At 48.0% G+C, this 144179-nt stretch overlaps 1 protein-coding gene and 3 pseudogenes across 1 annotated transcript; 2 read left to right on the top strand and 2 right to left on the bottom strand.

The window, feature by feature from the left end:
- Positions 1–1085: 1085 nt before the first annotated feature.
- Positions 1086–1181, top strand: LOC115933336 (uncharacterized; annotated as a pseudogene).
- Positions 1182–59940: 58759 nt separating this feature from the next.
- Positions 59941–62199, top strand: LOC115930180 (coiled-coil domain-containing protein 188-like; annotated as a pseudogene).
- Positions 62200–65077: 2878 nt separating this feature from the next.
- LOC129524672 (palmitoyltransferase ZDHHC8-like) lies at positions 65078–68223 on the bottom strand (annotated as a pseudogene).
- Positions 68224–83864: 15641 nt separating this feature from the next.
- Positions 83865–136337, bottom strand: LOC101139703 (uncharacterized). The gene is made up of 17 exons (XM_055350949.2): positions 136294–136337; positions 135568–135744; positions 135184–135388; positions 134553–134709; positions 116667–116725; positions 116174–116198; positions 113141–113227; positions 106537–106598; positions 106039–106072; positions 100432–100787; positions 99938–99959; positions 99621–99662; positions 95117–95469; positions 94623–94644; positions 94306–94347; positions 91592–91633; positions 83865–87042 (listed from the first exon to the last, which is right to left on the bottom strand). Exons 1-17 carry the CDS (start codon positions 136335–136337, stop codon positions 86966–86968), a joined length of 1806 nt encoding a protein of 601 aa, XP_055206924.1. The 3' UTR covers positions 83865–86965.
- Between the last annotated feature and the right edge of the window lie 7842 nt (positions 136338–144179).

Below are 144179 nucleotides of genomic sequence, written 5' to 3'. Positions count from 1 at the left end.
TGAAACTGTGACTCAAAAAAGAAAAAAAAATTTTTTTTGAAAAGAGACTAGGCATGGTGGCTCATGCCTGTAATCCCAGAACTTTGGGATATCAAGGCAGGAGGATTGCTTGAGGCCAGGAGTTCGAGACCAGCCTGGGCAACATGGTGAGACCCTCGTCTCTTAAAAAAAAATTGCCTCCCAAGCCACATGCCTGTAGTCCCTGCTACTTGGGAGGCCTAGGAGAGAGGATTGCTTGAGGCTGGAACATTGAGGCTGCAGTGGGCTATGATCAACCCACTGCACTCCAGCCTGGGTGACAGAGCAAGACTCTGTCTCAAAAAATAAATAAACAAAAATAAAGAAAGACATAGCCTTTCTCTTACAGACATGGTCAGGCATCATAGAAATCTTATTGCAGAAGTTGCTCGCCCTTCACCCCTAAGCCTCACCTCTCTGTTTCAGGGGATCCAAGTTTGGGGAAGGAAAGTCTATGGGGCCATCATTTCTCCCTTGTGGCTCCTGCGCCCACAGCCATGGGCCCCTCACACTGGGGCTGGGTGCCTGAGCAGAGTCCCTGTCCAGCCCCCACCAAGCTCCAGCATCCTGGACACCTCACGCCATCCCTCCTGGACTTTGTGCTGGGGATGAGGTCAATTTGAGAGCCTCCCTGAGGTCTGGTCACTCCTGCACACCCTCCACACTGGGCAGAATGGTGCCCCCCAAAAGGCCCACATCCTAATCCCGGGACTGTGAATGGGCTACTTTTCATGGCAAAAGGGACATTGCCCATGTGACCAAGGGTCCTGCGATGGGAGACTCCCCGGCATCATGCAGGTGAACCCAATGGCATTACAAGGGCCCCTGTGAGAGGGAGGCGGGGGTCAGAGCAGATGTGGTGCAAAAGCAGTGGGCGTGGTGATGCCCCAACCTGGGACTAAGGCCCAGAACGTGGTGGCCTTCAGAAGCCGGGAAAGGCCAGGAGATGCATCTGCCCCCAGCCTCCAGAAGGAGCCAGCCCTGCTGACACTGTGGCTTTAACCCAGTGGGGCCCCATGGGACTTCTGACCCCCAGAACTCTAAAATAATAAATTGGCATTGTTTTGATCCTTCTGTGGCTGATATGTGTGATGAGGGGGTTTTCACACTCTTGCGTGGGACATGCAACATCTTTAGGACAGTGGCACATTACCTGTCTTACATGGGGGAAAAAAGAGGAAAAAATAAATACATTTGCATTGTTTTAAACCTCTAAGTTTGTGGTCACGTGTAACAGCAGAAACAGCAAACAGATGTGCCCTCCGAGGCTCCCCTACATGCCTGCGAAGCTCAGGGACGCTGGGAAGGGTCACCTTGGCCATCTGAGGGCAGGTGGTACATCAAGACCCTCCCTCCCTCATCACCCCCCTTCCTCCCCCATCACCATCCTCAATGGCACAGGGGCAACCCACGGTGAAGCAGCCGGAGAGGTAGACTGTGCTAATTCCCTGCAAGGCAGAGCTGTTCCTCCAGCCTTGGAATGCAGCCAGCCCCTGCACGGCGGCCTCAAGGGGACAGGACCCCCCCCCCCATGCTCTCTCTTTCCCCTCGCCCTGGCCCTGCCCCTCTGCTCCCTGACCCCCAGTCCCACTGCCTTGGGCCTCCCTTGAGCTCCCAGGACAGGTCAGCAAATTGCTATGTGTGCATGTTTTCTAGGGAGAGTCCACAACCATGGTCAGAGTCCCTCGAGTCCAAAAAGAGACAGAGCCACAGCCTCAAGTGGTTCCTTGGGCCCCGGGTTCTGAGCTGGAATTGGATTCCCTGAGCCAGCTCTTAGTCCATGGTGACAGGCATCTGCTGATGTAGCCTCCTCTTATCTTCCCCAGAAACCAGATTAGACGCGGCCAGCAAAAAAAATATTCTCAGCTGGCAAAACGCTTTCACTGGCCACCAAAGACCTCCTGTCCCTCCAGCCCACGGAGGGCATGGTGCTCCCAAATGGGCTCTGGGCCCTGTGCCCCACATTCCTGGAGTGAGCCTAGGCCTTGCGCTGCATCCATCGTCTGGGAGCATTGTGGGGTGTGGGTTTCCCCCCGTGTCCAGACCCTTGAGTCCTCAGGAGCAAGGACTGGCCTCTCTGGTTTCCCTTCACACAGCAGGTGCTGCATCAATGCCCGGGAACCGAGGCGTCCTGTGAGGCGACAGAGGCTGAGCTGGAGAAGGCTCACCTGAGACCTGCACAGATTCAGGTGTTATCACCGCCAAGGCCCAGCAAAGGAAGCGAGGCTGCCGTGGACACAACTCATGGCTCAAACTGGGGCGGCCTGAATGTTCCTTTGTGGGGCCCCAGGGCTGGTGGAGGGGGGTCTGTGCTCTTCCCCCTGATCTTTCGGCAGGTCCTGGCTCACCGGGGCTCAACCCCACCCTCCAACGCACCAGGTGTCACTGGGCACCTGCTCAGTGGAGCCTGTTGCTGTTCAGAGACTGAAAGTGGTGATGATGAGGCCAACACCGATGGCCATGGGACCAACATCAAGGTGAGGAAACCACCAAGGACTGCACCAGAGGGATACCCCTCCCTGCCACACACACACACACACACACACACACACACACACACACACACACACACACACAAGATCCTGTCCCCTGATTGGGGAGGTAAGGGAGAGCAGGCCCTGCAGTGACCTGTTGGCCATCTCTTATCCACCCAACATGGCCAAAGGTAGCCACGTTATCTCCCATTGCATGTCCTTTCCTCCATATCAGGACACAGTAGACATCCAGGTGCCTATAAAATAGACGTTTTTGGAGATAGCAGGCCCTTTGCGGGCTCTCTGGAAAGACTCTGTGAGAACAGTCCTGGTGAATGGAGAAGCCCTTAGCCACATGGTGTCAGGGGCCCCACCGCACCTCTGGCCTTTGGACAAAGTCAGCACCAGCCACTCCCACCCCACCCACCACTTTCGTGCGTTCTGCAGCTGTCACTCCCTGCCCGCCGGGGCGACCCGATGCTGGCCGGAGCCAGGGCAGGGGCAGGCACTCTTCAGCATTTCCACAGGAAACCCCAGACCCTGTCCCCGCAGCCTGGCCCTCAGACAACTGCTCCCACTCTCCCCCTGCCCATGGGAGCTCAGCCTCTGGGGCAAGAGGGGACCCTGTTTGCAACAATGCACCTAGGAAAAACCTTGGGGAAAATTCCAGGCCTGAGTCCTGAGTGTCCCCAGAGTCCACGGCTGGTGGCAGAGGGCCAAGATAGTGACAATGAGGATTTATACCCCAGCAATGAGGGGACAGTGACAAGGCAGCTTCTCTGCAGGTCCACACAGGAAAAGAAACCCACAGCACGGCTCCGTGCAGCAGGGGCTCTGAGTGACACTCGCAAGGCTGTGGCATCAGGCAGGGGACCCCCCACCACGGAGGGCATGGCTCACCAGAAGCCGGGAGAGGGTGGGTCCTGGGATCCCAACCCAAAGCAGGCAGTCAGGAACCGAGTGACCGCGGGTACCCTGGGGGTACAGGTCGGAGGGAGGAGAGTGTCTCCGAGGCCCCCTTGCCAACCCTCAATGCCAAGTCCAGCAAAGGTGGTTTTCTGGCACCAACTAGCAGGCACTGATCCCCCTCATATCCCCAACTCATGACCCAGCCACCTTTCCCAGGGGCTGAGTGGCTCTGAACAGGGGTGGAGCCGTGGGGCAGTCTGGGGCTGACACCCAGGAGGCGGTGGGGGAGGTGCCCTCTCAGGCCCTCGCTGCCCGGGGGAAAGGCCTCTGCATGCAAAGCACGCTGATGCCAGAGCCTTCAGCAGAGGAGGGGGAAATTGTTTATGTCTTGCCCTCCTTCTTACCATGGGCCTCCTGGGGGCTTCTGGCCCTGGGTGAGCAGTACGGACCCGGACCCGAGATGCCTCAGAGGGAAGCTTCTTGGGCAGGAGGACAGCACAGGCCATGGAGTCCCAGGGGGAGGGGGAGGGCTGTCCCACTGGGCCCCAGTGGGTCCTCTGCAGCAGGACAGTCTAGCCTGCCCCTGGCCATGCTGAGCCACATGGCTCTCCTCTCCGAGACCCTGTGGTGACAGGTAAGGGCACAGGGGTGGTGGGGCAGAGGCACTGTTGAAAAACCTGCCCAAGGGCCTGCCCTTGGCATGTCCTGGACCCACCTTCATCTTCCCTGAGGCTGTCTGAGTGCTTTCCTGGGTAGTCTGTCCTCAGTGGGAACGCAGCAAGCCTCCTCCTTGTGCCTGGCACAGCCCTACATGCTGGGGGAGGGGACACTAATGATCATCCCCAGCTCACAGGCACAGGAGGGAGGCCTGGGGCAGGGGTAGCCCAGGGTCATGGCTGAGCCACTGAGAAAAGCTCAGGCCCCCAACCCCCTCAGCTCTTCCTCCCCGGGGTTCCTAACCACGGCCCGACCTCCCTGGTCCAGTGAATGTCCCACTCCACATTGTGTGCTCCCCACTGGGTTCCTCCAAGGTTCTCAGAGTCCAAGCCTGGTGATCACCAACAAAAATCTCTGCAAACAGCAGATTCCTACACAGATGGCCCTGCCTTATTAGGATGGCTCCACCGACGGGCCCCGACTCCACGATGGTAAGAATGTGGCCAGAACTCAGCAGCAACGGCACTTAAGTTCCACACAACCCATGTTCACTTTCAGTACAGTATTCGACAAATTGCACAAGAAAATCAACACCTGATTAGAAAACTAGCTTCGTGAGCTGGGGACAGTGGTTCACGCCTGTAATCCCAGCATTTTAGGAGACCAAAGCAGGAGGATGGCTTGAGCCCAGGAGTTCAAGACCAGCCTTGGCAACATGGCGAGACCCCATTTCTACAAAACAAAACAAACCTTTTTTTATATTAACCAGGGGTGGTGGCACATACCTGTTGTCCCAGCTTCTTGGGTTGCTGAGGTAGGAGGATCATTTAAGCCCAGGAGTTTGAAGCTGCAGTGAGCTATAATCACACCACTGCACTCTAGCCTGGGCAGCAGAGTGAGAGTCTGCCTAAAAAAAAAAAAAAAGCAGGCTTTGTGTGAGCTGATTTTGCCTACCTAGAGGCTAATGGGAGTGTCCTGAGCACATCTGAGGTCAGCTGGGCTGAGCTGGCAGGGCGGTTAGGCATACTAAATGCCTTTTTTTTGTGTGTGTGTGATACAGTCTCACTATGTTGCCCAGGCTGGAGTGCAGTGGTGCCATCTCGGCTCACTGCAACCTCCGCCTCCTGGGTTCAAGTGATTCTCATGCCTCAGCCTCACGAGTAGCTGGGACTACAGTCGCCTGCCATCATGCCCAGCTAATTTTTGTATTTTTAGTAGAGACAGGGTTTCACCATATTGGTCAGGCTGGTCTCAAACTCCTGGCCTCAGGTGATCCACCCTTCTCAGCCTCCCAAAATGCTGGGATTACAGGCATGAGCCACCACGCCTGGCCTGTTGCCACATTTTTGCTTTTGTGAATAAGCTGCTATGAACACCTGTGTGCAAGTATCTCTTTGAGACCCTGCTTCCAATTCTCTTGGGCGTATACCCAGGAGTGGTATACATGAATAAACAAGGGACACGCCAGGCATGCCTGTAATCCCAACATTTTGAGAGGCTGAGGCAGGAGGATCCCTTGAACCTAGGAGTACAAGACCAGCCTGAGCAACATAGGGAGACCCTGTCTCTATGAATACATTTTAAAAATTAGCTCGGCGTGGTGGCACACACCTGTGGTCTCAGCTACTCAGGAGGCTGAGATGGGAGGATGGCTTGAGCCCAGGAGGTCGAGGCTACACAGTGAGCCATGATCTCACCACTGTACTCCAGCCTGGGTGACAGAGTGAGATCCTGTCTCAAAAAATAAATGTAAAAAAAAACACAGGACAGGCCGGGCACGGTGGCTCATGCCTGTAATCCCAGCAATTTGGGAGTCCGTGGCGGGTGGATCACGAGATCAGGAGATCATGACCATCCTGGCTAACATGGTGAAGCCCCATCTCTACTAAAAATACAAAAAAATTAGCCGGGTGTGGTGGCAGGCATCTGTAGTGCCAGCTACTCAGGAGGCTGAGGCAGGAGAATGGCATGAACCCGGGAGGTGGAGCTGGCAGTGAGCCAAGATCGTGCCACTGCATTCTAGCCTGGGCGACTGAGTGAGACTCCATCTCAAAAAAACAAAAACAAAAAACCAGGACACAGGATGGTCACAGAGGGGCATAGACTCACACCCAGAAATTCTAGGTGTGAGCACAGAGGCTCCCAGAGAGGAGGAAGGTGGGTCGTCAAGCATATGGGTATTTTATGGGTTGAAGCGTGGTCCCCCAAAAGGATATGACCCTGTCCTAATTCCCAGAATGTGTGAATACGGCCTTTTTTGGATGGAGGGCCTTTGCAGATGGAATTAAGTGAAGGATGAGGAGATGAGGTCATCCTGGGTTATTCAGGCAGGCCCTACATCCAAGGGCTGGTGTCCTTATAGGAGTCATAGGGACAGACACAGAGAAGGCCTCTTGAGAATGGTGGCTGAGCAGGAGGGATGCAGCCACAAGCCAAGGATGACCAGGCCACCAGAATGCATGACTGCTGCTTGAAGCCACTCAGTTTGTGGTCATTCATTACATCAGCTAAGCCAGGTCTGCACATACCTGCAGAGCAGGAACTCTGGAGGAGAAGCCAGACCCAAAAAGGGACAGTTTCCCCTCTGGCCAGGACCTCACCCCATCAACCCAGCTGCCCACGAGGCTGCTGCGCCAACATCCCAGGCCTACAGCTGCCAGCCTGCCCTGGGCTCAGCCAAAGGAAGAGGGAGCTGTGAACAAGTCAGCCCTGGGCCCCTTCAGGGAGCCAATGACCCCCTCCCTTCCTCCCTCATGCATTCACCCCTTCATTTGTTCATTCAGCCATCCATTCATCACTCCTTCCGTAAACAGGCCTGGCACCTCCCACGCGCCTAGATATGAATGCACTATCAATGTGTCCCTTTCAGGGGCCCACAGCAGGCAGGTAAGCACACCCACAAATTCATAACTCCAGAGGGGACAGGAGGCCCAACAGAAGAATCACAAGAGAAGCCACAAGGGCCTCAGCTCTGCCTGGGGCAACAGGGAGAAGCCCCCTAGACTGGTGTCTGGAGGCCCACCCTGGACTGATGCAGAGGCTTTCCTGATGGGCAAAGAAGGAGGCCTCCCTCTGGCTTGTGAAGGAGATGGTGGAACGGAGAGCTGGAGGTGGGATCCTGGGTTTTGTCCTCCAGGCGATAGACACAGGGAGGGTGAGAACAGGCTCACCTTTATCAAACTTTGGTGGAAAATTGAAACTGTATTCCAGGAGAAGGACCAAGAAAGTCTGATGCTGGCCATGTTCAGGCTGTGCTGCTCTGAGATACCGGGGCAGGCGGGCTTGGCAAGGTGGCCCCCATCCTCTCTCTCCCCATGTCCCCATGATCCTGCTCCTGCTCCTGCTCCATCTCTCCCCACTCCCAGCTCCTCAGTGGCCAAGTCTGGTGTCCTTCAAGAAGTGGCTGAAACCTCTAAAGGAACTTCACCCTGCAGGGCAGGCCCTGCCCAAGGACATCTCCACCACCCAGAGTCCAGGTCTGGCCCTCGCCACCCCACCCCCATCCCAGAGTCTGGAATGATGCAGCCCCCAGCTCCTGGGGCCCCCACATGTAGCCTCTGCTCCCAGCAAACCAGCAAGGGGGGCCTGGGGAGAGGGAGGGGCTAAGAGGGAGGGGAGCGCCTGGCCGTCCCCAGAGAGTACAGCTAACCCACAGCACATAATCCTGTTAAAAAATTAATCCTCATTTAGCCAGGAGGCAAGGCGGCCGCTGAGATAAAGCCCCTGAGAAGTAATAAAAGGCAACAGCAATTGATAAAGTGGTGAGGCCACTCATAGAACCCTGCTGCAGTCAAGGTCAGGCAGGTCCCAGGAATCGGAGAGCAAGCACCGCCAGGTGGGGGTGGGGGGCGTTGCCTTACAAGCCCCAGCCCCTGCAGAGGGAGACCACCTTGGGCAAGAGAGCTGATGCTGATGGTGGAGAGAGGCAGAAAGGAGGGAGGCTGCCTTTCTCAGCTCCTCCCTGCTCGGCCTTACTGGATGGCTGTGGCCCTTTGGGAAGGAATCACCATCCTTGGTCCTTGTCTCTCTCCTAACATCATGGCTGTGAAAGATCACAACCCTCTTGGGGCCCAGCCGGTCCCAGAGTAGACCTGGTGAGGCTGGGCCCGTCTAGCATGGCTCCTGGTGGCCCCTGCTGTCCCCCACACACTTGTCCCAGGGATAGGAGGATGGAGAGCCCACCCCAGCCCCCACACCAGGGACTCACCTGGAATCCTCCCAGATGGCAGGTGTGGTCACCACTGCATCTGGCATCTGCCTGCTGGGGAAGACTCATTGCCATGTCCTCATGGGGACGTTCCACTCCAGCCAAATTGCATAACCAGGCCATTCCTCCTTCAGGGTCCCCAAAAGCCAATAATGGTCCCCAAAAAAGGGCACTGGACTGGATGCAGGAGAGACCCACTGAGACCCAATATTGTCACCACTAGTTATGCTGGAAAATCAGGGGAGGGGGCTCGATGCCTCTGCTACTCCAACAGTGGCGACAACCCACAGGTGTAAGTGCCCAGCTTCCAAGCCCACACCCCTCACCAGGGCATCAAGGGCTCCCTGGAAGCAGCAGTCTGGGGCTGCACGCTGGCCAGAGAAGGAAGGGAGTGATTCCCATTATTGTATCACTTCAACTGCTGCCTGGAGACTAAGGAGAAGCAAGGAGACCGGTCAGAAGGCAGTTGCAATGGTCCTGACCATGCTAACTTCACCCATGTTTTCTTTCATTTATGCACTGAAGAATCATTTATTAAACACTTACTGTGTGCCAGGCATCAGACTAGGAGCTCGGGATACAGTGTTGCTCACAGCCTTGTAGGAGAGACACATAAACAATTGCAATAGAATTCCTTGTATCAGGTTATTAACGAGAACAGGAAGTTAGCGGCAAAGCTGACCTTGTGGAGGACAATGCCTGCCTTATGGCCCTCGGCCACCAGCTGAGACACCAGCAGGCCTGGGCAGGCCAACCCCTGGCCCAGAGGCTGGGTCCCTAGGGCCCGAGCCCCCTACATGGCTCATCTGCATGGGGCAGTCTCTACCTGTGCAAGCGTCAAATCCACCCGGTCCCCAGGCCAAGGAGGCCTCTGGATCTGGCTGGTTGACTTGGCTGGCTTGGCTGGCTGGCTGTCCGGTTGGCTTGGCTGGCTTGGCCGGCCGGGTGGCTTGGCTGGCTTGGCTGGCCGGGTGGCTTGGTCGGCTGGCTGGCTGGCTTGGCTGGCTTGGCTGGCTTGGCTGGCTTGGCTGGCTGGCTGGCTTGGCTGGCTTGGCTGGCTTGGCTGGCTGGCTGACTGGGTGGCTTGGCTGGCTTGGTTGGCTGGGTGGCTTGGCTGGCTTGGCTGGCTGGCTGGCTGGGTGGCTTGGCTGGCTTGGCTGGCTGGCTGGCTTAGCTGGTTGGCTCGCTGGGTGGCTTGGCTGGCTTGGCTGGCTGGCTGGCTTGTGTGGTTTGGCCAACTGGCTGGCTTGGCCAGCTGGCTGGCTTGGCTGGCTTGGCTAGCTGGGTGGCTGGCTGGCTTGGCTGGCTGGGTGGCTTGGCTGGCTTGGCTGGCTGGGTGGCTTGGCTGGCTTGGCTGGCTGGGTGGCTTGGCTGGCTTGTGTGGCTTGGCTGGCTGGCTGGCTTGGTTGGCTGGCTGGCTGGCTGGCTTGGCTGGCTGGCTGGCTTGGCTGGCTGGCTTCACTGGCTGGCTTGCTGGCTGGCTGGCTTCACGGGCTGGCTTGCTGGCTGGCTTGGCTGGCTTGGCTGGCTTTGCTGGCTGGCTGGCTGGGCTGGCTTGGCTTGGCTTGCTGGCTGGCTTGCCTGGCTTGGCTGGCCGGCTGGCTGGGCTGGCTTGGCTGGCTTGGCTAGCTGGCTTCTTTGGCTGGCCCTGCTGGCTTGGCTCGCTTGGCTGGCTGGCTTGGCTGGCTTAGCTGGCTGGCTGGCTTCGCTGGCTTGGCTGGCTTTGCTCGCTGGGTGGTTTGGCTGGCTTGAGTGGCTGGCTGGCTTGGCTGGCTTAGGTGGCTGGCGGGCTAGGCTGACTTGGGTGACTGGCTGGTTTGGCTGGCTTGGGTGACTGGCTTGCTGGCTTGGCTGGCTTGGCTCACTGGCTTCTTTTGCTGGCTTGGCTGGCTTGGCTGGGTTGGCTGTCTGGCTGGCTGGGTGGCTTGGCTGGCTTGCCTGGCTTGGCTGGCTGGCTGGCTGGCTGGCTGGCTGGCTTGTCTGGCTTGGCTGGCTGGCTGGCTGGGTGGCTTGGCTGGCTTGGGTGGCTGGCTGGCTTGGCTGGCTTGGCTGGCTTGGCTGGCTGTCTGGCTGGGTGGCTTGGCTGGCTTGCCTGGCTGGGTGGCTTGGCTGGCTTGGCTTGCTGGTTGGCTTGGCTGGCTTGGCTGGCTTGGCTTGCCTGGCTGTCTTGGCTGGATTGGCTGGCTGTCTGGCTTGGTCGGCTTGGCTGGCTGGCTTGCTTGGCCTGCTTGGTTGGCTGGCTGGCTTGGATGGCTTGGCTTGCTGGCTGGCTTGGCCGGCTTGGTTGGCTGGCTGGCTTGGATGGCTTGGCTTGCTGGCTGGCTTGGCTGGCTTGGCTGGCAGGCTTTCTCGGCTGGCTTGGCTGGCTTGGCTGGAAGGGTGGCTTGGCTGGCTTGGCTGGCTGGGTGGCTGGGCTGGCTTGGCTGGCTGGGTGGCTTGGCTGGCTTGGCTGGCTGGCTGGCTTGGCTGGCTGGCTCACGTGGCTGGCTGCCTGGCTTGGCTGGCTTGGCTGTCTGGCTGGCTTGGGTGGCTTGGCTGGCTTGGCTGGCTGGCTGGCTGGCTGGCCTGGCTGGCTGGGTGGCTGGCTGGCTTGGTTGGCTGGGTGGCTTTGCTGGCTTGGCTGTTTGGGCGGCTTGGCTGCCTTGGGTGGCTGGGTGGCTTGGCTGGCTTGGCTGGCTTGGCTGGCCGGCTGGCTTGGCTGGCTTGGCTGGCTTGGCTGGCTTGGCTGGCCGGCTGGCTTGGCTGGCCGTCTGGCTTGGCTGGCTTGGCTGGCTGCTTGGCTTGGCTGGCTTGGCTGGATGGCTGGCTGGCTTGCTTGGCTGGCCGTCTGGCTTGGCTGGCTTAGGTGGCTGGCTGGCTTGGCTGGCTTGGGTGGGTCGCTGGCTTGGCTGGTTTGGGAGGCCGGCTGGCTTGGCCCAAGGGTGGGGAAGGCTTGGGCTGGCTTGGCAGGCCTTTGCATGGACCATGTTCTCACCCAGAATGGTGCCTGCGTTTCTACAGGCTGGAGTGCAGTAGTGCAATCTTGGCTCACTGCAACCTCCACCTGCCGGGTTCAAGCGATCCTCCTGCCTGGGCCTCCCAAGTAGCTGGGATTACAGGCATGTGCCACCACGCCCAGCTAATTTTTTTCTATATTTAGTAGAGATGGGGTTTCACCATGTTGGCCAGGCTGGTCTTTTTTTTTTTTCTTTTTTTCTTTTTCTGAGATAGAGTCTCGCTCTGTTGCCCAGGCTGGAGTGCAGTGGTGCAATCTTGGTTCACTGCAACGTCCACCTCCCGGGTTCAAGCGATCCTCCTACCTGGGCCTCCCAAGTAGCTGGGATTACAGGCGTGTGCCACCATGCCCAGCTAATTTCTTTGTATATTTAGTACTGACGGGGTTTCAGCATGTTGGCCAGGCTGGTCTTTTTTTTTTTTTTTTTTTTCCTGAGATGGAGTCTCGCTCTGTTGCCCAGGTTGGAGTGTAGTGGCTGGAGTGCAGTGGTGCAATCTTGGTTCACTGCAACCTCCACCTCGAGGGTTCAAGTGATCCTCCTGCCTGGGCCTCCCAAGTAGCTGGGATTACAAGTGTGTGCCACCACACCCAACTAATATTTTTGTATATTTAGTAGACACGGTGTTTCACCATGTTGGCCAGGCTGTTTTTTTTTTTTTTTTTTTTTTTTTTCTGAGATGGAGTCTCGCTCTGTTGCCCAGGCTGGAGTGCAGTAGTGAAATCTTGGTTCGCTGCAACCTCCACCTCCCAGGTTCAAGCTATCCTCCTGCCTGGGCCTCCTGAGTAGCTGGGATTACAGGCGTTTGCCACGACGCCCAGCTGATTGTTTTGTATATTTAGTAGAGACGGAGTTTCACCATGTTGGCCAGGCTGGTCTTTTTTTTTTTTTTTTTTTTTTTGAGATGGAGTCTCGCTCTCTTGCCCAGGCTGGAGTGCTTCTTTTCTCTCTTCTTTCTCTTTCTTTCTTTCTTTTTCTTTTTCTTTTTCTTTTTTTTTTTTTTTGAGATGGAGTCTTGCTCTGTCGCCTAGGCTGTAGTGCAGTGACACAATCTCGGCTCCCTGCAACCTCTGCCTCCTGGGTTCAGGCGATTCTCCTGCCTCAGCCTCCCAACTAGCTGGGATTACAGGCACACACCACCATGCCCAGCTAATTTTTGTATTTTTAGTAGAGATGGGGTTTCACCATGTTGGTCAGGCTGGTCTCAAACTCCTGACCTCGTGCAATCCCTCCTGGGATTACAGGCATGAGCCACCGTGCACAGCTTTTTTTCTTTTTTTTTTTTTAAAGAGGTCTTGCTCTGTTGCCCATCCTGGAGTGCAGTAGCATGATCATGGTTCACTGCAGCCTGAAACTCTGGGGCTCAAGTGATCCTCCTGTCAGCCTCCTGAGTAGCTGGGACTATAGGCATGCACCTCCATGCCTGACTAATTTTTATTTTTTTTTTTTGAGACAGAGTCTTGCTCTGTTACCCAGTTTGGAGTGCAGTAGCACAGTCTTGGCTTACTGCAACCTCCACCTCCGGGGTTCAGGTGATTCTTGTGCCTCAGCCTCCTGGGTAGCTGGAATTACAGACATACACCATTAGGCCTGGCTAATTTTTGTATTTTTAGTAGAAATGGGGTTTTGCCATGTTGGCCAGGCTGGTTTCGAACTCCCAACCTCAGGTGATCTGCCCGCCTCAGCCTCCCAAAGTGCTGGGATTACAGGTGTGAGCACCCACCCTCATGCCTGGCTAATTCAAAAACATTTTTCTTTTTTTTTTTTTTTGAGACTGTGTTTTTGCTCTTGTCACCCAGGCTTGTGCGCAATGGCATGATCTCAGCTCATTACAATCTCCACCTCCGGGTTCAAGCAATTCTCCTGCCTCAGCCTCGTAAGTAGCTGCGATTATAGGCACCCGCCACCATGCCTGATAATTTTTTTTTTTTTTTTGAGACAGAGTCTCGCTGTGTTGCCAGTGGCGTGATTTCGGCTCACTGCAACCTCTGCCTCCCAGGTTCAAACAATTCTCGTGCCTCAGCCTCCCGAGTTGCTGGGACTACAGGCATATGCCACTACACCCAACTAATTTTTGTGTTTTTAGTAGAGATGGTGTTTCACCATGTTGGCCAGGATGGTCTTGATCTCTTGACCTCGTGATCCGCCTGCTTCGGCCTCCCAAACTGCTGGGATTACAGGCGTGAGCCACTGCACCTGGCCTAAAAATTTTTTGTAGAGATGGGGGTCTCCTTATGTTGTCCAGACTGGTCTTGAACTCTCAGGCTCAAGTGATCTTCCTGCCTCAACCTCCCAGTGTGCTGGGATTACAGGTGTGAGCCACTGCCCCCCACCATTTTTCATTTTCTTGGAGTGTGTGTGTGTTTCCATGTGTGTGTGTGTATGTTTTAAGGGATAAAAATAGCCCATCTGGGACTCCTTTTGGGGTGTGAGTACTAATGCATCATTGTTTATATTAAATCTATGTCAAACTGGACATTTTCTCATATTTTATGTTGTTTTTGACATATTTAAGGGAGGGCTTGCTGGCTGGAAAGAGACTTCTACTTTTAGGGCTAGGTAATTTCTAGAGACAGTGAACAACTTGTCAGTGAGCCCACCTTTTATACACAAACCAATGAATTTCAAGTCCATACCCTCAACCTCCTTTTTCCAATTCTCATACACCCTGCCCTAAATCAATCTAGGGCCAGGTACCAGGCAACTAGGAACAGCCCCTATTCCCCAAAGCTCTCTGGAATGATTCAAACTAGGCAGTCCTAAACTGTTTACCACACCCTGCCTTGCCTTCCTGTGGAAAACAAAATAAACCTGTGGCTATGCCTTCTTACTCCTTTCTGCCTCTCGACTGACTGACGCCAGTGCTTCTCCTTGTGGCCCTGCCTGGCATGCTATACCTCTGATTTTTAGGGAACTGTAAGTCACGTAAACTTTTCTTTCAATGGCATTGACCTCTCTGTGTTGTCATTTAGTCACTTTTATAAATTAAAACCTGGGCACAGGCTAGGCACAGTGGCTCACGCCTGTAATCCCAGCGCTTTGGGAGGCTGAGGCAGGCAGATCACCTGAGGTCAGGAGTTTGAAACCAGCCTGGCCAACATGGTGAAACCTCGTCTCTACTAAAAATACAAAAATTAGCTGGGTGTGGTGGCTCACACCTGTAGTCGCAGCTACTCCGGAGGCTGAGGCAGGAGAATCGCTTAAACCTGGGAGGTGGAGGTTGTAGCGAGTGGAGATTGTGGAGACAGAGCAGGACCCTGTCTCAAAAAAAAAAAAAAAAAAACCCAAAAACCAAAAAAATCCTGGGCAGAAATTAACTCAGAGATTCTGAGCCAGAACTACCTAATTAAGCCATTCCCAATACCTGACCCACAGAAAGTCTGAGATAGTAATCCCAGCCTTCCAAAGTGCTGGGATTACAGGCATGAGCCATTGTGCAAAGCCAGAATGCAGCAATTCTAAGATACCCTAGAGCACATTTATTCTGTTATCTCTGTACTTCATAGATGGGAATCTAAGGCCCAAGGGTGGGGAAGGCACAGCCTAGAATAATACACGAGACCAGTGGCAGAGTGGAGATTACAATCCAGAACTTTGAACTTTCCCTTTCTCCAGGCTGTGAGGAAGGCATTGTGGATTCCCTTGGACCGCCCAAACATTTCCTTTCAGGAGGAGGCGATTCTTGACCCAGTGCTGCTACCAGCTCCCCCTGGGTCAGGAAGCTCTGCCTGCCCAGGATTTCCTGTGTGTGGGAAAGAAACAGGATGAGTAGATAAATCCTCCAAGGCTTTTTTTTCCCAAGTGCGTGAGGCCCTCTCCCTGGTAAGTCTGCAGCAGTTCTAGCCAAGATGACCAACCTATCAACATGTATTTTGTGTGTTTCTAGACAGTAATAAAAAGAATGATTGGCAAGGCACAGTGGCTCTCACCTGTGACCTCGGTATTTTGGAAGGCCAAGGTGGGCTGATCGCTTGAGCCCAGGAGTTTGAGACCAGTGTGGACAACACAGTGAGACCCCGTCTCTACAAAAAATACAAAAAATTAGCCAGGTGTGGTGGCACATGCCTGTAGTCCCAGGTACTTGAAAGGCTGAGATGGGAGGATTGCTTTAGCCCGGGAAGTTGAGGCTTCAGTGAGCCGAGATCGCACCACTGCACTCCAGCCTGGACAACAGAGTGAGACCCTGTCTCAAAAAAAAAAAAAAAAAAAAAAAGAATGATTGCGGGTGCATGAAGCACAAGACAGGAGGAAGGGGATAAGAGTCCATGTCACCATCCCTTGTCCCTGCCCTTGTGGAGCTGCCTTTGTTTGGGTCCTCCCAGAAGCAGGTCTTAAGACAAGTATTGAAGTTCAAGTAATCTGTCTGGGAGGTGATCCCAGGGAATCCCCTGCAGGGGAGTGGGGAGGTGAGATGGGAAAAGGAAAGCAGCCAATAAATTCAATAAATGAATTGAAAGCACACTTTGATAGGCAACTGGAGTTCAACCCCACTAGGGAAAGCTCAGAGACAGTCATCCCAACCAAGGAGCAAGGCAGCTGGAGTATCTAGCCACCAACTTCTCATCCTTCACTGGTTGAGGGCTGCTTCTGGAACTCAGCCCTCCCGCTTGCCCGAGGACAGGCCCAAGTGTGCTCCTGAGGTCAGAACAACACAGTGAAGCAGTTACATTCACAGTAAGAAGCCTTTGATGGGTACAGGTATCATCAGGGGCGTATGGGCGGTATCTGCTCCAGAGGCTGACCACTAATGAGTTTTCCACCCACAGGAAAAGGCAGAAAGAGGCCCAGGAGACATGCCTTCCCCTCCCTGGGTGGGGTTATGGAGGGAGTGTGCAGTGCATGGTGGGACTTTTGCCTGTCCGTGCCCCCATCACCCCTTTCTTCTCATTTTGAGGAACCACCTTACCCCACTGTGGTCCACATCCTCCTCTTCAACACTGTACTAGACCACATTTCCCAGCCTCCCTTGCTGTTAGGGGAGCCATGTGACTGATTCCAGCCAATGAAATGTGAGCAGAAGGGACATGTGCCGTTTTCAGGCTTGGTCCATAAATACCAACCACTCGCTTCCTTTCGCTTTTTCTCTCTTTTTAATTTTTTTTGAGACAGGGTCCCACTCTGTTACCCAGGCTGGAGTGCAGTGGCGTGATCATGGCTCACTGCAGCCTTCACCTCCTGGGCTCAAGTGATCATCCCAGGTTCAAGGAATCCTCCAGCCTCAGCCTCTTGAGTAGTTAGGACAACAGGTATACACCACCACACCTGGCTAATATTTTTATTCTTTATTTTTTTTGTAGAGACAAGGTCCCACTATGTTTCTTAGGCTGATCTTGAACTCCTGTGCTCCAGCAATCCTCCTGCCTTGGCCTTCCAAATATTTGGGATTATAAGTGTGAGCCACTGTGTCTGTCTCACTTTTTGGAATGTCTTCAATGGTGCTTTGGAGGAAGTCAACATCATGTGAGTGACTACACAAATCACTATTGTCAGTTGGGAGTTAGCTCTGAGAGGAAAAGTTTAGGGTGTCTTGAGCACTTTGACTTGAGATCCAGGCAGAGGAAGTCATGGGCAAAGGCCCTGAGGCAGGAAGGAGGAGTCTGAAGCAGGCCATGGTGACTGGAGGTTATGAACAAGGCTGAATGGCCTGAGAGGAAGGCACATGATCTTGATGTAAAACTCATAGGTGTGTGTATCAGTCTGTTTTCGTGCTGCTGATAAAGACATACCAAGACTGGGAATAAAAAGAGGTTTAATTGGACTTACAGTTCCACATGGCTGGGGAGGCCTCACAATCATGGCGGAAGCCAAAAGGCACTTCATACATGGTGGCGGCAAGAGGGATGAGGAAGAAGCAAAAGCAGAAACCCCTGATAAACCCATCAGATCTCATGAGACTTATTCACTATCACGAGAATAGCATGGGAAAGACCGGCCCCCATGATTCAATTACCTCCCCCTGGGTCCCTCCCACAACACATGGGAATTCTGGGAGATACAATTCAAGTTGAGATTTGGGCGGGGACTCAGCCAAACCATATCAGTGTGTGAGGAGTCAGATGGATATGGGCTGGACACTGCCCTGGCACCCTTCTTCCTCTTTCTGGGGACAGAGAGCCAGTGTGAGAAACCAGATTATAACCAGGAGGCGCTGAGCCTAGAAATTCAACAGAATTTGGGCGTACATGTGGCTTGCAGAGACATGGAATTCAGTGGTTCCCATGCCTGGAGCCCCTTGCTCTGGTCTATAGTGGCAGAAGGGCTTTTCTGTCTTCCAGACACAGCTCAGTCTCACCTCATTCTCAGGTCATGTGGCCTGAATTTGATGGGTTTTCAAATCATGTGCCCCGACCATCTTGTGTATGGGCTGGGTACCTCTCATCCTACACAAATGACTTTCCAGGTCAGGTGCTGTGGCTCACACCTGTAATCCCAGCACTTTGGGAGGCCGAGACAGGGAGATCACCTAAGTTGGGAGTTCAGGATCAGCCTGGCCAACATGGCGAAACCCTGTCTCTACTAAAAGTACAAAAATTTAGCCAGGCATGGTGGTGCAAACCTGTAATTCCAGTTACTTGGGAGACTGAGGCTATGAGAATCGCTTGAAACGGGAGGCAGAGGGGGTTCAAGTGATCACACAGTGAGCCGAGATCGCGCAACTGTACTCCAGCTTGGGCAACAGAGGGAGACTCTGTCTCAAAACAAACAAACAAACAAACAAAACAAATGACTTTCCAACATCAGTGCAATAGGATCTTCTTGAGGACCAGCCTGGAGCCTTGCTCCATGGTGTTGTTAAACCTCAAGTAACTGACTTAATATTGAACTGCTGGGCCAGAGCTGCAAGCCTGACCTCAGGGACTGCCTTTCTCCTGCCCCACCCCCTCCCCTGGAGCAGTGTCCTGTGGGGAAATGCAGCTGACCCACCTGCATCCGTGGGAAGGCCTGGGCCCCACACTTCACCTTCTCAGCCCTGCCTCTCGGCCACAGGAAATGACCCTCTTAGCAGCCACGAGCTGTGATCCAGAGGACAATGACAGAGGGATGGAAGCCCCCTTTGTCCCAGCTAACTTGTTCCCTTGGGTGGATGCCAGCTGCTGGAAACAAAAAACTGAAGATTCAGTGGAAAACATATTTTTTTACAAAACAAACAACCCTGTGGGCTTTAGCCAACTTCTGAGGCTCTGGGGCAGGGGGAGGCGGGGTTGTTTTCTTTACTTGCTTCTGTGTGTGTGTTTAAAACACAGATAAAGCTCAGAGAATCAAATAGCCTAAAGCTTGGAAGAAGGCCAGTGATCCCACCCTAGCAGCAGACGCCCCCTGTGGTGTCTTTCTTCATGTGGCTTGGCCCCACCTCTCCACACCACTGTTCATCATGTCACTTGGCTCCGGCCACTGCCCCCACCCCACCTCCATTCGCCACCCAGAAGTCAGAAAGCTCTGCTCAAACCCATATCAAGTCACCGTTCCAGGGCTCTGCAGGCTGCCTGTCTCAGTCTTCAAGTCTCCAGCTCAAATGCCACCTCCTCCAAGGGGCTTCCCTGACCATTCCATATGAAACAGCACCTCTCAGTCTCTCTCCCTCCCATAGCACTTGTAACTCTTACTATATCTGTAATGATCTGCTTTGTTTCCACGTGCCAGGCACGTAGTAGCTACTCAATAAATTTTGGTTGACTGGCAATGTTTCTCAGTGGTTGTTGCATTCAGATCAAAACTGGCTTAGAAAATCCATATTCCATTGCATTTCAACAAACATTATTGGCCACAAACAGAGTGCTAGGGATCAGAGGCAAATTAGTCGGGATTTGTTCATTCACTCACTCACTCCTTCATTTATGAGAAGGGTAGACCCCACGGTAAATGGTGATTCAGCCAGGGGGTGCAGAGAACCAGGAAAGCTTTAGGTAGGAGGAGATTGTTCATGGGTTTTCCCCCACGAAAGTGGGGTTCGGAGGTGTGAGCAAGAAAGTGGTTGAAAAACAAGAGAACCTCAGGGTGTGGAATTTAATTTATTCCCACTTAGGACCCCCAGGGAGGGCAGAGACCCAATTATATCTGGGGCTACAGAGAGGGCACTCTCAATGTGCTTGTTGAAGGAACTGAGGGATGAGGGATGGTCAGGTAGTGTATGAAGTTTATGGCTCTGTTTAAGAGGTTGCTGTGACGTACCGAATGCCAGGCTATGAAGTCTGGATTTCCATTTATAGGGAACAGAGTCTAATCAAAATAATGATTTTGGTGCTGGGTGTGGTGACTCATGCCTGTAATCCTAACATTTTGGGAGGCTGAGGCGGGAGGATCGCTTGAGCTCAGGAGTTCAAGATCAGCCTGGACAACATAGTGAGAAGGAGTCGCTAATTAAAAAAAAAAAAAAATTAGCCAGGCATGGGGTGCGTGCCTGTAGTCCTAACTACTGGGGAGACTGAGGCAGGATGACCATTTGAGCCTGGGAGGTTGAGGCTGTAAAGAGGTATGATTGAGCCACTGCACTCCAGCCTGGGTGACAAAGCGAGACCCTGCTTCAAAAAAAAAAAACCCGGCTGCCACACGTGGTGGCTTATGCCTGTAATCTTAGTACTTTGGGAGGTCGAGGCGGGTGGATCACCTGAGGTCAGGAGTTCAAGACCAGCCTGGGTAACACAGTGAAACCCTGTCTCTACTAAAAATACAAAAATTAGCTGGGCATGGTGGTGTGTCCTGTAGTCCCAGCTACTCGGGAGGCTGAGGCAGGAGAATTGCTTGAACCTGGGAGGTGGAGGTTGCGGTGAGCCGAGATTGTGCCCCTCACTCCAGCCTGGGGGACAGAGCAAGACTTCGTCTCAAAAATAATAATAATTATAAAATAATAATGATTTGCAAAGCCTGTTTGAAGTGCCTGAATGTCACTGACTCCTGAACTCCAGTTCTCTAGCTACATCAGAGTATCCAAGCCCCATCCTAGAAGAGTCTGATTCTCTGCAAGTTGGAGTTGGGGCCTGGCCATCTGCCATTTTCACACACTTGCCAGATGTCCTTGCCATTCACTAGGTTTGGTGACCACTGAGGCTCAGAGAGGTGAAGGCACTTGCCCAAAGTCTGTAGGTGGTGGGGGAGGGGGTGGAGGCTGGTGTTTGAACCTGGTTGGCCTGGCCCTCCACATTCACCAGCTTCACTTCGGCCTCCCGCTGGACTGGCTCCTTTCTCCATATTATTTTCCCCTGGATGCAGGAATCTGGGCTGTGGCTGAGCCTGCCCGACCTGTCCTCTCTTCCCATCCCCGCCCCCAGCCTCAAAGATCAGGTACCTCCCAGCCTCCCTCGGTCATGTCCATTTATGGCTCTGTTGTTCCAAAATGTGGCCAAATTTATAAACTCCCCTTTCCTGGAGACACGAAACAATCTGTGCAGAGTGCAGTGCGGGGGCAGAGCTGGGAGCTTCATCTAAGACCTGGACTTCAGCCCAGGCCCAATGAGCTCTGGCATTGAACAGGCCCCAGTCCCTCCCTGGACCTCAGTTGCCTCACCTGCAGAACAAATATACTGGACTAGATCATTCCTTAAGTACTTCCTAAGTCTAGACACAGCCACACGTTTTTACTTCTTAAAAATACCAATTCCCTAAATATGTGGGCCCAATAATTACAAAAGAAGGTGCTGGGGGATGGAGTCTCTACTGCTATCTTTTGCATTTTTTTCTTTTCTTAATTTTATTATTATTATTTTTTTAAGAGACAAGGTTTCACCATGTTGTCCCGGCTGGTCTTGAACTCCTGGACTCAAGTGATCTGTCCAGCTTGGCCTCCAGAGTATTGGGATTACAGGCATGAGCCACAGCACACAGCCTCTTTTTCTTTTTGGGGGCTTGATTTTTTTTTAATTAAAAAAATTACCCAAAGAATTAACTTTCACTGTAAAGTAAAAGTCCCCCTTTCCAGCCACCCATTCCTGCTCCCTTTCCCAAAAGTATGAGGTAGAGCTTTCAAGATAGGTTTCTCTGCATTTATTGATATATGTACTCATGTTCCTATGGAGGTTTTTATTTCTTACATAAAAGGGAATTATGGTATATTTTGTTTGGCATTCTACTTTTTTTCACTTAACGTCTTATTCTTTTTCCCACATCAATCTCTTTTTTTACTTTTTTTTTCTTCTGAGATGGAGTCTTTCTTTGTCACCTAGGCTGGAGTGCAGTGACACGGCCTCAGCTCACTGCAACCTCCACCTCCTGGGTTCAAGCGATTCTCCTGCCTCACTCTCCCGAGTAGCTAAGATAACAAGCATGTGCCACCACGCCCAGCTAATTTTTGTATTTTTTAGTAGAGATGGGCTTTTCACCATGTTGGACAGGCTGGTCTCAAACTCCTGATCTCAAGTGATCTGCCCACCTCAGCCTCTCAAAGTGCGGGGATTATAGGCATGAGCCACCACATAGAGTCTCAATCTCCTTTTTACAAAACTATTTTGCCTGGGCACAGAGGCTCACGCTTGTAATCCCAGCACTTTGGGAGGCCTAGGTGGGTGGATTGCCTGAGCTCAGGAGTTCCAGACAAGCCTGGGCAACATGGTGAAACCCTGGCACTACAAAAAATACAAAAAATTAGCCGGGTGTGGTGGTGCACATGTGTGGTCCCAGTTACTCGGGAGGCTGAGGTGGGAGGTTCAATTGAGCCTGGGAAGTGGAGGTTGCAATGGGCCTAGATACTGCCACTACATTACCACCCAGGTGACAGAGTGAGAACCCATCTCAAAAAACAATAACAACAACAACAAAAAACTGTTTCACTGAGCCATAATTAATATAATACGTAGTTCATTCATTGTGAGTACATAGTTCAGTGATTTTTTAGTAAATATATAAAGTTGTGCAACCGCTACCACCATCGAGTTTCAGGACATTCAGAGCATTTCCAACCCCCTAACAAATGACCATTTTCGAGTCAATTCCCACTCCCACCCCAGCCCCAGGCACCCCAATCTACTTTCTGTCTATATGGATTCGCCTTTTCTGGACTTTTTTTTTTTTTTTGAGATGGAGTTTAGCTCTTGCCACCCAGGCTGGAGAGCAATGGCGTGATTTCAGCTCACTGCAGCTTCCACCTCCAGGGTTTAAGCGATTCTCCTGCCTCAGCCTCCTGAGTAGCTGGGATTACAGTGCCCGCCATCATGCCTGACTAATTTTTGTATTTTTAATAGAGACAGAGCTTCACCATGTTGGCCAGGCTGGCCTTGAATGATACTGCACTGTGTCTGTCTCTGCAGTGTGCCTGTCTCTGCACTGTGCCTGTCTCTGCACTTTGTCTGTCTCTGTACTGTCTGTCTCTGTACTGTGTCTGTCTCTGTACTGTGTCTGTCTCTGCACTGTGCCTGTCTCTGCACTGTCTGTCTCTGCACTGTGTCTGTCTCTGCACTGTGTCTGTCTCTGCACTGTGTCTGTCTCTGCACTGTGTCTGTCTCTCAAGTAGCTGGGATTACAGGAACATGCCACCACACCCGGCTAATTTTTGTATTTTTAGTAGAGATGGGGTTTTGCCATTTTTGGCCAGGCTGGTCTCGAACTCCTGACCTCAGGTGATCTGCCCACGTCAGCCTCCCAAAGTCCTGGGATTACAGGCATGAGCCACTGCACCTGGCCTTGCCTCCTTTTCAAAGAGACAGTGAATGGTGAGAGAGAGAGAAAGGAAACCCACTGTAAAGATATAATGCCCTCTCCTACTAAACTTGAGGGACTGGACAGGAGGGGAAAAAACTACTTCTGGGAAAAAATCCCCAGGGTGAGGGAGTCACAGGATGACTGAGGCCATTCAAGAGAAAGAGGCTGGGACGGGAATTAGAATACATCCTTCCAATCTTCTCTTTTGCAGGCCTGTAAAGTAATGAGCTCTCTATTGTTGGAGGTATGCAAATAAAAGCTGGCCAGCCATTTCCAGGGGATGTAAAGGAGGTCTCAGAGTCTCATGGAAAATTAGGCTCCATGGCTTCTGAGCTAGTAATGTGGCTGAGGGGTTAAGAAAGGGGCTTTGCTGGCAGGGGCCCCTGGCTCAAACCCCAATTGTGCCCTTTTGTAGTGACTCTGGGTAAGTGAATTCAGCACCCTCAGCTTCAGTTCTCTCAGGTGTAAAATAGGGAAGTGACTCCACCACCCATTCTCTGTGGGAGAGGTCAATGACATCATGTGGGTGAGGGCTCAACTGTTGGGGCTATGATAGTGACTCCCTTGGTCCTGTGATAATGAACTGTGCTGTCTGGGGACTCCAGGAACTGCGCATGAGAAGACAGTGATGTGTGTCCAGTCACCTCCATGGAAGGAATGCCCTCAACAACCCTCATGGCTTGCAATTCACACCCAAGTCTCTCCCGATTTCCAGCTATGTGACTATTCTGTACAACAGTAATGGTACTATACTACTAACCTCACTGGGGCTGTTGGGCGGTGAGAACAGGTTCAACTGCATGTGTCAGAAAACCTCCAAATGATAGTGCTGATATGGTTTGGATATCTGTCCCCTTCAAATCTCCTGTTGAAATGTAATCCCTAGGGTGGGCACGGTGGCTCATGCCTGTAATCCCAGGACTTTGGGAGGCCGAGACGGGCGGGTCACTTGAGGTCAGGAGTTCATGACCAGCCTGACCAACATGGTGAAACCCTGTCTGCATTAAAAATACAAAAAATGCGGGGCGCAGTGGCTCATGCCTGTAATCCCAACACTTTGGGAGGCCAAGGCAGGTGGATGACCTGAGGTCAGGAGTTCGAAACCAGCCTGGCCAACATGGAGAAACCTCATCTCTACTAAAAAAAACAAAAACAAAAACACAAAATTAGCCGGGCATGGTGGTGCACACCTGTAATCCCAGCTACTCGGGAGGCTGAGGCAGGAGAATCACTTGAACCTGGGAGGGGGAGGTTGTGGTGAGCCAAGATCATGCCATTGCACCCCAGCCTGGGCAACAAGAGCGAAAATCCATCTAAAAAAAAAGAAAAAAAAATTAGCCAGGTGTGGTGGCACATGCCTGTAATCCTAGCTACTCAGGAGGCTGAGGCAGGAGAATTGCTTGAACACGGGAGGCAGAGGTTGCAGTGAGCCGAGATCAAGCCACTGCACTCCAGCCTGAGCCACAGAGCGAGACTCCATCTCAGAAAAAAAAAAGTGTAATCCCCAGTGTTGGGTGTGGGGCCTGGTGGGAGGTGCTGTTTGGATCATGGGGGTGGATCCACCATGAATGGCATGGCTTAGTCCCAACACCTTGGTGATGAGTTCACGTGAGATCTGCTTGGTTAAAAGTGTGTGGCACTTCCTCCCCCATCTCTCTTGCTCACTCTCTTGCCATGTGGCATGCCTGCTCTCACTGTGTCTTCTGCCATAGTTGTAAGTTCCTGACACCTCACCAGAAGCTAACCAGATGTTGGTGCCATGCTGTACAGCCTGCAGAACTGTGAGCCGATTAAACCTCCTTTCTTTATAAATTACCCAGTCTCAGTTATTCCTTTATAATAATGTAAAAACAAAACAAACCCCAGCCTAATGTAGTGGCTCACCCAAGAGAGATATTCATTTCTCTGTCTCATATAAAAGAAGTCCAGAGCTGAGCAGTGAGCTGTTCAGGTCTGGTATGATAGCTTCATGGAGTTGTTAGGGGGCTAGTTCCTAGCTCTTCCAACCTTAGTCTATGGCCCTAGTCCTCATGATCCAATATGGCAGCAAGGGATCCAGCCATCACATCTATATTCAGAGAGCAGGATGGAAGAAGATAAGACCAAGGGGGCAAATAGTATGAACCAGCCCTTATAAGACACTTTCTCTAATGGTCACCCAACAGTTCCACATACATCTCCTTGACCAGAACTTTATGAAGTGGCTACACTAGTGGCAAGAGAGCAGGGAACAAATATTGGGCAGACAAGGAACAACTTTGTCTGTTCTTTCCAGCCCCTAGCCAACCACTGTTCTGGCTCCTCTCATCATAGATTCATCTTGTCTGTCCTAGAACTTTATACAAATGCCACCACATAGAAAATTCTCTTGTGTCTGGCTTATTTCAACATTATGTTCATGAATTCTTGAAGTTTTTTTTTTTCACCATCCAGAAGGAGACATTCATCAACATTCAGTCTTTAACTTTTATTCCATGGAGTCACTCATTCATATTTCTTGAGCCCCTACTGTGTGCTGGCAGCTGGCCAAACACAGCCACCTATGTCAAAAGACCAAGTGTCCCAGGGTGTCCTCTGACCCAAATCTATTTTGGCTCCACATAAGAATTGTGTCAGCCCTACTTTAAACATCTCTCAGCATCAGGGAGAATCTCTGGTAAACAGAGGCTGAGCAGGCCTGTGGGGAGGAACTCAGGCTCAGGTGAACACAGTTAGGAACCTAGTAGGTCCTTAATAAATAATGGCTAGAAGGTCGGGCATGGTAGATCACACTTGTAATCTCAACCCTCTGGGAGGTGAAGTGGGAAGACTGCTTGAGACCATGAGTTCAAGACCAACCTGAGCAACATAGTGAGACCCACCCCCCTCCCATCTCTACAAAAAATAAAAATTAGCGGGGTATGGTGGTGCACCTGTCGTCCTAGGTACTCAGGAGGCTGAGGTGGGAGGATCATTTGAGCCCAGGAGTTTGAAGCTGCAGTGAGCTGTGATGGCACCACTGTGCTCCAGCCTGGGTGACAGAGTGAGACCCTGTCTCAAAAAAAGAAAAATAAATAAATAAATAAATAATTAGTGGCTATAACTATTTCCTTGGCACAGGTGCATTGTAAGGCGCAGTACTGTTCTATTTTCTAACCCTTCACTACCCTATAAGGTAGGCATCACGACAGTCTACATTTTGCTAATGAGAAAAGGATGCTCAGAGAGGTTGGATAACTTGCCCACGGTTACACAGCTTGTGAGTAGCCGAATTGGGATTCAAATCCAGTTCCACCAAGTATCAAGTCCAGGCTTTCACCCTTCCACTCTGGGGAATCAGCTTCTGCCTCCTGGCCCTTCCTTTAAGCCTAGACTCACTCCATGCAGAGCCCAGGATCCCTATGGACAAAGGCTGCACACTTGGCTTTGTTGTGTTTCTTGTCTTTCTTCCACTTTGGGGGTCCATTCCGGATATTTTCCTGGCTTTGGATCTTGTCTGTTTCAGCTTAAAATGAGACACTTGGGGGAAAGGCATATCTTACCATCAGCACCCTGCACTGCTTAGCCTTGAGTTCTAGATGGTCTCACCACCCTTCGCCCCCCTCCATCCTGTTCCCTCACAACTGTCGAACTTGGGGCTCTCCTGGGCCCTCACTGCAGCTTCCGTCCAGTGATCCCAAAAAGCAGCATTTTTCTAAACATTTTTCTAAGCAATGAGCAGGAGATTTCACATCTGGGCCAGTTGTTACCGATGCCCTGAGTCACCCAGCTCTCCTGCAAGTGAATGAGCCTTTCAGTTTAACTGCTGGCTTGTAAAAGACCCATGCATGCCTCTGTTTTTCCAAATATGTAAAAATCCATTAGAGAGGGGGAGAATGTGGTTCAAAGAAAAAGTTAAGTTTTCTCCATGGGAACAAAAGTTTTCCAGGGAAGAAAATGTGTAAATCCTATGACATAACAGTGGCTTTCAAAAAGAGTTTTTCCAGAGATGAACCCTGTTGCAGAGGGTCCTTAAGTTGAAGGTCGACGTACAAAATGGTCAAAGTGGAGCTTATGGGATGGAAAGAGGAGGGGTAGAGGTTGCCCAGTGATGTAGCTTCCCTCTTGTTCCCTCACTAACCACTTCTCTAGGAAACCTGCCATTGGGTGTGGAACCCAGTTTGAGAACCCCTGAAAAAGCCCTGGCCCAGGAGTTCAAACCCTGGCCCTGAGTCTTAGAGCCATCTTTTGCTGCTGTGTAACTCCAGGAAAATTAGTAGCCTTCTCTGCGCCTCACTTGTCCCATCTGGGAAATGTCATGGTTGGTTTAGACATTTTCTAAACTTCTTTCAAGCCTAAGATTCAATCTTACTGAGGAAAATTCCGTCTGAAGTTGGCAACTGTTTGAAAAGTAGACTTTTTGAAAAAAGAAACAAGAGTTCTCTTGTTTGAGGCAATCTAGTAACAAACCAACTGCTAAGAAAGTGTTTTCCAAATAGAGGTGCTGTGTGTCCCCTTGTGTGAATGGATAGAAAATGACCAACTTCATTGTTAGAAAGTAGGTTAAAGATATTCCCTGCTCTCTCATCTCTGTGATTAATTAGTCAGTAATCCTTCCTTCATGAAAAGTACCAAGTAATGAAAAATCAAACTGAACATTAATAGAGACATTTACTGATCAGTAATGTACAGTTTTGTTTAAAATATCAGGCCTGGTGTGGTGGCTCAATGCGTAGCATTCCAGCACTTTCGGAGGGTGAGGCAGGAGGATCGCTTGAGGCCAGGGGTTTGAGACCAGCCTGGGCAACATAGCGAGACCCCATCTCTCTCTAAAAAAACTAGCTGGGCATGGTACCTGTGGTCCCAGCTACTTGGGAGGCTGAGGTGGAAGGATTGCTTGAGCCCAGGAGTTTGAGGCTACAGTAAGCTATGACTGAGGCACTGTACTCCAGCCTGGGCCACAAAGCAAGATCCCATCTCTTAAAAAAAACACATCAAACATACACATATAGCTAGAATGACAAACTGTCCTGCTTTATGTGACTGAGGGGCTTCCTTGGATGCAGGACTTTCTGTGCTAAAACCGGGAAGGACCCAGGCAAATTGCGATGAATTTGTCACCTTACATATAGCACTTACTATGCACTCAACACTGTTCCAAACATTTTTCACATACTCTAATTTTATTTTTTAATTTTAATTTATTATTATTATTATTTTTGAGACACAGTCTCGCTCTGTCACTAAGGCTGGAGCGCAGTGGCATGATCTCAGCTCACTGCAACCTTCACCTCCTGGGTCTAAGCAATTCTCCTGCCTCAGCTCACTGCAACCTTCACCTCCTGGGTCTAAGCAATTCTCCTGCCTCAGCCTCCCGAGTAGCTGGGATTAGAGGAATGTGCCACCATGCCTGGCTAATTTTGTATTTTTAGTAGAGATGAGGTTTCACCATGTTGACCAGGCTGGTCTCAAACTTCTGGCTTCAGGTGATCTGCCCACCTCGGCCTCCCAAAGTGTTAGGATTACAGGCATGAGACATTGCGCCTGGTCTTATTATTATTATTTTTAGAGACAGGGTCTTGTGTCATCCAGGTTGGGGTGCAGTCACATGATCATAGCTCACTGCAGCCTCCAACTCCTGGGCTCCAGTGAACCTCCTGCCTGAGCCTCCCAAAGCACCAGGATTACAGGTATGAGCCATGGCACCTGACCAACTTTTCAAATCTGCATCACAACCCTATGAAGAGGGTACTATTATTCTCTCCATCTCACAGATCCTCAGGGGAAATAGGCTCAGAGAGGGTTAGTGGACCTCCAAGGCCACACAGCTGGTTGTAGGCAGATCCAGGATGAAAACCCACCCCGTCTTGCTCTGAAGCTGGGCTAGTAACTGCTATACCACATTGTCTTGCTCCTAAATTGTGTCTTTGGTGAATCACAGAGCCATGGCAAGTCTGTGACCAAGGCCAGCTGGACACTCAAGGAGACCTGAACCTGGCTCTCTGTGTGACATTGAGGAACCCCCAACTCCCCGGGAGCTTCCTTTCAGCTCAGTGCAATGAAGGGGCTGGTCTGGAACAACAGTTTGTCCGGTTTGTTTAAGCGGTAGAACTTGTCAGACAATTTTACTGGGACCTCAATATATAAAACAGACCATAGTCCTAAAGTTTACATCTTGAGCGTTGAGCTAAAAATTCTTCCTGGCAAGCGGAATTCTTGAAACTCTGCCCCATCGCCTGAGGCTTCCAGAAGCAGAGTATAAAAACTTGTGGTTTAATTGCTCTCTAAGGACCTTTCCAGCTTTAAAATTAAATCCAACACGTAATTCAAACATTTCATTCATTCATGCAGCAAAAATGTTCGAGCTTGAGCCACGTACAATTTGCTAGGCACCAGTCCAGGTGCTGGGGCATCAGAGACAAGCTAGACCAGGGTTACTTTCACTGTGGCACTGTTGTTATTCAAGGCTGGATAATTCTTTGTGGTGTTCTGTGCATTGTAGGATGTTTCGTGGCATTTCTAGTCTCTACTCACTAGATGCCAGTAGCAGCGCCCGGGTGTGTCAGCCCAAAGTGTCTCCAGACACTGCCAAATGCCCCCTGGGCGTAAAGATCAAACCTGCTTAAGAAACACTGAGCTAGACTCATAAAGCTCTCTCATCTCATCAATCAGCCTATGTTCCCTGAGGAGAAATAGAAAATAAATACATTGAAAAAAAAAAGAAATTATTAGATAATGATACACATGTGATAAAAATAAAATGGGATGATGAGAAAGGGTGTCACTGGGGGGCCCCTTCGCTTTCTTCAGGCAGCAAAGCCTGAGAAGCTGGATGTAGCTTGGCTAGTTTAAGGAACAGAATGAAGGCCACTGTGGTAGGAGCATGGATAATGAGAAGCAGAGTAGGAAGAGGTGAATTGGGCGGTGTGGAAGAGAGGTAGGAAGGGGAGGATCAGACTAACTGAGGTCTTCATGGGCCAGAGATGGGAGGTTGAATTATTTATTTATTTTTATTTATTTATTTTTTGAGACAAGGACTTGCAGTGGCACCATCATAGCTCACTGCAGCCTCAACCTCCGAGGCTCAAGTGATCCTCCTGCTTCAGCCTCCCGAGTAGTTGGCATTACAGATTCACGCCTCCAAATCTGGCTAATTTTTTTATTTTTTTGTAGAGACAGGGTCTTCCTATGTTGCTTAGGCTGATCTCAAACTCCTAGGCTCTAGTGATCCTCCCACCTCAACCTCCCAAAGTGTTGGGATTAGAGGTGTGACCCACCACACTTGGCCTGGAATTTTATTTTTAAACATAAGCATCTATTATGTGCTAAGTCCTGGGCTAGGTGCCAGGGACACAAATGTGAATAACATAGTTCATTTGTGAGCCCAGAGAGGATGAGGCAATTAGTTCTGTCTGAGGTCAGTCAAGGAGTGCTTTGTGGTGGAGGTGATATTGGAGTTCACCTTGAAGGATGAACAAGAACCCATCACATGGAGAAAAGGGAGCAGCAGAAATTGCCTCGCATGACTCTAGGCAAGTGACTCTATGTAAGCCGTTAGATTGTTGACTCTCAGGTCCTATCCCCAGTGGTGCTAGGGTCCAGGAGTCTGTATTTTTTTTTTTTTTTTTGAGATGGAGCCTTGCTCTGTTGCCCAGGCTGGAGTGCAGTGGCATGATCTCGACTCACTGCAACCTCTGCTTCCCAGGTTCAAGTGATTCTCCTGCCTCAGCCTCCTGAGTAGCTGGGATTACAGGCATGTGGTATCATGCCCAGCTAATTTTTGTATTTTTAGTAGAGACAGGATTTTGCCATATTGGTCAGGCTGGTCCCAAACTCCTGCAGGAGTCTGTATTTAACCAACACTGTAATGAGTCTAATGCAGATAGAGGGACCTCACTTTCAGAATAGTGCTCATTGGCTTTTAGGCTACTTGTTTAGTGTTCAGTGATGTACAAATGTCTTGACGTCTTATTGCACCTGAAAAGCATTCACTGAGGGTCTTTTTCTTTTGCATGCCAGAACTTGAGGACAGAAGATAAAGGCAGAAGGGCTGGGTGTGGTAGCTCATACCTGTAATCCCAGCACTTTGGGAGGCCGAGGCGGGTGGATCACCTGAGGCCAAGATGGTGAAATCCCATCCCTACTAAAAATTTAAAAAATTAGCCAGGAGTGGTGGCACGTGCCTGTAATCCCAGCTACTTGGGAGGCTGAGGCACAGAATTGCTTAAACCTGGGAGGCAGAGGTTGCAGTGAGCCGAGATCACGCCACTGCACTCCAGCCTGGGTGACAGAGCAAGACTCTGTCTCAAAAAAAATAAAAAATAAAATAAAAAAATTAGCTGAGTGTGGTGGTGGCACACACCTGTAATCCCAGCTACTCAGGAGGCTAAGGCAGGAGAATCACTTGAACCTGGGAGGTGGAGGTTGCAGTAAGCCAAGATTGTACCACTGCACTCCAGCCTGGGCGACACAACAAAGGCCTCGTCTCAAAAAAAGAAAAAAGAAAAAAAAAAGGTAAAAAAAAAAAAAAAAAGGCCGGGTGCAGTGGCTCACGCCTGTAATCCCAATACTTTGGGAGGCTGAGGTGAGTGGATCACGAGGTCAGGAGATCGAGACCATCCTGGCTAACATGGTGAAACCCCATCTCTACTAAAAATACAAAAAATTATCCAGGCATGGTGGTGGGTGCCTATACGCTCCCAGCTGCTCGAGAGGCTGAGGCAGGAGACTGGCATGAACCTGGGAGGTGGAGCTTGCAGTGAGCCGAGATCACACCACTGCACTCCAGCCTGGGCGATAGAGCGAGACTCCATCTCAAAAAAATATATATATATATATATAAAGGCAGGAAGACCCAGTCTCTGCCTCTCTATGTCCCCAGTTACCCACCTCTCTCATGCGAAGACATGGAGACTCAGAGAGAAAGAGTGACTTCCCCCAGGCTGCACAGCTCTGAAGAGGTCCATACCGATACTGAATTCATGTCTGTGGACTCGTGATCCAGTGCTTTCCGCTCTCTGCACCAACCACACTCAGGATGTTCTTCCCTGAAGAAGATCCCTGTCATCCACGGAGCCAGCACCCTCCAGTCTGACAATCAGCTCTGGCTCACACCAGATGGAGCCCTGTGAAGCTGATCAGGCCAGTCACCAAAAGGCTGGGGAGGAGAATCTACACACTGTGCCACACAAGGCCATGAATACACAAGTTCCTCAAATGCTGGCTGTTTTCCTTCCAACGTGACATATGTGGAGTTGAAGAAAAAAAAATCCCACAAAAATGTCCAGACCATGGGAAATATGTTGGCAACTGCTGAAGGTGTGGACAGGGGCTTTTTTTTTTTTTTTTTGAGATGAAGTCTCACTCTGTCACCCAGGCTGGAGTGCAGTGGCACAATCTTGGCTCACTGCAAGCTCCATCTCCTGGGTTCATGCCATTCTGCTGCCTCAGTCTCCTGAATAGCTGGGACTACAGGCACCTGCCACCATGCGTGGCTAATTTTTTGTATTTTTAGTAGAGATGGGGTTTCACCATGTTAGCCAGGATGGTCTTGATCTCCTGACCTCGTGATCTTGTGATCTGCCCACCTCGGCCTCCCAAAGTGCTCGGATTACAGGCGTGAGCCACCGGGCCCGGCCAATAGATGGGGCTCTTGCAAGAAAAGGCTGGTATGAGTCAGGTGCCAGGGATGAGAGTCGGCCTGATTGCTAACTAGGAGCCTGCCTTCTCTGAAATCCAACCCCCTTGCATTTCCAAATTGGTGTCTTTGCAGTTGGGCCCTGGCAGATCTGGAGCTGTATAAGTGGGTAAGGATGTCATTGTGTAAACTTGTAATCATACAGTGTGTGATTATGTCAATATGTGTAAGCAGGAAGTGTGTGACTATGTAAGGGAATAAGCAAGCATGTAACGGGATAACCAGATAAACAAGAAAGCATGTAATTGTGTTACCATGTGAGACTGATGTAAAAGGGACACATGTAAGGAGGTAAGCATGCAGCAAGTAAGCAGGGAAATGTACAAACAGGTGAATATATAAATATGTAAGTGAGTAAGCATAGAACCAGGTCAGGGGTATGTAATTGTGTAGACAGAAATTCTGGTGTCTTTTTCTTGAGATGAAGTCTTGCTCTGTCACCCAGCCTAGAGTGCAATGGGGCAATCTCGGCTCACTGCAATCTCCGTCTCCCAGGATCAAGCAATTCTCCTGCCTCAGCCTCCCAAGTAGCTGGGATTACAGGCGCCCGCCACCATGCCTGGCTAATTTTTGTATTTTTAGTTGAGACGGGGGATTTTCCATGTTGACCAGGCTGGTCTTGAACTCCTGACCTCAGGTGATCCACCCGCCTCAGCCTCCCAAAGTGCTGGGATTCCAAGCGTGAGCCACCGCACCAGGACAGAAATTCTGTAAATGAGTATACATGTAAGCAGACAATCACATGAGTGGTAAGTGTGCAAGACATGCATGTGTGAGCAGGTGATCACATAAGCGGGTCAGCGTATAAGCAGGTAAGTGTGCAAGCATGTGAGCATTTGGCCTGCTGCTTGAGGTGAGACATGCAGCTTCCACAGGCTGCACTAATGAGTACCTAGGCTGCTTTCAGAATTTTAACCCAGTTATCATCTCGGCTTGCAATATGGTGAAGTGACCATATCCAAAACGCATTCTAGAGTGTTCTCAGCACCACATGGCCTTAGATCATTTGGGAGTTTATTTCTACTCATGCCATTGTCAGACAGGGCATACCAAGCTTCATTGTGCTATAGGGCCGGTTTCCCAAGGTGGTCTTGAATGTTCACACAGTGATTTTCGAGAATAAACATTTTTTCCTATCAATCATTCCATGTGTCTTAGAGGAAAATTTAAAACTGACCCTACAAACTCATAATTTCGTTGTGGCCATCATTTATTAGGATGAGTTAAATTGCTAATATATGTTTGTTTGTTTCGTTTTGAGACAGAGTCTGGCCCTGTCACCCAGTCTGGAGTGCAGCGGTATGATCTTGGCTCACCACAACCTCCACCACAACCTCCGCCTCCCGGGTTCAAGTGATTCTCCTGCCTCAGCCTCCTGAGTAGCTGGGATTACAGGTGTGCATCACCATGCCTGGCTAATTTTTGTATTTTTAGTAGAGATGGGGTTTCACCATGTTGGCCAGGCTGATCTCGAACTCCTAACCTCAGGTGATTGCCCACCTTGGCCTCCCAAAGTGCTGGGATTGCAGGTGTGAACCACCGCACCCAGCTAATATATGTACTTGTAAAAGGGAGTTGAGGCCGGGCAAGGTGGCTCATGCCTGTAATCCCAGCACTTTGGCAGACCAAGGTGGGAGGATCACCTGAGGTCAGGAGTTCAAGACCAGCCTGGCCAACATGATGAAAGCCCGTCTCTACTAAAAATACAAAAATTAGCTGGGCATGGTGGCATGCACCTGTAGTCCCAGGTAGTTGGGAGGCTGAGGCAGGAGAATCACTTGAACCCAGGAGGTGGAGGTTGCAGTGAGCCAAGATGGCACCGCTGCATTCCAGCCTGGGTGACAGAACCAGACTTCGTCTCAAAAAAGAAAAAGTGGGTTGATCCCCACTCCACATCTGGGGCCCCCTGGGCAACCTGATTTGCTGGCAGCAGTGAAGCTTGGGCCATGGCAGCCTCCATTCCACAACCAGGCACTGACATGTGGTCCCATCCAACTGCAGTGGCAACAGCAGGAAATTCCCTTGTTTCCTTGCTCTCCACCCAGTAGCACAGGGAGAGCCAGGCCCAGTGGCTTCTGTCTGTCCCCACCCCACCAGAAGGTCCTCAGCAGGTGACACAGGACAGCACCTCTTCCCCTGCATATGGCACCAATAGGGCTTGAGCGGGAGCTTCAGCATCACCAGAAGAATGAAGCAGATCAGGGTAGCATTGCAAGGCTCAGAAAACTAGGCTGTCATTAGAACTAAAGCCCATAATAGTAGGCCAGAACTTACACCTAAACAGAGTGACTGTCTGCTAAAATACAAGATTTCAACAAGATCAAGAGTTTCCCAGCCTGATGCAGTGGCTCAGATCTGTAAACCCAGCACTTTGGGAGGCCAAGGTGGGAGCATCCCTTGAGGCCAGGAGTTCAAAACCATCCTGGTCAAACCCTGTCTATAAAAAAATAAAAAAAGAGTTTCCTAACATAACCAAGATGTCCAGACTACAGCAACAACAAGAAAAATCCATTATAAAAAGAAAAAGAGAAATTATAATCTGAATGAGAAAAGATAATCAACAGATGCCAATATAAAGATGAATTATGTGTAGGAATTATTGAACAAAGTTTTTAAAGCAGCCATTATAAAAATGCTTCGATAATACAGTTGACTCTTGAACAACATGGAGGTTGGGGTGCTGACTGATTCTGCAATCAAAAATCGACCTATAACTTTTGATTCCCCAAAAACTTAACTATTAATAGCCTATTATTGACCAGAAGCCTTACCAATAATATAAACAGTTGATTAACACATATTTTGTATATGTATTATAATACTGTATTTGCACAATAAAGTAAGCTGGAGAAAGAACATGTTATTAAGAAAATCAGGCCAGGTGTGGTGGCTCACATTTCTAATCCCAGCACTTTGGGAGGCCGAGGCGGGAGGATCACTTGAGGTCAGGAGTTCAAGACCAGCCTGGCCAACAAAGCAAAATCCCATCGCTACTAAAAATACAAAAATTAGCTGGGCGTGGTGGCACGTGCCTGTAATCCCAGCTATTTGGGGGCCTGAGGCAGGAGAATCACTTGAATCCAGGAGGTGGAGGTTGCAGTGAGCTGAGACTGCACCACTGCACTCCAGCCTGGATGACAGAGTGAGACTCTATTTCAAAAAAAACCCACAAAACTTAGCCAGGTGCAGTGGCATGCACCTGTAGTCCCAGGTACTCAGGAGGCTGAGGCACAAGAATCACTTGAACCCAGGGGGCGGAGGTTGCAGTGAGCTGAGCTCATGCCACCGTACACACCAGCCTGGGCGGCAGAGTAAGATTCTGTCTCAAAAGAAAAAAAAAATGTTATTAAGAAAACCATAAGGAGGAGAAAATATATTTACTCTTCATTAAATGGAAGTGGATCAGCATAAAGGTCAAAGGTCTTCATCCTTATTGTCATCATATTTAGTAGGCTGAGGAAGAGGAGGGGGTTGGCCTTGCTATCTCAGAGGTGGCCGAGATAGACGAGGTAGAGGAGGTGGAAGGGGAGAAAAGTAAGGCAGGCACATTTGGTGTAACTTTTATTGAAAAAAAAATCTGTGTTTAAGTGGACCCACAGAGTTCAAAGTCATGTTCAAAGGTCAATAGTAATTATAAATTATCTTGAAACAAATGTAAAAGTATAAAATCTCATGCCAGGCATGGTGGCTCATGCCTGTAATCTCAGCACTTTGGGAGGCTGAGGTGGGTGTATCACCTGAGGTCAGGAGTTCAAGACCAGCCTGGCCAACATGGTGAAAACCCACCTCTACTAAAAAAAGCCAGGCATGGTGGCACATGCCTGTCATCTCAGCCACTTAGGAGGCTGAGGCAGGAGAGTCACTTGAACCTGGGAGGTGGAGGCTGCAGTGAGCCGAGATTGGGCCACTGCACTCCAGCCTGGATGACAGAGCAAGACACTGTCTCAAAAAAAAGAAAAAGAAAACATCAGCAAAGAAATAGATGTGATTTAAAAAAAAAGAGAGCCAGATAGAATTTATACATCAAAAAAATACAATAACCAAAATAAAAACCTTGCTTGATAAACACAGTAGTGGAGCTGAGATGACAGAGAATATCATTAGTGAACCTGAAGACAGATCAATAGAATTTACTCAATCTAAACAACTGAGCATAAAAAAGACTGAAAAAAATTGAATAGCGTTATGGATCTGTCGGATAATAACAAAGGAAATAACGTTTGTATCTTTGGATTGCCCGAATGGAGGACAAAAAGCACAGAACTAAAATAGTATTCAAAGTAATAGTGGTTGAAAACTTCCCAGTTTGGCAAAAGACATAAACAGATACACACAAAAAGCTGAATAAACCTCAAATAGGATAAATTCAAAGAAATCCACATCAAGATACATCATAATTAAACTTTTAAAAACCAAAGACCGGCTGGGTGCGGTGGCTCACGCCTGTAATCCCAGCACTTTGGGAGGCTGAGGCGGGTGGATCACCTGAGGTCAGAATTTCGAGAGCAGCCTGACCAACATGGAGAAACCCCATCTCTACTAAACATACAAAAATTAGCTGGGCATGGTGGTGTGCGCCTGTAGTACCAGCTACTCAGGAGGCTGAGGGAGGAGAATCGCTTGAACCCGGGAGGTGGAGGTTGCAGTGAGCCGAGATCATGCCACTGCACTCCAGCCTGGTGACACAGTGAGACTCTGTCTATAAAAAAACAAAAAACAAACAAATAAACAAAAAAAAAAAACAAAGACAAAGAAATATATTAAAAGCAGCCAGAGAGAAATGATACATTGACTCTAAAGGAACACTAATTTGAATGACAGTAGATTTCTCATCTGAAACCATGGAGACGGGAGACAAATGGTACGGCATTTCCCAAGTGTTGAAAGAAAAGAATGGTCAGCCCCAAATTTTATAGCCAGTGAAATTATCCTTCAGGAATAACGGAAAAAAATAAAATCATTCTCAGATAAATAAGAACCAAGATAATTTTTTAACAGAAGACCTGACATTAAGGAATGGCTAAAGGAAGTTCTCCAATCAGAAAGAAAATATTAAGAGAAGGTTAGGGCCTCTAAAACGGAAAGTACAATGGAGTGGGTAAAAACAGAAGTAAACTATCCTTCAGTTCATGATTTTTTTTTTTTTTTTTTGAGATGGCATCTCACTCTGTCACCAAGCTGGAACGCAGTGGCATGATCTCGGCTCACTGCAACCTCCGACTCCCTTGTTCAAGCAATTCTCCTGCCTCAGCCTCCCGAGTAGCTGGGATTACAGGCATGCACCACCACGCCCAGCTAATTTTTGTATTTTTAGTAGAGATGGAATTTCACCATGTTGGCCAGGATGGTCTCGATCTCCTGACCTCGTGATCCATCCCCCTCGGCCTCCCAAAGTGCTGGGATTACAGGTGTGAGCCACCGCGTCCAGCCAGTTGGTGATTTTTAATTATATTTTATCACCGAAGCAAAAGCTATCATACCCTTCTGATGTGGTGCACAATGTATGTAGAGGAAATACTTAAGGCAATTATACTTTAAAAATGGGAGCATTAAGAGACCTAATTGGGAAGTACGGTTTCTACACTTCACTCAGATTGGAACTTTGATACCACTAGGCTGTGATGAATTATATAAATATATGGTAATGCCTAGAACAATCACTAAGCAAGCTATACAATGCAATACACTCAAAAAACATTATAAATATTAGCTTGATGCAAAAGTAATTGTGGTTTTTGCCATTCCTTTTTGTTTTTTGAGATGGAGTCTTGCTGTGTTTCCCAGGGTGGAGTGCAGTGGTGCAATATTCGTTCGCTGCAACCTCTGCCTCTTGGGTTCAAGTGATTCTTGTGCCTCAGCCTCCCGAATAGCTGGGACTACAGGTGTGTGCCACCATGCCCAGCTGATTTTTTTCTTTTTTGTATTTTTTAGTAGAGACAGGGTTTCATCATTTTGGCCAAGATGGTCTTGAACTCCTGACCTCAAGTGATCCACCTGCCTTGGCCTCCCAAAGTGCTGGGATTACAGGTGTGAGCCAACCCACCTGGCCAGTTTTTGCCATTACTTTTAATGTAACGGCATTACATTAAAACCAAAACCAATGGCAAAAACCAGCATTACTTTTGCACCAATGAAACGGATCAAACTGGAACTCTAAAAAATGTTTAAATAATCCACACAAAGGCAAGTAAAAAGAAACATAATGATAAACAGAGGGATAAAACAAAAAGACACATAATAAACTGGCAGACTTGAGCCTGACCACATCAATAATTACTTTAAATGTAAGTGGTCTAAATATATCAATTAAAAGACAGATATTGAATGAGTGGATAAAAAATTATCCAAATATGGCCTGACGTGGTGGCTCACACCTGTAATCCCAGCACTTTGGGAGGCTGAGGTGGGCAGATGACGAGGTCAGGAGATTGAGACCATCCTGGCTAACATGGTGAAACCCCGTCTCTACTAAAAATACAAAAAATTAGCCAGACGTGGTGGCGGGCGCCTGTAGTCCCAGCTACTTGGGAGGCTGAGGCAAGAGAATGGTGTGAACCTGGGTTGCAGTGAGCCAAGATGGTGCCACTGCACTCCATCCTGGGCAACAGAGCAAGACTCCGTCTCAAAAAAAAAAAAATTATCCAAATATATACTGTGTAAAAGGCAGTTCATTGTATATGTAATGACATAGCTAGATTGAAAGTAAAAGGATGGGCTGGGCACAGTGGCTCACACCTAAAATCCCAGCACTTTGGGAGGCTGAGGTGGGCCAAAAAAAAACTGGATGAAGAACAGTTGGGGAAATGTACACAATCCAAATTCGAACCTTACTATAAAGCTCTATGTGGTACTGGTGAAAAGCTAGACATAGATCAATGGGACAATATCAAGAGTCCAGAAATAAACCCTTACATTTATGGTCAACTGATTTTTGACAAAGTATCAGGCAATTTGATAAGTAAAATAGTTTTTTCAACAAATCCTTCTGAGACAGCTGGGTATCAAAATGCAGAAGGATGAATTTACACTGTTATCTCAAAATATACAGAAAAATGAGCTAAAAATTAATCACAGACCTATACTTAAGTACAGCAACTATAACATCTCTAGAAGAAAACACAGCAGAAAATTTTTGTGATCTTGGGTTAGTCAAAGTTCTTAGACATGACAACAAAAAAATTATCCATAACAGAAAAAAAATGATAAATTGGACACCAACAAAATGAAAAACTTTTGTTCTGAAAAAGATTTATTTATTTATTTATTTATTTTGAGATGGAATCTCACTCCCGTCCTGCAGGCTGGAGTGCAGGGGCGCGATCTTGGTTCACTGCAACCTCCACCTCCTGGGTTCAAGTGATTCTCCTTCCTCAGCCTCCTGAGTAGCTGGGATTACAGGCGCATGCCATCACACCCGGCTAAATTTTTTTTTTTTTGAGACAGAGTTTTGCGCTTGTTGCCCAGGCTGCAATGGTGCAATCTCGGCTCACCGCAACCTCTGTCTCCAAGGTTCAAATGATTCTCCTGCCTCAGCCTCCCAAGGAGCTGGAATTACAGGCATGAGCCACTGTGCCCGGCCAAGACTCATTTATAAAATGATGAAAAGAAAAACCTGGGAGAAAGTATTTTCAAATAATATATTTAATAAAGGACTTGTATCCACAATATACAAGTAAATATTACAACTCATAATTAGAAGACTACCCAATTTTAAAATGGGCTAGACTGGGCATGGTGGTGGGTGCCTCTAATCCTCGCTACTCAGGAAGCTGAAGCAGGAGAATCACTTGAACCTGGGAGGCGCAGGTTGCAGTAAGCCGAGATGGAGCCACTGCACTCCAGCCTGGGCGAAAGAGCGAGACTCTGTCTCAAAAAATAAATAAATAAATAAATAAAGGGCTAGAACCCAACAACGTATACAGCATGACCAAGTGGGTTATGTCACAGAATGCCAAGTTTGCTAAGCATCCAAACATCAATTTTTACAACACATAATATCTATCGCATAAATTATAAAAACTACACAATCATCTCTATAGATGCAGAAAAAGCATTTGACAACCTCTAACATTGACAAAAACACACATGAAGTAGGAATAGAAGGGAGCTCCCTCAAGTGATAAAGGGCATCTATGAAAAGCCTACAGCTAACATACTTAATGCAGAAAAGACTGGATGCTTTCCCATGCAATGATTTGAATGTGTCCTCAAAAAGTTCACGTGTTGGAAACAGAATCCCCAATGTAACAGTATTAAGAGATGGGGCCTTAGCTAGGCATGGTGGTGGATGCCTGTACTCCCATTGTCAGAGGCATTTGGACCAGGGCAACTCCATCTTGAATAAGGGCTGGGTACAATAAGGTTGAGACCTACTGGGCTGCATTCCTAAAAGGTTAGGAATTCTTTTATTTTCTGGAGACCAAGTCTCGCTCTGTTGCCCAGGTTGGAGTGCAATGGCACGATCTCGGCTCACTGCAACCCCCACCTCCCAGGTTCAAGCGATTCTCCTGCCTCAGCCTCCTGAGTAGCTGGGATTATAGGTGCACACCATCACGCCTGGCTAATTTTTTTGTATTTTTAGTAGAGACAGGGTTTCACCATGTTGGTCAGGCTGGTCTCTAACTCCTGGCCTTCTGATTCACCGACCTCAGCCTCCCAAAGTGCTGGGATTACAGGTGTGAGCCACGGCGCCTGGCCAGGAATTCTTAGTCACAGGATGAGATAGGAGGTTGGCACAAGGTACAGGCAACAAAGACCTTGCTGATAAAAGGATTAGGTAAAGAAGACTGCCAAACCCACCAAAATTAAGACGGCAATGAAAGTGACCTCTGGTTGTTCTCACTGCTCATTATATGCTAATTATAATGTATTAGCACGCTAAAAGACATTCCCACCAGTGCCATGACAACTTACAAATGCCATGAAAATGTCCAGAAGTTACCCTATATAGTCTTAAAGGGGGAGAAACCCTCAGTTCCAGGAATTGTCCACCCCTTTCCTGGAAAACTCATGAATAATCCACCCCTTGTTTAGCATATAATCAAGAAATAGGCTGGGTGCGGTGGCTCATGCCTGTAATCCCAGCACTTTGGGAGGCTGAAGTGGACAGAGCACTTTAGGTCAGGAGTTCAAGACCAGCCTGGAGAAGTCGAAACCCTGTCTCTACTAAAAATACAAAGATTAGCTGGGCATGGTGGTGCACACCTGTAATCTCAGCTACTTGGGTGGCTGAGGCAGGAGAATCACTTGAACCGCAGAGGCTGCAGTGAGCTGAGATCCCGTCACTTCACTCCAGCCTGGGCAACAGAGTGAGACTCTGTCTCAAAATAAATAAATAAATAAATAAATAAATAAATAAATAAATAAATAAATAAGTCGAATCAGATTGAGCAGGCTATGCTGCTGTTCTGCCTATGGAGTAGCCATTTTTTTATTCCTTTACTTACTTAATAAACTTGCTTTCATTTTACTTTATGGATTTACCTCAAATTCTTTCTTGTGCAAGATCCAAGAACCCTCTCTTGAGGTCTGGATTTGGACCCCTTTCCGGTAACACCAGCTACTCGGGAGGCTGAGGTAGGAGGATCATTTGGGCCTGGAAGTTTGAGGCTGCAGTGAGCCATCATCACACTGCTGCATTCCAGCCTGGGTGACAGAGTGAGATCCTATCTCAAAAACAAAAACAAAAACAAAACAGGGCAGGGGCAGGCACTGTGGCTCACGCCTGTAATCCTAGCACTTTGGGAGGCTGACATGGGTGGATGGCTTGAGCTCAGGAGTTTGGGACCAGTCTGGGCAACATAGTGAAACAAAATATACAAAAACAATTAGCTGGGTGTGGTGGCATGGGCCTGTGGTCTCGGCTACTCAGGAGGCTGAGGTGGGAGTATTGCTTGACCCTGGGAGGCTGAGGTTGGAGTGAGCCATGATTGCGCCACTGAACTCCAGCCTGGGCAACAGAGCCAGATCCTGTCTCAGAAAAAAGAAAGGTGGGGCCTTTAAGAGGTGATGGGTAATGCAGGTTCTGCCCTCATGAATGTATTAATGAATTAACAGGATATCATTGGAGGGGATTAGCTATCAGAGTGTGTATGTTATAAAAAGCTAGTTTGGCCCTCTCTCATGAGCCCTCTCACTATGCTGCCTCAGGACTCTGCAGAGTCCCCAACAGCAAGAAGGCCCTCACCAGATGCAACCCTTTGACCTTGGACTTCCCAGTTCCAGAACTATAAGAAATAAATTTCTTTTGTTTATAAATTACCCAGTCTCAGCTCTTCAGTTATAGCAACAGAAAATGGACTAAGATAAATCTGTCACTGAGAAGTGGCGTTGTTGCTATAATAAATATCTGAAATTGTGAAAGAAGCTTTGGAACTGGAAAAAGGGTAGAGGCTAGAAGGATTTGAAGGAGCGGACTAGAAAAAACCTGTATTACCATGAAATGAGCATTAAGGGTAATTCTGGTGAGGTCTCAGAAGAGGGCAAAAAGACTAAGGAAAGTCTGAAACTTCCTAGAGATTATTTAAATGGTCATGACTAGAATTCTACTAGAAATATAGACAGTAGGGGCTGGGCACAGTGGCTCACGCTTGTAATTCCAGCACTTTGGGAGGCCGAGGCGGGTGGATCACCTGATGTCAGGAGTTTGAGACCAGCCTGGCCATTATGGTAAAAACCCGTCTCTACTAAGAACACAAAAATTAGCCAGGTGTAGTGGTGGGCGCCTGTAATTCCAGCTACTCAGGAGGCTGAGGCAGGAGAATCGCTTGAACCTGAGAGGCAGAGGTTGCAGTGAGCCGAGATCGCACCACTGCACTCCAGCCTGGGCAACAGAGTAAGACTCTGTCTCAAAAAAAAAAAAAAAAAAAAAAGAAAAAAAGAAATATGCACGGTAGGCCAGGCACAGTGGCTCACACCTGTAATCCCAGCAATTTGGGAGGCTGAGCTGGGTGGATCACTTGAGGTCAGGAGTTTGAGACCAGCGTGGCCAACATGGTGAAACTCCATCTCTATAAAATTACAAAAAAATTAGCTGGCCGTGGTGGCACACGCCTGTAATCCCAGCTACTTGGGAGCCTGAGACAGAAGAATTGCTTGAACACAGAAGGTGGAGGTTACAGTGAGCTGAGATCGTGCCATTGCACTCTAGCCTGGGTGACAGAGTGAGACTTCATCTCAAAAAAAAAAAAAGAAAAAAATATGGACAGTAAAGGCCACTCTGATGAGGTCTCAGACAGAAAGCTAAATAAGGTATTGGAAACTGGAATAAAGACCATCCTTGTTATAAATTGGCAAGGAACTTGGCTGGATTTTGTCCATGCCAGAGGGCTTTATGGAACTCACAACCTAAGAGCAATGAATTAGGTTATCTGGCAGAAGAACTATCTAAGCAGCAAAGCATTCAGTCTACTTAAAAAAAAAAAAAGAGAGAGAGAGAGACAATGTCTCACTGTGTTGCCCAGGCTGGTCTTGAACTCCTGGACTCAAGCAGTTCTCCTGCCTTGGCCTCCCAAAATGCTAGGATTACAGACATGAGCCACTGTGCTCGGCCACGCATGGCTCCTTTTATATTGCTTATGTTAAGCTTTGTGAGGGAAAAAAATTACTTAATGACAGAATTTAAAATCAAAAGGAAAGCAAAGCAGAAAGATTTGGAAAACTCTCAGTGTGAGTGAAAAAGTCATTCAGGAGAGAATACCAAGGGTGTGTCCCAGAGACCTTTTGCTATGGAGATTAGTATGCTAGAAGGCGTCCAGGTGCTAATCATCAGAACAACAGGAGAAAAACCCTGAAGGCATTGCAGAGGTCTTCAAGGCTGCCCCTTGCATCACTGGCCTACAGTAGTAAGAGGATAGAATGGTAGGATGGGCCCGGAGCGCTCTCCATGGGTTTGCAGCCCAGGGATGCCTTGGGACTCTTGCTTCGTGCATTCCAGTACAGGACAATCTAACCCCAACTCAAAGGGCCCCAGGCTCAGCTTGACCAGTTGCTCTGGAATACATAAACCATAAAGCTTGGTGGCATCCTTGTAGTGTTAATTCTGCAGGCACACAGAATGCAAGAGCTATGAAGGCATGGCAGCCTCCACCTAGATTTCATTTTTTATTTTTTTAAGACGAAGTCTCACTCTGTCACCCAGACTGGAGCAGAGTGCAGTGGCGTGATCTCGGCTCACTGCAACCTCTGCCTCCCGGGTTCAAGCAATTCTTTTATCTCAGCCTCCTGAGTAGCTGGGATTACAGGCATAAGCCATGACGCCCAGCTAATTTTTGTATTTTTAGTAGAGAAGGGGTTTCACCAGGTTGTCCAGGCTGGTCTTGAACTCCTGACCTCAGGCAATCCACCCGCCTCGGCCTCTCAAAGTGCTGGGATTACAGACGTGAGCCACTGCACTCGGCCCTCCACCTAGATTCAAAGGATGTATTGGGACAGCGTGAAATCGCAGGCAGAAACCTGCCACAGGGGTGGAGCCACCACAGACAGCCCCAACCAGGGCAATGCTGAGTGGAAATGTGGGCCTGGGGCTGCTACAGAAAGTCCCCACCAGGGCAATGCCTAATGGAACCACGGGAGTAGAAATGCCATCAAGACCCCAGAACTGTAGTGCTACCAGCGTGCATGCTACTCTTGGAATTGCTGAAGTGTGAGCTGAGCCCAGCAAAGCCACAGGGCCATTCTGCCTGAGGCCTTGCAGGCCTATCACCCACATCCGTGTCCCACCAGCAGGAAGTGGGACATGAAGTCAAGGAAGATTATTCTGGAGCTTTAAGATTTAGTATTGTTTTCTCTATTGGGTTTTGGATTACTCGTGGCCAGTTATTCTTTTCCTCTTAATTCTCTCTTTTGGAATGGGAATGTCTGTCTTAATCCTGTCCAACCACTGCATTTTGGAAGAAGGTAATTTGCTTTCTCAGGCTCACAGCTGGAAGAAATTTGCCCCAAGGTGAATCGTGCCCTGGGTTTCATTTATATCTGATTTAGATGAGACTTGGAACTTTGGACTTTTGAGTTGATGCTGAAATAAGTGAAGACTTTAGGGCTGGCCAGGTGAGATGGCTCATGCCTACAGTAATCTCAGCACTTTGAGAGGCTGAGGTGGGAGGACTGCTCGAGTCCAGGAGTTCAAGACCAGTTATGACAACATAGCAAGACCTCTTCTTTGCAAAAAATACAAACATTAGTTGGGTATGGTGGCACATGCCAGTAGTCCCATCTACTTGGGGAGCTGTGGTGGGAGGGTCACTTGAACCTGGGAGGTTGAGGCAGCAGCAAGCAGAGATTGTGCCACTGCACTCCAGCCTCAGCTATTGGGATAGAAGGAATGTATTTTACATGTAAGAAGGACATGGATCTTGGGAGTTAGGACAAAATGCTACGGTTTTAATGTGTCCCTCAAAAGTTCATGTGCTGGAAAGTAATCCCCACTGTAACACTATTAGGCAGTTGGGCATTTAAAAGGTGATTGAGTAATGAGGGCTCTGCCCTCCTGAAGGGATTAATCTCAGTTGGCTTTTTTGTAGAAAGTGACAAGCTGATTCTAAATTTCACATGTAATTGCAAATGACTCAGAATAACAAAACAATCTTGAAAAAGAACAAAGTTGGAAGACTCACACTTCCTGATTTCTAAACATTACTGTGAGAAATGGGAAAGTTCTTCAAAGATTGTAAAAAGTCACAATTTCTTACTATAAGATTGCTATCCACTGTTAGTATATGTGTGTATATATATACTTATATATTATATGTATGTGTGTATATATACACATATATATACGTATATATATACGTGTATATATACGTATATATATGTGTATATATACGTATATATACACGTATATATATGTGTATATATATATATTCCAAATCAGCTGTCCTAGCTTGCTCCAGCATGCCTGGACAGAACTACACAAGCCCCAGCCCATAGTGCATGCCATTCCTTATTTGGAGATGCTTCCTTAACTATCCCTGCCTAACTTGCTTTTCTTTCTTTGTTCTATTCCCCTTACCTAATTAAGAAATTTTTATTTATTTATTTATTTATTTATTTATTTATTTATTTATTTATTTATTTTTGAGACGGAGTCTTGCTCTGTCGCCCAGGCTGGAGTTCGGTGGCCCAATCTTGGCTCACTGCAAGCTCCGCCTGCCGGGTTCACACCATTCTCCTGCCTCAGCCTCCCCAGCAGCTGGGAATACAGGCACACGATGCCATGCCTGACTAATTTTTTGTATTTTCAGTAGAGATGGGGTTTCACCATGTTAGCCAGGATGGTCTCGATCTCCTGACCTCAGGTGATCCGCCTGCCTCGGCCTCCCAAAGTGCTGGGATTACAGGCATGAGCCACCGTGTCTGCGCTAATTAAGAACGTTTTAAACTAATAACCAATTGGGTAAAGTGTAAAATGTGAGGTCCTATTCCAGCCGATGGAAACTGGACACAGCAGTAGGGTAGACACGTCAGGTTATAAGTAACTCTTTCTCCTTTGTTCGGTGTGCTCCCGTGGCTGGACAGCTATTGAGTAGCACCCTTTCTGCAGAAACGAAAGCTCGCCTTGCTGAGAGATCATTTGTTCCCACATTAATTCTTTTTTTTTGCAACACCAAAAATTTCATTCCCAACATTACAAAGCTATAATAAGACAGTGAAGTCCTAGCATAAAGAAAAACATACAGATCAATGGAATATAACTGAAAGTCCAGGGGGGAAAAGACCCATCTGTCTATATCAATTGGTTATTTCACTTAGCTCGCTGCAACCTCCGCCTCCCGGAGTTTCCTGGAGAAACAACTTCTCTGCTTCCCCAGGGCTGCCTGGTCCCTCCCTGCCTGGGGGTGGTCCCCAGAGGCAGGAAAAGCAGAGCGTGGACTGAGCCTGACAGGCCAGTCAGTATCTTGAATTCACAGAGAACATTTAATATTAGTTAAAAGTAAATAAGTTCATTTTACTGGGAGGGGAAGAAGGGCCCAATATTTACCGCGAGCATGTGGAGTGATTACTCCAGGAGGTTCCCTCAGGATGCCACTCCTGTCAGGTTCACCCGTGGCAGGTGGGAGGGAACGGCATGGGCCCACCCTGCCCTCAGGCCCCTGGAGGGTCATCTCCCTCCTACCCCCCAGGGCAGGGGCTGCAGGGTTGGCAATGCCCCCTTCCCTCCCTCAGCCCCTAACTCTTGGCAGGGCCCTGGCCCACGGACCCCTGGATTCTTGCATGTGGGCACACCTCAGCCCCTGGCAGGACACCCCTAGGCCCTCACTGGCTCTGTTGCTCACCTGCTGTGTGACCTCAGGAACCCTGTCCCTCTTTGAGCCCCTGTACTCACCTAGGAAATGGGTGATGAAGGCACATGCGCCCGGCGGGGGATGGAGGTTGGTGCTGGTGGTCAGTGTCCCCATGACAATGACCTATTGACTGTGCAGAAGGTGAGCCTCATCTTCCGAACTCAAGGAGTCCTTCATGAGCACAGCCCTCAGCCACCGAGATCCCCAAACTCCCATAGTTCCCGAATCTCCACCGCCCAGTGCTGAGACAAGAGCCCTGGGGCTCGAGGCCCCTCAGGCAGGGCGCGGTGAGGGCCCATCGGAGGAAGGGCTTCCTCCTGCCCATCCTGGCTGGGTGCTGGGCTGGGCTGCAGGAGCCTGAGTTGGGGTAAAAGGAATTTCAGGGGAGACAGAGTCAGATCTAAGGTCAACTGCCCAGCTCAGCCCAGGACTCCAGCCTCTTGCAACAAGATGGGCCAGGCCCCTCGCTGGAGTCTGCTCAGCAAGGGGCCTGTGGGTCCCTGGGCAAGCACTAGCTGGGTCCTACCCTCAGCCTGGGGCCTCCTTCCAGCCTCCTCCCTGGTGCAGCCCAGCTAGAGCTCGTTCATTTCCTGGGGGCTCCCGCCTCCCCCTTCCCTGGCCCTGTACTGGGTGAGGGCGCATCTCTTAGAAGCAGCCCCTCAGGGTCTGCTGAGATTAGGGGGCCTGGAGGTGACCACAGGGACACCCTGCCCCTGTGCCCCAGACAGGTGTCCCCCCCACTATCGGTGATGAATGCCGAGGAGCTGCTGTTATAATTAGTGTGGAATGTACCGCCTCTCCCAGGGAGAAAAATCCCATCTTGGAAATACACCTCAGATGCAAGTTCAATTTCACCCACTGGGCCATAAAACCATTTTTTCAATCACCTGGTGCTGTTGGGGGCTGGCACCATTAATCCTGGAGATGTTATTTAGAGCCAAGACATCACTTGGGGAAAAAAATCAGGTCCGCACTCCATGAGGAACCCCTCTCTATGCCCTGCAGAGGCCTCAGGAGAGGGACGAGACTGCTCAGGCACCAGGCAGGGAGGGGCAGGGACGCAGCTACCCTCACAGCCACCCTCATGGCCCAGGAGCCATGCCTCACTTCATCAGCCCCTGCCAGACCCTTCCTACCAGAGATGGCCCCATCGGCAGATGGGAAGACTGAGGCCAGAGAGGAATGGAGGAGTTGGAGGGCTGGAACAGCTGGTGGGCTGGACAGCTCAGCTCCACTTGCCCTGCCTGCCCCCAGCAGACACTGCCCTCCTCTTCATCCCCAAAGCCCCCACCCGGCCCAGATCCTTTCCTGAGATCAGTATCATCCAACAGCCTTTTATAAAAAATTGTTTCCTTGATTACCGAGGGTAACAATGAAAACACATAATTGAATCTCCAAGAAATTACCATTTTTATAACTTGCGCCCAGTTCCTGAGATAAATTAAACGTCTCCCCTGTATGGTGAGTCGCTCACTGCGCATCAGAGAGGGGCTGATACTGCCCTTATCATCGATGAGGGACTTACTAAGAAGAATGCCTCACACTGCCTCCCGGGAGGCTCCTGGCACCTCCAGCTCACGGCCCTGAGTGGGCAGAGTTGGCCAGATGGAGGCGCCAGGTGGGTGGTCAGGTGGGCCCCCTCCTGGTCACTCCTGGCCCTGTTGCTGGCTAGCTGGGTGGTGGTGTGGGTGGTTGGTGGGAGGGCCAGTCAGAATCTTAGCCCAGACTCCCAAGAAAATCAGGCCTGTGTGCAGCCGGGCAGCGACAGCTTTCTGAGCAGTGCAACCCTGGAGCCAGAGTGGGGAAAAGGCAGGGAAGCCAGGCAGGAGGAAGGAAGCAGAGATGGCAGAGAGGGAGGATTTACCCACCTGCCCCCCACCTGCTGGCCAAAGCTGACCCCACCCGATTGTGCCAGTGTCCAGAGGACCCAAGACATCACAAGGTCAAGCAGCAGAGCGGCTCTGGGGGAGGCGAGGCCCCACTGAGGCAAGCCACCGCCTGGCACAGGGTCCAGGAGCAGGTGGGGGCAGCAGGGTGGCCACATCCACCCAAGGAGCTGCTGGGTTGGTCAGCAGAGGGGCGGGGAGGTGGGGCCAGCTACCGGGATGGGCTGTCCATCTGTGAGCGGCTGGTAGTGGGTTTCCTGCTGGCAGTTGCTAGTGGCTGGGTTCTCATGGCTCTCTGGCTGGCTGGAGGCCGTTTGGGTTGTGGGGAAGCAGAAGCCTCCAGCCTGTGGACTGAGTTTCCTGAAAATGTCTGCAGGCTGCACTCAGCAGAGCCAACTTCAAGCAAAGGACCCGAGTGACACTATTCACATGCAAACCACCACCCCACCCAGCGTGGCTGGTTGCCTGAGGGCCCAGAGCCACCCCCTGGGGAACATTGCTTGGTCAGAACCCTGGCAGAGGTGGCTGCACAGCGAGGAGGGGTGCTGTCAGGGGACAGAGGACCTGCTCCCTGGGAACGGGAGAACTGAGGCCCAAAGAGTGGCCTCCCACTTGATCTAGGCAAACTCAGGGTCAAGGGCAACAGGCTGAGGTCACCAGGAGCCTCAAAGGCTGGCTCTGAAGGTGAGACCTTCTTCTGAGGAAGCAGGTGGCCTCAAGCAGAACCCTCTGGCAGCTGGCCCAGAGGACTGGAGTGGGGTGGGCCGGGAGGAACACCATTCGGGATGGGGTGGGTGCCTACACCCACAACTGTGCTCCTGCCTTCTCTCCCTCCCTGGCCTGGTTCCCAACTTCCCAGGGTCCCCTCCTGCCCCCACGAGGCCCTGCCACCCAAGGGCCTGCCTGGATGCTCCAGTGGGGCTTGAAACCCCCAGTCAGGCAGCAGACCATGACATCTCAGCTGTGTGTCCTGGACAGAAGCAAAGGCGGCCCCAGAACCTCTCATCGCAACTCCAACCAATATGGGAATCCAGGGCTGCAGGGGGCAGCCTGCCTGGGGACAGGGCTGGGCTCAGACCCCAAAGCCCAGGGTCTGCAGCCATCCCAGTCCCATTCCACAGAGCCTGAGGCACCAACCTCAACCTACTCCCAGCCCCACTCCCACCCCACGCCCCAGATCCCCCATCCCACCAGGATACACCCAGCCCACAGCCTGGCTCCAAGGAACAGGCTTGTCGGGCCTGAGGGCCTCCAAAAGGGCTCTGTCTCCAGGCCAGGGGGAGGGCAAAGGCCCCAGCCCAGGTCAGAAAGGGGCAGAGTGGATGCAGGGCCCCAGAAGGCCAGCACTGAGATTGTTCCCCTGCCCTGTCCCCAATAAACCTCTGGTGTGTCTCCTTGAGGCCCCCATGAGAAGAATGAGGCAAGCAGGGTGGAAATGGTGTGGTCACTCCAGAGCAGTGGCCGTATCGAGCCTCCCAGCCAGCCCTCCTCCCCAGACCAAGGCCCAGGTGGCATCTCCCAGGGCAGAGCCAGGACCAGCCTCCCACCCTCCCCTGCTTTGGGGGCTGAGGCAGCAGTTGGAGGTGGGGGCTCCACCTCCCCAGCCTCCATCATTCCCTCTCAGGTGACTCTTCATGTGGTTTGGTTTGCCTCTTGGAGTCCCTGCAGGGGGCCCCTGCTGACCCTAAGCTGGCCTCCTGCACGCTGGGAACCCGGCCATCCCTCTGGTTCCTGGTTCTTCCTCCAGATGAGCGTTCTCTTAGCTGAGAGCAGCGCCTACACCTGGGCCACCCTCAGTCCACGGCCTCACTGACCCAGGCCACAGCGGCTGCCACACCCTGGTCAGGGGCAGTCATGACCTTGGACAGGAGCTGGGACCCCTCCCCCAGCCCCAGCTGCCCACTGACAAGTGAGATAACCTGGGGCCAGGCCTGGGCTGCCCGAAGGCTACTATGCTTGGGAAGGCCCCAAGACAGGAGCCCTGCCCCTTGGGAGGGGTGGCAAACCACCCCGGGACAGTGCCGGGGTGTCTGGGATGATTCGTCTCCAAGTGAAATGTGGGATAGACACCCTAGACTCAGCAAGGGAACTTCTGGCTACCCGGTCAGCCCCTGCCCTAGGTCCCCATGAGAACTTCGGATCCAAGTGGGGAAGGGGCTCCCCCAGCACTGTCCCTGACCTCCCAGAGCTTCCCCTGCTGGATGCTCCAGCTGCAGCTCCCGAACCACTTGGCCTGCTCTGGGCACTGAGTCTGCAGGGGCGTAGTGCCTTCTGGTGGTGAAACTGGGAACTGCAGTACAGCTCCAGCCCGTACCTGCCGCACACAAGTCCCAGAGACCGAGAGGCGGCCATGGAGGGATTCCAGGGGGCCTGCCGCTCCTCACCTGCTCCCCACCCACCCCACGTCTCTCTCTCAACCCAGGAGCCTGATACTGGGACACAGAGACAGGCCCTGGGAGCTCACAGCCCAGCACTGTGTTTCCTGCTCCAATAGGCAGCCTAGTCCCCAGCAGGTGCTGGGCAGGCACAGGACAGCGAAGGGGACCGGTAAGGAGTCCTCGCTCTTGGTCCCAGCAAGGACCTGGGAGATGACCTTGTCACCAACCATCAGGCACTCGCCACACTGTCTCCCCAGACTCCACTGTCCGACTAGAAGGGACAGGTGGGCAGGGAGTGCCAAGAAGGCGGACTGGCCAAGCCGGTGGGCTCCTCACAGGGAGGAGCCTGGGCCTGGGCAGGGGTGGGCACGTTCAGCTCAGCCCCAGCAACCCTGGAGCCAGGGGCCTGGCAGCCCCAGCATGGCCACCTCTTGGGGCCTTGGAGCCCTGGACACCCCGGCTGACAGTCATTTACTGGGGCCACATTGTCCATGAGAGGTGACATTCTTATATCTAATTCCTAAATAAAAAATGTGAGAAGCCATGTCCAGAGCCTCACCCAGGAGGGAGACAAATGGCCTGCCATCTCCCGCACCCTGGGAGCGGCTTAGCCATGCTGGGGACAGGGCAGACAAAGGGTGAGCCCTTACCTCTCTGAGCCTCACCTCTGACATGGGAAGGCCCCAGGGACAGGGAGGTCATGGGCTCAGCATCCCCAGCACTCTGCCCTTCCCCCACACCCTGTTCCCAGGACCCAGCCCTCATCAGTTCTCTGTCCCCTCGGGGGTGCCCCACAGGGTGGGAAGGCAGGGGAGGCTGCCCAGCACTCGGGGCATGTGTCCACTTGCCACCCTGGCCCTGGACAGGGTGGGGCACTCTGCAGGCCACCGCATACCTCACACAGCCCCCCGCAGACCCGTCCTCTTGGCTGTGAGTCTAGGGGAACCTGGGAGGCCCAAGACCACCCTTGGAGCCCCATGGGCCCTGACCGAAGGCCACCATGCACCTCTTCCCCTCCTGAGGCAAAGGAGCACTCACACCTCAGGCCACAGCTCAGGCCCTGGGAGGACATGAAGGGTAGTGCCCATGCCAGGGCCCAGGGCCATTTCTGCCAGGTTTTCTGGGACCCCCCCAACCCTCCCCATAGGGCAGTTCTGAGGGCTGGAGAGGGAGCAGACCCTGACAGGCAACCTGCGTGGGTGTGGGCCAAGAGCCCAGGTTAGGAGGGGGCACAGAGATAGGGTCCTCTGAGGGCTGTGGCTAGCCCAGTGACCCCGAGTTCCATCCACTCAGGGCCTGTTTCCTGGCTTTTGAGATATGCTTCGGAACAGCCAAGCACAGGCAAGGTGGCTCACACCTGTAATCCTAACATTTTGAGAGGCTGAGGCGGGCAGATCACTTGAGCCAGGAGTTTAAGACCAGCCTGGGCAACATAGCGAGACCCAGTCTCCACAAAAATAAAATAACAAAGAATTAGCTGGGCATGGTGGCGCATACCTGTGGTCCCCAATACACAGGAGGCTGAGGTGGGAGGATCCCTCAAGCCCAGTTGGAGGTTTCAATGAGCTGTGATCAAACCACTGCACTCCAGCCTGGGCAACAGAGTGAGATCTTGTTTTAAAAAATAAAAATAGAAAATAAATAAAATGAGCTTAGGGCATGGAACATCAAGGTGGCAATGCAGACAGCAGAACAGCCCCATCTGGCTCCTGCCCTGCACTGCAGCCCGGCTCCAGCAGGAAGGACTCGGGTCTCCATGCTGGGTGCCCCAGCCTCTCCTCCTCTTTGCCCTCCCAACCCATTCCTGGGCAGCAGAGGAGGGGCAAGGGCACAGGGCAGACCCTCTGAACCAGGCTCCTTGAGGCCATCTGGACGCTGTGGCAACATGGGCAGGAAGCGGCTTCCATTGCAAATGATGTCCAGGGAGGTGCTGCCTGGCAACGGGGCCACGGCCCTCCCAGCACGCTGCTTTGACCACACTTTCCGCCCTCGAGCCTGGGAGTTCCGGCTTCCAGCCAGTGCCCCCACCGCAGCCGCGCCCTGTCCTGCACGACATCCTGGAGCCTGGACCTGGGGCGAACCCCCATGCCCACCCCAATCCAGGACACCGCTTGGCAGGGTGCTTGGCCTTTGTTAGCGTATATGACCCCGTGAGTGGGGGACCCCAGGGCTGGGGATCCAGGGCCCCGTCTCTCCAAGAGTCCCCCACCTTCTCGGGCTCAGGGTGATTGGCAAGGATCACAGGGAGGGGTGAGAGAGGCTGGGGGAGGAGGGGCTTCAGGGCTGACTGAGACAGCAGCAGCTTTCCCTGGCACAGGCGGGGAGAGGGGCGGGGGCATCAGGGAGCTTGGGGTTTCCAGGCCAAGGAGGGTAGTGCCCAGGGTCAAGGGTGACGGGAGGCCATTGGGCCATTCAGGGGGTCCTGGGCGCCCCCTCGGGGCCACTGGGGAAGCTCATCTGGGCCTGGGCACCTACGGTGGGACCTAAGGACCCCGCCCTGCTGTTCGCCCAGGAAGCCAGTGTTGTCTTCCTTATTACAGGAGCCACCTGTCTCTGTGAAGACCTCCTCCTCCTCAGCATCCTGGCCCCTGTGGGGCACCTAGCAGGCTGGGGACACACAAAGCAGGTGCAGCCCCCACCCCACTCACTCAGGGACACAGAGAGCAGGAGGCAGCCCCCGCCCCACTCACTCAGGGACAGAGAGAAGGGTGCAGCCCCCCGCCCCACTCACTCAGGGATGCAGAGAGCAGGGTGCAGCCCCTGCCCCACTCACTCAGGGACACAGAGAGCAAGGTGCATCCTCCCACCCCACTCACTCTGGGACACAGAGAGCAGGGGGCTCCCCTGCTGCTCAAGGCCTCCTCCACCCCACCCCAGGGCCACCTCACCTCAGGCTTCCTCCAAGAGGCCTTGATTAGCCCCCATCCCAAGTTGCCCCATGGGGTCTCTGTGCTCAGCACATCCTAAGACCCATGACATTCCAGCAAGGAATGAACAGGGCAGAGGCCAGGGGAGGTTCCTGAAGGCTGCCGCCGCCCTCTGGCAGCTAAACAGCCTCCAGTAGCCAGGGCCAGGTATCCAGCCACCTCTGCTGGGGAGGCCCCACGTGGCACTGAGAACAGGAGCGAGGTCATCTGCAGACAAGATCTTTCGAGACACTTCTTGAAGTGGACAGCAGAGGCTGACATAGCAGGACACCCTGGTAGGAAGAAGGCAAGTGGCTAGCAAGCAGTGGCCTCATCACTGGTATGAGGAGACGTCTGCTGCAAACAAGCATGGCAGGACAGCAGTGGGAACTGGTACTGTCCCCACTCCAGACTGCAGCTCTGCAGCCCGAGACGAGTGGGAGCCAGTACTGCCCCCACTCCAGATCGCAGCCCTGCAGCCCAAGACGAGTGGGAGCCGGCACTGTCCCCACTCCAGACCGCAGCCCTGCAGCCTGAGATGAGTGGGAGCCGGGACTGTCCCCACTCCAGACTGCAGCCCTGCAGCCTGAGATGCCACCTGGAGGCAGGAGGCCTCCCTTCCAAGACCTGGGTGTCCGGCTTTCTCAAGTTAACAAGGAGAGAGGAGTGCCGGGCAGCTCTGCCTGCCTCCCCTATAAACAGGAATCAAAAAGAAAGAAAAGGCTGGGCGCGGCGGCTCATGCCTGTAATCCCAGCCCTTTGGGAGGCAGAGGCAGGCAGATCATGAGGTCAGGAGATCGAGACCATCCTGGCTAATGCGATGAAACCCCATCTCTACTAAAAATACAAAAAAAATTAGCCGGGCGTGGTGGTGGGCACTGGTAGTCCTGGCTACTCAGGAGGCTGAGGCAGGAGAATGGTGTGAACCTGGGAGGCGGAGCTTGCAGTGAGCCGAGATCACGCCATTGCACTCCAGCCTGGGCGACAGAGCGACACCCCGTCTCAAAAAAAAAGAAAAGAAAAAAAAGAAAGAAAAGCCAGACATTTGAGCACTGAGTCTCATGGGAAGTTCCAAGACTAAGTAAACAAAAGAGAACCATGAGAGAAAATGCAGAAAGCAAAAGACTTGCCTTCCTCCAAACCCACTTCATCCCTAAGAGCAGAACAGAATTCTCTGGAACAAGAAGAGGGGAGCTTGGGGAATGTTAGAGATGTCTTGGAAATGAAAAACAGGACTGCTAAAATCCAAAACCTATTTTTTATTTATTTTAAAACAGAGTCTGGCTCTGTTGCCAGGCTGGAGTACAGTGGTGTGATTTTGGCTCACTGCAACCTCCGCCACCTGGGTTCAAGCCAGTCTCCTGCCTCAGCCTCCTGAGTAGCTGGGATTACAGGTGCACACCACCACATTCAGCTAATTTTTATATTTTTAGTAGAGACGGGGTTTCACCATGTTGGCCAGGCTGGTCTGGAACTCCTGACCTCAAGTGATCTGCCTGCCTCAGCCTCCCAAAGTGCTGGGACTACAGGTGTAAGCCACTACATCTAGCCCCAAAACCAATTTTTTAAAAAGCAGAGAGAGAGAGTGAGTGTGTGTGTTTGGATTCAAGGAAAGTCTTATCTATAAGCAAAGGTAGAAAGAAGACTCACAGGATCTATTCAAAAGGCCCAACATCTGACTGATAGGAGTTCCAGAATGAGCAGGAAACGAGAAGAAATGTTATCAAAGAAATGCCAGGTCTCAAGGCAGAACGTGCTTACCAAGTGCCCAGCGCGGTGAGGAAACACCCGCAGTTGGTGTGACCCCCAGTGGTGCAGGGATCAGAAGGGACCCTGCAGGCTTCAGGGGAGAAGGCCAGCGGCCTGGCTAGCTCTCACCACCAAGAACCACGACTGGCCTTTCAGTCCTGTGGGAAAATGCCCTCTTCCCCGATTCTCTCCTCAGCCCAATGTCCAGCAGGTGTGAGGTCAGGGTAAGATGCTTCTAGTCCTGTGAGGCCTCTCTTGTTTTTTTTTTTTTTTTTTTTTTTGAGATGGGGTCTCGCTCTGTCACCCAGGCTGGAGTGCAGTGGCACAATCTCGGCTCACGGCAACCTCTGCCTCCCAGGTTCATGCCATTCTCCTGCCTCAGCCTCTCGAGTAGCTGAGACTACAGGTGCCCACCACCACGCCTGGCTAATTTTTTGTATTTTTAGTAGAGACAAGGTATCGGGGGAACCCATCCCCAATATTTAAACGTAGGTTCTTTTCTATTTTCCCTAAGTGTCAGCTGGTCTGAGAAACAGAGAGTACAAAGAGAGAAATTTTACAGCTGGGCTTCTGGGGGTGTCATCACATATTGTTGGACCGTGATGGCAACCTGAGCTGCAAAACCATCAAGTTTTTATTAGGGATTTCAAAAGGGGAGGGGTGTATGAATAGGGAGTGGGTCAAAAGATCATATGCTTCCAAGAGCAATAAAAGATCACAAGGGCAGAGAGGCAGAGCCAGATCACAAGGCGAGGGCAAAATTAGAATTACTGATGAGGTTCCATGTCCCACTGGGCACGAATTGTCACTGATAAACATCTTAACAGGAAACAGGGTTCAAGAGCAGACAACCGGTCTGACTAGAATTCACCAGGCTCGAATTTCCTAATCCTGGAAAGTCTGAGGGTAGTCCAGGAGACCAGGGCGTATTTCATCCCTTATCTTCAACCGCATCAGACAGACACTCCCAGAGCGGCCATCAATAGACCTACCCCTGGGAATGCATTCCTTTCCCCGGGTTATTCCTTGCTGGGAAAAGAATTCAACAATATTTCTCCTATTTGCTTTCTGCAATAAGAAAAATATGACTCTGTTCTGCCCGGCCCTGCAGGCAGTCAGACCTTATGGTTATCTCCCTTGTTCCCTGAAAACTGCTGTTACCCTGTTCCTTTTCAGGGTGCCCAGATTTCATATTGTTCAAACATATGTTTTACAAACAATTTGTACAGATAACGCAATCATCACAGGGTCCTGAGGCGACATACATCCTAAGCTTATGAAGATGACAGGATTAAGAGATTAAAGACAGGAGATTGTAAGAGTATTGACTGGGGAAGTGATAAATGTCCATGAAATCTTCACAATTTATGTTCAGAGACTGCAGTAAAGACAGGCATAAGAAATTATAAAAGTATTAATTTTGAGAACTAATAAATGTCCATGAAATCTTGATAATTTATGTTCTTCTGCCTCGGCTTCAGCCAGTCCCTCCGTCTGGGGTCCCTGACTTCCCGCAACAATGGGGTTTCACTGTGTTAGCCAGGATGGTCTCGATCTCCTGACCTCATGATCTGCCTGTCTCGGCCTCCCAAAGTGCTGGGATTACAGGCATGAGCCACCGTGCCTGGCAAGGTCTCTCAATGTCTCCTCCCACGTCACAGCCCACTCCAAAACTCAGCAGCAAAACAACCATGACAGCCCGGGGCTTGGTGGTACATGGCCGGAAACTTTCCTGCCACATGGGCCAGTTCTCTGGGGTTCTCGCTCAGCTTGTCCACCCATCTTCAGGCAGCTGGGGACCGGCCAGGACAACAGAAGCCTCTCCTGCCCCATGGCCTCTCATCCTGCAGCCCAGCCCAGGCCTCTTGCAGGGAAGACAGTCCACAGAGCCAAGCAAGAGAGGTCCAGACCCAGCACACAAGTGTTGTGCCAACCTCTGCCCACAGCAGCTTAGGAGCCCATTGGCCAAGTGCTTCCCAGGCCAGCCCATAGCCCAGGGGTGGAGACTGGGACCTGCCTCTTGATGTAGGAGGCAAAGTCACCTTGCAGCGGGGCCAGGACACTGGGAGAGGAGGGAACAGCTCTGTTCCTACCACACAAGGACTTCTCCGAGCCAGCTTTCTGAGGATTAACTGAGGGCTGAGGGGTTCAAGAAGGAGGACATGGGCACAGGGACTCATGGGCAGTGAGAGGCAGTGGGGCCGATGGCATGAGGAGCACCAGGGAGCAGGAGGGAATGGGCTCGGGGCGTGAATCCGGCCCCACTGTCGGATGAGTGCTCTTCGGCTGCCCAAATCCGGTCCCACGGGTAACAGCGTGGCCTTCAGCAAGTGACTAAAGGGCTTCTTGCCTCAGCTTCCCCACCTGTAAACAGAGGATAACAATGGCATGTACTGGATCTGGCATAAAATAAATGTTCAATACATAGCTAGAAAAGAATGTTTTAAAACCTCAGAGATACATTAGGTGAAAATAAAAGCTGGGCTACAGAATGACCTCTTCCGTGGGGATGAGGGGCAGGGGATGGCAGCCCACCTCCAGGAGGAGCTTAAAGAGGCGGCTCCTGGCTGCAGGGACAGGAGACAGAAGTGGGAAAGGCTTGGGTGCCATTTTTATTGTTTGGTATTTTTTGAATCCACACTGTGTGTGTATTATCTGTTTTACATCTTAAGAAAAATAACCAGGCTGGGTGCAGTGGCTCATGTCCATAATCCCAACACTTTCAGAGGCTGAGGCAAGAGATCGCTTGAGGCCAGGAGTTTGAGACCAGCTGGGCAACACAGGGAGACCCCCCCATCTCTGCAAAAAATTTAAAAATTAGCGGGGCATGGTTGCACACACCTGTAGTCCTAGCTACTTGGGAGGCTCAGATGGGAGGATTGCCTGAGCACAGGGATTGGAGGCTGCAATGAGACACCATTGTGCCACTGCACTCCAGCCTGGGTGACAGAGCAAGGCCCTTTCCCATAAAAAGAAAGAAAGAAAAAAACTCACATGGTGGGTCAGCACATCAGAGGCAGTGAGGTCATCAGGCGGGGCAGCTTCAGGACCAGGTGGAAGGGGCCCACTGTGACCTCCCTGGCTGCACCCAGGCCTTAGTGACTGGGAGCCAGTGGGTCACCCAGAGCCCTCAATAAAGGGCAGCAGGTCGGGTCAGGCCAGAGCCTGGACCTGGGGTCAAGAGGGGTTGCAGGGAGGGATGGAGGGGCTGAAAACCCTGGGCCCCTGCAGCCACCCCCACCCTCAGTGTCCCCCAACCGCAGCCTCCAGCAGTCATGGAGGCCTGGACCAGCACTGACAGGGATTTGTAGGGTGGCCCTGCCTGGGCCCCATCTCCTCTGCTCACTCAGTGCAGTCCCAGAGACCTTACCCAGTCCCAGGGGTGTGGGGAGGGGGGAGGGGACCCAGGGTGGAGGGCGAGGCTGCCAGGATCTTTTCTGTCCAGTGAGGAGCAGAGAGCGAGAAACCCTGAGGGGCTGAGACCAGGAGACCTGGAGTCAGGGCTCGGGTGGGGCTGGCCCCTGCACCCAGGGTCGAACCAGGGGGCTCCCAGGCATGGGGGATTCACTGGTTTGGGGCTCAGACCCTGCCCATGCCCACCCCTGTCACCGGAGGGAGGGGCCCTGGCCTTGCCCAAGGCAGCCCTGTCCCAGCTTCAGTGTGGGCCTCTGGGCTCTGCAGAAGAGTCCTTCCTGGAGCAGGAGAACCACAGCCTGGTGAGCACCCACCTATCACCTGGCACCCCTGCCCCTGCCCACACCCCTGCCCCTGCCCCTGCCCCAGCCCCAGCCCCAGGAGTGGCCATGACAGGCAGTCCCCTCTCTCTGCCCCCCACCCCAGAAAAGGCAGAACCAGGACCTTCGGGAGCAGCTGGGGGCCCTCCTGGGGCCAGGGCAGCAGTTCCTGCCCCTGTGTCCCGAACACTCAAGCTGCACTGCTCTGGCCTGGGTAAGTACAGGGCCCAGAGATCCCATGCAGCCAACGCCCCACTAGCCCACAGCCTTGGGGATGATCTGGGGGCTCTCCCACAGCCCCCCGACCTGGCTGGCACGCAGCCCTTGGGGAACAGGGCACCTCTGCAGCTGCTGTGGCGGCAGCTGTCCCAGGGGCAAAAGGCTTTCATGCAGCAGTCCCAGGTGGGCCTGGGGGAGGGGCTGTGGGGGGAGGAAGCTTCATGCAACACTCCAGGTGGGCCTGAGGGGTTCACTAGGGAGGGAGGTCTTCATGCAGCAGGCCAGTGGGCCCAGCGGGGAGGTACCAGCCACCCTGCTGATGCTGCCCAAGCCCACCCTGGGCCCCACCCTCAGAACGAGCTGCAGCAGATCCGCCTGTGCTTTGAGAGGAAGAAGATGGTCATCAGAGAGGTGTCCGCCTGGCTGAGGGGGAGGGGTGCTGCCGGCCCCCCCAGTGGGTTCTGTTCCTCAGGCATGACCCCACCTTCTTCCAGGCATGGGACAACGTGCCTGAGATGCCCATGGCCCTGAACAACCAGGCCATTGGGTTCCTGGTAGGTCCCCACAGGGCAGCACCCAGAAGGATGGGGCCCGGTGGGCGAGAGGCCGGGGAGGGCAGGGCCAGGGGCCTAATGTGCTTACCTCCTCTGGCCCCCAGAACCTCAAGAAGGACATCTGGGGCATGCTGGACCAGATGGAGAACATCCAGCTGGGGATTCTCAGGTAACACAGGGTCAGGGGCTGGGCTGACTGAGCAGGGTCTCGGAAGGGGTCCTGGTCAGGACAAGGCAGATACATCCTTGACCCCCCCCCCACCTCCATAGCACTGAGCCAGGGGTGGGTGCCAGGCTGGGGGTGGAGGGCATGGGGTCCTGACAGTGAGGCCTCTGCAGGGAACGGGCCCAGTGCCACACTCAGGCCAGGAAGGAGCCGCAGGTGGCGAGCATGGCAGTGAGCCCCCCATGCCCCACTCTGGGTCCGGAGACCAGCCCCCCTCCCAGCACCCTCCTTGGGCGAGGGGGAAAAATGAGCTCCAGCAGAACAGGTCCAGGGTGGGGAGCATCTGCAAAGTGGCTGCAGGAGCCTGTCCAGGAGGAAGGGGCCAGGGCTGCGGTGGGGGGAGCCCTGTCTGAGGAGGGTTTCCCAAACCAGGGATCCCTGCCCGCAGCCTGGACCCTCGGGCTGGGCTCCCCTCCCCAACAGAAAGGGAGGCCAAAGCTGGAAAGCTCCAAGGGCCTGGCAGGCCAGCTCTGGTAGGTGACTGTGTGGCAGAGCCCAGACCCCAGGCCCCCTGCGTGTCCCTGGCCCTGACTGTCGCTGCCCATAGGCTGCTGATCCTGAGGCTGCTGCTGGGCACCCTGCTGGTTGCCTATGTGTACATGGTGAACCCCAGGCCCTTTGAGGGACTGGTGCTGCCCCTGCTGAGCCATGCCACCGTCTGGAAGCTCCGGGCCCTGCTGGACCCCCTCCTGTGCCTTGAGGTGGATGGCTTCCTGTTCTTCTAGGCCGGAGGCCCAGTGGCCCCAGCGAGGAGGTGGCCAGGCGACCAGCGCTACCCCAGATGCCCGGTGGCTGCACCAGCCCCCTGCACACGGCACCACTGTGCACCATCCCTGCCAGAAGCTGCAGAGAAGGGTGGAGGCAGGGTCTGTCCTGAGGGTTGGGCCTGTGGCTGGACATAGAATCATGACATATGTAGCCGGTGAGCACGTCTCTGTGGAAATTGGGGAAGGGACACCGGGACGATACGGCAGCGAGGGTCCCTCAGGGTGGAGACCCCAGCTTAGGGCCGGCTTCCCACCCCACATCCCACCTGCCCTCCAGAAGGCAGCCCCTCTGCACAGGGCTCTGAACCCCCAAGGCATCTTAGGAGGGTCTCCACTGAAAAGCAATAGCAGTAAGGACTGGGGGGTCCTCAGGTCTTGCCCCCTGGGCCAGGTCCTCCCGGGGACCTCAGAGGTCAGGTTTTCAGCGCTGAACCTGCTGATCCACTGACCTCATGCCCCTCATGCAACCCCCCTCCCTTCCTGGCACCACCCACCCTGCCCAGGTCCTGTCACCTCCCCAACCCAGGGCCCTGTCCAGTCCAGGGGGCCACACTGGTAGACAGAACGGTGGAGATCAACACCAAAAATTGTATCTGGGGAATTAATTAGCAGGGGTACCCTTAAGAACAATAGAGAATGGTTTTGTGGCGTTCTCATCCCCAAATGGGAGAAATAGAGCCGCAGCCCAAGGTAAACCAGGGACAGGGACCCTGTGCTGGAGAAGGGCTGGCCGGGATGCCACACTGCCATAGGCTGTACCACTGCTAGAGGACACAGGACTTGGGCCTCGGGCCCTCTGAGCTCCCAGCAGCATCATCTCTGGGTGCAGGCAGCCCCAGTGGGGCTCAGGCAGAGCTGGCCATGACCACAGGACCTTGGTGGCAGCCAGGGGCCAATGGCTCACCAGGCTGGTGGCTCCAGGAAGTTAAGTCATCTGTTCATGTGTCAGGGGAAGGGAAGGAGGAGTGCAGAGACCTTCGGGGGCAACCTGAGACCCCCCCACCCAGCCGAATCCATGGAGGCCTGGGCTCCTAGAGGAGGAAGTGGCTTAGTCTAAAGAGGTTGGTTGGGCAGGGAGGCTGGGAAAAGGTCATGCTGGTCCCCACAGCAATGGGGCTGCCCCCTGTGGGGTGCTGGGCCCCCTGCAGCAGGTGGGAGACTCCCTGAGGTCACATGGACACAGGGTCTCGGGCACTGGCAGGCTGGGAGTCTGTCAAGCTGTGGCTGGTGGAGCAGAGAGCCCAGCCCACCCCCAGCCCTGCCCCAGGATCCATGACAGTCTGACCTCCTGGGTCCCCAGCTGGGCTGTCCCGGACCCCAGAGCCACCTACTTGTCATCCTGCTAGGGCCCGGGGCCCGGAGAGGCTGGGGAAAAGACTGGAGGCAGCCAAGGGCAGGCAGCACATGGCCCCGCATGGGGGTGCCCCGGCGACCAGGCTCCAGGGGGCCCGCAGTGGTGGGTGGTCCTCCGGGTGGCCAAGGTAGCACAGGTGCAGCCCAGAAGGCACCCAAGGCTGGCCACACCACCCCCATCCACGGGTGCAGGTGCCAATCCACCCCCTGTGGGCTGTGGCATCCATGAGAGAGCAGCAGAAAGTTGGTCAGCACGGCGCCAGCTTCGGGGCCCTAGAGCTCACACTCCTCCCGCATTGAGATAGCTCCAGCCCAGGATGTCTCAGACCCGAACAGCTGTGCACCCCTCACACTCCCTCAGCGCTGCCCCTGGCATTTGGCAGGCAGGAGAGTTCCAGCAGGTTCAGCAGGCCCTACAGGGCCCTGAGCCAGCAGGTGGCCCCTATGCACCCCCATTTCATCTCCCCAAGCTCTCGGGTTCCTGGGATTATGCTGTGGGCAGCGGCAGACCCAAGTCTTTTCCCCAAACACCCTGTCACTGCCAGAACTGATGCAGACCCAAGGCGAGAAACCCTCACACTTCCCAGCCACAGACCATCAGCCACCCCCTCCTCCCAAGCCTCTGACTCAGCCCAAGTCCGCAGAAACAACCCTGGCCTTGCCCAAGGAAAGAATCAAAATAACTTTTTCTTTTTTAATAAAATTATAGATATACAGATGTAGATATAAAAACATAAGACAGAAACAACACAAGTGGACGCTGTTGTGAACTTAATCTCAGGTCCCTGACACCAAGGGAAGCACTGACCCCTCCCCAGTGTGCTTTCCCATGGCTTGAGCACCACAGCCAGGCCGGGGCTGGGGACGTGGCATGCCTTGGGGCGGGGTTCTCCAGTTTGACAGGGAGGGCCTGAGGGCTGGGAAGTGGGCTCTGGATGTCACACGCCCCGTGGCAGCATCACCCCAGTGCCTGCTCCCACCTGCTCCATTGCCTCCCATAAGAGCATAAACAAAGGTTCAGGCTTTGATGAAAGGGACGGCGATGGCCGGAGCACTGACACATGGCTGGCCATCTGTCCACCTATCCACCACCACCCAGAGCAGGCCAGAGCAGAAGCATCGGCCTTGCCAAGCTACAAGCTTCCAGTGGGGTCCGTGAAAGGCAACGGGTTAGGAGTAGCCTGGCTGGGGACACTTGGTCCAGGAACCCACAGGCTCTGTCAGAAGGATGGTGGGGGCCCTGGGTGCCTCTGTCAATCTCTGGGACCCATCCGTAAGGGGACCGTTGGGGGCTGGCCTGGCGATGACCTGGGGTGCATGGGTGATGGCAGTGGGCCGAGCCTGGCTGAGAGAAGGTGCCCCAAAGAGGCTGACTGGGCCCCCTCACTGCCCCAGCCATGGGACAGGCCCAGACACAGACCAGCCCAGTGGCCCTTGGCCCAGTGAGCCGACTTCCCCATGGGCAGATGAGTGGACGGGCAGGCAGAGTGCTTGGGGCAAGCTGTGGCGGTGTGGCACTCTCTCCCACCGATGGGCCCACACCAGGCTGGGGTGGCCTTGGGTCCCTGGGGCAGAGAAGTTGGTGGGGAGGGGGGGTGCGCTGCGGGGTCCTGGTCCCCGTGGCACCATGGCGGATGGGTGGCGGTCAGTCCTCACACCGAGATCTCGTACATGGTCCCACCCATGCCAGACACCTTCTTAACCAGCGTGTGCCATGTAGATGTGGCACAGGGCCCTGGGGGGCCTGTGGCAGGTCCCAGCCGGGCCAGGCCCAGGGACTGCCCATTAAGCTTACCTGGGGAAGTCTTCAGCTGAGGGTGGTCCCTACATCAGAACAAGCACATACACACATGCATACGGTGAACACACGAACACGGGGACAGAGGACGGAGGAGGCAGCAGGACAGAGATGACGCAGACTTGGACTGGTGTAGCCATGTCATGGGGACCCGGGCAGTCCCTGCCCTCTAGGCTCGGAGGGTTCACCCAGAAAGTAGGAGGGAGATGCAGAGCCTGCCTGGGGAGTGGCTGTGCCATCTCAGGAGAGACAGGTATCATCAGAACTGCCACCACACTCCGGAGTCCCTGGGTCCCTAGGCAGCACTGGCCAGAGAGCATGGGGCAGCCAGGTGGGCACTGAATGGAGCCCCTGCCCTGCTCTGTACTGGGAGCCCGGCCGGCCACTCTGCCTGGCCTCATTCCTGCTCTCTCTCAGGAAAATGAGGGGCTGCCCTCCTGCCCACCAGCGCTGACCAACAGCAGCTCTATCCTTGCTGCTTAAACTTTCTGGAGGCGAGAGCCCTTTGTCCCCGGGCTGCGATCCCTGCCTGACTGCAATGCTGCCCACTTCTAGGTCTCGGGCTCCCCACTCATCACTCCCAATGGCAGTCTCCTCCCCAACTCCACAAAAGCTGAACAGACTCCTACCCTGTGGGGTAGGGGAGGCCTCCTCAGGGCTGGACTGCTGTGCTCTCAGCCCCTTTGTGGCCAAGTGGCCTGGGCTGGCCTGGGTGGGGCTGGGCTCTCCCCCTGGGGCCGCATCTGACAACAGGAAACAGCTGAGCCTGTGCTTGAGGTTTCCAGGCCCAGATGGGGTGACAGACGACAGATGCCATGAGGACACCATGCGTCCACGGCATGTGTCCTGGCCCCAACAGGTATGCAGTTCTCCTACCTGGGCCTGGGCCTGCAAGCCAGCTGACCCTGCTTTCTCAGTTACCAACCTGCTGGGTGCCTGGAGCCAGCCTGCTTTCTCCAGTCCTCAGTTTCCCCACCTACGAGCAGGGAAGCCCCTGCTTCCTAGAACTATGTCCCACAGGGAGGGCCAGGGCCTGGCCGCCCAGGGTGGCACATTCTGCTGCTAGGTAATGTCCTCAGCCCCAGCCTCCTAGAGATGCAGCAAAGCAGGCCCAGGGAAAGCACTGGGTAGACAGGGCCACTGTGACCCAGAAAGCCAGAGCCACAGCCTGAAGGAGGCCCAGGCTGCCACGTGATACTGGCCCCAAAGAGAAAGCCCCATGGCCTCCCACATGCTGGGTCCGTGCCAGCATTGGAAGAACAAGTCATTGGGATCAGGACACAAATTCTCATACCCTGTCCCCAGAGCGTGCCCAGGACATCCTCAGAGCTGAGCCACACAGGCTAGCCAAGGCCTTCAAGTCAGGGTGAGGCGCATCCTCCCTGTCCCATCCCCAGAGAAAAGCTCAGGCCCCTGGGATGACCTATGAGTGCCCAGCCAAGAGGGCCCCTGGAGACGGCTGGACAGCTGCCCTGTGCCAGGAAGCCCACCCGCACCTCCCGGCACCCACCTCTGCATGGTCAGCAAGGGCGGTGGCTCTGAGAGGTCAGTGTGAGCAAAGGCAACAGCTTTGGGGCCCATGTAGGATGGTGAGTGGGGAGTGCCGGGTGGGGAGGGCAGGCCCTGGCGTGCGGGTGACCTGTGTGAGCCACTGCTGGGCCGGGGCCCCGGGGTGTTGCTGCTGGCCTGATCAGCCTGCAGGGAGGAGGACGACGTCCGCGGTGCACGGCTCACAGAGCTGGACAGTGAGGACAATGACGTCTGCAGGGCAGGGTTGCGGGCGCCGCCGAGGCTGGGCCAGGCCACAAGGTCATCTCTAGAGCTGTAGCACAGCATAGGACCTCGGAGGCCCTCGGACAACACACTGGCCTGCTGCAGGCTGTAGGAGCTGGGAGCGTCATAGACGCCTGAGTCGCGGAACAGTGAGTCGGCCTGGGAGTGCAGCAGGCGCTCACGCTCCTCCCTGTCCTTGCGCTCCTGGATGGATGCCATGATGGTCTTGGACAGGTTGTCGTAGAGCACAGGTGAGGGCTCCCAGGGCCGGGGGCCCAGCACGGGACTGAAGCTGTGGGGCAGGGGCCGTGGTGAGTCGCCCGTTGCCCTAGGGTGCAGGTAGGGCGAGTGGTATCTGGCCACGCCAACTGCTGGATGGGAGAGGCAGGCGTGGCCACCAGGCGAGCCAGGGTTGAGCACACTATTGTAGGTCAGGCTGCCATTGTGGTTGGGCAGTTCGTGGCATGGGGGGGCAGTGCAGTGCATGGGGGGGCAAAGATGCTAGGGTGGGGCATGGGGGGCCCACCCTCGGAGCACAGGGGCTGCAGGGCCACGTGGTGCCCCCCCTGCCGGCTTGAGGCCTTGAGGCTCAGGGAGGGCAAAGCAATGAGAAGGCATCAGAGGCGCTGAGCAGTGGGGATGGCAGGTAGGCTGCGTGCAGGCCCCCGGGCCCATAGTCAGGGAGGTCCAGGCTCGGCTCGACACAAAGTCCAGGCTATGGATGCTGTCGTCCCCCAGGATCAGGGAATCGGGGCCTGGAACTTGTAGGGAGAAGGCATTCTCACCACTGCCCACCTGCTACCCTGCCTGCAGCTGCCAGTCAGCACCCACGGGGGCCACACTGGTACCGTGGCCTCAGGAACTGGGCCTCAAGGAGCCATAAGAGCCACATAGTGACCCATGGCCCTGTCCCTGAGCATCCATGGCTGAGGGGCAGGGGCTCTGCATCGGGAGGGAGGCCACAGCTGGCTACTGCAGACACCCAGGGCTCAACCTTTTGAGCTACGCAGTCCCAGGGGCCTACCACTCAGGGCAGCCACAGGGAGGAGGGGCCTCATCTAGCCTCTTTGATGGGCACGTGGGCATGGGCTTGGGCTTGGGCTAGGGACAAGAGCCTCAGGAACCACAAAGCCAGAAGGGGATCAGGGCCAATGTGGGCTCAATGCACTTGGCCAACCAGACCCAATCCCCCACTGGACCCAGGAGTCCCAGGAAGATGACATACCTGGAGCCCTCATCTCCAAGCAGGGCTACCGCCTCCTGAGAGGCATGGCCTCTGCATGCCTGCAGACTCAGACCCTTGACAAGGAGCCTAGACTCACTGCTCCACCATGTGACTCTCTCCAGGAAGGACATCAATCCTGAGGGGAGAGGTCCCCAGGGATGGGGCTGGTCTAGGTGCACGGGCCCAGCCACAGGCCTGCCCAGAAGGCCGGGTGGCCCAGAAAGAGGGATGGCGCCCTGGGCGCCAGGTTTTAAAACCTGGAGCACAAGAAAAACTCACTATAGGACTCGAACAATCTGGGGCTGTATTGCTGACCTGAGAATTACATCTGGCAATCAAATAAGGAATGAACAGCATCCCCTAGAAGCCCTAGCGATGTGCTCACGGCAGAAGGCAACCACAATGAACTGGCCTGTGTGCAGCCAGGTAACCAGAAGGCGGAGCTTTACCGCAGGTGGCAGCGACTGTAAGAAGATGTCTTTCTCAGCTTAAAACCTAGTTCATCCTCATCCCTGGGGTACAACGACTGTCTACGGAGCAAAGTGTCAGATGGGACCAAATACACATTGGTGGCCTGATATTCAAATGTTATCCTCTCCATGCACATCCCACTAAAAAGAAGCTTAGAGAAAAAAAAAAAAAAAAAGCTGTCCACCTGTCTACAGTTGACCTTCATTCGTCTGCATCAACCCATTTCACATAAATCACAATTAGCATCCGCACTAAACACCATTAAAAGAACACAAATGTGGTTTGAACTCTTGGATATACTTTCTCTGCATTCAGAGTCAGGAAAACCAGCCAAGATACGGAGCTGGTCCCCGCCCCTTAACGGGATGTGGCACAGAGGCCTTGCCTGAGGGGCCTGCCAGACCCCTTCGTCCCGGCTACCTACTGAGCAAGCGGGGTGGCGGCTCACCAGTGCCTTATGCCAGACGGAGGCTCCCGGCAGCGGCCAGCTTTCTGCTAGGCCAGGCAAGCCCGGCTCCGTGTAGGGCTCCTCAAGGTGGTTTCTAAGCTGGGAATTTCCAATGTGCCCGGGAGACCTCCAAGAGCGCGGACCGCTCGGAAGGCAGCTAGGTAAGGGGACCAGAGGCGAAGGCGGCTGCCATCGCCAGGCCGCGCCCACCGCCCTCACAAATGTAAAGGCGCGCCAGGGTTCTCTCGGCCACCTACCTGCCAGGGTCGCAGGAGCCCACCCTTGGCGCACGCCACTGCCAGGCCGGGAGAGCAGGACCGGGTGGCCCCGGGGGCCGGGCCGCGAAGGCAGGATCCGGCGGAGCCTAGGCCGCGAGCCTGCGGACCCGGCTAAAGACAGAGACCTCCCCCGCCCCAAAAAGCACCCCCGCCCAACGCCGGGCTAAGGGTAAGGGCTAAGCCTCCTTCCTCCGCCTCCCGCCTGAAGCGGGCGGCCTCTCCGCGCCCGCCGCCCCAGAACTCCCGACCCGCCGGCGCACCTGGCCACGCATCCTCCGGCGGGAGGTGACCACACGGGCACGCGGGGCGGGGGCTTCCTCGCGGCCCCCACGCCGGGCGCAGGGCTACAAGCGCCGCTGGAAGGAGGCGACCGCGCCGCGGTGGTTCCGGGTCTCGGCGCTGCCCGGGCGGGAGACTCGGCGCACGTCCGCTCGCGGGGCCACCCGCTCCAGAGTCGCCCGCAGGGGCCAGCCCGGGGCCCGAGACCCCCAGCTCTGGCGCGAGCAGGATGGGGCTCCCCGGGGGCAGTTGGCGCGAGTCGGAGTCCCGAAGCTCCATCCTTACCTCTGCTTCATGCTGCGGTGTCCCTCAGCGCCGGCGTCACTTTGACCGGCCAGTACCGCCTGTCCCGCAGCCCCCGCGTCGGTCGAGGTAAGTAGCAGCCAGAGCAGCGGTGCAGCCGGGGGAGGGGCGGACATAAGGAAGGGCGGGGGTTGAGGCCCTCGAGCCGGACCACAGGATCCCAGCCTCGGGGGCGAGAGATCTCAGTGCACCTCGGGAACTGGCACGGCGCCTCCCGTCCTCAGGGACCCCATTGGTACCTGCACGCTCAGCCTTGCCAGAATCTCATGGGATATGTGCAAAAGGCAAAGAAATAAATTGTCGCCACACCCTTCGTCCTCTCCGTCTCCCCGCACGGTCCATATGGTACATTCCCCAAAGCCCAACGGGAGACAGGAAAGAGGTGATTGGATGGAAATCTTGGAAGGGGCGAGAAGCCACACGAAGTGGCCAATGGAGAAACCCGGTGGGCATATCAAAGCACGCCAGCAGAGAGAAGGGAGGATGGATTTAAAGGGAACTTGTTGGCCGGGCGCGGTAGCTCACCCCTGTAATCCCAACACTTTGGGGAGCGGAGGCAGGCGGTGTTGAATACTTGAGGTCAAGAGTTCAAGAGCAGCCTGGCCAACATGGTGAAATCCCATCTCTATTAAAAATACAAAAACTTAGCCAGATGTGGTGGTGCATGCTTGTAATCCCAGCTACTCAGGAGGCTGAGGCAGGAGAATCGCTTGAACCCGGGAGGCAGAGGTTGCAGTGAGCTGAGATCACACCATTGCACTTCAGCCTGTATAACAGAGTGAGACTCCATCTCAAAAAAAAGAAAGACAAAGAAAATATAGAGTGAATTGAACCAAATATATCTGTATGACCTTGAGCAGGTAAGTCCAACCCTCAGCCTCAGTTTCGTCATCTGGTCCAATGAGGATACTGGACTGCACTTGGTGTCTAACAGCCTTCACACACTTGGTGTGTGATCCTATCATCCCTTGCACGGGAATAGCAATACCTGCAAATATTCTTCAATTTGGGGCATGATCTACCATCTTAAAGAACTTTAGTTGAAAGTAGATAGACTTTCTGACACCTACTTTCAGCGACAGTATCAACCCCACCTTTGGTAAAGGTGAATCCAGTCTTCTTTCTGGGTCCCTCATCTCTTAGGGAAGAATATTCTTCTTATGTGTGGAGCCCCCCACCTCCAAGTAGTTAATAATTTCTATTTCTCCATGAGGCACCCCTTTCTCTTCCTTCTCCCTTCCTCCTCATAATCAGACAAAGCTTCAATTAATAATTCATTCACCCCATGAGCTGTCCACAATTCCTGCCTTCAGCAACAAACCCCACTGTTCACCCCTACCTATAACTGCTAAATTGCTCGTCCCTAACTCAGTCTGTGACACACCATTCAACCACACATGACCAGTTGTGCTTTCATCCACACTACAAGCCAAATTTCAGACTTTCTAACCATTCCTTGGGACCTGCTCTGTTTTCGAGTTTTACACCAGCCTGCTAGGCTTACATTTTGGCTACCAAGCTTCAGCTCCACCTTCTTTATTTCAGAAATTTTCAACCTCCCAACAGGTGATCACCCCACCCCCACACAACCAGCTTCCAAATCATGTAGGGTGCCTGGGATGCCTGTTCTAAAAGCTCCAGGCAACTTATCATCCAACTACAATCCAAAGAGCTCTAGAAAGTGCATCCCTCCATGAAGCCTTCCAGATTGATTGCCAGAAGCTGCTAGCTTACTGAGCTCCCATTTCTACTCTGTGCCCTGCCACAACCCAACTGTCCATGCTCTCTGCCCCAATGTACAATTTTTTTTTTATACGGAGTTTCGCTCTTATTGCCCAAGCTGAAGTGAAATGGCATGATCTTGGCTCACTGCAACCTCCGCCTCCCAGGTTCAAGTGATCCTCCTGCCCCAGCCTCTGCCTCCCGAGTAGCTGGGATTACAGGCATGCACCACCCCACATGGCTAATTTTGTGTTTTTAGTAGAGACAGGGTTTCTCCATGTTGATCAGGCTGGTCTCAAACTCCAACCTCATGTGATCTGCCCACCTCGGCCTCCCAAAGTGCTGGTATTATAGGCGTGAGCCACTGTGCCCGGCCAATATACATTTCTTATTGACATATTTCCCTGTCTCCCTGATGGCCACAGCAGCAGCAGACACAGCTTACATTTATTAAGTGCTCACTATGTGCTAGGTACTGTTGGGAAGTGCTTTGCCCGCATTATTTAACTTCACCCTCATATCAATTCTGTGATATTCCTTATTATTCCCCTTAGTACCGTTTTGCCTTCCTGAGGAAAACACAAGAGCTTAGTGAAACTGATCTGCCCGAGTGCACACAGAGGTCTGACATCTAGTGCCCCCACCATAACTCCACAACGCAATACTGTCTTGAGTTTCTTAAGAATCTACTGCATGCCAGATGAAAGATAATCTCATACATTTACTTATTTATTTTTATTTCTATTTTATTTTATTTTATTTTGAGGCAGAGTCACACTCTGTCACCCAGGCTGGAATACAGTGGCACAATCTCAGCTCACTGCAACCTCTGTCTCCTGAGTTCAAGCGATTCTCGTGCCTCAGCCTCCCAAGTAGCTGAGATTACAGGCTCGTGCCACCATGCCTGGCTATTTTTTGTATTTTTGGTAGAGATGGGGTTTCACTATGTTGGCCAGGCTGGTCTCGAACTCCTGACCTCAGGTGATCTGCCTGCCTTGGCCTCCTAAAGTGCTGGGATTACAGGCGTGAGCCACTGTGCCAGGCCTCATACATTTATATTATGTTTACGTTTATTTCTGTACCTATAATATCATTTCAGTCTCAAAACAGTCATGTGAGGAGAGTTAGTAGAAGTCTATTCACAGATGAGGAAGGAAACTACAGCTCAGAGAGCATGATTGTTTGGCTAAGGTAGCAAGGCTGGTAAGTAACTGAGCCTGGCTTTCCACACTGCATTCTTTCCACTGCAATTTCTGCCCCCTGCCTGAACACAACCTTTTTACATGTAACAACCAGAGAAGGAGGAAACAAATACAAAATAGCAAAACCTAAGCCATGGGGTTTAGGGAGTGTGGTACAAGGAGTGCTTACAGGGGGCCAGAAAACAAGTCAAAGAAGACTTCTATGAAGGGTGAGAATCACTATGGACTTCTTTATACTGGTTTGTTGTTTATATTCTGCCCATGAGACTGCGTCTTGGACACATCTGGCAAATTCAATAGCAAAAGGCCACAAAACTGCCCCATACCGCTGGAAGGCTGGTGGCTAGAATTAGCCACATGTCAATGAAGAAGGGACTTCTATGTGCAATGCTGCTGCCGACCAGTTTGGGAAAGTTCTCAACTTGCTGTTTAGCAAACTATCCTGCTCCACTGGCAGTTTTAACACTCCCCTGCAAATACAGGCTGGGCGCATTATTTCTTCTTTTTCAACTGTTGACATCCTCACAGGGTTGGAGAGCCTAGCAAAATTGTGTGGGAGCAGGAAACTTTTAATATTGATTAAGCAGCCTGAGCAAGCTAATTGTGAGGCCAATACTTCTGAGTTGTTCTTTGCCAGGTCCAGCCATAGTCAATCAAGTTAATTCTCACTCCCATAGCTCTCTCTTTTCTCATCCCCAGAGAGCTCTAAAATGTCTCTGTTTATCTGAGTGCTTTATTTATGCATTCAAAAATTTATTGGGCACCCACTACAAACAAAGAACTGGCAGGTTGTGTGGGGTTATCCTGATGGATCGCACATGAAGTGTGTACTTAGCGCATGGGGTGATTAAATATCAGACCTCCTCCCGTAAGGAAGGAATCTGCCTGAGCACCTCAGAGAATGCAAGTGGATCCCATCTACAGCGAAATGTAGGTGATCATGTTGGAAAGTCCGCCCCGCTAGTAGGAGAAGGAGCAGTAGGTTGAGAAATGGTCCTGGGTTGGAGAGATGGGCAGTGCCCTGGGGAGGTGGAGAGTGCCCAGAAATAACTGGACACATAGCAAACAATAGGGAGAATCATCTAATTCAGTCCACAGTGGAGCTGGTAAAAGATTTGTGGAGTATGCTGTCTTATTTTCAATTTAAAAAATACTTTCTGGGCCGGGCACAGTGGCTTATGCCTGTAATTCCAGCACTTTGAGAGGCCGAGGCGGGCGGATCACCTGAAGTTAGGAGTTTGAGACCAGCCTGATCAACATGGAGAAACCCCATCTCTGCTAAAAATACAAAATTAGCTGGGCGTGATGGCGCATGCCTGTAATCCCAGCTACGCAGGAGGCTGACACAGGAAAATCACTCGAACCCGGGAGACGGAGGTTTCAGTGAGCCGAGATAGCGCCATTTCACTCCAGCCTGGGTAACAAGAGCGAAACTCCATCTCAAAAAAAGAAAAAAATTTGTCTGATTTCTTTTTTTTTTTTTTTTTTTTTTTGAGATGGAGACTCACTCAGCCGCCCAGGCTGGAGTGCAGTGGCGTGATCTCGGCTCACCACAACCACCATCTCCTGGGTTCAAGCGATTCTCCCATCTCAGCCTCCTGAGTAGCTGGGATTACAGGCACCCGCCATCATGCCCGGCTAATTTTTGTATTTTGGTAGAGACAGGGTTTCACCATGTTGGCCAGGCTGGTCTTAAACTCTTGACCTCAGGTGATCCGCCTGCCTCAGCCTCTCAAAGTGCTAGGATTACAGGCGTGAGCCACCATGCCTGGCCAATTTTCTGATTTCAAAAGTAACTCATCTTCATTGTAAAAGAATTTTTTAAATAGAGAAAAGTACAAAAAATAAAAATACCCATTATCTTCACCAGCATATCATTGTGACCATTTTGATGTATGTGTTTTCTTGTATTTTTCTGTGTACATGTGTCATATAGCTTCTTTTTCTGTATTATCTTTTTAACAAAATTTGATCAAACTGCTTTGCAATCTACTTTTCTACTTAATAGGCTAGGAATTTTCCTAGGCCATTATATATTACTTAAAAAATGATTTTTTTTTCTTTTTTAGAGTCAGGGTCTTGCTCTGTTGCCCAGGCTGGAGTGCAAGTGGCACAATCATAGTTCACTGCAGCCTTGCACTCCAGGGCTCAAGTGATCCTCCCACTTCAGCCTCCTAAAGTGCTAGGATTCCAGGCCTCAGCCACTATGCTCAGTTTTGTTTTTGTTTTTGTTTTTGACTTAAACCAGTTTTGATCAGCTATCTGCCACTAGCTAGCAAAGTAAAAAATGCATGGTTGGGGCCGGGTACGGTGGCTCGCATCTGTAATCCCAGCACTTTGAAAGGCCAAGGTGGGCAGATCACCTGAGGTCAGGAGACCAAGACCACCCTGGGCAACAGGGCGAAACCCTGTCTCTACTAAAAATACAAAAATTAGCCAGGTATGGTGGCAGGTGCCTATAATCCTAGCTTCTTGGGAGGCTAAGGCAGAAGAATCACTTGGACCTAATTTATTGATTTTTTTGAACTTGGAATATGGGGTCATGACAAGATCATGCCACTGCACTCAATCCTGGAAGACAGAGCAAGACTCTGTCTCAAAAATAAAAAAAATAAAAAGAGGTTCCTTTTTATTTCCTGAAAAGCTTGAACTTCCTGACAATGAAAGCCCTAAGGAGCTAGTGGACAGAAGACAGCTGGCAGTCATCGGTGGGGCAAAGGCGGAGATACCACTGCTGACTCTACTGGGCCTCAGGCCTCGGTCCTCATGGGGACCCTCTTTCAAACTTTTGGAGGACTAAGGGAGGGCCAGGCAGAGCTGGGACCAAGGCAATGGCGGTCAGCGGGGGGCCTGAAGTTCTATCATCTAATTGGGCTTCTTCACGGGTGCATCGCCCATAAGTGCAGTATTGAGTCCCTGAGCTCCCAGGGCTGCCAGATAGGGCTGGGGTGGCCACAGCCTCCCAGCCAGTCTCCTCCTGCAGGAGCACCTTGTCAGTTTACCTCAGATATTTGCTGCTCAAATACCATCTTCTGTGTGTATCACAACATGACACGCCTATGAAGAATGCTGAGCTAGGATTTCTAGATGTACTGTTACACGGTGATTTACTGGTCTGGAATTGCTGTCTCGCAGGAGGTCAGGTGAAAACACCACCAGCAAAACCAAGCATTTATGGAGCCACTCCCTTGTGCCAGGTCCTGGGCTGGGATGTCTGACTGCATCAGCTCCGCGGTGGACAACTGTGGCTTTAGCCTGCCCAGCATTCAGACCCCCTTGCCTGGTAACAGTGTCTACATCTTAGCTTCTGTTGTGGAAACTACCTTTTCCCCACAGCATGCAGGCCTGGTGGGCATGGGGATGGAGGCACCTTGCTCTCCATCCATGAGGAAGGCAGCACATGGCCCAGCCTCGTCCAGTCTGACCTGTCTTCCTGGAAGTTGAGTGTCAAGCAGAGAGCCGCAGAACTGAAAACAACCGGAGCTGCTTCATGCAGTCAAGAATCCCCTGAAGAAGGAAGGCAGTTAACTCCCTATTCTTGAGATCTCTTCAGCTGGCCTGGCTCTCATCCCTTTCCAAGACTTGGCTGTTTGCTTTGCATTCAGTTATTTGAGCTAATTCATATCCTTCTAATAAATGTCTTCCATCCTTCTCCAAAGTTAGCCCTAGAGTATATTGCTGTTGTTTACAATCAAAAAGCCCTAGAGGTGTACTCTCCAATTCTTTTAATAACCTCGTTTTCTGTCATTGCCCCTGTTTTAGTACCAGTAGCTGAGCTTCAGAGAAGTTAAAACATGTGCCCAAGGTCACACAGCTAATGAGTGTCACAGTCAGAATCTGAACCGAAGTCTGTCTGATGTGGGGTCATGACAAGAGCATGGGTTTTCTTGGGAGAACAAAATGACTTCAAATCCCCACTTCCCGCATAAAAATGCACAATGGGTATAGCAATGCCGAAGCCACAGAGCTATTGAGGATGGATGGAGGTGACGCATAGGAAAGCACATGGCCTAGGGTGTGTAATCCCAACACTTTGGGAGGCTGAGGCCGGCAGATCACCTGAGGTCGGGAGTTCAAAACCAACCTGGCCAACATGGAGAAATCCCGTCTTTACTAAAAATACAAAATTAGCCAGGTGTGGCGGTGCATGCCTGTAATCCCAGCTACTTGGGAGGCTGAGGCAGGAGAATCGCTTTAACCCGGGAGGCAGAGGTTGCAGTGAGCCGAGATCACGCCATTGCAGTCCAGCCTGGGCAAAAAAAAAAAAAGAAAAAGAAAAGAAAAGAATAAGAAAAAATATTTGAACACTTCTTTTTAAATTTTTTTGAACTTGGAATAGGAACACTATTGCCAACAAAAGTAATTAGAGAATATAGATGTTAAATCTATTCTCTAAATGAATTATTGCTTATTTTAAAATTACATATTAATTAATTACAGGAAATTTGGAAATTAAGAGATGTATCAAGAAAAAAGGTAAAAATGAATTCTAATCCGTCTGACAGTTACCCATTAATGCCATTTTTGGTATATTTCCTCTCAGTTTTTTCCCCCTCCACCACCAGTATGTGTGACTAGTTTATGTTTTATAAAGCTGGGTTCATACAATCTGATTTCTTGGCTGGTGTGGTGGCTCATGCCTGTAATTCCAGCACTTTGGGAGGCTGACACAGGAGTATTGCTTGAGCCCAGGAGTTCCAGACCAGCCTGGGCAACATAGTGAGACCCCATCTCTACAAAAAGTAAAAAATTAGGTGGGTATGGTTGCACTTGCCTGTAGTCCCAGCTACTTGGGAGGCTGAGACCAGAGGATCACTTGAGTGGGAAGTGGAGGCTGCAGTGAGCCTAGATTGTGCCACTGCACTCCAGCCTGGGTGACAGAGCAAGACCCTGTCTCAAAAACCCAAAAAAGATTTCTCTATAATTTCTTTTTTTATTCAATAAAATATTGTAGTTTTCTCCATCTTGATTAAACAGTCTAAAATGATTTTAATGTCACTGTAGTATTCCATTTTATAAATTTGTCAAAATTTATTTAACCCGTATTGTTACATTTCCATTTTTTAAAATACTGCAGCAGCTGTTGACTTGAAAGGATACTTTTTTCAGGTAGTTGACAACCAAAATATCCCCTTGGTGGGTTCTGGCATACCCCATGCCTCAGTATCACGCAATAAACCTTTGTAACTAACCTGCTCGGTACCCCCCCTCCCTGATTCTAAAATAAAAGTTGAAAAAAATCACCTAGTGTTTTAAAATAAATTATATATTATTTTTGGGCCAAGCATGGTGGCTCACACCTGTAATCCCAGTTCTTTTGGAGGTTAAGGTGGGAGGATCACACAGGAGGATCCACTGAGACCAGGAGTTTGAGACCAGCCTGTGCAACATGGTGAGACCCCCATCTCTACAGTAATTAAAAAAAAAAAATTTGCTGGGCATGGTGGCATGCACTTGCAGTCCCAGCTACTTAGGAGGCTGAGGTGAGAGGATTGCTGGAGCCCAAGAGTTTCAAGTTACAGTAAGCTATGATGATGCCACTGCACTCCAGCCTGGGTGAGTGAGACTCTGTCTCAAAAAATATATACTATTTTAAATTTATAAATCACAATTGAATTACATTTATGTAGTACAATCTGATGTGTGATATATGTATACTGTTAAAAGAAAAGCCTTAGGCTAAATTTGACAGAGTTTAGTTAAACAGAAAAAAGATTCGTGAACCAGGTAGCTGTGAGAACCAAAAGTGGTTCAGAGATCTCTGCTTCACAAGTGGGCAGGGAATATTTATAGCCAGAAAATGTAAGTTTCATGCAGAAATAGCCTGTTGTTTACAGCTCTGCAGTTGCCTTATTTGAACGTTTTTGGCAGCTTGCATCCTGTGAAGGGCCGAGAACTCTGCTGCTGTGATTGGCTGAGACTGGGCTACTTATTCCAAGGGCATATTCTCAGGTTAGGTTGCAGTTTGGCTTTTTTACCTATGTGAACCCCAAATAGCTGAGACAGGTCTCAGTTAATTTAGAAAGTTTATTCGCCAAGGTCGAGGACACACGCCCATAACACAGCCTCAGGAGGTCCTGACATGTGCCCAAGGTGGTCAGAGCACAGTTTGATTTTATACATTTTAAGGAGACATGAGACATCAATCAACATATGTAAGATGAACGTTGGTTCGGTCCGGAAAGGCAGGACAGCTCGAAGCAAAGGTGGGACAACTCGAGGTGGGGAGGGGGCTTCCAAGTCTTAGATAGATAAGAGACAAATGGTTGCATTCTTTTGAGTTTCTGATGAGCCTCTCCAAAGGAGGCAATCAGATATGCATTTATCTCAGTGAGCAGAGGGGAGACTTTCAATAGAACGGGAGGCAGGTTTGCCCAAAGCAGTTCCCAGCTTGACTTTTCCCTTTAGCTTCTTGGGGTCCCAAGATTTATTGTCCTTTCATGTCTATTAAGTTAGGTTACAGTGTGCTATATGTGGAGGCAGCTTTATTTTATTTTAATTAATTAATTTATTTATTGTTGATGTTGATTTCTCTTGTTTTAAAATCAACTTTATAGGCTGAGCATGTTGGCTCATACCTGTAATCCCTGTACTTTGGGAGGCCAAGGCAGGGGATCACTTGAGGTCAGAAGTTCAAGACCAGCATGGCCAACATGGCAAAACCCCATCTCTACTAAAATATACAAAGATTAGCCAGGCGTGGTGGTGCACACCTGAAATTCCAGCTACTGGAAGCTACTCGGGAAGCTGAGGCAGGAGATCACTTGAACCCAGGAGGCAGAGGTTGCAGTGAGCTGAGATCGCACCACTGCACTCCAGCCTGGGTGATAGAGTGAGACTCCATCTCAAAAATAAATAAATAAATAAATAAAATCAACTTTATGGAGAAAAATTTACATTCAAGAAAATATGCCCATTTTAAGTGTCCAGCTGGATGAATTTTCAGAAATGTGTGCACCCTCATGACCACTTCTACAATCATGATACAGAACATCTCCATTAACTTAAATCCCTGTAGCCCTTTGCTGGCAGTTCCCCCACCCACCCCCAGGAAATCCCTGATCTGCCCTCTGTCACTGTAGACTAGTTTTGCCTTTCCTAGAATTTCATACAGAGGGAGTCATGCAGTATGTACTCTTTTGTAGCTAATGTTTTTGAGATTCGTTGGTGTTGCTGCATTGTTTTCTATTGCGGAATAGTATTCCCTTGTACAAATGTACTATAATTTGCTCATCTACTCTTCTGTGGCTGGATTTTCCAGTTTGGCGCTAATATGAATTGTGGAGGCAGTTTTAGACCAAATTTAACTTAACAATACAATATGGAGTGATTAAGTCAAGCTAATGAACATACCTGTTACCTCACTTACTTGGCATTCTTTTATGGTGATACACCAAATTTCCTCTTATTTTGAAATATTCACTATTATTGACAGTAGTCTCCTGCTGTGCAATAGATCTCAAAACTTTTTTCTCCTGCTTGGCTGAAACTTTGTATCTTTTGAAGAGGAAGTCTCCATTCCCTTGTTCTTCCACCTTGCCAGCTCTGGTAACCATCATTCTTCTACCTTCTACTTCTATGAATTCAACTTTTTTTTTCTTTCTTTTTTTTTTTTTTTTTTTTGAGATGTTGTCTCACTCTGTCGCCCAGGCTGGAGTGCAGTGGCACAATCTCAACTCACTGCAACCTCCGTCTCCTGGGTTCAAGTGATTATCCTGCCTCAAGTAGCTAGGATTACAGGCGCCCGCCACCATGCCCAGCTAATATTTGTATTTTTAGTAGAGACAGGGTTTCACCATGTTCACCAGGCTGGTCTCAATCTCCTGACCTCAAGTGATCCATATGCCTCAGCTTCCCAAAATGCTGGGATTATCAGCATGAGCCAGGGCGCCTGGCCCAAATTCAACTTTAAAAAGATTCCACTTGCATGTGAGATTATGTGGTATTTGTCTTTCTGTGGTATTTGTATTTCACTTAGCAGTGTGTCCTCTAGATTTATTCGTGTCATTCCCAATGACAGAGTTTTGTTCTTTTTTCTTTTTTTTTCACTCTTGTTGCCCAGGCGGGAGTGTAATGGCGTGATCTCAGCTCACCACAACCTCTGTCTCCCTAGTTCAAGTGATTCTCCTGCTTCAGCCTCCCAGGTAGCTGGGATTACAGGCATGCGCCACCACGCCCAGCTAATTTTGTATATATATATATATATATATATATATATTTTTTTAATAAATATGGGGTTTCACCATGTTGGTCAGGCTGGTCTCGAACTGCCAACCTCAGGTGATCTGCCCACCTCCACCTCCCAAAGTGCTGGGATTACAGGCATGAGCCACAGCTCCCGGCTGAGTTTTGTTCTTTTTAAGGCTGAATAATACTTCGTTGTATACGTGCACCGCCTTTTCTGTATGCATTCATCTTAGGCTGATTCACTTAGGCAGATTCCATATCTTGGCTACTGTAAATGGGGCCGCAGTGAACATGGGAGTGCAGATATCCCTGAACATACTGATTTCAATTCCCTTGGATATATTCCCAGAAGTGGGATTGCTGGCTCACACGATAGTTCTATGTTTAGTGTTTTGAGGAACCTCCATGCCATTTTCCATCGCAGCTGTACTATACACCGGCAGTGTACTAGGGTTCCCCTTTCTCCACATCCTGGCCAACACTTACCTTCCATCTTGTTCATAAAACCCATTCTAATGAGAGGGAGGTGGCGTGTCACCGTGGTTTTAATTTGCATTTTCCTAAAGATTTAGGTCGCCACCAGTCAGCTCCGGGCCCCAGAGCTTCTTCAGTACTTGCTGCCTATAGTAAGCATCTTAAACTTTAATGTGCATATGGATCACCTGGGAATCTTGTCAAATGCAGCTTCCAGGTCAGGTCTGCAGTGGGGCCTGATATTTTGCCTTTTGAACAAACTCCCAGATAATACTGATGTTACTGGTCCCAGGACCTGCCTTTGAGATAGCATTTTTTCATGAACCTGTTAGCTGTTTGTTTATATGTCTACTTTTGAAAAATGTGTTTGGTTTCTTTGTTCATTCTTTTTTTTTTTTTTTTTTTGAGATGGAGTCTCACTCTGTCGCCCAGGCTGGAGTGCAGGGGCATGATCTTGGCTCACTGCAAGCTCCGCCTCCCGGGTTCATGCCATTCTCCTGCCTCAGCCTCCCGAGTAGCTGGGACCACAGGCACCCGTCACCACGCCCAGCTAATTTTTTGTATTTTTACTAGAGACGGGGTTTCACCATGTTAGCCAGGATATTCTTGATCTCCGGACCTCGTGATCCGCCCACCTGGGCTTCTCAAAGTGCTGGGATTACAGGCGTGAGCCACCGCGCCCGGGCTCATTCTTATATTGGCTTACTTGTTCTTTTGCTGTTGAATTGATTGAGTACCTCATATATTTTGGATATTAGCCCCTTTTCTAACGTATGGTTTGCAGATATTTTTGCTCACGATGTGGGTTGTTTCTTTACCTTGTTACTTGTTCTTTTTGCTGTGCAAAAGCTTTTTAGTTTGATGCCATCCTGTTTCTATTTTTGCTTTTGTTGCCTGTGCTTTTGGGGACATACCCAAAAATCATTGCCTAGGTCAGTGTCATGGAGCTTTTCCTCTGTGCTTTCTTATAGTAATTTTACAATTTCCAGCCTAATGTTTAAGTCTTTGATCCATTTTGGGTTGATTTTGGGGCATGGTGTAAGACAAGGGTCTAATTTTATTTTCTGCATATGAATAGCCACTTTTCTCAGCACCGTTTATTGAATACACTGTTCTTTCCCCTTGGCATGTTCTTTGTGCCTTTGTCAAAAGTCAATAGACAGTAGGCTGGGCACGGTGGCTCACGCCTGTAATCCCGCACTTTGGGAAGCCAAGGCAGGTGGATCACCTGAGGTCAGGAGTTCAAGACCAGCCTGGCCAACATGGTGAAACCCCATCTCTCCTAAAAATAAAAAAAAAAAAAATAGCTGGGTGTGGTGGTGGGCATCTGTAATCTCAGCTACTCGGGAGGCTGAGGCAGGAGAATTGCATGAACCCGGGAGGCAGAGGTTGTAGTGAGCCGAGATGACTCCACTGCACTCTGTCCAGCCTGGGCAACATTCCACCTGTGTTCTGGATATATATTCTTGAGGGTATTCCCATCTGTGGATAGTTGCCAGTTAGATCTCTGTGGTGGGGAAGTGAAGCTAGAGTATTCTTTTCCTTTTTTTTTTGAGACAGCATCTCACTCTGTCATCCATGCTGCAGTGCAGTGGCATTAACATGGCTTCATTGATCTCTTGAGCTCAAGTGATCCTCCCACCTGTCTCCTGAGGAGCTAGGGCTACAGGCACGTGTCACCACACCTGGCTAATTTTTAATTTTTTTGTAGAGATGGGTTCTTGCTGTGTTGCCTACCTTGGTCTCGAACTCCTGGACTCAAGCAGTCCTCCTGCCTTGGCCTCCCAAAGTGCTGGGATTACTTTGGGTGTGAGCCACTGCGCCTGGCCTGTTTCTTTTGTTTAGTATTTTTGTTTGCTTTGTTTCATGAGCTATTTTGACTACAATTTTAATATTTTTAGCAATTTTTCGGATATGAAGAAATTTACTTCTTACTCATCAAATATATTTTAGTATTTTGTGTGTTTTTTAGATTTCCTTTTTTAGGAGTGTTTCCAACCATAAACTGCCAAATAGAAACACACACACACACACACACACACACACACACACAGGTTATGAATAAGCAACTCATTGAAATAGAAAAAATTGATTAATTAAAGCACCTATGGGATTTTTCAGCAGCCAAATTAGCATTTTTATTAAAAAAATCTTTTAGTGTTATTTAGTCTACATAGGAAGAGGCTTACTTATGTAGTTGATAAGAGTGTGAATTGATCAACTTTTTGGAAAATAATCTGCCAGTATAATTAAAATTATAATTAAAATGTACCGTAGGTCAGTTACACCACTTTGAGAATCCTATACTACAGAAAATAAGAAATATAAAACAAAAACATCAACGGGATCCATGTATATTGATGATTATTGAAAAGTCATTAGTGGTGGGAATTTTTAAAAACAACCTTAATATCCAGCTAATAGGGAATAAAGAAATCAGAACTTATCTATAATGCGCATTACTACACTGAAATTCAAATGATACATTTGATCTACATTAGTTGGAATTAGTGATGTCCATGTACTGTAATGGGAGAAAGTAAACTACTAAATAATGTAAGATTTGAGCATGTTCTTTAAACAAAACAAATCAATAAAGCCCCAAAAGGACATACTATTGAAAGCAAGTCACAAAATCCAGAAATGGCAGGGAAAATGTTCAACAATTTGACTATGTAAAAATGAAAGTTTCTTCAAAACAAAGATAATATAAATAAAATAAAAGTTATGACACAGACCTTAAGAAACAAACTTGCTAATTATATAGAATAAATGTGCAGAATATATAAAGAATATCATTACATGAATTAGAAAACTAGTAAAACATATCATTATGAAATTTTCAGCGAGAAATACAAATGGCCAGTAAACATACGTAAAAATGCACAATCTCTCTAATAAGTGGAGAAATCCAAATTAAAAGTAGAAATATTTCTCAATCATAAAATTGGCCAAGATTAGCTTTGGTAATTTCCTCTGTAATTAAGGGTGTGTGGAAATAGGAACTCTCATATACTGATGGTGGGAGTATAGTATCATTAAATTTTTTTGAAACACAGATTTTTAATTTTTTATCAAAATATGGCCCAGCGCAGTGGCTCATGCCTATAATCCCAACACTTTGGGAGGCGGAGGCAGGCAGATCATGAGGTCAGGAGATCGAGACCATCTTTGCTAACACGGTAAAACCCCGTGTTATTTGTAAAAATACAAAAACAAAATTAGCCAGGTGTTGGGGGGCACCTGTAGTTCCAGCTACTCGGGAGGCTGAGGCGGGAGAATGGCGTGAACCTGGGAGACCGAGCTTGCAGTGAGCCAAGATCGCGACACTGCACTCCAGCCTGGGCGACACAGCGCAACTCCGTCTCAAAAAAAAAAAAAAAAATTAAAGATTCATACTTTGCCTCAGTATTTTATTTTTAGAAATCAGTCATAAAAGAAAAAACTCACTTAACTAAGGTACCAAAAAGATGAATATACAGGTATAGGTAACAGTAACAAATAACTGAATCCAACATAAAAATTCCACAGTGAAAAAGTGACCAAATTATGGTCAAATACCCTGTTGAATAATGATGCAACTATAAATAAGAATGAGAGAGACTTATATGCACTCATAAGCAATGATCACCACATTCTATTTTACATGGAAAAGCCAGTCAGGGAACAACACACAAAGCAGTATTACGTCATGTAAAAACATGAGCATGTCTATCTGCGTGTAAGTGGATGTGGATGACTGAGTGGGCAGGGCGCTGGCAGTGATACATTTCATTCCATAGACCTAAGCAGTATTTGAATTTTTATAACAATAGCCTATGTGTTTCTTATGTGATTTGCTAGAAACAATTTAATTTCTCGAGTTGTAAAAAGGTGTATTTTAAACCTGTGTAAAGGTACCTGGAGATCATCGTCATTCAAAATAACAACATAAAACAGCAATATAAAAACACAGATATTATTATAGTACGTTAAATACTATAATATTCAAGATGATATTAAAATTACATATATCTACATCTATATGCATGTAAGGATGTCAATAAATGATATTAGTGTCTAAAATTAAATTGTAGTTTTTGCAGACCTCTGTGAATATATTAGAAACCACTGAATTGTACACTGTATGGGGGTGAAATTTATGGTATTTAAATTATATCTCAAAGTTCTGCTAAAAAATGAATGGCTTGATATTCTAGTGCTAAGGGATGGTTTTATTTAAAATATAAACTAATAGTTTCCAGTAGATTCCATTAAAAATATTACAGCAGGGATTTCCAGATCACACACATTTCCACCTTTTTAGAATTTTTGACTATTTTCCAAAGTCTTGAATTCAATGAGGTGCAGGTGGAAGAAAGCGTTTACAAAGTCAGTGGGTTACAGGAGAGCTGGTGTGGGCTGAGGCAGAGTGGGGAGAGAGGCTCCTTTCAAATGGAAGCCTCTGGAACCCACAGAAAGCAAGTGTAAGGTGGGGCAATCTTCTGGAAAGCTACCAGAGAAAGGTTTTAGGCCCAACTCTCCAATTCACAAACACAGACAGGGGCATCTCAATGTTTTCTTAAATCCACTCTTTCTATATAGACACAAGGAAATAATTAAAAGGGGATAATTCTGGTTTCGTTATTTCATTAAATTATCAACAAACAACTTTTGAAACAAAAACTATAAATAACAAAAACGATAAAAGTGAAAGTCAGTAAAATTATTATCTGTTTAATAATCTGTATCTGTGGCTCAGATACAGATCGGGCAAACCAGCCAAGGGTGAAGCCCCTGCTGTGGATGAAGTCTCCAGCTGTAGATGAAGCCCCCAGCCTATGGATGAAGTCTCCAGTCGTGGATGAAGCCCCCAGTCATGGATGAAGCCCCCAGCCCATGGATGAAGCCCCCAGTCATGGATGAAGCCCCCAGCCCATGGATGAAGCCCCCAGCCCATGGATGAGGCCCCCAGTCATGGATGAAGGCCCCAGCCCATGGATGAAGCCCCCAGCCCATGGATGAAGCCCTCAGTCGCAGATGAAGTCTCCAGTCATGGATGAAGTCCCCAGTAGTGGATGAAGTCCTCAGCCCATGGATGAAGTCCCCAGCTCATGGATGAAAACCCCGGCCATAGATGCAGCCTCCAGCCGTGAATGTCCCCTGTGTTCTCCAGGAGGTTTCTTGGGTGTGTCCCGCAGCTGCTCCATCAATGTGGCAGCCCCGTCTTGCTCATCTGGGGGCATTTTTCAAACCTGAGAAGAAATCATAAGCCCTGTGGAGACAGTCAATATATTTCTCAGGGTTATCTGAAACAAAAAAAGATCAATTATTACAAAACATGGGAGACACTGGCTGCTTGTCATCAATGCCACACATATTACTGTAGAAAGTCAACAGCAGCCTTGAAAGGGGTAGAACAACCCCTGAGAACACAATGAAATTATAATGTTTTGTTACATAAAAATAGAAAACCTCAGCGTGACATGAAGTTCAATTTTAAAAAGTACAAAAGATACATGGTAAACAGGAAAAAAACACGGCCAGGCATATCACAAAGGTTTTAATATACTTAAAATATAACAAGTCTCTAAATATAGGGAAGAAGAATACCAACAATCACATGTAAGCATGTTAGAGACATGAACAAATAATATAAAGAAAAAAACAGAAATGGCTTTTAATCTCATTGAAAAAATTTAAAAAAATCACTTTAATACCACTTTAGAGACAAAATTTTAGAAGTTCCACATGTAACTATGTTAGTGTGGCTGTACACACATTGTTGCTAAGAAAGCCCCATTAGGCACCTGTGGAGAGGGATTTGGCAACATTTAGCAAAGTTGCAAAGCAGTAACACTTTGACCTACAATCCGACATCTTAAAATCTATCCTAAAGGAGACTGGCAAAAATTGAAAAGACTCGTGCACAAGAACATTGGTTGCAACAGTAGAAAATGTAGAGCATACTTCTAAACTTTAATGTCAATAAAAATCATAATGCAATTAGATAATTCTTATGAATAAATAATAAAATGTGTGCAAACTGAAAATTGTGAGATGCAGCAAAGAGCATTATATGAGAGCAATCTATAAGCTTAGTTGTTTACACTGGAAACTCAGAAAGGCTGAAAGTTAATTAAGCATACAACTCAAGTTAGAAAAAGTAACATCAGAATAAACGCAGATAATGTAATGGAAGGATAACAGATGAGAAATTGATGAAATAGAAAACAAGAACAATACTAGGGAGAAGTAACAAAGCCAGCAGTTGTTTTCCAGAAAAGTCTAATACAAAAGTCATTAGTGAGATTTATCAAGAAAAAAGGGAAATAATCAAAATTCATATCAGAAATTCATAGGAAGACATAACCACAGAAGTAGCAGAGATTACAAAACAATCAGTGGATATTATGAATAAACATATGTATTCAAATCTACGTATGTATTTATTATGTATGTAAACATATGAATATGGATATCATGCCAATACATTTTAAAATGTGTACAAAATAGACAAAATCCTAGAAAGTATAATTTTCTAAAATGAACTCATGAAGAAATAAAAATCCTGAATAGTTCAGTAGCTTCTATGTAAATTTAATCAGTAGTTAAGAAGTATCGGTCTTTGTCTCTTTCTTTCCCTTTCTCTCTTTTTCTCTCTCACACACAGAGCCGTAATACTATTATTGGCTAAATCCAAAATTACAATGGAGTTGTCATTCTAATCCGATTAAAACATTTCCATAAAATTAATGAAGGGGGCTACTTTCAATTAATCTGATGAGAATATTATCTCAATACCATACAAAAAATTAAGTACAAAAATAAAAATTGCCTGCCAATCTTATTGAAGAGCACTGGCATAAACTCCCCAGAGGAGAAGGCAATGACCACGCCTCCAATAGGAAGAATCAATACAAACAAAACAGTGTGTACCCCAAAAAAGCATATCCTGACTTGCTCAACCTTATAGCCAATATTTAAAAAAATCCGGAACACACAGGGCCATGGGAGTGGCTGTTGGAGAAATTTTCATGAAGGAAGATTACAACTAAGTTTTAAAATACTAGTTTTGTTTGTTTTGTCTTGGAGAGGAGGTAGAAGTGGGAGTAAAAATAGGGAGTTTGGTGTAAGATGAGAAAAGCAAAGGAAACCTGCATGGATGGGCTGGAGGGTGTGATGGGAGAACAGTGAGAAGTACGCTTGGGGAAGCAATTGGAAATAGCAGCTAAGCTTAATCACAATCTATCAAAAGGGATTTGTTGAAGAATTAATGTGTGACTAGGAACAGGGAGGTTATGGGCTTGTCGGCTCGACAGTGGGCACTCAGTTCCACTAATGAATGATGCCTGTGTGGACAGACAGAATGATGAACAGGCAGATGAATGCGTGGGCTTTATGTGAAACAGGTCCTCTTGGTTGTTGACAAGATACTGTTTTAAAGTTCCATTTTGCCATACTTCGAATAGCTTTTCATTAGCTAAATTTAGCTACATGTAAAATCACTAAGGCAGACTTCCAGAGTTCCCACATGAAAATAAAATGTAAACCAGCTGTGACCTACTTCAACACCATCATCGGAAGTCAGAAGTTGAGCTCCTTTTTGATGTTTAAAGCCTGCATAATATTTGCTGTATTATTATTCAGTGTATTACTATTTCCTTTGTGATGGAAATTTGGTTTGTAACAATTTTCTATTCTATTAAAACACTGCTACATAGAAAATCACCATGGACATATTTCTCCTAATTGTGGAAATATTTTACATAAAATACCCTAGACATGGATGAAATTACCAGGTTATTAGAATTTTAAAATAGGTACTCCCAAATTGTCCTCTTACAAATTATATGAATTCATAAGCTTCCAACTGTTATGGAGTTGCCCACTTTGAGAAATCTGTGCTAAAAGGACCCAATCAATGCTGATGACAATGATCAGGATAATAGGTACACTGGGAAGACAACAAAATGATTTAGATCTTAGACAAGTCATTCTAGGTGTCTCCACTGTTTCAGTTCTTGCATTCATTCTTGGGCTTTTTCCTTTTACCAAATAAAATAGCTCCTTGACATCACATGAGTCCATGCTATGCTTAATGAGTATGGTTAGTAAAAATGCCTATGACTAGTTATCTTCATCTATGCAAGTAAATATTAATTCGTAAAACACTTCAAATGTAAGCAGTTCATAATTAGTGAATGAAAAGTACATAATATATCAATTAGAAAAAGTCACTATTAAAAAGACATTATTTGTGTGATAAAAAAGATTGCCATTTTTGTATTTTTCTACAAGGTTAAAGAAAACTAAGTCAACTTATACAAGTGAGTTTTAAAAGCCTTTACACCAGGCGTGGTGATTCATGCCCATAATCCCAGCACTTTGGTAGGCCAAGGTGAGCAGATCACCTGAGGTCAGGAGTTCGAGACCAGCCTGACCAACATGGTGAACCGTCATTTCTACCAAAAATACAAAAAATTAGCTGGGTATGGTGGCATGAGCCTATAATCACAGCTACTTAGGAGGCAGAGGGCAGGAGACTCGCTTGAACCTGGGAGGTGGAGGTTGCAGTGAGCCGAGATAGTACTGTTGCACTCCAGCCTGGGCAACAAGAGTGAAACTCCGTCTCAAACATAAAAATATTAATTAATTAAATAAAAGCCTTTAACCCAGAATGCTGAGTAAATTGGCCAAAAATGCTAACCTATGTATTTCAATACTATAGGATTCACGTTAATAGAGATAACCAGATGAAATGCTTCTGGTATGTCACCTTCCCAACCCACTCGAGCCAGTGTTTTTTTCTGTGAATAACAAAAACAGCAGAATTTACTTGCCTATCCATAAGAGGTTACCACTTCTGTGTATTGCCCCAAAACAGGTGGTGGCTGGGTGAGAAGGGGGACAGCCCTAAGGCAGGAGATGGGGGCTCCAGTATCATGGGTGAGCTTCCTAAACCTCTGCAACTTTCGGCCCCTAAATGGGATGAGCCACGTTTAGCACAATGCCCAGAACAAAGTAAGGATTTGACACATCACACTTCTCTCCACATTGTTCTGTCATCAGCCACCGCGTCCTGCACCTCCCAGCCCACTGGGCTCTGGCTGTTTCCATCACATGAAGAATGATCCAGAGCCTGGCCTCCAGCCACCCTCCTGGCCTTGCTGCTTCTCACTCTGCCACTGACTCTTAACAGAACAGCCTGGCTGTCCTCAGACATACCACACCCTTCATTGTGGGAATCATGCAGCCCTCCCTGCTCCTTCCCCAGGGAGCCACGGGGCTTTCCTCCTCAGGAAGACTCTGCAAGCACCTGGATGAAGGACCCCCCTGTCTCTCATCCTCCCTTAATTTTTGTCTCAGCTCTCCTTCCTTCCACTCAGTGCAGCACACACTGATTGATCCTCCATCTTCCCCAAAAGACAGGAACAGCACAAGCAGTAGAGAGTAGATTCCAATGATAGAAAAAATAGTCAGTGATTTCTCATTTCCATTGATCATCAATGAAGAAAATGTATCCTGAAGGTCATGTACCTCCTATGGGACTGCTGCATCCTCAGCCTCCTGAATTTCAGCCCAGCACCTTCCTTCCCAGCATCGCAACAGGTCAGGCCTTACCAGCATCCCTGTCTTACTGCCTTTGTGCAGAGCCAGCACCAGGACAAGGGGAGGCCTTGGGATTGTCCCTCCCCAAAAATTTGAGAAATAATCCTTTACGTCACGAACAAAGCACAGCCTTATGCATTGGTGGTCAGTCCCTCCCAACACCTCTGTCACTGTAAAGCTGGCAGCACCCCCCCAAGGTTGGCCTTTCCAGACACTGGATCTCTAAGTGACAGTGTGTGTCCTTACCTTGAGGCCTGGGTGCCCAGTCTATCCTGTCCAGTGAGGGAGCTGCGGAGAAGGGGGGATTCCAGGTTAAGGGGAGACTAGCAAGGCTCCTGCTTTTATGCTGCCCTATTGGGAAGGCTGTTAAAGAAACACAAGGTGCGAAGCAGTGAAGACAGAACATGTTTTCATTACTTAAACCAATACATTCCACAGATGGAATAATAAGAAATGCTACAACCAAGCTAACTGAATCCAACAGCATATCAAAAACATAATCCACCATGATCAAGTGGGTTTCATACCAGGGATACAGGGATGGTTTAACATATGCAAGTCAATAAATGTGATACATCAAATAAATAAAATTAAAAACAAAAACTCATATGATAATCTGAATAGATTCAGAAAAAACATTTGAGAAAATACAGCATTTCTTTATGATTAAAATCCTTCAGCAAAATCGGCATAGAAGGGACATACCTTAAGGTAATAAAAGCCATCTGTGACAAACCCACAGCCAACATTATCCTGAACGGGGGAAAGTTCAAAGCATTCCCCCTGAGGACTGGAACAAGACAAAGATGCCCACATTCACCACTTCTACTCAACACAGTGCTATTCACTACAGCATTGGCTGTAAAAGCAAGACTGGAAACAGAACAAATGGATACCCATAATGAGTGCTTAAGTAATTTTGGGAATAGTCATAGGGTGCAGTACTTTATAGCTCTGAAACAATACAGTGGATTTACATTTGAAAATGTGGAATGACAACTAAGGTGCATTGCCCAGTGATATATGCCGGGGGCAGAGGACTTTGTGTAAACATGATCATGCATCAGCATGCATTCCAGGCACATGTTTCTATTTGCACATAGATTGTACAAATGATATGCAAGCAAAAATGTTGACTTGGTGTTTGGAAGTTCAGAGTGGAAGGGAAATTTCCTTGCTAACCTTTTATGATATTTAGAGTTATTTCTAACCGTGAATATGTAATACATTTAGAAATCTTAGCTAACAAGAAAAGCCTCTGGTCCTGGCCTCCTGCTGGCACATATCATGTGGACATGGCCCTGTCATGCTAATGTGTGCAAACTGAGAAAAATCCAAGAATGGGAGTCTGCTTTTTTCATCATACAAATAATTGTTAATAGAAATAGTATGATAATTATTGATCATTGATATACCATGCATATTCTATTAGATAATAATAAATTTCTGACATTTGAACTATACTTACACATGGAAATTGAAATATATGGATGAAATATTGTGGCTTATAGAGGCAAACAATTGTTTTATTGTCATTTTACAAACTGATCATCATTCCTCAACGCATGGGTCCATGTGATATTAAGTAGCTTGTTATGTTTGGGAAGGGCAGTGATGACCACAAGCATGACTTCAACTACTAAAGTACAATGGAGATTTCAACAATGTTTTGTTTAATATTTAAATATTTCATTGTGCTCCAAGGCTTTTTCTCACCCTAACAGCTCTCATCCACATCATGTGGGTCCCATTAATACAGATACCTCCAAATGCACCACTCTTCCATTATATCCAGTCAATTGCTGGTTACCTTGGGCCTACAATGGGGGGCAGGGGCTGCTGGCCACCTCCTCATCTACAGTAAGAGTCAATGAGCAGTTAAGTGGATACTGAAAACCATTTATCCTGCTGGAGTGAGAAATAAATGGTTTCTTTTTTTTTTTTTTTTAGATGGAGTCTCGCTCTGATGCCCAGGCTGGAGTGCAGTGGCACGATCTCGGCTCACTGCAAGCTCCGCCTCCTGGGTTCATGCCATTCTCCTGCCTCAGCCTCTCGAGTAGCTCAGACTACAGGCGCCTGCCACCACGCCTGGCTAATTTTTTTTTTTGTATTTTCAGTGGAGACGGGGTTTCACTGTGTTAGCCAGGATGGTCTCAATCTCCTGACCTTGTGATCTGCCCGTCTCAGCCTCCCAAAGTGCTGGGATTACAGGTCTCCGCACCTGGCCATAAATGGTTTCTTTCAATAGGGTAATAAAATGCATCTTTTCCAAATTATTTATATGACTCAAGGCCCATCTCAATTTCAGATGTGATTAGCCTCACTTCCTGATTCTCACCAAGGTGTGTAATGTCATCCACGGCCCAGTGCAGAGGAAAACAGGTGTTGCCGTCAAACTGCCAGGGTCCCATCCTGCCTCCTCATTCACTCCGGGAGCTCCCTTTAAGCTAGGAGTCAACAGCGAGGATGGAAACATGAGTGCTTCTGAAAGTCCTAAAAGTTCAGAGGCAGACTGTCAATTTCTCCTCCACCCCTGGGCACACACCGGGAGAACTCTGTCTCCAGGTTGAAGGAAGTGCCTGTGAGAGAGTTGTGTCCCTCAGATTCTGTTCACCACAGGTGACACTCGATGTGACCCCAAACCTCTTCTGCACAATCCCAAGGAGTGCTGACTAATCCAACCCAAAGGCTGTTAAAGGCTGTTTGGCAGAGGCAGAAAAGAAAAGGCCAGGTGTTCTGGGAAAGACCACCTTCACATAACACAGCACCCTCATAGCCCAGAGAGACAGTTCTTACTATTATGCCAATAAACCTGGAAAAGACCAAATCCAATATGACACATATTTCCTTTTTTGTTTTGATTTCATGCCTCCTCCCTCAACGTCCCAAGGAGCATGGATACCCCAAAGGCCCCTGGGAACTCTCTCCCATTGGATCTTACATGGAAAGTAGTTACCTACCTGCAAAATCCTCATCATCAGATATGCTCTCCACAATCAAATCTGTAGAAACACAAACATCATGATAAGTCATTAGAGAGAAGCCCATCCACTCCTCCCACCCCAGCTGAAGCCCGGGTGCTTCACACAGGATCCCCTGATGTTTCCTCTGCTTCACAGACATCCCTATAGCCTCTCTGGACATTGTTTTATTCTTGCAAAATCATTTGTCTCACCAGACCCCAAATCCTCCTTCCCAAAAGGAGCCCAGAATCAGGTTTCTGTACCCTAGAGACAATGTTTTTCCCTCAGGAAGTGAGTTATTTCAGGGTACGTACCGTTCTCCAGTGTCAATGGCTCCTGCAGTTACAGAAAAGAAAACATTAGAAGGGTGAAATGTTGCCATGCACGTCACACAGATCTGATATTCTCTCAACAACTTGAGAAAATTAGAAGGGGTATAGTGATTGAGTCAAAGATCGAAGTCCCCCAAAACTAGCACGGAGGACACCTGTGGAAAAGACAACACCTTTTCCCACAGAATGTATCTTTAAAGTGCATTTAGATTGGCAGTTTCATAACTCTTAATCCACAGGGGAAAACTGCTGTGGAGGGAAACACCTCTACATTGCAGTGGATCGTGGATGCTGCCATCTACCACGCCCCAGTGTGCCCGGCATGGGTTGATGAGAGGTTGCCAATCAATAGCACCACACCAAGGGAATTGCAGATGGCATAAATAACCCACATTGGCAGATGTTCATGTCTACATCTGACTGGAAAGAAGCCAGGAAAGCAACATTTCTGTTCAAGACAAAGGAAAGTGTCTTACCTTGGTAGCATCTTCTTTTTTACAGATGTATCGTACAGCATCCTCATTAGTGATGTCGTATACAGTGCCCTCATAAGAGATGTCTTCTATAGTGTCCTCATTAGAGATGTCATGTACAACAGCCTCATTACAGATGTCTACAGCGTCATTAGAGATGTCACGTACAGCAGCCTCAGAGATGTTTACAGCATCCTTAGAGATGTCACATACAGCAGCCTCATTAGAGATGTCATGTACAGGAGCCTCATTAGAGATATCTACAGTGTCCTCATCAGAGATGTCTACAGCGTCATTACAGATGTCATATACAGTGTCTTCTTCAGAGATGTCTTGTACAGCACTCCCACAAGGAGCTAGGAGAACACAGAGTAAAGGTCAGTGCCCTGGTGGTGAATCACCCAGGGAGCTTGCTTGGTGTGGTGCATGGAGGTGGCTGATCACAGCATGGGCCGAGCTGATGCTAGGCCATCCTCCCGGGTGGACCTGCACTAGTGAAGCTAAGAGACATGACTCAGAACACTTTCTGCAGTGGGAATCAGTTTCCAGGTTCAGATATGCATTATCCAGTGAAGTGGGGAAATATAAAAAAATAGAAATTGACAAATTCATGAAAAGCCTTCCATGAGTGCAAGTGTGATTTTGTTTACCACTTTACATTCAGTATGCATTCACACCTACAAAATATTTTGACAAGAAATCAGAAATTTTAATTTTTGTCAGTTATGTTAAATCTAACTTAGCTGTCAACATAAAGATTCTATCTCATTTACTCTGTGGTCTCCAGAAAATCTAGCACATAATGGGTAGACCGAAATATTTATTAAATGAAAACACAGAGCAGGGGTGGGGGGGTTGTAGGCAGAGCAGGTTGCACCTGATTACCTGGATAATAATAAACTGCACAAAACTTCAGTCAGATTAATACTGAAACTGCCTTTTGCTTGGGCTCTTTTCTCTTGCAGAAGAAGGATGACCAAGAAGATGAACAAGGAAGAAATGAGAAACAGAGGCCTTTGCTTAGCAGCTAAAGGCCACCTTCTGTAACATGCAATAGTCTACAAGTGGCCTTGAATTCTACCATGATTCAGTGACAGAGTTCCCTCATGTCTTCTACCCAGGTCGAAGTCCAGCAAAATTGCGACTGTCCTCTTTACACTTGCAAGACCATGCTGCTTCTGCATTTGCCTGTTGTATGAGATTTACGTTTGTTTTAAAGCAACATTTTGTTTCAGTTGGGCTAGTGGCCATACACGGCACTAGCCAGTCCATAGTGAGATGGCTCCTCATGGAGAAGGCTTGGCTTGAGGCTGAGGGTCTTTAACCCACATGCACAAGACAGTTGCCATGAGGGGATGGAAGCCAGGCTAATAACCAAGTGCCGCACAGAGTTCCTATCTGTCCCTCACCATTTTCAGCTGGCAGGATTTGAGCATTTTAGGGCTTGGGAAGATAATATTACTAAATCTACTAAAATACAGCACCTATCCTTATAGGCTTTGGCCAGTTGCTGAGCAAATTAACTTCACAACTGAAGTGGGCCACACTGGCCTGCGTGGTCTCCCACTCCTCTTAGAATTTGTGAGTGTGGGGCCTACTGGAGGACAGAAGTTGGGAGGAGGGGGAGGATCAGGAAAAATAACTGATACTAGGCTTAATATGTGGGTGATGAAATAATATGTACAACAAACTTTCATGACACACATTTACATATGTAACAAACCTGCACATCCTGCACATGTACCCCTGAACTTAAAATAAAAGTTAAAAAAAACACATCACATAAATAAAATTAAAAACAAAAATCACACGATAGTCTGAACAGATACAGAAAAAGCATTTCAGAAAATCCAGCATTTCTTCATTATTAAAACCCTTCAGCAAAATCGGCATAGAAGGGACATACCTTAAGGTAATAAAAGCCATCTGTGACAAACCCACAGACAACATTATCCTGAATGGGGGAAAGTTGAAAGCATTCCCCCTGAGTACTGGAACAAGACAAAGATGCCCACTACGTTCACCATTTCTTTCTTTTTTATTTTTTTTTGGGACAGAGTCTTGCTCTGTCGCCCAGGCTGGAGTGCAGTGGCATGATCTCGGCTCACTGCAAGCTCCATATCCCAGGTTCACGCCATTCTCCTGCCTCAGCCTCCCAAGTAGCTGGGACTACAGGCGCCCGCCACCACGCCTGGCTAATTCTTCATATTTTCAGTAGAGACGGGGTTTCACCGTGTTAGCCAGGATGGTCTTAATCTCCTGACCTTGTGATCCGCCTGACTCGGCCTCCCAAAGTGCTGGGATTACAGGTGTGAGCCACCACGCCCGGCCCCACGTTCACCACTTCTACTCAACATAGTGCTATTCACTACCACATTAGTTGTAAAAGCAAGACTGGAAACATAACAAATGGATACCCATAATGGGTGCTTAAGTAATTTTGGGAATAGTCATAGGGTGCAGTACTTTATAGCTCTGAAACAATACAATGCATTTACATTTGAAATGTGGAATGATAACTAAGGTGAATTGCCCAGTTATATATGGGGCAATATATATATATATGCAGGGGGCAGAGAACTTTGTGTAAACATGATCATGCATCAGCATGCATTCCAGGCACATGTTTCTACTTGCACATAGATTGTAGAAATGATATGCAAGCAAAAATGTTGACTTGGTGTTTGGAAGTTCAGAGTGGAAGGGAAACTTCCTTGCTAACCCTTTATGATATTTATTATTTCTAACCGTGAATATGTAATACATTTAGAAATCTTAGCTAACAAGAAAAGCCTCTGGTCCTGGCCTCCTGCTGGCACATATTATGTCGACATGGTCCTGTCATGCTAATGTGTGCAAACTGAGAAAAATCCAAGAATGGGAGTCTGCTTTTTTCATCATACAAATAATTGTTAATAGAAATAGTATGATAATTATTGATCATTGATATACCATGCATATTCTACTAGATAATAATAAATTTCTGACATTTGAACTATACTTACACATGGAAATTGAAATATATGGATGAAATATTGTGGCTTATAGAGGCAAACAATTGTTTTATTGTCATTTTACAAACTGATCATCATTCCTCAAGGCACGGGTCCATGTGATATTAAGTAGCTTGTTATGTTTGGGAAGGGCAGTGATGACCACAAGCATGACTTCAACTACTAAAGTACAATGGAGATTTCAACAATGTTTTGTTTAATGTTTAAATATTTCATTGGGTTCCCAGGTTTTTTCTCACCCTAATAGCTCTCACCCACATCATGTGGGTCCCATTAATACAGATACCTCCAAATGCACCACTCTTCCATTATATCCGGTCAATTGTTGATTACCCTGGGCCTATGATGGGGGGAGGGCAGGGGCTGCTGGCCACCTCCTCATCTACAGTAAGAGTCAATGAGCAGTTAAGTGGATACTGAAAACCATTTATCCTGCTGGAGTGAGAAATAAATGGTTTCTTTTTTATTTTTATTTTTTTAGGTGGAGTCTCGCTCTGTTGCCCAGGCTGGAGTGCAGTGGCACGATCTCGGCTCACTGCAAGCTCCGCCTCCTGGGTTCATGCCATTCTCCTGCCTCAGCCTCTCGAGTAGCTCAGACTACAGGCGCCTGCCACCACGCCTGGCTAATTTATTTTTTTTTGTATTTTTAGTGGAGATGGCATTTCACTGTGTTAGCCAGGATGGTCTCAATCTCCTGACCTTGTGATCTGCCCGTCTCAGCCTCCCAAAGTGCTGGGATTACAGGTCTCCGCACCTGGCCATAAATGGTTTCTTTCAATAGGGTAATAAAATGCATCTTTTCCAAATTATTTATATGACTCAAGGCCCATCTCAATTTCAGATGTGATTAGCCTCACTTCCTGATTCTCACCAAGGTGTGTAATGTCATCCACGGCCCAGTGCAGAGGAAAACAGGTGTTGCCGTCAAACTGCCAGGGTCCCATCCTGCCTCCTCATTCACTCCGGGAGCTCCCTTTAAGCTAGGAGTCAACAGCGAGGATGGAAACATGAGTGCTTCTGAAAGTCCTAAAAGTTCAGAGACAGACTGTCAATTTCTCCTCCACCCCTGGGCACACACCGGGAGAACTCTGTCTCCAGGTTGAAGGAAGTGCCTGTGAGAGAGTTGTGTCCCTCAGATTCTGTTCACCACAGGTGACACTCGATGTGACCCCAAACCTCTTCTGCACAATCCCAAGGAGTGCTGACTAATCCAACCCAAAGGCTGTTAAAGGCTGTTTGGCAGAGGCAGAAAAGAAAAGGCCAGGTGTTCTGGGAAAGACCACCTTCACATAACACAGCACCCTCATAGCCCAGAGAGACAGTTCTTACTATTATGCCAATAAACCTGGAAAAGACCAAATCCAATATGACACATATTTCCTTTTTTGTTTTGATTTCATGCCTCCTCCCTCAACGTCCCAAGGAGCATGGATACCCCAAAGGCCCCTGGGAACTCTCTCCCATTGGATCTTACATGGAAAGTAGTTACCTACCTGCAAAATCCTCATCATCAGATATGCTCTCCACAATCAAATCTGTAGAAACACAAACATCAAGATAAGTCATTAGAGAGAGGCCCATCCACTCCTCCCACCCCAGCTGAAGCCCGGGTGCTTCACACAGGATCCCCTGATGTTTCCTCTGCTTCACAGACATCCCTATAGCCTCTCTGGACATTGTTTTATTCTTGCAAAATCATTTGTCTCACCAGACCCCAAATCCTCCTTCCCAAAAGGAGCCCAGAATCAGGTTTCTGTACCCTAGAGACAAAGTTTTTCCCTCAGGAAGTGAGTTATTTCAGGGTACGTACCGTTCTCCAGTGTCAATGGCTCCTGCAATTATAGAAAAGAAAACATTAGGAGGGTGAAATGTTGCCATGCACGTCACACAGATCTGATATTCTCTCAACAACTTGAGAAAATTAGAAGGGGTATAGTGATTGAGTCAAAGATCGAAGTCCCCCAAAACTAGCACGGAGGACACCTGTGGAAAAGACAACACCTTTTCCCACAGAATGTATCTTTAAAGTGCATTTAGATTGGCAGTTGCATAACTCTTAATCCACAGGGGAAAACTGCTGTGGAGGGAAACACCTCTACATTGCAGTGGATCGTGGATGCTGCCATCTACCACGCCCCAGTGTGCCCGGCATGGGTTGATGAGAGGTTGCCAATCAATAGCACCACACCAAGGGAATTGCAGATGGCATAAATAACCCACACTGGCAGATGTTCATGTCTACATCTGATTGGAAAGAAGCCAGGAAAGCAACATTTCTGTTCAAGACAAAGGAAAGTGTTTTACCTTGGTAGCATCTTCTTTTTTACAGATGTATCGTACAGCATCCTCATTAGTGATGTCGTATACAGTGTCCTCATAAGAGATGTCTTCTATAGTGTCCTCATTAGAGATGTCATGTACAACAGCCTCATTACAGATGTCTACAGCGTCATTAGAGATGTCACGTACAGCAGCCTCAGAGATGTTTACAGCATCCTTAGAGATGTCACATACAGCAGCCTCATTAGAGATGTCATGTACAGGAGCCTCATTAGAGATATCTACAGTGTCCTCATCAGAGATGTCTACAGCATCCTCATTACAGATGTCGTATACAGTGTCTTCTTCAGAGATGTCTTGTACAGCACCCCAACAAAGAGCTAGGAGAACACAGAGTAAAGGTCAGTGCCCTGGTGGTGAATCACCCAGGGAGCTTGCTTGGTGTGGGTGCATGGAGGTGGCTGATCACAGCATGGGCCGAGCTGATGCTAGGCCATCCTCCCACGTGGACCTGCACTAGTGAAGCCAAGAGACATGACTCAGAACACTTTCTGCAGTGGGAATCAGTTTCCAGGTTCAGATATGCATTATCCAGTGAAGTGGGGAAATATAAAAAAATAGAAATTGACAAATTCATGAAAAGCCTTCCATGAGTGCAAGTGTGATTTTTTTTGTTAACCACTTTACATTCAGTATGCATTCATACATACAAAATATTTTTACAAGACATCAGAAATTTTAATTTTTGTCAGTTATGTTAAATCTAACTTAGCTGTCAACATAGAGATTCTATCTCATTTACTTTGCGGTCTCCAGAAAATCTAGCACATAGTGAGTAGACCAAAATATTTATTAAATGAAAACACAGAACAGGGGTGGGGGGCTGGTAGGCAGAGCAGGTTGCACCTGATTACCTGGATGATAATAAACTGTACAAAACCTTGATCAGATTAATATTGTTCTTGTTTATTTTTTTATTTTTTATTGATCATTCTTGGGTGTTTCTCGGAGAGGGGGATTTGGCAGGGTTACACGACAATAGTGGAGGGAAGGTCAGCAGATAAACAAGTGAACAAAGTTCTCTGGTTTTACTAGGCAGAGGACCCTGCGGCCTTCAGCAGTGTTTGTGTCCCTGGGTACTTGAGATTAGGGAGTGGTGATGTCTCTTAACGAGCATGCTGCCTTCAAGCATCTGTTTAACAAAGCACATCTTGCACCGCCCTTAATCCATTCAACCCTGAGTGGATACAGCACATGTTTCAGATAGCACAGGGTTGGGGGTAGGGTCACAGATCAACAGGATCCCAAGGCAGAAGAATTTTTTCTTAGTACAGAGAAAAGTCTCCCATGTCTACCTCCCTCCACACAGACGCGGCAACCATCCGACCTCTCAATCCTTTCCCCACCTTTCCCCGCCTTCCACTCCACAAAACCGCCATTGTCATCATGGCCCGCTCTCAATGAGCTGCTCGGCACACCTCCCAGACGGGGCGGTGGCCGGGCAGAGGGGCTCCCCACCTCCCAGACGGGGCGGTGGCCGGGCAGAGGCGCCCCCCACCTCCCGGACGGGGCGGCTGGCCGGGCAGGGGGCTGACCACCCCCACCTCCCTCCTGGACGGGGCGGCTGGCCGGGCAGAGGGGCTCCTCACTTCCCAGTAGGGGCGGCCGGGCAGAGGCGCCCCTCACCTCCCGGATGGGGCAGCTGGCCAGGCGAGGGGCTGACCCCCCCACCTCCCTCCCGGACGGGGCGGCTGGCCGGCGGGGGGCTGACACCCCCACCTCCCTCCCCGACGGGGCGGCTGGCCGGGCGGGGGGCTGACCCCCCCCACCTCCCTCCCGGACGGGGCGGCTGGACGGGCGGGGGGCTGACCACCCACCTCCCTCCCGGACAGGGCGGCTGGCTGGGCTGTGGGCTGACCCCCCCACCTCCCTCCCGGACGGGGCGGCTGGCCGGGCTGAGGGGCTCCTCACTTCCCAGTAGGGGCGGCCAGGCAGAGGCGCCCCTCACCTCCCGGACGGGGCGGCTGGCCGGGCGGGGGGCTGACCCCCCCACCTCCCTCCCGGACGGGGTGGCTGGCCGGGCGGGGGGGCTCCTCACTTCCCAGTAGGGGCGGCCGGGCAGAGGCGCCCCTCACCTCCCGGACGGGGCGACTGGCCAGGTGGGGGGCTAACCCCCCCACCTCCCTTCCGGACGGGGCGGCTGGCCGGGCGGAGGGCTGACCTCCCCACCTCCCTCCCGGACGGGGCGGCTGGGCGGGCAGAGGGGCTCCTCACTTCCCAGTAGGGGCGGCCGGGCAGAGGCGCCCCTCACCTCCCGGACCGGGCGGCCGGCCAGGCGGGGGGCCAACCCCCCACCTCCCTCCCGGATGGGGCGGCTGGCCGGGCGGGGGGCTAACCCCCCCACCTCCCTCCCGGACGGGGCGGCTGGCCGGGCGGGGGGCTGACCCCCCCACCTCCCTCCCGGACGGGGCGGCTGGCCGGGCAGGGGGCTGACCCCCCCACCTCCCTCCCGGACGGAGTGGCTGGCCAGGCAGAGGGGCTCCTCACTTCCCAGTAGGGGCGGCCGGGCAGAGGCGCCCCTCACCTCCCGGACGGGGCGGCTGGCCAGGCGGGGGGCCGACCCCCCCACCTCCCTCCCGGACGGGGCGGCTGGCCGGGCGGGGGGGCTCCTCACTTCCCAGTAGAGGCGGCTGGGCAGAGGCGCCCCTCACCTCCCGGACGGGGCGACTGGCCAGGTGGGGGGCTAACCCCCCCACCTCCCTTCCGGACGGGGCGGCTGGCCGGGCGGGGGGCTGACCTCCCCACCTCCCTCATGGACGGGGCGGCTGGGCGGGCAGAGGGGCTCCTCACTTCCCAGTAGGGGCGGCCGGGCAGAGGCGCCCCTCACCTCCCGGACCGGGCGGCCGGCCAGGCGGGGGGCCAACCCCCCACCTCCCTCCCGGACGGGGCGGCTGGCCGGGCTGGGGGCTGACCCCCCCACCTCCCTCCCGGATGGAGCGGCTGGCCGGGCAGAGGGGCTCCTCACTTCCCAGTAGGGGTGGCCGGGCAGAGGCGCCCCTCACCTCCCAGACAGGGCGGCTGGCCGGGCGGGGGGCTGACCCTCCCACCTCCCTCCCGGACGAGGTGGCTGCCGGGCGGAGACGCTCCTCACTTCCCAGATGGGGTGGCTGCTGGTCGGAGGGGCTCCTCACTTCTCAGACGGGGCGGTTGCCGGGCAGAGGGTCTCCTCACTTCTCAGACGGGGCGGCCGGGCAGAGACGCTCCTCACATCCCGGACGGGGCGGCAGGGCAGAGGTGCTCCCCACATCTCAGACGATGGGCGGCCGGGCAGAGACGCTCCTCACTTCCCAGATGTGATGGCGGCCGGGAAGAGGCCCTCCTCGCTTCCTAGATGGGATGGCGGCTGGGCAGAGACGCTCCTCACTTTCCAGACTGGGCAGCCAGGCAGAGGGGCTCCTCACATCCCAGACGATGGGCGGCCAGGCGGAGACGCTCCTCACTTCCCAGACGGGGCGGCGACCGGGCAGAGGCTGCAATCTCGGCACTTTGGGAGGCCAAGGCAGGTGGCTGGGAGGTGGAGGTTGTAGCAAGCCGAGATCACGCCACTGCACTCCAGCAAGGGCACCATTGAGCACTGAGTGAACGAGACTCCGTCTGCAATCCCGGCACCTCGGGAGGCCGAGGCTGGCCGATCACTCGCGGTTAGGAGCTGGAGACCAGCCCGGCCAACACAGCGAAACCCCGTCTCCACCAAAAAAATATGAAAACCAGTCAGGCGTGGCGGCGCGGCAGGCTGAGGCAGGAGAATCAGGCAGGGAGGTTGCAGTGAGCTGAGATGGCAGCAGCAGCTTCGGCTCGGCATCACAGGGAGACCGTGGAAAGAGCGGGAGAGGGAGACCGTGGGGAGAGGGAGAGGGAGAGGGAGAGGGAGAGGGAGAGGGAGAGGGAGAGGGAGAGGGAGAGGGAGAGGGAGAGGGAGAGGGAATCAGATTAATATTGAAACTGCCTTTTGCTCGGGCTCTTTTCCCTTGCAGAAGAAGGATGACCAAGAAGATGAACAGGGAAGAAATGAGAAACAGAGGCCTTTGCTTACTAGCTAAAGGTCACCTTGTGTAATACGCAATAGTCTACAAGTGGCCTTCAACTCTGCCGTGATTCAGTGAGAGTTCGCTCATGTCTTCTACCCAGGTTGAAGTCCAGCAAAATTGTAACTGTCCTCTTTGCAACTTGCAAGACCACACTGCTTCTGCATTTGCCTGTTGTATGAGATTTACACTTGTTTTAAAGCAACATTTTGTTTCAGTTGGGCTGGTGGCCATACACTGCACTAGCCAGTCAATAGTGAGATGGCTCCTCATGGAGGATGCTTAGCTTGAGGCTCAGGGTCTTTAACCCACATGCACAAGACAGTTGCCATGAGGGGATGGAAGCCAGGCTAATAACCAAGTGCCGCAAAGAGTTCCTATCTGTCCCTCCTCACCATTTTCAGCTGGCAGGATTTGAGCATTTTAGGGCTTGGGAAGGTAATATTACTAAATCTACTAAAATACATCACCCATCCTTATAGGCTTTGTCCAGTTGCTGAGCAAATTAACTTCACAACTGAAGTAGGCCACATTGGCCTTCGTGGTCCCCCACTCCTCTTAGAATTTGTGAGCGTAGGGCCTACTGGAGGGTGGAAGGTGGGAGGAGGGGGAGGATCGGGGAAAATAGCTGATATTAGGCTTAATATATGGGTGATGAAATCTGTACAACAAACTCTTCATGACACACATTTACATATGTAGCAAATCTGCACATCCTGCACATGTACCCCTGAACTTAAAATAAAAGTTAAAAAAAAAAGGATCTGTGAGCTGACCCAAACACCTCGGGATCTTTGTGCTTTTCACACACTGATGACCATGCCGGTCCGTGGGGAGATGAGCCTATAACTGCCCTGGGTTGTGTGACCATGGAGGCCCCTTTATGATGATGGGCAGTGTCTGGGGCCTTTTGAGCTCAGTGCTTTAGGGCTTATACATGAATGCTGGACTCCCTGTGTGGTGGTGAACACCCCCATGACTAAGTGCATGCCAGCGTCAGCACTGGCCCACACTCCTGGGTTTGTGTTTTCACTTTTTCATTCAGGAACTCTGGAGCTGGGGCCACTCCCTTGGCCCTTCAGGTTCTCCACCTGAGCAGTGGCGATAAGAAGCCAGACCCAGGAATGGCTCTGTTGAGGGTGGAGGAGTCACTGTACAGACAGAGTAGAGTGAGGGTGGATTTTATTGTTAGAAGTGGACACTGGCGATTGGGCTGTATAAATGGGAAATCTCTCCTGAGAAAACACACAGCCTCACCTGTACAGAAACACACACATTCACACCACACGATGCAGCCTCACACAAGACACCACCAATCCTCAAGCACCCAACTCAGCACCACCCAAAAGGGAGCACAGCTGCTTCCTCAAAAATTGGCCTTAACTTTTCCCTGGGGAATTCAGGTTTTTAAAAAAACACTTCCCCTATGCTTATTCCTATCACGATCCCAGGATCAGGGTGGCTCTTCACATTGAAACCTGCAAAGATGCCACACTTTTCTTGGCATCCAGATTGTTTTCTTGGCAAGTAATTCCAGAATACTTACCAGAGCCAAACCTCAGAGGGGCCACCTGCACCACCTGCAATACAGAAACAAGAATTTATGAGGGGTACGTCTTGTTGTGGATTGTTTGCACAAGGCTCTGTTTCTCTCAATGAATATTGAAAACTTGATCAGAAAGTGTAGTCAACTTCAAGGCTCCCCAAACAAGGGTAGGATACACACTGTAAAAGACATCAACTTCTGGATGGTGGATCTCTCAGGTCCACATAGGTTGGCCAGTGCAAAATACTGAATCCAAGGAGAAGACATTGCTTCCAAGGACAAGGACCCAAGGATACAGTCTACAACCTGCAGCCATCACAGCTAAATGCCGTTTTAGATTACATATCAGTTGCTAAGAGTCACTTATTCCACCCCCTCAGAAAACTGCATTTAATACCTGTCATGGACATTGTCATTTTTTCACATGTAAAGTCAGTTGAAAAAGAAAGATGCCAAGAAAGGAACATTTCTATTTCAGGGAAAGCAAGGCAACCTTACCCTCGCGTCGACCGGCCTCTCTCCATCTCCTCTGTCCTTGTGAGCTGGAGGCTCCTCAGAGGCTAGGAGGACACAGAGCAACGGTTAGTCATAGATGCTTTTATTCATGAGCTATTCAGGGAGCTCTGCTTAATGTGGACAACAGGACAGTGTGTGTGGATGTGTTTCATTAAAAGCACAGCTTGAGCTGCTGCTAGAAAATCTTCCCTCATGGAAAGACAGGCAAGAACGAGGAGCCGAGGAGCAAGAAATGGAGTCCCTGGCATTTTGCTGATGGCAACTTAAGGCAACGGCAATGAGTCAGTCTACAAATGGCACTGAAGCACACGCTATAATTTGATGACAGTCCCACCGCTCACACTGTGAGGTTTGAAACCCAGCTAAATGATTTTCTAAACCCTATAAAACAATATTAGCTTGTAGGATTGATGTCCCAAGACCATTTTTACCTCTGTGGATCCACAGTGGCTGTCACTGCAGTTATTATGTGTTTTAGCATTTTGCACTTGAACAAAAGCAAAGTTTAACAGACAAATTGGATTCAATTCTAGGCAAAACAGTTTATTGTATTTATTCACTAATCCTTTGTTATGACTGCTGATGAGAGAATTAGAAATACCAAAATTATATCCTTTAAAATTAATTAAAGCATAATTATAATCACACAATATTTTTTCATCCAGACCTCCTTTTCTTTGTCATGCATGCATATTAATTGAGGATGGAGAATATCTATGCTTGTTCAGGCCAGCCAACATAGGACAGTTTACTTCAAGAGAGGAGACATGGGTTGAATGCTGGTATGGTTTAACTCTGCAGCACAAACAGTTGCAACAAGTGTGGTGAACTAATCACCAAACAGCCCTTTGCTGCTTTATCATTGTGCCTTATGTGTAGCTTGCAGGATTTGATTACACCTATGTTTTGTGGTGATAATACTTTCAACTATTCCTAAAATACTGCTTCAGTATTATCTGTTTGGGGTCAACTGCTGAGGATTTCATACAAATTAATGAAGTTTGTGAATCTAAAGTTCTACACAAAGGGGGAAATATTTGCAAATCATTTATTATGTAAGAAAATAAAATTTAGAATATATGTTAAACCTCTCAAAAATCTACAACAACAAACTAAATAAAAATCAGATGACTCTTTAAAAATGGGCAAAAGACTCGAACATACATTTCCCTAAAGAAGATACAGCCACAGATAGTAGCACAGGAAAAACTGCTCAGGATCATTAGTCATTATGGAAACACAAATGAAAAACACAAGCAGACACCAATATACACCTACTAGGATTATTTAAAGGAAAATAAGTGTGAACAAGGATGTAAAGGAATTGTAACCCCGATACATTGCTGGTAGAAATGGATAAAGTTGCAGCCACTGTGAAAACCAGTCTGCAGTGGCTCAGAAGGTTCAATACAGAACTCCTGTTAGACCCAGGAATTCTACTCTTAAAGAATAGAGAACGGAAATCAAACAGATGTTTGTATACTAATGTTTGTAGCATCACTTTTCACAGGAGCCAAAAGGTGGAAATAATCCAACCATCAATGAACAAATGATTGTAGTAAAAGCAAGGTGGTCTGCATGCAGTGTTACATCATCCATCTGTAAAAAAGGAGCACAATTTTGATAGATGATACATGGGTGGACATTGAAAACATTATGCTTAGTGAAATACGACAAGACACAAAAGGAATATATTGTCCAATTGTACTTATACGAAGTGCCTAGAATAATCAAATTCATACAAGAGAATATAGGATAGGAATCACCATGGGCTGGAAATAGGGGGAAGGTGCTATGTTGCCTACTGTGGACAAGGTTTTGTAAGAAATCATCAAAATTGTGGGTGTAGATAGTGGTGTTGGGTATGCAACCCTGTGAATATTTTGAATGCCACTGAGTGCACACTTTGGTTAAAAGGTTCAAATGATTATTTTATTATACATATTTTCCCACAATAGAAAACACCCACAGCCAAGCCCAGATGCCAGTCTTGCTAGCAGCCTTCCTTTACCTTCAAGATTAGGCCATCATGCTATACCTCCAACATGTCCACACACACCAAGGCACCTCGCTCACGCAAGGTGTGTGTCCTCCAACAAAGTTTCACACTCTAAACCCAGATAACTTTTGAAACCCAAGTTCTGTTGATCCCCTACTTCAGGTGCTCCATAGATGCTCCTTTGTCTACAAAACACTGCCTCAGACAATTAAATAGTCCAAAGTGACCAGCAGAATTTTTATGTTAATTCTGACATTGTATGGTTAGTACAAGTGTTTTCCCCTTCAGATTTATGTCTTTGTTACTGATAAATATAACTGATAATGCTTTTGTCAGCTATGTTGCCAAGCATATTTATATAAAAATATACTCAGATTTTTTTCAGAATTTGACAAAGATGATAGCAACAATGATAATCTCATTTGTTTTATACTAATCTTTACGTGTTACTTTCATCATTTCTTACATGTTGGGGACTACCATACATTGTACAGTAAAATTAGTGCTATGCATCATGGTAGGAATATAAATTGGCAAAGCTAATTTAGAAAACAGTTCTCTTGTTTCTCAAAAAAATTAGGCCGGACGCAGTGGCTCATGCCTATAATCCCAGCACTTTGGGAGGCAGAGGTGGGTGGATCACCTGAGGCTAGGAGTTTGAGACTAGCCTGACCAACACAGCAAAACCCTGTCTCTACTGAAAACACAAAAATTATCCAGGTGTGGTGGCGTGTGCCGGTTGTCCCAGCTACTCGGGAGGTTGAGGCACGAGAACTGCTTAAACCTGGGAGGCGGTGGTTCCAGTGAGCCGAGATTGTGCCACTGCACTCCAGCCTGGGTCTCAAAAAAAAATAATAATAATGACCAAAATGTCATGTGTATGATGCTCAAAGCTACGTTACTCATCATAGAAAAAAACAAAAATAATTAAATGTCCATTAACTGATAAATGAATAAACACTAGCTGTATGAGTAAACACAGCAGACTATGAAGGAAAACACATGACCAGCACGTGCTAACACGTCAATTAACTTCAAACATAGTATGCTAAATGAAAGAAGTCAGGTTCCAAATACATATATATATGTCCATTTCTATTAAACAAGCGGGAAATTTATGGAGATGGACTATCATAGCAGTATTGCTTAGGGCTGGAGATGGGAGTGGGGATTCACTGCCAGTGCGCAAGAGAGAACTTGGGTGAGGGAAACATATTTAAATTAGATCATGGTGTTGGGTGCACACAGTATCAATTTAATAAAGCATCAAATTGTAGACCTTTTCAGTGGGCAAACTTTATGGTGGGTTCACACCCAATATAGGTGTTAAAAATAAATTAATGTTACGGAAATTCTTGTCAGGTTTTTAACAAGCCAAGAGTTATGCTGTTACAACAGCATTAATTCAAATGGTTGTCACAGGTCACTTAAAGTTTATAAGATAATTGTCCTGTAAATATATAGCGAATGTTATCCATGAACTTCCTGAATCTATTGCAATAATCACATTTTCTCTCCATTAACCTTTTGAGTTAGCTAATTTTATTTATTGCATTTTCAATGTTAATCCACCATTTCATATTTTGAGATTAATGAACATTAGTCAGAATTTACAGTATTTTAAAATATCACAGAATTTAATTTACCTTATCTGGTTTTGGTTTCAAGACTATACTAGCCATTTCATTTAATTGTACATGTAGGGTATTCTAATTTATGGAAAACTATTACATCTTCCTTGATTTTTTTTCTTTTTTTAGAAATTACTTCTAGGGATCTATATGGTAGAGTCCATGGAGAATTGTTTTAATTCTTCATTCATGTCTTCAGTGGGTATAGGATTGGTCATATTGGTCATAGATTTCTGCTCTGATTTCAGTAAGAAACCTGTGGAAGAACCTGAAGGGTGGGATCTTTGAGGGAGCCTAAGACAGAGCAAGACAAGCTAAGAAGGAGGGCAGTGCCACAGAACTGTTATTGATGCCCCCTCACCTAGATTGCAGAAGAGACATCAAGCTGTAGACACTGAGGTGCAGGAAAACAATGGAGCACCATCAGAGAAAGCAGTGCCCAGGAACAAGGAGACACTGATGGTGGCAAGGGGCAAAGACAGCTGCCACGAGGCTGTTCACATGAGGGTCTCAGGCTGCATAGACACCCACACCAGCTGAGGGGTCCTGGTTTTCATAAAGTGTGTGGCTCAGCCAGGCCACCAACAAGCAGTTCACAAACAGTAGTAATACGACACTTTCCAAAGACCTTACTTGAGTAACACGGTTATCCTCACAAATTTCCAATCAGGATGGTCGCACAGTTCCTCCTGCTTTAGGACTCAGAGCCTGCCCGTGGTCACAGTGGGTAGGTGCAGACTCTGAAGATGCACTTTGGTCAGAGACCCCGCTGAACTCTGTCTAATGAGGACCTCCGTCCTGTCTGCTGACCACTGGTCAGAGGTGCAGGCTGCACTGGGGAGTAAGAATGCCACCTTCTCAATGTTGGGAAAACTCCCTGCTAGAACTGAGAATGGCCCTTTCTAAACAGAAGGCAAGCTCAGACTAAAGAAGGAGGCCGACCACATCAGGTTGGCAGATTGCCAAAGATTCACTCAGGGAGAGCCCAAATCCTGGGCCATCTTGGGTGGTGGCAAGACGAGGTAGATGACTGCTTTTGCAACACATACCTGACAACAACAAATCAACAACTGTAAAAGAGCCACAAAATCCCCAAATATTTGCAAATTAGCAATGCACTTTTAAATAACTCATGGGTTAAAGAAGAAGTCTCAATAGAAAATTAAAAATACTTTTACCTACATTAAAAGAAAATGTGACTTGGCAAGATTTCTGGATGTAGCAAAAGCAGTCCTTAGAGAGAAATCTACAGCATTGGATGCAATATACTAAAAATCACAAGATCTAAAATCAGTAATATCATGTTTCAATTAGGGAACTGTAGAAAATAGAGGAATGCAATGGAAAGCAAGTAAAAGTAATAAACAACATCACAGAAATCAATAAAATTAAAACACTGAAATCATCAGAAAATCAATAAAACCAAAAGCTGGTTCTTTGATATGCTCATTACAATGAATGAATTGATATGCAGGCTAACCAAGAAAAAGAAGATAACACAAATGACCAATTTCAGAAATAAAAGAAGAGCCATCTCTACTGAACTGTTAGGCATTAAAAAGAATATTATGAACAGTTCTATGACCGCAGTTTGATAACCTCAGTGAAATGTATCAATTCCTTGAAAGGCAATCTTCCCAAGGTCACGCTAGAATCCTAATTTGAATAAACTTATGTCTATTAAATAAGTTGAATTCACATTCAGAGCATTCCGAAAAAGAAAGCACCAGGCCCAGATGGTTTCTCTCATGAAATCTACTGAATTCTTCAACAGGTGAATAAAAAGACAAAAATTCATTTAATGCAATATTATTTGGTGATTTAATGTGCCATTTTTTGCCATTAAGGCATAAAAAAGACATGAAAGCAGCTAAAGTGTACATCAATTTAGTGCAATAAATTCATCTGAAAAAACTACATAATATATGATTCCAACTATATGACATTCTGGAAAAGGCAAAGCTGAAGCGATAGTAAAAATATTAATAGTTGCCAAGGTTTCTGGAGAAAGAGGACAGAGATTAATGAGAAGAGAGGATTTTTAGGGAAGTGAACATTTTCTTTATGAGACCGTAAGGGTGAACTAATGTTTTAAATATTTCAAAATTCATATATATGTATAACAGAAAGAATGAACATTATGCAAATATAGACTTCAGATAATAATGTATCAATATTTTCTCATTATTCTAGCAAATGTACCACAGTAATGTAAGATGTTACTAATAGGTGAAATTAGGAAGTGAGGGTGAGGAGACAGAATAATATGGGAAATTCGTGTATTATATACTCAATTTTTATTTATTTATTTATTTATTTTGAGATGGAGTTTCACTCTTGTTACCCAGGCTGGAGTGCAATGGCATGATCTTGGCTCACTGCAACCTCTGCCTCCCGGGTTCAAGCGATTGTCCTGCCTCAGCCTCCTGAGTAGCTGGGATTACAGGCGCCTGCCACCACACCCAGCTAATTTTTTTGTATTTTTAGTAGAGATGGGGTTTCACCATGTTGGCCAGGCTGGTCTCCAACTCCTGACCTCAGATGATCCACCTGCCTTGGCCTCCTAAAGTGCTGGGATTATAAGCGTGAGCCACCACGCCTGGCCATATGCTCAGTTTTTATGTCAATTTAAAACTCTCTAAAGAAATATATTAATTGAAAAATAATAATATAGCACTACTCTTTCAGGGAGATCTATGCTTATGTTTAACAACCAGGTAAGTTCTAGACATTAGCTTGAAACATTGTCTATCATTAAACATGAACCCAAATTGACTTTTAAGTAGATATTTACTTTTGTGGTTGTAACAATATTTACTGACCAGGCAAATTAGAATCCTGACATATTAAAAAATATGGCTTAGTCTCTTCATAGTTTCCTCTTACATATGGGACACTGAATACTCCCCGCAATTGCAATTCTTGAACCAACTTAATTAATGAACTTCCACAGTACCTTCTTGTGGGTACATCTTCTTCTTTACCGGGGAGCCATGAGGTCTCTGACACTGGTTGGTGTGCACAGCATATCTTCTTGTATTCTCTATCAGAGAAGATGCTGGTTAATGCATTTACAATAGATGGGGCTGTTGACATCTTGCTGACAGAAGACCAGAGGGAAAATAGTGGTAATCTGTTCTAAGTTTAAACTTATGATCCTTTTCTTTACAGGCTTCCAAGCAGAGCCCACTGAATCAAAGTTGGGTTTCAGGAAGATCACAGAGTTCAGTGAGCACTCAACACCTCTATCAGACAGACTGTGTGGGCAGTGCCTTCCTGGAAAGGAGAACACAGCAGGATGACTGTGAGTGCAGGGCTGGTGCAGAGTGGGGGCCCGGATTCAAATTCCACTAAGCCATGTGGACCTAGCAAGCTCATGTCCTCCCTCTGCCCTCAGTTCTCTGCACTGTCATAATGTAATTTTAGCAATACTTTTTAGGCCATATTTAGGCCTTACTTCTAGTATCACAGTACAGGGCTAAAAAATCACTAAATACAGGAAAACTTTAGAGAGGACTGGTACTTCAGTAATGTTCTCTAAGTGTTTACTACATGCCAGGAGGAATAAGCTGGACACTTAGCAGTGGCAGAATATGGAGGGGGAACTTGGATGGCTCCGGGGCAGTGGAGCATGCTTTCCTGTTCAGCTTTTCCGTGGGCATGATGCCTTATGGTTCATGGAGAACATCAGCCCTGCAGGGGGTGCAGAGGAGGGGCTGTGGCTGAGATTTTACACTTGAGGGTGCTGACATTCAGAGATGATAAGTGATGAGCAGAACCTCAACCCCGCTGAGCGAAGGACCTGAGATGGGAAATGTATTTGGTTCCCTAGAGAGAGAGATTCCTGAAAGACTGCCACCTCTTCATCACGCCCAGTGCCAGAGACCCAAGAGACCCTTCACTGTCTTTCTCCAGTCCTCCTAGCCCAAGGTGTGTGGGTGGACAAAGGTGATGCTCTGGAGGAAATGCCTGAGATAAGGACAGGTCCTTAATGATAAAAAAGTCTCCTTCCTCTTTCAGATCCTTGACCTCCCCAGTATGACAGCTTAAAGGCTGTCATCTCTGTGGCCTGCCTCCCCTTTCCCTTCACCCTGCCAGCTGCCTCTCAGTGACTGTCTCCTCCAGTGACTACACAGAGGGACCAGGGACTGCTTGCCTCCCGAGGCTGCTCAGACCTTCTGACACTGCAAAATGATTGTCAAAAGATGGGTCTGCAAAGAGTAACTTTGCTTCCACTGATCAAACGTGAATATGCAAGCTACTGTGAATTAACTGGAAAAGTGGCCTTGTGGGCTGGTGCTTTGGTGATTTAATGAATTAAGTCTGCAACCCCCACTGCCTCCTTGACTATTGATCAGAGCTGCCTGCAATAAGGTCTGGCTAAGAATGGGCAGTGGCTGCACCAGCTCTGGGTAAAATTTGACCTAAAATGACCAGTCTCATTCACTAACCTCAACATAGTCTTATGGGTTCAATGGACCTGTCCAATCCTTTGCTCTGTTCTCTCCATCACCTTCCTGTGTAATTTTCCTCCACCACGCACATCATAGAAACATGGCACAGGGGAGCTAATCACCTCTTTTATCCCCCACTTCAGGCTCACACATAAGTTTATAGTAAAAGCCTTTTCAAATGACTGCTTTAACTGCTGCTACAGCATGTGTCATCAGTTGAATGGAATCTGTCATGTGACTTTAAGCAACCCTTTGTTGAGAGACAATATTCAATACTAGGGACAGTATTCTAGTGTACTACATCATTGATTTTATGTTATGAAGATCATCATTTATTGAAAATGTATAAATAACGAAGCCCAGCCTTACTCTTCAATGCTGTGTGTGTAAATCCACTGAGTGTGCTGACCCCCATGCTTGTACCTACCTGCTAACACAGAAAGGGTCCACTCAGAAGGGAGGCACAGCTCCAGCACTGAGGCTGTCCACACCAGCTTCACAAGAGAGTTGCCACAAGGATGACGGATACCCGGATAACAACCAAATGGTAATTTGAGTACTTAATGGTCATGATCCCTAAAGTGTGTAGCTCAGAGGGCTTGTGGTGATAACTCCATCAAGACTCTAAAGCATCTCCCCAATTCTTATTGGACTTGATCCATGTCTTGAGGAGACCCAGCTATGACACACAGGCACCACATTGTCCTACTTAGTGCCTCCCTTAGTGTTTCAGAACCTGTGATCTGATCAGAAACATGGGCTTTCTATGTTGGTTTCACACTAAGGACTATGTGACACCTGCAGGAAGATGTCTACATAGCTACCTGGATTATAAGATCATGAGGCTCTCTTATGTGAGGGATGGCATTTGGGATCTCTGCAGGCATGGGTAATTCCAGGCATAGAGGGTGCTGGAACTCCCTTGCATGGTGAATAGTGATCTCTTCACTGGCTGATAAATAGAGGTTGTAGTTCAGGCCTTCAATATTAGCATCGTATGAGTAAACATTTTGACTCTTCACTATGCAGCAAGTGAACCAGGGCACATTTATTTATGTGGCTTAGTTTCTCCGTCTGGCATGTGGGCTCAATAAACAAGCTCACAACATATGGGCATGATGATGATGAGGTGTGAACTAATGTAAGTAAAGTATGTGGTCTGATTTGTTAAATTAAGAAAAATGGCACTGAGAGTTGTGCTGGGTAAACACAACATTTTTTTCCTAGGGGAAACACACATAGACACACATTCACAAGCAAATCATGCAGACTTGCACACAGACCACCTCACCCCACCCCCGCCCTAATACACACATACCCACACACAATCTAATGTGAACACGTTCCCAGAAACTATACATAGATAAAAAGAGTATGTCACCTGGAAAACCAGTTTCTTTTACTATACCCCACATCCTCATTCCCACCAGATGTCTTGGATCATGGAGGCTCTCCAGACAAAAGCCAGCAGTTAAGCTCCAGATTTCCTGTAGAACCCTTTTCTAACAACCAGTGAGTGATTCCAGAATACGTACCATTGAATGTGCTCCCTGAAGTCACCTGTAATTAGAGAAGGAAAACACTCTGAGAATCAGGCTATGCTATGGATGGCTCACACAGGTCTTTTGTTCACTTGGAAACTCTGGGTAACCAAGATTGGAAATAAGGTTCAAGTCAAAAGCCCCAACTCTAGAGTAGAGTTCCCTTAGGAAAGCACAGGAGCTTTTCTTGAAGAATGTTTCTGTCTAGGTAATTTTTGAGTAGCAATTGCAGAATTCTTATCTAAAGTGGAAAGCTTGTTCCTGAAGAAAACATCCCTTAACACACAGTGTACTATCTGACGCTGCCAATTTTGCACGTCCTCTGGAATCAGGTGTCAGTTGGTAAAATACACCTCCTCCATCCCCAAGGAAATATTATCTAACATCTATAATGTAGTGGATAATTTTCCCATAGCTGATATCAACTGAAAAATAAAGGATCCAAGAAAACAACATTTACATCTTAGGCAAAGACAGGCTACTTTACCTTGGTAGTAGAGTAGGGCTCCCTTTTCACACGCTTTTTGGAAGGCTTCTTCGAGTCACCTAGGGGATGTGGAGGGACACAGCATGGCTGTCAGTTCATTGGCAGTGCTACTCATGAATGACTCAGGGACTGGAACTTAGGGGTGTGCCTGGTTAACAAGCATGGAATGAGCTTCTCCTGGACCATCTTCTTCACGGACCAAGGAAGGCAAAGAAACAGCAGCAAGGAAATGAGAGTAGAGCCCTTGGCTTTCCAGGTAATGGCAAATGAAAGCAAAGTGAAATAATCAAACTCCAAATGAACAAATGCTAAAATACATGCTAGGATTCAACCACAGCATCCTGTCACTTCTTCAGACCCTTTAAAAGCCCAGCAGGACTGCCACTACCTTCTTGACATCTACCAAGTCCCTTTCAACCTCCACAGACCCACATACACTGCTACTGCATTTATCATGGAGGGTATAGGGTTCTGCCTTGTTTATGTGTGAATTTTTTAAAAACTAGATTTAATACCATGTACCAGCATTAATTGTATTTATTTCTTTTCTTGGTTATGAAAATAATCAGTCAGGCATAGTGGCTCACACCTGTAATCCCAGCAGTTTGGAAGGTGGAGGGGGGCGGATCATTTGAGGCCAGGAGTTCGAGACCAGCCTGACCAACATGGTAAAACCCCATCTCAACTAAAAAAAAAAAAAAACCCCAGCTACTCAGGAGGCTGAGGCAGGAGAATCCCTTGAACCTGGAGGCAGAGATTGCAGTGAGCTGAGATTGCACCACTGCACTCCAGCCTGGGTGACAGAGACTTCATCTAAAAAAAATACAAAATAAAAAATCAGGCCAGGTGTGGTGGCTCACGCCTGTAATCCCAGCACTTTGGGAGGCCGAGGCGGGTGGATCATGAGGTCAGAAGATTTAGACCATCCTGGCTAACAGAGTGAAACCCCGTCTCTACTAAAAACACAAAAACTTTGCCAGGCGTGGTGGCACGTGCCTGTAGTCCCAGCTACTCGGGAGGCTGAGGCAGGAGAATCGCTTGAACACAGGAGGCAGAGGTTGCAGTGAGCTGAGATCATGCCACTGCACTCCAGCCTGGGCAACAGCGCAAGACTCTGTCTCAAAAAAAAAAAAAAAAAAACCTCCCCTAAAAATAATCATTAAAGATTAGAAAATACTGAAATACTTATATTTTAAAATAACCACTATAACCATACATTTTCTGTTCAGTCTTCCTTTGCCCTGTGTTTGCAGTCATCATGTGAGGGGCTGCCTATGTTCAGCCCAGGCAACCCACAGCGAGAGAGGGCAGAGCAGGGAGATGGCCCCTGGTGAGCACTGAGGCTCTTCAAACCAGCTGCCAAGGGAGTTGCAAGCAGGGTGACACATGAGGCTCATTATTTAGTGGTATTTTGTGTTCTTACTTGTCTTGTCCCCAGGTTGTGTAGCTCACAGACTTTTTTTTTTTTTTAACATTTCTATAGGGGTCATTTGAAGTTTATAACACCATCAAACATCAGTACAGGGTCTTCCCATTATTTACCGGCTTTGGGATATGTGCTGAGGAGTGGCCACGCACTGAAGGAATGTGACCGGTTGTCCCAAGTGTTGTCCTCCAACTCAAAATCCGCGAACAGTTCAAAAGCATTTGGGCTTTTATGTGCCTTTCACATAAAGACTATGACACAGCTAAGCTATTCATGTACTGAGCTGTGTGACCACAGACACCACCCTATAATGTGGCCAGTGTGTAGGAACTCTACAGGCTCAGATCATTCCAGACATACAGGCAGATGTTGGAAGTCCCTTGCACAGTGACTCATGATCCCAAGGCTGAGTGCTGAGGGCAGGTCAGTAGTTCAGAGCCTCAGCATTGGGGCTGTATGCTTGGGTTCCCATCTTGGCTCTTTTGCTGAGGGGCTCATAAGCTTGGGCACACTCATCTCTGTCTTTTTCTGCCCAGCGAAAGGTGATAGTAAATCAATCATGCCATTTGTCTGTGGTGATGGCCGAATGATTTGATGTAGGTAAAGTGTACAGTATAAGTGCTCATGAGGCTTATCAGGGAAATGTCTTGCTTTAGATTTCACAGCTTAATAAGGCTCAGAGGCTATTCACACCCAGGATTCTGAACTCCCAAGCCATTGTTCTATGACATACACCTGCTTGGCCTAAAACCGACCACTTTATCATAATACAGACCCAGTTTTGAAAGAAGCAGATAAAGTTGTCAAAAGTACTGTGTCTACCTCAGCGCACACTCAGTGCACTCCACACAAAGGGCATCACCATCTGCCACAATGGCCCAGTGGCCTGGCTGGCACAGACAGTGGCAGAGCAAAGGGCAAGAGATCCCTAATCCCATCACCATGGTCGATAGGGCATCATAGACATTCCAGGGTGAAGGCACAATCCACATTGTGAGGTCCAACTGCTGCCATGTAGACAGGTGTGTTTTTACATGTACAGGAAGATCATTGAAGATAAGTGTTTTATATCCATGGTTAACAGATGAGATGACCATGAAATGAACACCAGTGTACTGGGTGGAGCAGCTTATCTATTCAGTCTTCTGCACTAAAACCTGTGAAACAATATCATCTTGCCTTATTTACTAACAAATACAAGTGCCTCTAAACTTAGACAGTTTCCAAGTCATGGAACTGATGAGCACTTAGCTCCTGCAGAGAGCTCTGGGTGATGGGTCGGGAGAACAAAGTCACACAATACATCAAAACAGCATTAACAAGTAAACAGGATTTCAAAGCTCTCTACAGGCAAATTTACACAATTATCCTTTTAATTTTTATCTTCATATATATATGTACATAATCTACTTGCTTCTGAGTATAAATAAAACTGTATGTTCTTAGTTAATAGTCTCTACCAATTCATTCTATTTATCTTTCTGAGTTGAAATACTGCATCTCATTGGATAACAAAAAAAATTGGACTAAGATTACACTGGAAAGGTGAGTAGGTTGGGTGATTGACTGTGATTGACAATTCCATGATTTTGGATAACTCCCAAAGCATAAAAATAAATGTGTGTTTTATTTCACACGTAGACAATATACATTCTTATTACGTTAAAAAATTAATATGTGAATGGAAATGAATTACTACAAATTTATTAAAGTAAATATACGTTTCACAAAAAAAGAAGAGAGGAAGGGAAAAACATGTTAAAAACAAAGACAGGTACATTTTATTGTGGGAAAAGCCTCCAACCCATCCATACTACTGTGGCTTTGTTCCAAAGTTTTGGAAAGTAATGATTTCATAGGTTCTTAATTAGGTTAAAAACTGCATTAAGATAGACTTTGCCATATTCTCCCCTAGGGAATAATTAATCTGTGGGGTGGGGGATGGAACGTTGAAGGATGCAGGATGTAAAAGGAAATTATGTATATATTATACATATATTATATAATATATATAATATAATATATAATATAGATTATATAATGTATATAATATATATTATATATATTACATAATCTATATTATATATACAATTATATAATATATCATATATATTATATAATTATATATATAATTATATTTTATATATTTTATATATATATATATAATATTTGGACATCTGAGAATAAACTGAATCCCAATTCACACTGGGACTACACCAGCTGCCACCATGCCTGGCTAATTTTTTGTATTTTTAGTAGAGACAGGGTTTCAATGTATTGGCCAGGATGGTCTTGATCTCCTCAACTTGTGATCCTCTTGCCATGGCCTCCCAAAGAGCTGGGATTACAGGCCTGAGCCAAGATACATATTTTTTAAATGAAGAAAAATTTCAAAGTTACTCTGCTTGGTACAATAATCAAATATATAAGTTGAGGAATAAAACATAACCATGAAACATATTTATAACTGCAGATGGAAAATACAGACGATAATTTTTTAAATAATATATTTTGAAAGAATTAACTAGTAATTTGAAAAGATCACATTTGACAGGCCAGTATGAACATACCTTGAATGCAGCAACACAGGTTCCCCATAAGAAAAATCAAAATCAGGGTAAATGAAACCACAAAGGTTCAATCTGCTCTGACCTTTGAAAAACTCAGCACAGACAGTGGCACTTAGGACCAAGGGCAGGAGATCCCTAATCCCATCACCATGGCGATAGGGCATAAACATTCCAGGGTGAAGGCACAATCCACATTGTGAGGTCCAACTGCAACCATGCAGACAGGTGTGCTTTTACATGTACAGGAAGGTCATTGAAGGCTCAGTGTTTTGTTTCAAAAACTGAATCCAAAGCCCACACACTATTATGCTGTGCTTCTTAAAATAAGTTATGAGATGGGAAATAGGGCACCCCCAAATATAGCCAATAGTGAGAGTTTCAAATTGAAGAGAGGCACAACTGATACGCTGAGAATAAACAGAGATTCCATTCTGTTTTTTCTTTTTCAACTTTTATGTTAGATTCAGGGTCTACATGTGCAGGTTTATTACCTGGGTGTACTGTGTGGTGCTGAGGTTTGGGGTGTGAATGATCCCAACACTCAGGTACTGAACATGGTACTCAGCAATTTTTCAACCTTTTCCTTCCTCCCTCCCCCTCCTAGCAGTCCCTAGTGTCTATTGTCACCATCTTCATGTCCATGGGTACTCAGAATTTAGCTCCTACTTATAGGAACATGAGGCGTTTGTTTTCTGTTACTACATTAGTTCACTTCCTGGATTCCAGCTGTAGCCATTTTCCCTCAAAGAACATAATTTCATTCTTTTTTGTGGCTGCATAGTATTCCATGGTCTATATGTACCACATTTTTATCCAGTCCACTGTTGATGGGCACCTAGGTTGATCCCATGTCTTTGCTAATGTGAATAGTGTTGCAATAAACATAGAAGTGCATATGTCTTTTTGGTGGAATGATTTGTTTTCTTTTGGATACATATTCGGTAATGAGACTGCTGGGTTGAATGTTAGTTCTGTTTTATGTTCTTTGAGAAATCTCCAAATTGCTTTCCACAGTGGCTGAACTAACTTACATTCCCACCAAAGGTGTATAAGCATTCCCTTTTCTCCTTATCCTCGCCAGTATCTGCTGTTTTTTCTTTTTTTGACTTTTTAAAAATAGCCATTCTGATTGGTGTGAGATAATATCTCATTGTGGTTTTGATTTGCATTTCCCTCGTGATTAGTGATGATGAGCATTTTTTTCATGTTTGTTGGCTGCATGTATGTCTCCTTCTGAGAAGTGTCTATGTCTTTTGCCCCTTTTTAAATGGGGTTGTGTTTTGCTTGTTGAATTATGTTCCTTATAGATTCTAAATATTAGACCTTTGTTGGATGCATAGTTTGTGAATAATTTCCCCCATTCTGTAGGTTGTTTACTCTGCTGATGGTTTCCTTTGCTGTGGGCAGCTCTTTAGTTTAATTAGGTCCCATTTGTCAACTTTTGCTTTTGTTGCAATTTCTTTTGAAGACTTAGTGATGAATTATTTCCCATAGCCCATATCCAGAATGGTACTTTTGAAGTTTTTCTTCTAGGATTATTGTAGTTTGAGGTCTTAAAATTAAATCTTTAATCCAACCTGAGTTAATTTTTGTATATGGTGAAAAGGTGACCAGTTTTTTGTTTTCTTGTTTTTGTTTTTTTGTTTGTTTTTTGAGAGGTAGTCTTCCTCTGTCACCAGGCTGTAGTGGAGTGGTGCCGTCTCAGTTCACAGCAACCTCCACCTGCCGGGTTCAAGCGATTCTCCTACCTCAGCTTCCTGAGTCGCTGGGATTACAGGCACGTGCCACCACACCCAGGTAATTTTTGTATTTTTAGTAGAGACAGGGTTTCACCAGATTGGTCAGGCTGGTCTCGATCTTCTGACCTTGTGATCCTCCCACATTGGCCTCCCAAAGTGCTAGGATCACAGTCATGAGCCACTGTGCCTGGCCAATAAGGTGCATTATTAACATCAATAAAGCTCAGGAACCAGCTTTCACCATATTTTTGTTTAACTTACAGTTTTTCTCAGAGTCTTTGGAATAGATTCCTCCCTCCATGAGCCAGAGAACTTACAATGTTCACTGCAGTGTCTTTAAATGTAGCAGTAGCAGCTGTGGGTTGAGAACACAAGTCTTCCACTTTTCCTTTTAGAGCCAGCCATTCACGGTGCTCTGTGTTCTTATTCAGCATTGGGTAGGGGCATCTGGGTGCTGGGCATAGCACCAGTGCCCCATGGAGGAGGGAGGCAGGAAGCCCCTTTCTTCCTTCTCTAAAACCTTTTTTCTTTATGTAGATCCAAGTTTTTAGCCTGTATCATTTTCTTCTCTCTGGATAACTTCTTTTAACATTTTGACAGATCTACTGACAGAAAATTTGTTTGTCTGAGAAAGTCTTTATTTTTCTTCACTTTGGAAAGATAATTTTGCAGGATACAGAATTTTAGGTTGGTGGAATTTTCTTGCTTGCTTGCATGGGTTCTGAAGAAAAGTTTGATGCAATTTTTATTCTTATTCTAACATGTGTTAGGCCCTGCTAAAGCCCAAGGTGGTTAGACTCTTGTGAAATAGTTTCCCTGGGGCAGGCTTTTGCTAAGGAGAACGGAACACCCAGGGCATATTTCAAAGTAGTTACTTTTCCCCTTCCCTGTGGGAAGCAAGAGGGAATTTTTCTCTGATGTGCATAAGAGCGTCTGGCAGAGCCCTTGGAGGTTCATGAAAGTGTAGGGCCCCCTAAGACTGGGCTCCCTTAATTCTTAATTCTCAAGTTTATGTGCATGGAGCCTCCAGCGATTTGTTGTTTACATGTAAGTCTTCCCACCGTGGTTCTGGCTCCAGTGGCCAGCCTCCGATCCTGTTAGGCTGGGACTCACTGCCTCTCCAATTTGGGGGATAATGGTTTGCCCTGTTAACCTCAAGTCTCTGATGGATCTAAGAAAAGTTGTAATTTTCAGTTTGTTCAAGGTGTTTTTTGTTGTTGTTGTGAGGACAGGAGTGACAGCTTCCAAGCTGGAAAACAGAAGTCACATTTGGGTTTTGTTTCAAGATATTTTTCCAATGACAGAGAATGATGCCACACACATTTCCATAGATGTCTTTTGATGCAGATGTGCATGCGTTTCTGTTATCCTAAGAGTGAAATACCTGAGTCCTAAATGTGTTCCTTTCTAGAACCTTTATTCAATGCCAAACACAGTATCCCCTCCAGCAGTGATGAGAGTTCTTGTTTCTCCAGATTCTCTCCAACACTTGGTGTTCTATCTTTTACATTTTAGCCATTTTGGAGGATATGTTATCCTGTTGTGATGTTAATTTGCATTTACATGAATATTAAGAAAGCTGAACACATTCAAGTTTTGCTTTTATAAATTACACGTTTAAGTGTTTTACCCATTGTTCTTTCTCTTAGTGATTTTTAAGAGCTCTTTACATATTGTTGATGTGAGCCCTCTGTCAGTTCTATGTGTTCATAGATCTGTTTCCACTCTGCAACTTGTCTTGTCACTTAGTGGTGTCTCTTAATAAACAGAAATTCTTAATTTGAATATAGTCTAATTTATCAATTTATTCCCTTAAAACTATGGCTCTTTGTGATCTGTTTAAGAAATCTGTCCCCATTCATGGTCATAAAAATCGGCTGGGCACGGTAGCTCACACCTGTAATCCCAGCACTTTGGGAGGTCAAGGTGGGCAGATCACCTGAGATCAGGAGTTCGAGACCAGCTGGCCAACATGGTGAAACCCTGTCTCTACTAAAAATACAAACATTAGCCAGGTGTGGTGGCAGGTGCCTGTAATCCCAGCTACTCGGGAGGCTGAGGCAGGAGAATCACTTGAGCCCAGGAGGTCAAGGCCGCAATGAGCAGTCATTGTACCACTGCATTCCAGCCTGGGTGACAGAGCAGGATGCTCTTTCAAAAATAAACATAAAAGTAAATCTAATGAGCTCTAGGATTTCTAATTTGGAGATAGAAGCAATAAACAAAATGAGAAACCAAAATACATTCGTTTTGATTAAAGCAGAGGTCAGCCATAACTCTGAACCTAAAAAGGAGGTCACCTGAAGCAGCTGTGAGTGAGCAGGGTAAGATAGGAAGCAGAGAACCGATGCTCATTGCCAGATCTTAGGAAAAAAATAATAAATTAGGATGACATACTTTTGCAAAATTAAAGAAATCCCCTGAGGTGCTCATACAAAATTTCATTTGTGATAGGACTAATAAAGAAATTCAGCTAGTAGTGGGATCTGTCATGGACTGAGTTTGATTCCAAGAACAGAAGAGACAGGACCAGTGAGAAATAGCACAGACATATTTGCAAAAGCAGCCCTCCCACATTAGGAAGAAGGGATACTTTTGCACAGTGAACAGCACTACAACTGCTCATCTCTTTCATGTACTATCACACATGGAATGACTGAAATAATCCTGCGTTCCACACATAGTCCTCCCTGCCCCTACTGAATAGAGAAACCCAATTTCACCTTGGCTATCTCTAGATCAATTACCTGTTAATAGGTCTGCTGTTTTCTTTACCGTTAGTTTCAAGAAGAACTAAATATCCCCAAATGGTATTTCAGCTTCCACTTAATGAAACCTGTCATCTAAAGCCAGACCCTGGCCTCAGCGCAAGCTCCAGCACAGACCCCAGCACCCGCTCTGCCTGGTCCTGCTCTTCCAGGGCCCTTCCCTGGTGGCCGTTTGGTCAGGCTGCACCCAGTCATTTTGGCCTCCACTGTGGACAGCTACGAGAGACGCAACAAGGGTGCTGCCCGAGTTATCGGGACCCTGTTGGGAACTGTCAACAAACACTCAGTGGAGGTCACCAATTGCTTTTCAGTGTCACACAATGAGTCAGATGAACTGGCTGTTGACATGGAATTTGCTAAGAACATGTATGAACTGCATAAAAAGTTTCTCCAAATGAGCTCATCTTGGGGTGGTACGCTGCAGGCCATGACATCACAGAGCACTCTGTGCTGATCCATGAGTACTACAGCCGAGAGGCCCCCAACCCCATCCACCTCACTGTGGACACAAGTCTCCAGAATGGCCATATGAGCATCACACACTGTAGGACAACATCCCAACCTCACTATGTGTTGTTTACCAGCTGGGAGCATTAACTGAGTTACATGATTCCATTCCATCATGTCAGATTCTTCTAGGTGATGGGGATTATGTTGTAAATCCAATGAATTGCACAAACATGAGCCTAACACCATATTTTTTTCTTTTGCAGTGAAATGAATTCCTTAGTCAAAAACAATGTTGTATGGGATATCATGATGGTGAATAACAAATTATTTAAGTTCACTCATGGTAGTACCAGCAGAACAATTGCAAATGTAAAGGGTGAGTTCATACCCAGAATAAGTGTCTATTTCGGTGAGAACAAAATCCCTGAGGGATGGGTTTCAATGTCGTCAATCTGCAAGTTGACTGGGTAGCCCCTGAGGGAAGGCTGTCATATTAGTCTTAGTTGTTCTACATTGGTCCAGATACAATTTGATTATGTAAAGTCATGAATACCTTCTAACCTTAATATTATGTGCATTTGTCCATGAGCCCATTGAACAAGTATCAGCTGACTAACATCTATTATATAACATGTCATTGTATGCATATGATTACTCCTCTTCAGTGGATTCCCTCTAATAAGAATTTACTTGGGCTACAAGTATTTTCATACTTTGTGTCTATTTTAAGAAGTCATCTTCGGCTGGGCGTGGTGGCTCACACCTGTAATCCCAGCACTTTGGAAGGCCAAGGTGGGTGGATCATGAGGTCAGGAGATCAAGAACATCGTGGCTAATATGGTGAAATCCAGTCTCGACTAAAAATATAAAAAATTAGCTGGGCCTGGTGGTGGGCACCTGTAGTCCCAGCTACTCAGGAGGCTGAGGCAGGAGAATGGCATGAACCCAGAAGGTAGAGCTTGCGAGCTTGCAGTGAGCTAAGATCGCGCCACTGCACTCCAGCCTGGGCGACAGAGTGAGACTCTGTCTTGAAAAAAAAAAATCCAAATATTCAAAAGTAAAGAAAAAAATATGTCAATCCCCCATGTGTCCACTGCACACCATCACAAATTTTAAACCATGCATGAGCTCACATTTTGAATAGAAGGATCTTGGGGACAGGGGACACTAAAAGCCCCAAATATGGTCCTGTGTGGCATAATGGTTTTTTGGTAAATGCTATACTGCATACAATGGTGGTCGCTTAAGATAACAGAGCTGAAAAATTCTTACCATCTAGTAACACTGTGGCCATGATGACATCATAGCACAACGCATTACTCATGTGTTTGCAGTGAGGCTGGTATAAGCAAACCCACTACATTTGTCAGTGGCATTAAAGGTTAGCACATCTAATTATGTACCATATGTCATACTTGGTAATGATAATAAATGACCACGTGACTAGTTTATGTACAGTTGCTCCTTGAACAGCATGGATTTGAAATGCACAAGTTCACTTATATGCAAATTTCCTTCTGCTTCTCCCATCCCTGAGACAACAGGATCAACTTCTCCTCTTCTCTTCCTCAGGCTGCTCAACATGAATATGCAGACGAAGACCTTTATGATGATCCGCTTTCACTTAATGAACAGTAAACATATTTTCTCCTCCTTATGATTTTCTTAATAGAATTTTCTTTTCTCTTTCTTTATTATAATACAGTATACAATTAACAAAGTATGCATTAATTGTTTATTTGATCAGCAAAGCTTGCAGTTAATAGGCTATTAGTAGTTAAGTTTGGGGATAGCCCAGAGTTATATATGGATTTTCAACTGCACAGGAGCTGGTCCCCTAACCCTTGCACTGTTCAAGGATCAACAGTATTTACAATACTATACATTTTATTCATATTTTAGAGTGTAGTACTTCTACTCATTAGAAATAATTAACTATAAAACAGCGTCGGGAAGGTCTTTCAGGAGTTCTTCCAGAAGAAAGCCTTGCTATCATAGAAGATGACAGCTGCATGTATGTTATTGCCCTTGAAGACCCTGAAGACCTTTCACTGGGACAAGATTTGGAGATGGAAGACAGTGATATTGATTATCCAGACCCTTACAGGGCTAAGCTAGTGTGTGTGTTTGTATCTTAGTTTTTAAGAAAAAAGTTTAAAACATAAAAAATAAAAATAAGCTTATCGAATAGGGATATAAAGTATTTCTGTACAGCTGTTCAATGTGTTTTTGTTTTAACATGTGTTATTATAAGAATCAAAAAATTAAAAAAATTAAAAGTTTATAAAGTTACGATAAGCTAAGATGAACTTGTTAAAGAAAGAAAAATTTTAAATACATTTAGTGTAGCCTAAGTGTACAGTGCATATAAAGTCTATAGTTATGTACAGTAATATCCCAGGCCTTCGCATTCACTCACCAAGTACTCGCTGACTCATCAGAGCAACTGCCAGTCCTGCAACCTCTGTTCATGCTAAGTGTCCTATACTGGTGTACCACTCTCTCTAACTTTTGTAATATACATATATTTTTTTCTTTCTTTCTTTTTTTTGAGAAGGAGTTTTATTTTGTTGCCCAGGCTGGAGTGCAATGGCACGATCTTGGCTCACTGCAACCTCTGCCTCTGGGGTTCAAGTAACTCTCCTGCCTCAGCCTAACGAGTAGCTGGGATTACAGGCCCACGCCAGCATGCCCAGCTAATTTTGTATTTTTAGTACAGATGGAGTTTCTCCATGTTGGTCAGGCTGGTCTCGAACTTCTGACCTCAGGTGATCCGCCCGCCTCGGTCTCCCAATGTACTATGTTTTTACTGTATCTTTCCCATGTTTAGATATTACTATTGTGATATAACTGCCTACAGCAGTGGTCCCCAAAGTTTTGACACCAGGGACTGGTTTTGTGAAAGATAATTTTTCCATGGAGTGGGGATGGCTTTGGGCTGAAATTGTTCCACCTCAGATCATCAGATCATCAGGCATCAGATTCTATTTTTTCTTTTTCTTTTTTTTAGACTGAGTCTCCCACTGTCGCCAGGCTGGAGTGCAGTGGCACAATCTCGGCTCACTGCAACCTCTGCCTCCCGGGTTCAAGTGATTCTCCTGCCTCAGCCTCCCGAGTAGCTGGGACTACAGGCGTGTGCCACCACGCGTGGCTAATTTTTTGTATTTTTAGTAGAGACGGGTCTCACTGTGTTAGCCAGGATGGTCTCCATCTCCTGACCTCATGATCGGCCCGTCTTGGCCTCCCAAAGTACTGGGATTACAGACGTGAGCCACCGCGCCGGGCCGACTCCATTGCACTCTTACAGACCATGTTGACAAAATTATAACTGCAACAGTCAACTACAATAGCAATTTTACCTCTCATATACCACTTGAAAAAACACATCATTCCCAATAACCACATTTGATGATTTAAGTAATCACAATACCACCGTACACTACAGATGATCAGGTTTCTGTCTCCTCCTGACAAGAAGGTCAGGAATTCATTCCGACTAAAACAGGTCAGCAAACCAGTTCCAAATTCTCATCTGTAAAGATCTATTTCTAGAGGTGTCCACCTGGAGCCTGGTGAACATTGGACATCAAACACCAGGTTGACACTGTTTCTTGATCTTCAACAAAAACCACACAAACAAGCTTTGGAGAAAGAACTCCCCCCTCTCAATAGATGGTGCTGGGATAAAATGGCTAGCCAGTTGCAGAAGAAAAACAGTGGGCCCCTGTGTCTCACCATGTACAGAAATTAACTCAAGATGAATGAAAGCTGTAAATGCAAGAACTCAAACTATTAAAAGCCTGCAAGGGAACCTAGGAAATACACTTCCCGACAGAGGATTTGGCACAGCATGGATATGCCTAAGTCCCCAAAAGCAAGTGCAACTAAAACAATTATTGACAAGTGGGACCTAATATACAAAAGAGCTGCTGAACAACAGAAGAAATTACCAACAGAGTAAACAGAAAGCCTACACAATGGGAGAAAATGTCCCCACGTATGCATCTCATGAAGTCTGATATCCAGGATCTACCTCAAAAATGTTAAGCAAATAAATCAGCAAAACAAAAACTCAGTGAAGAAAGGGCAAAGGGCATGAAAACACACATCTCAAAGGAAGGTTTATAGCAACCAACGGACAGGACATTTCTCTACCTCAGTAATCATCAGAGAAATGCAAAGCAAAAGGCCCATGAGATAGTATTTCACACTGGTCAGAATGACAATTATGACACAGTCCACAAGAATGAATGCCAGCGAGGCAGAGGAGGAGAGGATGCTGGTCTGCTGTTGGTAGAAATGCAAACTAGTTCAGACACCATGGAAAACGATGTGGGGATTTCTCAAATAACTTTCTCGACATCACCAATCCTCACAAAAATGTCCACAAAAACCACACTAAGAGTCCATCTCATTCCACTCAGAATGAATACTACCAAAAACAAACAAAACACAAATTTTTAAAGGTGACAGCCAGTGTAGACTTACAGAAGAGAAACCTCTTAAATGCTATTGGTGGGGATGTAAATTAGTATACACACTATGAAAAACAGCTAGAGGTTCCTGAAAAAATTCACAGTACAACTACCATGTCAGCTAGAAGCCCCATCACTGGTTCCACAATTAAAGCACTTGAAATCCCTAGGTTGAAGACAGTTACCCGCCTTCCCATGGGTACTAAAGCACTCCTAACTGTGGCCAAGGTACAAAACCAACCTACCTGTCCGTACACAGCTGCAGGGATGAAGAAACTGCCATACAGATACACCACGGAATATGTTTCAGCCATAAAGCTTTGGGAAATCCTGCCATCTGCAGCCACATGAAGAAACCTGGAGAACATCAGGTCCAACAAATGAGCCTGGTAGAGAAAGTCCCATGCCACGTGATCTCAGACATGTAGACTGAAAAAAGCTTTATCTCCTAGAAGTAGAAAGTTCAATAGGGATTACCAGAGGCTGCTGGGGAGGTGGAGAGGGTCTGGGAAGGAATCAGTAATGGGTACAAAGTTACTCTTAGATGACAGTAATCAATTCTGGTCTTCTATTCTACAGCAGAGTGACTAGCCTTAATAAAAATGTATCATATATTTCAAAGTAGCTATAAGGAAAGATTCTGAATGTTGTCACCACTCAAACAGTAGTAACTATGAGGTGAAGAGATGCTAAATAACCTGATTTTTTCATTACTCAACATATACATGTATCGAAATCTTCCTTGTACCCTCTACTTATATACACTTAGTATATGGCAAATAGTGTTTTAAGAAATACAAAGAAACAATGCCAAAATTTATGTGGAAATATGAAACACCCTGAATTTCTAAAGCAATCCTGAGAAATACAAACCATATGGGCTGCATCACATTCCCTGAGTTCTAATTAAATGAAAATCCCTAGTTAACCAACCCATATGTTACTGGCATACACAGAGAAACACAGACCAGTAAGCAAAATGAGGGCGCTCAATAATAAACACAAATTTACACAGAGTGAACACATTTTTCGAAACACCACCAAAACAACACAATGGGGAAGGTTTCCAAAACTAGATATCCATATGCAAAAGAATAATACAGGACTCTTGTGGTACTAAATAATACAGGACTCTTGTGGTACCAAAAAAAAAAAAAACACTTTAACTCAAAAGGATTAAAGATTATTCACAAAACTTGCAATCATAAATCTCTTATAAACACAACCTCGAGTGTGTGTATATTTAGGGAAACTTGGATGTATGCTCACGGTTTGCAAAAAGTGTGGTACTAAATAATACAAATAGTGTGTACTAAATAATAAAAAATATTTTTATTTTGTATTATTTTGTATTTATACTAAATAATAAAAAATATTTTTATTTTGTATTATTTTGTATTTATACTAAATAATACAAAATATATTTAGTGTACTAAATAATACAAAAAGTGTGGTACTAAATAATACAGAAATAATTCACAAAACTTGCAACCATAAAGCTCTTATAAACACAACCTCGAGTGTGTGTTTATTTAGGGAAACTTGGATGTATGCTCATGGTTTGCAAAAAGTAACAAAAATACAAGGGAAAAATCACTGACAATGGACTGCTTTGGCACTGATTTTTTTTTTTGTTGATTAGTAACCAATAGCACACTAACCAAGAAATTATACACATGTGGGACCGCATCAAACTGAAGAATTTGTGCCCAAAAAAGGAAAGAAACAACGAACAAAATGAAAAGGCATACTAAAACTTATAAGAAAAGTTTGGGCAAACATACAGTGGATAACAGGTTACTTTTGAAAAGGCACAAGCCAGTAACACTAACAGCTGGCAAAAAACCAAAACAACAGAGAAATAACCAGACCAAAATTGGGCAAATAACCTGAGTAGATATTTGTGCAAAGAAGACAGAAAACAGATTCAACATTTATAAAAACGTGGTTAACATTACTACTCATGAGAAAAATGTAGATCAAAACCACACTCAGATCTTATCTCACTCCAACTAGAATGAACATCACAAAAAGATTAAAATATTTAAAAAGAAAATTCCTGGTATGAATTTCCAGAAAGGGGGACTGTTTGTGGAAATGTAAATTGGTATTAACACTATAAAAAACAGTTGGGGGTCCTGCAAACAATAGGAAAAAAAAGAAATACCATACCATCTAGCAGTCCCACTACTGGCTATACATTCAACTTACCTGTTCACCCACAGATAAAGAGATCAAGAAACTCTCACATACATACACTGGGGAATATTCTTCGGCTATCAGAATAATCAAACAGTGTCATTTAGAGCAACCCAGATGAACCTGGAAAACATTATGTTAAATGTGATGAGCTAGGCCTAGAAAGACAAACACTGCATGATACCACTCATGTGAAATCTTAAGATGTTTATCTTAAAGAAGTAGAAAGCACAATATTGGTTACCAGAGTCTGGGAGACAGAAGGGGAATGGAGAAGGATTGGTTATGGAAACAAAGTTATGTTAACATTAAAGGAATAAATCTGAGTGTTCTCCTCAGCCTGGTGACTGGACTTAACCGTATTACATTTTTCTAAAGAGCAAGGAGAATTTTGAATGTTCTCTTTACACAAAAATAATACCTGTATGAGGGAATAGAGATCCTAAGTACGCTGATTTGATCATTACCCAATTTATATGTATAAAAATGTACCCCTAATTATGGCCCTTTATGTTGTAAAAAAATTAACAGAAATAAATACATAGTGCTAAAAATCACAGGGAACCACAAAAGCAATGAATACCTAAAGGAATCCTGAGAAATACAATCAAAGTGAGAACCCACAATCCTTGATATCAAATTAAATTGCCAAGTTGTAGTTATGCAGTAGATATATGGTACTTGCATAAAAAGAAATACCTAGAACTATGGACAAAAACAGGGAGGACAAAAACAATACAAATATGTACACAGTCAACTGACTTTGATAAAGAACACCACAACGTGGAAGGCAGAGTCTGATCAATGAATACCTTTGAGAAAAATGATATCCGGATGCAAAAGCCAGAAACAGGACCCTTATTTTACACGATGTATGAAAATCAACCGCCCCCCCCCCCCCATCAACTGAAGGCCAAAACAAAATACCATAAACCACAAAATGTTTTTAAGTAAAACACAGGTTGAGCATATATTTTGGGTCACTTGAATCTCTGCTAACCTTTGCAAACAGGAAAAGAAACAAACACCCTGGAAGAAAAACCTCATTGACAATTAAATGCTTTGTTACTGATGCATATTTTCTAATATGGGTGACCATTATGACACGCATAAAACGCAAAAAAAAAAAAAAAATATGGGACTACATCAACGTGAAAAGTTTCTGCATAGCAAAGAAAACTACTTTCCAAATAAAAAAGCATCCCATAGATTATGCAAAAATTTCAGGCAATCATGTAATTCATAAGGAGTTGTCAACTAACGTGTACACAAAAAACACTACAAAGTAGAAAAAGAATCCAATCTAATATTTCGCAAATAACCTGAACAGGCAATTCTGCACAGATATAAAATCGAACAACAGATAAGAGATAAGGTCCTCAAAATTAACTATTCATTAGAATACTGTAATTCAAAACCACACGCAGATAATCTCACACTTATTGAATATTCCTAGAAAAATTTTTTAAAAATAGGAGGGGCTGGGAGCCGTGGGTCACGCCTGTAATCCCAGCACTTTGGGAGGCCAAGGCGGGCGGATCACCTGAGGTCACGAGTTTCAGACCAGCCTGACAAATATCGTGAAACCCCGTCTCTACTAAAAATAAAAATACAAAAATTAGCCAGGCTTGGTGGCGGGCGCCTGTAGTCCCAGCTACACAGGAGGCTGAGACAGGAGAATTCCTTGAAACCCGGAGGTGGAGGTTGCAGCGAACCGAGATGGCGCCACTGCATTCCAGCCTTGGAGACAGAGAGAGACTCCGTCTCAAAATAACAAAAACAAAAACAAATTGGAATGGGGGTTTGGTTTTGGAGAAAGGGGAACTCATACACTGTAGGTGGAAATGAAAATTAGGGTACACACCATGGAAAACAGTTAAATAGCTGGAAACTCCTCAAAGAATTGAAACTACAGATGTCCCCTGCTCTAGCGAGGTCTCTTTCTAAAGGTCCTGAGGCATAAAAAATAACCCTACACCCCAGCTCAGAGGCCCGTGGGGCTCGGAAGGACCCAGCCCAGCGCTTCACCGCCGGCTCTGGGACAGGGCGCTCCTATAGGCTGGACGCGGGTCGGACAGGGGCATAGCCTTCCCGGCGGGGGTGTGGACGCTGCCGAGGCCAGGATCCCACAACCGCCCCAACGCTGATGACTCGGGCCCAGATGCCCACTTAGAAGTCAGGGCCCGAAAGCAGGGAGCGGCCGAGAAGGAGTAGGGAGACCCAGAGGGTTCCAGGTGGGGTTCATCCCCCTCCACTTACCGCCGAGGCCTGCCACCTCCTCCACCAACAAACGGAAGCCACCACATCTTCTCCGAGACTCGCTCTGACCTCGCCGCCGATGCTGCCCGGGCCTCGCAGGAAGCGCAGTCTCGGCTTCCGTCGGGGCCTGCGTGCTGGCAGCGTCCCTGGCGCCAGGCTGAAGCACCACCCCCTCTTAAAGGGGCCGCGGCTGGGACTGGGCAGAAGCAGCTTCGGGTTGCACAGGCTGAGCGTCTGCCCAGCCCCAGGGGTGGACGAAAGGCCCCCAGTCTCTCATCCTCCCGGGCACTAGGGCCCTAGAGGTGGCAGAAGCCCATCCTGTGACCCCAGCCCCTAAATCGGCTCACTTTGCCTGAGGAGCGCCCGGGACCTGCCCCTGCCCTCCTCGGGACCTCAGCTTCACATCCGCAAAGAAAGCGGCCTGGTCGGAGCTCTGGGGTCCCTCAAGCTCGGCGCCTCAGGATCCAGGGTGGGCTCCCCTGCCCCTCTGCAGAGGGGGCCCAATAGCCACGGAAAGCTGGGGGCTGGAGGGACAGTCCCGAGGGCAGCAGGACGTCCTTGTCCTCACCGTCTACATTCGTCCTGTGGGAGCCCGGGGGCGTCGCTAGGGCCCAGACTCCTGCGGCCTCACCAGGGCTGCCTGGGTCACCGGGCTCCCCAGGAGGCAGGCAGGGACCCTGGGGTCCAGCGCTGCTGCCACCTCAACTCCATTCTGCGTCAGCGTCCGCGAGGGGGTCCTGCGGACTGGACCCAGACCCACTCCTTCCCGGGGAGCGGGACCCGCATCGGTCTCTGTGACACCCACGGGAGGGGCCGTGCTGACCTCTCCCGGGGATCTGGGGGCGAGGTGGGGGAATCTCGGCCACCTCTTGAAGCTCGCTGAGCCCCCCACCCCAGAGAGCGCTCAGGAGCAAAGGAAAGGACGGACAGCCCACACATTTTCTATCTTTCATTTCCATTTTTTCTTTTTTCCCCACTCCAAAATGAAAGACATGTGTAGCTTTGTCCCCTGTACACCATCCATTCCCCAGGGCCGCTGTGCGGATTCAGACCGCTGGTTGCCTCTAGGGTCCTGGGTGCCCGGCGGTCTGCATGCAGCCCGGGGCCTGCCCAGGTGAGGTCTGCAGCCGCCACAGCGCTGAGGTCCCTCCTGGCCGGGGCGCACGGGCCGCTGGGGATGCTGGCTGCGAGGCTCCGGGGAGGTGGAGCGGGAGGTTGCCCCAGGCCCTGGCTGCAGAGCTCTTGATGTCACGCCTGACACCCTCCATCCACCGCCTCGGAGCAGCGCTTCAGAGCCCCGGCAGAGGCAAGAAGTCGATCACTTCGTTCTTCATTCGTTGGAAAAATGAAAAAGCACATTATAATCCCTGGAACAACCACTTCAGAGATAGAGCAAAAAATTAAAATAGGATTGTAAATGACACATTGAAATAAGTTTATTTTAAAAATGGTAGTCAATGGAAAAACAGGATCAGAAGACAGGAGAGACAGGGAAAACAAGTAAGTTATCTGACTGAAACAGAATTAGAAACTAACAACAGTAAGAAATATTGGACATCTGAAAATATGTGAAAATTTAACAACCCACCTCTAAATCATTGGATCAAAAAAAAATCACAAGATAGATTGGAAAATATTTTGAGCTGCACCCCATTTTGGGTAACAGACTGAGACATTGTTTCTAAGAAAACAAAACAAACTTCAGAAAGCTATAAAATTAAATGCCAACTTTCCCCTTTACCCAAACTCTCCGTGGCTCTCCTTTGCCCTCAGAGTCAAGCCCATGCTTCTCACTGTGGGCTCCAGGACCTAGGTGGCCTGACCAGTGCACACCCTATCACAATCTCCTCCTCTGCCCACTTGCTCACGCTGTCCAGTCACACACACTCTTTATTTTTCCAAATGCCAAGCTCCTGATCACCGCTGGGCCTTTGCCACTGCAGTTCCGCCTGCCAGGACCAGTCTTTCCCTAGACCTTCCCATTCCTGCCTCTTCCTGGCTTGGCTGCCTCTTTCTGGTGCTTCAGGTCTAAGATCAAATGTCACCTCTTCAGAGAGGACTTCATTGAAATCTCTGCCTAACACAGCCCGTATCAAGGTCAACACTTTTCTCTTTTTAGACTTAGGTTTTGATATAAAGAAGTTTCATAAAAATGACTTGGGCAGCTATCATCTGTTTAAAAGGTCTGACTTTGTTGAAATAATTTGGGCTTTCCTGTTCTTTGAGTTTTGATAAAACAACTGTAAAACCATCTGCCTTTTTTAAAAAAATTGAGATTGATGTACACTTTCTGTTATTACTATTTTTTTACATTCTGTCTCCCAGGCTGGAACACAGTTGCTCATAGCTCATTGCAGCCTCAAATTACCTTGCCTTTGTAACAGTAGGTCCTCATTCACCTTTCTCATCTACAGATGTTGGTTTACTTAAGCTTTCTAATTACTTGGAGGTCAGCTTAGCTCAGTGGTTAGCACAAGTTGCTAATAAATGCTCGAGTATGAGGGTGCAAAGAAAGGGGTAGGGAGGGGCAAGACTCTTGGCTTCAAATGCCCAGTCCCCTACTCATCTGCTCAGGCCCCTGTCTAGCCTCTGTATCTAAGCCAAACTACACGCCTCCTCCCCTGAGAAGCCCTCTTGGATTTCTCCTGTCCCATCTTCCCTGCTCTATCCTCGGGTGAGTGGATCCACCCATCTGCCTCTGTGCTGGGCAGATGCCACTGCTCTCTGCTTTCTGGCTGGACAAGGCAAGGGGGCAGGTGGGTGTGTAGAAGTCCCCCTAAACCTTGGCCTTTGCCTCATGCCTGGCACATTCAACCTTTGCTGACACCTCCACAGAAATACCAACCTCACCAACGTCTGCAGAATGGGCCGCCAGGGTCTGTCTGGAGCTTGGGTGGGATTGTCACTTCACTACAAATACACACACATACACCCTAGGCTTCCAGGTCTGCATTCCTTGGCTGGCTCTTCACACTTGAGTCCAAGACAGGTCAATGGTTAGTGGCTGGATTTGCAAGCATGTGTGTTTCTGGGCAGGATATCAGCTGGGGCAGTCTGAGAGGAAGCTGTCAAGGGAAGCTAAAGAGGAGGGAGTCAGTCACGTCTCTCTTCACCTGTTGCACTCTCTAAGTTTTACTGTCCACTCCTAGGCCTGATCTAGAGGGCTGTCTAGTCTAGGGGAGACAAAGTTGGATATATCTACTGCCAGCCCCATGGGGTCAGAACTACAGGGGAAGGATGGGGACTGTGGGATTCCAGAGGAACAACAGGGAGGGCTTCTTGGAGGAATGCTTGTTCTTGAGCTGAGATTTTTTTTTTCTCTGTAGCTCAGTCTGAAATGCAGTGGCACAATCACTGCTCACTGCAGCCTTGACCTTCCGTGCTCAATTGATCCTCCTACTTCAGGGTGGGACCACAGGCACATGCCACCACACACAGCTAATTTTTGTATTTTTTGTAGAGATGGGGTTACATCATGTTGTTCAGGCTGGTCTCAAACTCCTGGGTTCAAGTAATCCTCCTGTCTTGGCCTCTCAGAGTGCTGGAATTACAGGCATGAACCACCTCGTCTGACCTGAGCTGAGTTCTGAAGTGTGAATAGGAGTTGGCTAGGTGAAGAAGGGAAAAAAGGACCTTCTAGACAGAAATATTTGTCAAAGATAGAGAGAAGTAGGCAGGAGCTGATTAGGGCAAGGTGTTTGAATGTCAGGCTGGATGCAGAAATTTTCTTACAAGGCCAATGTGGAACCATGGAGAATGTGTGAGCAAGGGAGGCCATGATTAGAGCTTGATCTCTCAGGGGCAGAGTGGGGGACAGCTTGGTTCTTTGGTGATGGGATCAGGAGAGTTCCCGTGTCATGGGGGGTCAGGAGAGTTAAGCCCCGCATCAACTCATCTGCACCTGTCACCTCGCACCAGGTGCGAGTTGGTGGGGGACCTCCTGATGTTCTGGAGGGCCAAATAAGCCGTGGGATCCAGTGACTTACAGTGTGAGGTACAGACCAGCACAGAGAGGGTACCGCCACAGGCTCTGCTCAGATGGACACAGCCCTGACCTCATCTCCAGCCTCCTGCCATCTCCACCCCAGCCCTGATAGTCCTGCTTTCCATGGTAGCCATGAGCTGCGTGTTAAAATGATAAATCAGCCCCATCCCTTCTCTCCTCAAAACCCTCTCATAGCTCGTCTTTGCTCTTAGACTAAAACCCAGAGCCTCCTGCAGCTCAGAAGGCCCAGTGTGGCCCAGCCTCTGTGGCCTCGTGCCCTCCCCACCCACTCCAACCTCACTGCTGTTTCTCTCCCTCTTGGGATCCTTGTACCTGCTGTTTCTTCTGCATGGAATTCACTTCCTGTCTCAGCTCTAGGACTTCAGTCCAGAAAGGCCCCCAACTTCCTGCCTCTCGGGGTTCCCCTGTCACGTGACCTCTGCACTAGCCATAGTGTCCCTATAACTAAGATTGAGACAGATTGAGAAGGGGCTTAGTTGAGCCTTCTATGCTCAAGAGACTCAGTCCCAAGCTCAGCCCCAGTCCCTGCTCTCATGAGACCACAGGCATAGGGGTCATTTGGGGGATTATCTTGGCACTGGGTTCTGTGGGATGGTGTCACCTCCAGCCTCCAGAGACTCATCGTAGCCATGGGAATGTGTCCAATTCCTGCCCAGGATTAAAATTAGCCCTGGAGATTACATTTAGTAAGTCAAGCTGGAGGTCAGGGGCTGGAGCCCACAGCCTGGGCTCTGCAGAGCTGTGGTGGCTCAGAGACTCAGCGCAGAGAACATGGAGGTATGCTTAGGGTCACATAGTGGGCCACGAGTGCCACCTGAGGTGTCAGATACTTGTGGGCCTGGGACATCTGGATGATGAAGGGTCCAGCATGGGCTGGAGCAGTGCCAGGGGTTGGGGTTCTGAGAAGCATCTGTGGCCACTCCCAGAGAATGACCTGAATTTCCTGAGAGTTTGTTGCCAGGCTTTGTGGTGGGCGCTTGGCATTTCATGCCTGCCATAGAGGTCTGTTACCTGTCCCATTCACAGAACAGCACATAGAGGCCTAGAAGTCAGCCTCCTATGCTGAGAGCCACCTCAAGGGTCATAGAAGAGGCTGGGACCCAAGCATAGGCCCATGTGACTCTGGGGAGTCACTCAGGGTCCTGGGATGGCATGCCTGCTGCACAACGGGCAACATGATTTCTTTCTATGGAGGAACCTTGCATGGGGGTGCCAGAGAAAGCCTTGTCCCTGCCGTGGCCCAGCAGCCTCCTGCTTCTGAGACCCCCACCAGGGGATCCAAGATTCCTTGAGGTGGGGTCCAGGGTTTCTCCTGAGTCACCAAGTGGACCCCTGGACTTAAACTCTGGTCTGAGGGCTCTAAGCCAGAGTCTTTTCAGGGAATCCCTGTACTCTCCCACTGGAACAGGGTGGGTTTCCATCATTCTCTTTTCAAAAACAAAAAAAAATTAGCAGAAATAATTCACTGGTGGTTGGGGGGAATTGGAAGATTCAGATAATCAAAGAGTTAAAACAGGCTGGGCATGGTGGCTCATGCCTCTAACCCCAGCACTTTGGGAGGCTGAGGCAGGCTGATCACCTGAGGTTGGGAGTTCGAGACCAGCCTCATCAACATGTAGAAACCCAGTCTCTACTAAAAGTACGTAATTAGCCAGGTGTGGTGGTGCATGCCTGTAGTCCCAACTACTTGGGAGGCTGAGGCAGCATAATTGCTTGAACCTGGGAGGTGGAGGTTGCAGTGAGCCAAGGTTGTGCCATTGAACTCCAGCCTGGGGGACAGAGCGAGACTCCATCTAAAAAAAAAAAAAATTGGAAAAGTTGTTGGGAATATAATCCACACAAAAATATCCTCAATCACATTAGAGTGGCCAACATGCCAATTCAAGAAATTTAGAGTACCTTTGTGAAGTACTATACAGGAAAACAATCACCAAGACACAGTTATCAGATTCTCCAAGGTCAACATGAAAATAAAAGCCTTAACAGGAGTTAGAGGAAAGGGTCAGGTCACTTTCGAAGGGAACTCTATTAGGCTGACAGTAGACCTATCAGCAGAAACCTTACAATCCTTAAAATCTTAGGAGCCTATTTTCAGCATCCTTAAAGAAAATAAATTCCAACCAATAATTTCATATCCTGCCAAACTAAGCTTCATAAGCAAAGAAGAAATAAAATCCTTTCCCGGCAAGCAAATGCTAAGAGAATTTGTTACCATTACACTAGCCTTACAAGAGGTTCTTCATGGAAATGAAAAATAAAACCTGCTAACATAAAACACACTTAAATACATAGCCCAAAGACCATGTAAAGCAACTACACAGTTGAATCTACAAAACAACCAGCTAACAAAACAATGACAAGATACAAATCTCACATATCGATATTAACCTTAAATGTAAATGGTCCAAACACCCCACTTAAGAGGGACAGAGTGGTAAGTTGGAAGACTCAACCATATACTATCTTCAAGAGACCTATCTAATATGTAATGCCATCCATGGGATGAAAGGAAAGGGTTGGAGAAAGATCTCTCATACAAATGAAAAACAAAAAGACCAGAGGTTGCTATTGCTATGTCATATAAAACAGACTTTAAACCAACAACAGTAAAAAAAAAAAAATAAAAGGCATTACATAATGATGAAGCATTTAGTTCAACAAGAAGACATAAAAATCCTGAAAATATAGGCATCCAACATTAGGGCACTCTGATTCATAAAACAAATACTTCTAAACCTACAAAAAGACTTAGACAGCCACACAATAATAGTGGGGGCGAGTTACTGGGTGCAGCACACCAACATGGCACGTGTATACATATGTAACTAACCTGCACGTTGTGCACATGTACCCTAAAATTTAAAGTATAATTTAAAAAAAAAAATAGTTGGGGATTTGAACATCCCACTGACAGCTTTAGACAGATCAATCATTGTGATGAAAACTAACAAAGAAATTCTCTTTTTTAAAATGTATTATTATTATTATACTTTAAGTTTTAGGGTACATGTGCACAACGTGCAGGTTTGTTACATATGTATACATGTGGCATGTTGGTGTGCTGCACCCATTAACTTGTCATTTAGCATTAGATATATCTCCTAATGCTATCCCTCCCCCCTTCCCCCACCCCACAACAGTCCCCGGTGTGTGATGTTCCCCTTCCTGTGTCCATGTGTTCTTATTGTTCAATTCCCACCTATGAGTGAGAACATGTGGTGTTTGGTTTTTTGTCCTTACGATAGTTTGCTGAGAATGATGGTTTCCAGCTTCATCCATGTCCCTATAAAGGACATGAACTCATCATTTTTTATGGCTGCATAGTATTCCATGGTGTATATGTGCCACATTTCCTTCATCCAGTCTATCATTGTTGGACATTTGGGTTGGTTCCAAGTCTTTGCTATTGTGAATAGTGCCACAATTAACATACGTGTGCATGTGTCTTTATAGCAGCATGATTTATAATCCTTTGGGTATATATCCAGTAATGGGATGGCTGGATCAAATGGTATTTCTAGTTCTAGATCCCTGAGGAATGGCCACACTGACTTCCACAATGGTTGAACTAGTTTACTGTCCCACCAACAGTGTAAAAGTGTTCCTATTTCTCCACATCCTCTCCAGCACCTGTTGTTTCCTGACTTTTTAATGATCGCCATTCTAACTGGTGTGAGATGGTATCTCATTGTGGTTTTGATTTGCATTTCTCTGATGGCCAGTGATGATGAGCATTTTTTCATGTGTTTTTTGGCTGCATAAATGTCTTGTTTTGAGAAGTGTCTGTTCATATCCTTCACCCACTTGTTGATGGGGTTGTTTGTTTTTTCTTGTAAATTTGTTTGAGTTCATTGTAGATTCTGGATGTTAGCCTTTTGTCAGATGAGTAGGTTGCAAAAATTTTCTCCCATTCTGTAGGTTGCTTGTTCACTCTGATGGTGGTTTCTTTTGCTGTGCAGAAGTTCTTTAGTTTAATTAGATCCCATTTGTCAATTTTGGCTTTTGTTGCCATTGCTTTTGGTGTTTTAGACATGAAGTCCTTGCCCACGCCTATGTCCTGAATGGTATTGCCTAGGTTTTCTTCTAGGTTTTTATGGTTTTAGGTCTAACATGTAAGTCTTTAATCCATCTTGAATTAATTTTTGTATAAGGTGTAACGAAGGGATCCAGTTTCAGCTTTCTACATATGGCTAGCCAGTTTTCCCTGCACCATTTATTAAGTAGGGAATCCTTTCCCCATTGCTTGCTTTTGTCAGGTTTGTCAAAGATCAGATAGTTGTAGATATGCGGCATTAATTCTGAGGGCTCTGTTCTGTTCCATTGGATTATATCTCTGTTTTGGTACCAGTACCATGCTGTTTTGGTTGCTGTAGCCTTGTAGTATAGTTTGAAGTCAGGTAGCGTGATGCTTCCAGCTTTGTTCTTTTGGCTTAAGATTGACTTGGCAATGCAGGCTCTTCTTTGGTTCCATATGAACTTTAAAGTAGTTTTTTCCAATTCTGTGAAGAAAGTCATTGGTAGCTTGATGGCGATGGCATTGAATCTATAAATTACCTTGGGCAGTATGACGATTTTCACGATATTGATTCTTCCTACCCATGAGCATGGAATGTTTTTCCATTTGTTTGTATCCTCTTTTATTTCATTGAGCAGTAGTTCGTAGTTCTCTTTGAAGAGGTCCTTCACGTCCCTTGTAAGTTGGATTCCTAGGTATTTTATTCTCTTTGAAGCAATTGTGAATGGGAGTTCACTCATGAATTGGCTCGCTGTTTGTCTTTTATTGGTGTATAAGAATGCTTGTGATTTTTGCACATTGATTTTGTATCCTGAGACTTTGCTGAAGTTGCTTATCAGTTTAAGGAGATTTTGGGCTGAGATGATGGGGTTTTCTAGATATACAGTCATGTCATCTGCAAACAGGGACAATTTGACTTCCTCTTTTCCTGATTGAATGCCTTTTATTTCTTTCTCCTGCCTGATTGCCCTGGCCAGAACTTGCAACACTATGTTGAATAGGAGTGGTGAGAGAGGGCATCCCTGTCTTGTGCCAGTTTTCAAAGGGAATGCTTCCAGATTTTGTCCATTCAGTATGATATTGGCTGTGGGTTTGTCATAGATAGCTCTTATTATTTTGAGATACGTCCCATCAATAACTAATTTATTGAGAGTTTTTAGCATGAAACGTTGTTGAATTTTGTCAAAGGCCTTTCTTGCATCTATTGAGATAATCATGTGGTTTTTTCATTGGTTCTGTATATATGCTGGATTATGTGTGTTGATTTGCATACACTGAACCAGCCTTGCATCCCAGGGATGAAGCCAACTTGATCTTGGTGGATAAGCTTTTTGATGTGATGCTGGATTCGGTTTGCCAGTATTTTATTGAGGATTTTTGCATCGATGTTCATCAGGGATATTGGTCTAAAATTCTCTTTTTTTGTTGTGTCTCTGTCAGGCTTTGTTATCAGGATGATGCTGGCCTCATAAAATGAGTTAGGGAGGATTCCCTCTTTTTCTATTGATTGGAATAGTTTCAGAAGGAATGGTACCAGCTCCTCTTTGTACCTCTGGTAAAATTCGTCTGTGAATCCATCTGGTCCTGGACATTTTTTGGTTGGTAG

The sequence above is a fragment of the Gorilla gorilla genome, chromosome 13 (assembly GCF_029281585.2).
Source record: "Gorilla gorilla gorilla isolate KB3781 chromosome 13, NHGRI_mGorGor1-v2.1_pri, whole genome shotgun sequence".
NCBI classification, from domain to species: domain Eukaryota; kingdom Metazoa; phylum Chordata; class Mammalia; order Primates; family Hominidae; genus Gorilla; species Gorilla gorilla.
This window is presented reverse-complemented; position numbering and strand designations above follow the sequence as displayed.

Excerpts from the sequence above, each read along its gene's own strand:
- LOC101139703 (XM_055350949.2), bottom strand. The coding sequence starts at position 136,337 with ATGGGCTTGACTCTGAGGGCAAAGGAGAGCCACGGAGAGTTTGG. Across the intron at positions 135,745-136,293 it reads GAGAGCCACGGAGAGTTTGG|CCTCGCAGCCAGCATCCCCA; the intron begins GTAAAGGGGAAA and ends ACCTCCCCGGAG. Across the intron at positions 87,043-91,591 it reads CTGGGCACCCAGGCCTCAAG|ATAACCCTGAGAAATATATT; the intron begins GTAAGGACACAC and ends TTTTTGTTTCAG.